Source organism: Poromitra crassiceps (genome assembly GCF_964638095.1).
Source record: "Poromitra crassiceps genome assembly, chromosome: 4".
Lineage (NCBI taxonomy): Eukaryota > Metazoa > Chordata > Actinopteri > Beryciformes > Melamphaidae > Poromitra > Poromitra crassiceps.
In genome coordinates, this window is record NC_139626.1 from 46,008,235 (window position 1) to 46,112,690 (window position 104,456).

General features: G+C 43.3%; 4 protein-coding genes and 1 pseudogene across 5 annotated transcripts in view; all 5 read right to left on the bottom strand.

Annotated features, from left to right (window-relative positions):
* Positions 1-15,570: 15,570 nt before the first annotated feature.
* tacr3a (tachykinin receptor 3a) lies at positions 15,571-56,613 on the bottom strand (the record flags this gene model as incomplete). The annotated part of the gene is made up of 5 exons (XM_083635936.1): positions 15,571-16,228; positions 19,509-19,705; positions 45,038-45,188; positions 46,352-46,540; positions 56,246-56,613. 5 exons carry the CDS (start codon positions 56,611-56,613, stop codon positions 15,571-15,573), a joined length of 1,563 nt encoding a protein of 520 aa, XP_083492062.1.
* Positions 56,614-59,590: 2,977 nt separating this feature from the next.
* LOC310775482 (oxysterol-binding protein 2 pseudogene) lies at positions 59,591-61,390 on the bottom strand (annotated as a pseudogene). Its single transcript has one exon. The product of its transcript is annotated as an oxysterol-binding protein 2 pseudogene (transcript).
* A 12,952-nt stretch (positions 61,391-74,342) lies between these two features.
* Positions 74,343-77,758, bottom strand: cnga1a (cyclic nucleotide gated channel subunit alpha 1a; the record flags this gene model as incomplete). Its single annotated transcript, XM_083635937.1, has 5 exons — positions 77,604-77,758; positions 76,646-76,750; positions 76,169-76,275; positions 75,409-76,019; positions 74,343-75,284 (listed from the first exon to the last, which is right to left on the bottom strand). Exons 2-5 carry the CDS (start codon positions 76,681-76,683, stop codon positions 74,343-74,345), a joined length of 1,698 nt encoding a protein of 565 aa, XP_083492063.1. The 5' UTR covers positions 76,684-76,750; positions 77,604-77,758.
* A 2,740-nt stretch (positions 77,759-80,498) lies between these two features.
* Positions 80,499-85,576, bottom strand: enam (enamelin). Its single transcript, XM_083635520.1, has 8 exons — positions 85,530-85,576; positions 85,304-85,364; positions 84,535-84,558; positions 84,302-84,370; positions 82,583-82,618; positions 82,404-82,427; positions 82,169-82,243; positions 80,499-81,195 (listed from the first exon to the last, which is right to left on the bottom strand). Exons 1-8 carry the CDS (start codon positions 85,565-85,567, stop codon positions 80,803-80,805), a joined length of 720 nt encoding a protein of 239 aa, XP_083491646.1. The 5' UTR covers positions 85,568-85,576; the 3' UTR covers positions 80,499-80,802.
* A 12,978-nt stretch (positions 85,577-98,554) lies between these two features.
* scpp5 (secretory calcium-binding phosphoprotein 5) overlaps positions 98,555-104,456 on the bottom strand; it is a 6,802-nt gene continuing 900 nt past the window's right edge. The window contains exons 3-11 of the mRNA XM_083635522.1: positions 104,074-104,133; positions 103,050-103,118; positions 102,846-102,887; positions 101,531-101,602; positions 100,528-100,557; positions 100,365-100,400; positions 100,204-100,254; positions 100,007-100,093; positions 98,555-99,032 (exon numbers count right to left, since the gene is read on the bottom strand). Of these exons, the coding sequence (XP_083491648.1) occupies positions 99,015-99,032; positions 100,007-100,093; positions 100,204-100,254; positions 100,365-100,400; positions 100,528-100,557; positions 101,531-101,602; positions 102,846-102,887; positions 103,050-103,118; positions 104,074-104,133 (465 nt within the window). The 3' untranslated portion in view covers positions 98,555-99,014. The remainder of the gene's footprint in view (positions 99,033-100,006; positions 100,094-100,203; positions 100,255-100,364; positions 100,401-100,527; positions 100,558-101,530; positions 101,603-102,845; positions 102,888-103,049; positions 103,119-104,073; positions 104,134-104,456) is intronic.

Consider the following 104,456-nt stretch of genomic DNA (forward strand, 5'->3'; position numbering starts at 1 on the left):
AGTATTATGAAGTGGGACCAAGAGCAACTAAATTATTAGCCAAACGCATCCGTAAGCAACAAGCAATTAATAATATATGTAAAATAAGGGAACCCCACACAAATGAGTTGAAATATGCACCAGAGGATATAGAGAAAATCTTTCAGAAATACTACAAAGACCTGTATACACAACCCCCATCTGCTGATGAAGAAGAAATGAAAGCATTTTTGAACTCATTGGATCTACCATCCATTGGAAATATACAGAATGATATAATGACGGCCAATATCACAATGCAGGAGGTGAGGGATGCGATAAGTAAATTAAAAAATAATAAATCTCCGGGTGGCGATGGCTACCCCGCGGAGTGGTACAAGATGTTTAGGGATGAGCTGGCACCATTACTCGTGGAATCTTTCAATTATACACTGGAAAACAACAAAATACCACCATCATGGACTGAAGCAATAATCACAGTCATTCCCAAGCCAGGTAGAGATAAAGAACACTGTGGGAGTTACAGACCAATTTCGATATTAAACGTAGACTACAAAATATATACAGCAATTATTTCTAAGCGATTGAATACATTTTTAGCGGATTTGATAGAAGAAGACCAAACAGGATTTATAAGAGAACGCCAAGCGCAAGACAATATCAGGAGAACTATACATATTGTAGATGAGGCCCAAAAGAATAAACATAGTACTGTACTAATAAGCATCGATGCAGAAAAAGCCTTCGATTGTGTAAATTGGAAATTTCTATATGAAGTGTTAGAACGGTTTGGATTTAATAAGAAATCAATACAATGTATCAAGTCATTATATCAGGAACCCACAGCCAGGCTTAAAATAAATGGAAGTTTGACAGACAAAATTAATCTACAGAGGTCGACGAGGCAAGGATGTTGCCTTTCTCCAAGTCTATTCGCTCTTTTCATAGAACCCTTGGCTCAAGCAATCCGTGAAAACAAAGAAATTAAAGGAGTTAAAATAAAAGACACGGAACATAAGATTGGGCTCTTCGCGGATGACGTCATCGCCTACCTGGAGCAACCGAATAAATCACTTCCTGCATTGATGAAGCTTTTAGAAGCATTTGGACACCTGTCAGGATATAAAATTAATGTTACGAAAACACAGGTGTTAACACTTAACTATACACCATCAGAACAGATTAAGGAATCATTTAATTTCAATTGGAATCTCAAGAAAATAAAATACCTGGGGGTTAACATCACCAAAAGAATATCTAAATTATATAAAGCAAATTATAACGGAGTAAACCAAGAAATTCTAAAAGACATTGAAAGATGGTCCACTTTACCGCTGGACTTTAGCTCAAGGATTGAATCAATTAAAATGAATATTGTACCCAGACTTCTTTATCTTTTCCAGTCACTGCCAGTAGATGTCCCCCTAACCCAATTTGTGACTTGGGACAGGGTCATTTCAAGATTTATTTGGGGGGGGAAAAAACCCAGAGTGAGATATGAAACTCTCCAGCTGCCGAAAGATAAAGGAGGCATGACTCTCCCAAACTTAAAAGAATATTTCCATGCAGCCCAGTTAAGATATATAGTTTGTTGGTGCAAGCCAAATTATAAAGCAAAATGGAAGGAAATGGAAAATGAGTTTGGGGGAGTGCCTATCCAGACCATTATTGGAGATAAGAGAGTTTATAAAAAAACTGGAAATCAAATTGACTCAATTACATCATTCACCTTGGAAATATGGTTTAGAATAATTAAAAAATATAAGATAAAAAAAGATATAAATTTGCTAAAATGGGTATCATTTGATAGTAGTTTCAAACCGGCCGATTATGATAGAGGATTTAAACAGTGGGTAACGAAGGGAATCACAGCATGGTGTACATTAGTGAATGATGGGCAGCTGGAGAGTTTTCAGAATATAAAAGATAAATACAATCTGGAGAAAAACGAATTTTACAGGTATCTACAACTAAGGGATTATTATATCAAGGAAATCAAGGGAGATCCCTCCATAGAAGTGTTTGGTGTGATCAAAATAATAATTAATTCATATAATAATAATAACATCAGAATTATATCTGCGTTATACCAAGCATTGAAGACAAATAAAAACTCAACTGAATATATCAAAGAGAAATGGGAGTCAGAGCTCAATATAAAAATCTCGGAAGAGGATTGGCAAAACATGTGGACAATACACCAAACATCCACCAGTTCACGGGTATGGAGAGAGTTCTCTTGGAAAAACTTGATACGTTTTTTTATAACGCCCAAGGTTAAGAGTAAATATTCAAATATAAATGTACAATGTTGGAGAGAATGTGGATCATCAGATGCAAATCACACACATATATTCTGAAATTGTTTCAAGTTAACATTGTATTGGACTGAGATTCATAAGTTTGTACAGAAGATACTTAGATATGATATCCCTAAGAGTTACAATGTACTATATCTGTGTAACTTCACTGAAGAAAATGTACGATTGCAAGATAGATATTTGACCAAAATCTTATTAATAGCTAGTAAAAAAGCTGTCACAAGGAAGTGGGGACAAGTAGAACCTCCTACTCAAGGGCAATGGAGGGGTATAATAGAAGAAATCTATAACATGGAGAAACTGACTTATCGATTAAGACTACAGGAACAACAACTGGAAGAGAAATGGGAGAAATGGACAATATTCAAATCACAAAACAGCGACGAAGATAACTGATAAAACAAGCTGGCGATTGACGGACTCACTGGAAGAAAAGGAAAAAATGAAAATAGCACCCAAACAGTATTTTTTCTTTGTCATTTTCTTTTTCTTATAATTATGTATGTCCTTTTTGTATAAGTCTTGTCCTGTATCTGTATACTTGTTCAGAAAACGAAACTCAATAAAAACTAAAGTGTAAAAAAAAAAAAAAATAATCTTTCCAGTGATTCGAGTGCTCCAGGATCCTCTGATCTGTTGCTATTAAAATACTCAACTTTTGATATATACTGTATATAGGGGAGAGTCTGTAATTTATTGAAATTCCAAAAATACAAATGTCAAATTCCCACCATGTGAAGGGTTTTTGCAGACCACGGATCCAAACAAATGTATTTTAGACGGAAACAATTATAATAACAATACTGAGTAAACTCAAAGCATTATATTAATAGGCAATAATAAGCTACTTTTGACAAAAATGACTTACGCATTTAAGCAAATCTGATGAAGCGATATGCGTTGTTCGCTCCCTCTTGCTTATTTTATTTTGTAATTTATAATTCATAAAAAGAAGTGTCAATCCTGATATCCTGGTGGATTATAAATGTTATTATAGGCCACGCTTAAAATGCAAAAAAATAATTCCCCGTAGGAGGTCCCTGCTCTGTTTCTCTATCAACCAACGGGTCTTTGGGCTGAAAAAGGCTGAAGACCCCTCCCTGCTCTAGGCTTCAAAATGGGAGTAAAAACAACAAATGTATTTTTTATACGGTCTATGGTCACAGCCAGCCCATGTCGAGGTTTGTTGTATGATGAGTCAACGTAACGTATAGGCCTTGGCCACACTGATCCGTCAGAAAATGGACAGAACGGATAGACGGATAGATTTATGTCCGTTGCATGTACAAGTAACCTACTTGTACAGCAGGTGGCGGTAAGCAGCTTGAAGGTGTCAGCGACCCGCCTATAAACCGAGAGAAGAAGAAAGCTGGCGTCAGCTAGCTATTAGCTCTGTGCGCTACGTTACTTATGTGGCAATAAAATGCCACTGAATGACCAGATTAGATGGTGAAATCAGACGGTGACACTGACTATCACGTTGTACAACAGCGGGATGGTGTACACAGCATTAATTATAGCCTCCTTCACCGCCTCGGCCGCCATCTTCTTTGAAAAGTTGAAACAAATCTCGGAACGCCTCCTCTCGAGACCTCGACTCTGATTGGCTAAACGGACAGTGACTATCCATCCGATACGTCCATCCAGAAAAAGTTAATCCCTCTTCAACTTTCTGTCCATCAAAACGTATGCAAATTTTCTGGATACGTACGCTTCTGAGTACTCCACGGACAGTCGGACAGCGGTCATTGAAAATTAATGGAAGTGAACAGAGGAATGAACGCACACGGACAGACACCACGGATCAGTGTGGCCAAGGCCATAGCCTACATATCACCCATATACTGTTACACTACACTGCATTACTGTTACACTACAATGTAGCCTAATGTATAGATTGTTGAATGTCGGGGGGAAATGGTGTGTCTAGAAAGAAGTTGAGAAAGCTTGTTTACAAAGCTTGAAATCTCAACAGCCATTGAGGTAAGTGAGTAGACTGACTGGTAGGCTATTGATCAACAATATGTTTTCAAACTTATTGTGATCTCAGCATAATAGGATTGAAAAACGGTTACTCATCCCCACAGTATGCCACTAAAGGTTTTGGACTAAGGTACAGTCAGAATATGTCTCTGTTGCCTTGCCACATGGGATGGGCATCTGTCAGCTCTTTCTGACTCAGCTCCGCTATCAAGCCTCCCGTTGTCATTCTAGGAAGACAGGATCTGCTCAAGCTGTGCTGTGATCGTTTGTGCTGAGGAACAAGCAGTACAGCAGGAAAAATATATGAATAGGAAATGGTTTATTAACAGTTTTTGTATAGCAAGACAACAACATTATTGACACTGTGAAAGTCCACTTAAAGTGACAATCCGCAACATTCTTGTTTTCCTTAATTTTGGCGACAGCCTTGGTGAGTCATTGTAAATGGTCACTGTTAATGTTGTGGTATTTTGCAGTGCATTTCACAGCGATCAATTTAAACGCTAGTAGCCCACTTTGACGTGACTTCCAACTACAAACACTGACTACAAATACCAGGATGCCAACGTGTTGGCCAGCGCAGGCGCCCCAGGGGCTCAGTGGGCAGAGCATGTACTGTACCATTAAGGCCAAATCCTATCTGCAGCGTCATGGGATTGTGCTTCATGTCACGCTCTCTCTCGGCCCATCATCTCTCTCTCTACTACTGCAACTGTCTGGTCAGATAGATGAATACATTTGCCAGCGCCAAAGAGTGACCACCATGTCTATTCACCTTATGTAGAAGAGACCGTCTGGCTTGAGAGACCAACAGGAAGTGTAAATACAATCGGAGGTCCCGATTGTATTGACACTTCCTGTGACTCATAAACCTAGTCTGACTCATAATGTGAGTCAAACTACGTAGGTTTGACCAGGGGAGTCAGGCTAGTTTGAGCAGGTAAAACAGCCAGCGTTTTGATCCGGAAGTTGTGATACAATGGGTCAAGTGGGCGGGGCTACATAAGGTGAATAGAGACAGTAATATACACTATATATTACACGTATGATAACCCTTTGGTTACATTATTAATGCATATACTATGTCTACCACAATCTATAGCCACAGCCAAATACTCAACCGATAATGTTATATTGACAAAAGACAGCAATATAGGCCTACTTACAGTAACGTAGCACTAGAGTCCCTAAATTACATAGTTGGAAGGTTTTGGTGCATTTTGCTTGCCACGGTCTTTAATACCTTTAACCTGTTAAGTGAGCTAAACCTGTGGAAACAGGTTTACCATTATTCAAATGAGCTGTGAAACATTTACCTGATGTTTGACTATACCAAAAAACAAATAACTTACAAAACTCAATCATCAATAAATACACTAAAATGTAGACTGTTAACAGTATAGTGAAACCTACCACTCCCAACAGAAACCGAGACACGTCTGTAATGCTCATCATCCCTTCTCTGCAATGCTGACATTTACTTTTGGCTGGAGTTTGACGTCAACAGACACTTCTGTTGGGCCATATGTTGTTGTCTGTAGTTGTCTGTTCAGCCGTGGGTGCTGCCTATCACCACCCACTTCTTCCATTCATTCATTCCAAACAAACTGTTGTTGCTCCACTTCCTGTGTGCCAAAGGATTTTCCCCAGTAAGAGATCGCCGCCCACAGGTGTTTTGAACAGCAAATGCAAAAGCTTTCACATATTGTATTGTAATTATTGGTGATAGAGTAAATGAACATAATGAAAAAGTTGCAGATTATTACTTTAACATGCATTGTTTGTAAGAACTACCACAAAAACACTATTGCTCAGTTGTTGACCCCCTCCCCCCCCCCCCCCGCCCCCTCATTGATATTTAGATCACACCAGTCACAGATACATTTCATAAATAAGCAATGGATGTGGAGATTTGAATGAGGCTGCATACTATAGAACAGGGGTGGCCAAACTTTTTTGGTTGTGGGCCGCATACAGAAAAATATAAGGAGTCGCGGGCCAAACAATATTAAGCGCGGCAGTTTTCGCGGCAAAAAAATTGGACCAGAAAACCCTTGTGCCATCAAAAATTGAATTTCTACCTAAATAAATATGACACATAGTTTATTGATGCGCTCACCTATTACAATGGGTATTTCGTTATCAAATTTTCTTTTCCTGTGCCAACAGGATAAGACAGAGATAATTTAACATAACATTAGTATTAAACATTAATTCAGTATTTTTTTATTTTTTTATAATAAATAGACCATGTCAGGGTGCCCAAGTATAACCCATTTTCAATGGTTTTAAATTGAAAAAACGAAATGGGGGGAATCAGTTTTTTTGTTTTTGTTTTTCAGTTTCTTTTTCTCAATGTTTTTGTTTTCCCGTTTTTTCCCCCGTTTTCGTTTTCGTTTTCCATTTTAAACTTTGAAACAGAAAAACGGAAAAACGTTTTTAGCAACAATTTTTTTTTCTTCCCTAAATTCATGGCGGGCCACTTAAAAACGGGCAGCGGGCCACAGTTGGCCCGCGGGCCGTAGTTTGGCCACCCCTGCTATAGAACATCAAGCATTATTCATAAACCAGAGTGATAAGATATCGCAGTGCAATGAATACAATTATTTTATCTTGTTTTAATTCACATCATTTGTAAACACATATGGCACTGGAAATAAAACAGACTCTGGCAATTAAAGCTATAGTAAGCAAAATACCTGTATCAGTACTGAGTAGGCAATGCATGAAATCAATGAGAAACCTGCAGGTATCGACACGTTTCCCAGCGCCGGCCTAGGGCGGCACCATAGCAGCCTTATATGTCCCCGGCTTCCGTCCACATTGCGTGCACAGCAGTGAGCACATCAGAGGGCAGCAGCCGAAATATCCGAACTTTTTTACAACGATCGCTAACATCAGCTACACTAATGTTAGCAGACGTTATTAACAATGGGTTATTCTGGAACACATTGTGCAGTGCGTGGCTGTCACAATAATACACAGAAACGCCTGAACGAGTGGTTGGATCGACAGTGTTTTGAGCATCAGCCCGCTACCAAACGGCTTTGTCCCTGCACTCGACTGTATTCCTTCTACCGAAAACCAGCTGAGGATTCGGATTCACGGATGTGGCTGAAGGCTTTAAATCTGACGAAGCCGCCGAAAAACGTTTTTGTTTGTTCTCACCACTTTGTGGACAAAAAGCCAACCAAAGAGAATCTGGTTACATGCTGTCACTCCGACGTTCTGCCACTCCGAAATATCGGCACTCAGAAAGGGGGTCTATATTCCCCGTTTTTCACTAACCTCTCCCAGCCCCCACGCCAAACCTAACCTCCCCCCATGCCTAAACCTAACCTCCCCCAGACCCTAACCCAAAACCTAACCTCTCCCACCCCCACGCCTAAACCTAAGGTCGGCATTGCGGCTTCTAAGGTGAACGATCGCCAGTCCGAATAATGGAAGTTAACGTTCGGAGTGGCAGGGCTTCGGAAAGGCAGAGGAACCCCAGAGAATCCTTTCCCTGAACTGTGGCTAGGATACGTGCGGCCTCCTCAGAAAAAGAGACGCAGACTGGAGCGAGGCACTACTGCTGAATTGCCGGGTAAGCTAGCTCGCTGGGTAGTTATCATGTTAGCAACGATATAGCTGATCATATATGTTATTATTATTTGGCTACGTTGTGTTGGTTTTGTGTGTGTTTACTTTGTAGCATTGCCTGATGTAACGCTAGTTAGCTAGCTAGCACTGCAGAGGCTAGCACTGCAGTGTTGAGCTAATGTTGTGGGCTTGGATCAGCCTCCCCGACGTTCCAGTATTTACCTGTCTGAAAAAAGTAATGCTTAGTGAATAAATATGCTTAGTGTATATACCATACATGGGCAACATACGGCCCGCGGGCCGTATGCGGCCCGCGGGCGCCCCCTGTGTGGCCCGCGATGGAATTGCACAAAAAAAAAAAAAAAAAAAAAAAAATTTTTTTTTTTACAGTGCACCTGAAGGCAACATGCAAGATACCCGCTGAATAAGTGTCCAAATGTTCATGTCATTCTGGCCAATACTCTTCTGTTATAGCATTTCAGTCTGGAATATGGAATATCTTTCAATAATATTTATGACTAAAAGGCTAAAAGTAATCTCAGGTGTAAGAAATGACTGTTCTACATTGAAGTAGAAATTTAAATAATTAACTTGTTGGTTTTGGATTTATTTAGCTTCAAGAGTGCATTTTTGTTCTTGTGACCCTCAACACAGGCTTTGAGAATCCCAGGCCACTTACTGATACTTATGCTTAAATTAACCCACTCATATTCTGGTTTATTTCAAGAAAAACAGTTTGGCTAGTGGAAATTCGAATTGGCTGGTAACTTTAAAATCTAGCAGCCATATTGGCAGGTGGTGAAAAAAGTTAATTTCAAGCCCTGCAGGGAGAGCAGGTGGTGACATAGGAGTCAGTGAGAAAAGGATCAAATATTGGTGGTTAAGACTGAATAATGACATCACAACTGTTCATTTAAAATGAGTTATTCCTCTAAACCTGGCTTCAAATGCCCAAAATTTTTCGCGCTGGCGCCGTTCAGCCCTCAGCAAAAACTGGTAGCGAGGACATTTTTTTGTGGTCCTCTCTATCATCAAAGTTCCTGGGTTACGGCATGACAATATTTGTTCGGCCCCCGGCAACAATCTGGGTTTCTCATGTGGCCCCTCATGAAAAATAGTTGCCCACCCCTGGTATATACCATAGCCTGTAAAGGTATATACAGCATAATCTAGTAATTCAGATTAACAAATCATCAATTCGCTGGGAAACCCCTGGTGTTCTCCAGAGCCCATGTTGTTAGTACAAATTACAGGCTAATGTTAGCTTGCCAGGCTGTTGCTAGAAACACTAAAAGTTCCATCCCTGATCACATTTAAATTTAGAGCCTTATTCGCTCTCCTCAAAATACGCTATAATCCTGCCTGTAGTTACGTTCGGCCATTTACACATATTATCTTCCCATGTGTCCACTGTCAACGGGTGTGGGATAGACACTCTTTCGTTAGACAGGAGACTCAGAGAATGATCCCAAGTTTGCATTTTTTCGGCGGTCACTATGGCTACTACGCTAGTACGTTACGCTTCTTTGTACGGTATTCACAAACACCGGAAGAGAAAGACATCTCGCGGCCGAGTCCGGAAGCAAACCGGAAGTGCCCAGGAAACGTGTCTATACCATACAGAAATATGACAGAAGAGTGGGAAAGTCACTATAAGTTAACTTCTCATAATGCCTCAGCTCAATTTGCGAGCACACTCTTGTCAATAATGTCATGTAATTATTCATTCAAAGGATAAGTTACTTTCCTAGTTTCAGAACGTTGTCTTAACTTTGTTACTTCACTATTATGTAGATACAACTCACTTTGCAGGGAGCGCTTATAGGGCTCTATCGTTGCATCGGCGCAGTTTCTAGGCCGAGCGGCAGGCGCAGATCAAAGCAGTGGGCGTGGAAAGGCGCACTTGATATCGTCGTGCTGGCGCTAGATGCAGCCCAAAGCATTACAACCACGCCTTTTAGGCGTAAAATTATGCACCGTCATGCTCATTGGATAAGTGCAATAAACGAATCGCACGCTTGCCTTTTTAGCTCCAATTCCAGTGATCCCGCAAAACCAGACGAAAGCCAAACGCTCTGCCCCCCCCCCCCTCCCTTCATCCAGCCTGTCTGTCTGCATTATAGGCTATTATTCCATATTATTATGCTTCTCAAACCAATCTAACTGCAGTTTCAATACTGCAAGCATGTAAATACACTACACTATAGCAAGATCAAAGTGAAAATAATGTACTAAACGCATCAGCTAGAAAAATATAGCCTATTAGATTGGTGAAAGTTTGTCCAGAAAGATATCGTTTTCTCTCCCCTGCTGCAGGTAGAATGATGCACATAAATATACCCTAAATTATGTAAAGTCATTGCATAAATGTGTTTTTATTGTAAAACTAAATGTGGAGTAGGGCGAAGTTATTGGAGCGCACATCACAGTATAGCAGATGACAGTAGAAGCTTCCGAAGCGCGTTCCGCTGTCACTTACCTAAATCACGTTAAATCCACACAGGGTATATATAGGCTCAAGAGGACATATATGTTTCACATAGGGTGGTGGTTCATTTCATGTTTTATTTGGTCCAATATTGAAATGTTCGACAATTGCAGGTTGTCTTACCATTACACATTATTTTAGATCTACCTTTTATATCTATTTCGGCTCATTTAGTTGCTATTTAGTAGCGAAATGGAGGACCCAATTGCATGCTGGGAGTGGACATTCACAGGCAGTAAACTTACAACTGCTATTTCCTATGGGAAGCTGGGTGCTGCTATGTGTTGTGTCTGTTTGAGCGAGGGAGTCAGAGAGAGAGAGAGAAGGGTGACTCAGAGGCAGAAGAGCACTGGCACACTGAATAGGCCTGGTTTCAGAGAGAGACAGAGAAGGGTGACAGGGGAGAGGCACAAGTGCACTGGCGCAGTGAATAGGCCTGGTTTTCAAAGGCGCAAAGCGCTAAATTTAAGGCAGGTGCCAAGATATCAGTACGCCGAGATTTAAGGCCGACACGCCCACTTTGGCGCATTCAGGGACTCCGCCACGCCCATTCGGCCTAAAGCGCATTTGGCAGCCTAAAGCCTATTGATATTTTCCCGAAACAGGCGCAAGGCACGTTTTTTTTGCGTTTAAGGCCCGTTTTAGCGCCGAAGGCCTGTGGGAGAATAGGGACCCTACAGTCCGGAGGGGAGGAAAATAAATCAGTCAAAGCTAAAATGTGATAAAAAACCGGTCCTTTTCAGCACAACACTCACGCTGTGGTTACACGTCTATAAATAGCTCTGACTGAACAATTACCACCATGTGTCAGTTAATAGTCAGTGCTCGCACATGTCCTTCCATCCTGTCTTCTGCTGCGCTCAGATCATGTTGGAAGAGGCATACGGACAGGATTTCATTGCTTCATTTGAAAGTGTGTTTCATTGGGACACTCGGATCCAAAAGCATCCAAAATTGTGATTTACGAACTATTGATTATTGCTAAAAAATCTACCAGAAATGAACTGATAGGCCTATTACATATTATTGTTCGAATCAACCATAAATGAACTATAGCAGATATTGCTCACTTTTCGTAAGTAGGCTTGAATGTATTAGTGCGAATATAATTGGGGTTTCTCATACATGTACAGTATCTCGAACTGCTGACATTGATGGATTTTCTGCTATTAGTATGTTTACTGCTCGTGTTTGTGAAGCCAGTCGGCAGTTTGTATTTATTAGGAGATCCAGTATGGCACGAGCGTGGATTGAGCGAGCAGTCTACTGGCTCAAACTATAGGTAAAATAACATAATTATATATTCAATAACCCAATGATGCAAGTTTCAGGCTGGATGGAGAAACAGAAAAGCAGCACTCCCTGTAAAGGGAGAGGTAAGTAGCTCTACAGTGAAGCAAATTGAGTCCATTTGGATCCTAATGGATCAGCATGATGACAAAAACTAGGAAGATAGGGCCCAGGACCCTTATACAGTAGTAATTATCCTCTAAACCAGAGGTTCTCAAATGTTTTTCAGCCAAGGACCCCTTACAAGATAGAAAATATACCCCCTCATTCTGATTAGTGATTTTGGGCAAAGCTTAATTGTTTCCACGGTAACATGCTTGACTTTTAAATTGATAGGTTGGTTAGATTAGAATGTAATCCATGAACCATTTTAGATTTAAAGCATAAAATATTTCCGTTGAACTATGAAGCTTTTGCAAAAAAAAAAAGGGGGGTTTATTTTTATTTTCCTGAAAACTTTTCGCGGACCCCCTGGCAAAGTGCCACGGACCCCTGGGGGTCCCCCGGACCCCCATTTGAGAACCACTGCTCTAGACACACTACACAGCATATCGAGCCACATGGCACAGAGAGGCACTATTCATTGTACTGTACATTCTCATACAAAACACATTGGAAACAGAGAACCACGGAAAACAGCTTGACTACCACAGGTCAATACTCAACGGATTACAATGTGGCGACGTCAATAAAAATGATTTGATTTAAAAGACAACAGCTTGCAATCACATGACGTTGAAATGCACACAATGTAGCGTCTCTTCACATTCTTGAATAAATACTTTCATGAAGTCTTTGAACATTCCACAATATTACAGGAAGTATTGGTAAAATAATAAGAATGACTTAAGAATAGTAAGCATTTTTTTCTTTTCTTTTTTAAACAAATATTCATCACTTTTTGGAAACTATCTATTTTGTTAATAACAGAATAAACACGGGTAATAACCAGAGTTTACTGCCATCATGTCTGTCTAAAAATCCACAAATCAGTCATTCAGTGCACCCCCCCCCCTCCCCCTCTGATATTTTTGGGTTTCCTTTCAAGCAAGGCTGACATCGAACAACAACAACAACAACAACAACAACAACAACAACAACAACAACAACAACAACAGCAATAACAACAAACAACAAAACTGTTACCCTTTGGCTCCCAGCAGTGACAAAATGCAACACTCAAGTGACGGGACACTTTGGGTTTACCCCAACTTCATTAGCAGCCCTCGAGCTCCGAGTTCTCTTGGCTCTTGGGTGAATTCATGATGGGAGCTGGAGTCTGTGTGTTGTCACTGTCTGCTGAGCTAGAAGGCTGTTACTGCGGTTTACATAAACGACACGCTCCCACTCATCATGTGGAGGCCCAACAGGGAACAGACGTGAGTGTTTTGCCTGGTGCTTGATGTGCAGGTTAAAGGGAGCTGGGACGCAACACTGGACACCATCATGCTGGCCAGCAGAAAAAGCGTATTGTGAGCGTGCGACAAAAGCCCTCCTGCCTTCTGATTTCACAGACACAGGTTTTTGGACATTCTCTGAAGGCATTTTCAAGAAAAATCAAGTAGAACAAATGCGAGGTGTACTTGCATCGTTGACTTTTAAAAGATTCAAATAAATAAATAAATGAAATAAAATGTAAAAATGAAAGAGAGATACTGAACTGGCAGCCATTGATTCAGTTGAAATCGGATCATTCATAACAGCCTGTTATTGTTGTGCTGCCAAATGTACATTACATTTAGCCTCTGGCTCTTTGCCAGTGAACAGGAAACATGTTCATGACAAGCAGAGCCATGTATATAAAAGAGTCGCGGCATCTCCATTCACTCCAATGGACCAGGTTTTGTTTTACATTGCAAAAGGAACTTTTTGGCAAAACGGAACTTTTGGGAAGTAAGGTTCTGGATTAAGGAGAGCTGTCGAGTTGCAGCAGAATGGACCATTTGTGATGTACATTGAAAGGGTGAGACGTTTAAATAACCAAATTGTATATTATCAGCTTTATTTTATCCATTCTGATTCAAACATAGCGCGAGCCCCCTTGCTGGATCTGCATTTTGGACCTCCACTGACACCACTCTCTTACTAGATTGCTCTGATGACAATTATAAGCAAAAGTCAAACTGGATTTCAGTACTTTCAGAGGCAAACTCAGAGCCAATTTTACAGCTGAACGGAGTCCCATCAACAGCTATTCCACTGGCAATCTGTGGCTGCAGCCACTAGTTAATGGCCAGAGAGCAAATGGATGTTGAGTGCATCCTCTGTATTACATAACGTTCACAGTTCATACTCGCAGTTGAAAAATTAAAACTGTAGCTTAAATATAAAACTTTGCAACATACATATTGTACATAATTACAATCATAAGGGGTGCACGGTGGCGCAGTGGTAGCGCTGTCGCCTCACAGCTAGAAGGTCCTGGGTTTCGATTCCCGCCTGGGACGCTGTGGGCGCTGAGGGTGTGTCCTCCCCCATGTCCTCAGTGCCCATGCCCAGGTGGGCTATCTCGTCAAAAAGGTTTGCATGTTCTTCCCGTGCTCCCCTGGGGTTCCTCCATACAATATCGATATGGACACCCCCCCCCCCCACCAAAAAAACACACAAAAAAACACAAACAAACAAACAAACATGCAGAAGATCGTCATCTGGCCAGTGACGACAACATTTGAAGTCGGTCCCCGGGCGCTGTACACAAGAAAGCTGCCCAATGCTCCTGGCCTGCCCCCTGGAGGAAGGACAAGCCTGGATGGAACAAATGCAGAGACTGTGTTTCACCGGCCACAGTCAGCATGAGTGTGTGTGTGGCTGGCCGCATGCGTGTGTTGGGTGTGTTCGTGTGACAAATAAAGACGGGTTTGTCTGTCCAGTTCTTCTTCATGATAAGGTATTTTCAAACGATCTCCATTATGTGATGCTAAGACCATCGCAGACTCATTACCACCACATCAGCGCTTTGAATGTTTAAATGGTAAACGGTTAAATGGTCTCCTTCAGATCTGAGTGGCGGGTTGAAGAGGCAGGAATGATTATTTAGCTCATGAATGCAAAGGGACACTAAGAAAAATGGGAACATTTGCATCTACCAAAAAACAAAAACAAAACAAAGGCCAGAAGAACACTGAGCATGCAAGATGAGCAAATAAAGACATTTACGAGTTCATGATGTATGTTGTTAAGGCAGCGGTAATGTATGATATCAAACCAGTACTGTACAGCAGTGTTGGGCAGAAACACGTTACTAACGCGTTACTGTAATCTGATTACTTTTTCAGTAACGGTAATTAAGGCGTTACAATTTCCAAAACCGTAATCAGATTACAGTTACCAATTCAAGTAACGCTGAGTTACTTTTTTTCTTTTTTTGGCTTTATTTATGCAGGAAAACAAAAGAAAAACTCAGGAGAGATCATTGATTGCTTTGTGTGTGTGTGTGTGTGTGTGTGTGTGTCTGTATATATATATATATATATATATATATATATATATACTGTATATATATTATCCTGTATTTCATTCCAATAAAGTGGATTCAGTTGTAAAATGAGCTGGTTTGGTTATATGGTTATCTGGTCACTTTTTCGGGGGTAAGAAATAACTAGTAACGTAACTAGTAATGTAACTAATTACTTTATTACTTTTTTAAGGAGTAATCCGTAATCAGTAGGCTAACTAATTACATTTCCCAAGTGTCTTGCTCAACACTGCTGTACAGCAATATAACAAAGTCTATATCCATGTGGTCAACTGTAGGGCCTACTGTTTGTTCAAGTAACTACTGTCAGGCTTTGATACATTTGCTCTATCGCTAATAAGATATAGAAGTAACTGTGCACTATTTATATGCACAGTGTATAATGCATGTGCTGTATATAAGCATTTACAGCCATGCCTGTGTGTAAGTATGCATGTCAGTGAGTTTGACCTTCAGGAGAATTCCTCTGGCTGAGCGCTTGGGGCACGTCCGCTTTGTGTTTTCACGTTGTCGCCATTGCACCCACTGACGTCCGTGTGGAGAGCGGCGGCGTTGCACCCGCTGACGTCCGTGTGGAGAGCGGCGGCGTTGCACCCGCTGACGTCCGTGTGGAGAGCGCCGGCGTCGCACCCGCTGACGTCCGCGTGGAGAGCGGCGGCGTTGCACCCGCTGACGTCCGTGTGGAGAGCGGCGGCGTTGCACCCGCTGACGTCCGTGTGGAGAGCGGCGGCATTGCACCCGCTGACGTCCGTGTGGAGAGCGCCGGCGTCGCACCCGCTGACGTCCGCGTGGAGAGCGGCGGCGTTGCACCCGCTGACGTCCGTGTGGAGAGCGGCGGCGTTGCACCCCCTGACGTCCGTGTGGAGAGCAGCGGCCGCGTCGTTTCTCTTCCTGGCGGACAGGGACTGCTTCCCGCTGCCGGCCCCCTCGCCCGCCTCGCCCTGGGCGGGCTCGTACACCACCACCACGCTGCTCTCCATGCGCGACAGCGTGAACATGCTGCTCTGGCGGGCCGGGTGGAGCCGCGTGCTGCGGAGCTCCAGCTCATCGTAGCTGGACACCTTGATGAACGGGCACCAGCGGAACGCTCGCTTGAAGCCGGCCCGAAACCTGGTGGGGAGGGGAAGACGGAGAGGAGTTGGCGAACGTTGTGTGGAAGTTGGAGAGAGAAGGAAATGAGGAGGGTGAAATGGATGGTGCACCCGTTTAACATGGGCATGCTTTTATCTCATATTTCAAAATGGTGGTTTCAGATAACGGCTCTGCTGATTGTTTTCTGACTTGAGCGTTCATTAGCAGGAAGCTCTTCATGATGTCAGGCAAAGTGGGGATATTTTCCCTTAAGGTTTTAAACAGCAGTGATACATTTTAATTGGTTTGCCACGTAATGGACAAGATATGAAATGGTCTGGAAATGTTTACAATGCGATGACTGCACAGTAGACCCACAGCACTTGCCCTAATTGCCTTGGATCCGCTTCTAAATACACGGAGCGACAATTACGACGTACAAATGTTTATCGCTGCAACAAACAACTGAAGGCACTCGGGGGAGACAATATTTTGGGCATCAGTGATATTGCAGTAGCAGACGTCAAGGGAAATTTTGTAACTCTATAGGAAAGCCATTTTTAGCCTATAACCGAGACAAAGACTAAAATACAAACTCAGAGTTTGACTTGGAGAATTCAAACTCATTGCAGCTTCATCAACCAATCACATTCTGTTCGTTTCACTCGGATGTATTCACCTTATTCACCACGCCCACTCTTTCTCTCTTCCACGTTAGATGCAATTGTATTTGTTCTTCCGGTTCAGCGCTAGTTGGCGGCCAATTTCAAAACAAAACGTCACTATGAATGAAGTTTGGCAACATTCAGAAGCTACACTGCGGCCAACTTCAGTTACATGTTCATAGCGTTACTGCTGCGAGGAGCCGATGGCTGTACCCGGTCGGCATTTAACGTTAGTTACAACAGCACGTCGACAGTATTTTCTCACTGCCAGTAGCCTACAGTAGGGTTTGACAGATAGCTACAGTAGTCCGACCGGTCAGCACAGCCAGCCAGTCCTCGCTGCTCGTTAAATATTTCCAAATAGGCGTTATTCTGATGAACTGGTCACATATATGTTACGTTCTCACCTGAAAAAATAATAAAACTTTAAAACAGTTTGTTTGTTTTTTGCTTGAAAACAGCTTTTTGGCAAGTCTAAAAATGACTACGGTAGGCGTAATCTACTTCAGTGTCTAAAACGGAAAGACGATTACAAAATGACGTCATGCAGAAGCGACCTTATATGGACAAAGAATAAGGTGAATACAAATAAGTGTAAACAAAACATATAAAGTTCCAAAACCTAAAGACTTGTGTTGTAGCTCACCTGTCATTTTGAATTTCAGTGAGCAGCTGCTGACAAGAGCTACATGTGGATGGAAAATTGGTTGTAATTTTGCTGCCACAATTGGTATAATTTTCGACCTCTTTCCTTGTAGTCTGCAGTTCTATTTATGAACAGCTCTTTACTTTCTAAACCCCACTCATAGTGTGATTATTATATGTCGCTAAAGCAAACAACAGCCCAGAAGTAGTTTTCGAGTAGTTCTTTCAGTATAGCAGCATTATGGTAGGTGGTAGTGTAGCCCAAATAGATCATCAACCGCTCCACCTTAATACTCCAAAAGTACTCCAAAGAACTGCGAAGAGCTGAAATTTCTTTTCAAATAATAATTTTTAAGTTTCATTTTAAATTTAAAGGTAAATGTACCTGCTCCAAAATGAGTTAAATGTTGCACTTGTGTGTTTGCGTAGAATTGTGACTTTTAAGATTTTTGCTGTTTTGGGATTTCACCAGAGTTTAGTCAAATAAAGCATTGGCTTTCATTCTGTGTATGAATGAATGAATGAAAATTTTATTTACGTGTCAGGACAATTTACATGACCCATCCCACATGGGATTATCAGACACATCAACATACAGTTATTTCCATATCTATTACGGTGCTTGAACAATACAAAACCGTACAAACACACACACAGCAGCACGCGGCATCAGCAGCAAAACACAGTTTTAACTACAATGTGTATTAAGTAAAATATATGAATTATCTATCATATGTCATCTTTTTCCTCCTATCCCACGCATGAGAGATATATTCGGAAAAAGCAAAGATGTTGTCAAAGAGAAATTCAAGTATGGCACCTTCTTCAAAGTCTAACAGGTTTAACTCAGGGGAGTGAACTTTTTTAAATAGTATCTCTCGTAAGTCATGATATAAAGGGCAGTACAAAATAAAATGAAATTCATTCTCCACTTCCTTCAACTCACAATATTCACAAATCCTATCCTCCTCCGCCGTCCCTCTGTATCTGCCTGTTTCAATATGTAAAGGCAGAATACCACATCGTAACTGAGCACATAGGGACCTCTTACTTTTAGGTAAATTAAACATCACATATTTTTCACATTTAAATTCGTTTTTAAATAAACAGTAAGTTCTTAATTTTGGCTTCTGCCATAGTTCTTCAGTCCAAGATTGTAACCAGTTAGCGCGGATCTGAGATTTAAACGACTCTACATTTATACACATTCTTTGAGAGTAATATTCTCCAAAACCACACTCCTGAAACAAGTCATACATATCTGAGACCCACTCCCCTTCAACAGACAAGTCCCAGAAGAAAATCTGACTAGCAACCCTATTGGATGGTAGGTCCAGCAGTCTGTTCCAGAGGTTCACCATACTGATTTTCCATCTGACCACACAAGGTCAGATGTGTAAAGATTATTGTGAAATTTGAATGTTCCATCCGAACACAATTGGAACGATACAGGTAATGCTAACGGCGGCTATCTTCCTATAAACGCTGCTCTTACATAGGCTGTCACTTAAGAGCTGCTGCGTTATGTCGAGAACATGGCGGCGGTGGGCGTGCCCGTACGTGAGTGACGTCAATCGAATAAGGTCTATTAAACTCAAAATGGCTTGAGGGGTCAATGTGACTCATTTCAATGGAGTAGGTCACAATTGTACTTGGCCAATTCCCAGTGCCGGTCGTTGCTCCACCCCCTCTGCCAATCTGGGGAGAGTTGTAGACTAGCACATACTTCCTCCTCCGATGCATGTGCGAGGAGTTTCACCCGCAGGGCGACCCCAGTTCCCTCCCCTCGGAACAGGCGCCCTGACCAACCAGAGGAGGCGCTAGTGCACCGACCAGGACACACCCTTAATCACAGCCAATTGTGCCTGTATGACGCCCGACCAAGCCGGAGGTAACACGGGGGCTCGAACCTGCAACCCTCATGTTGGTAGGCACGGAATCGACCGCTGCACAACCCGGACACCCCTGCCCATTTGACTTTGAAGCTATCAAACACACTTGTTACTCACCTGCTGTTGAGGCAGCAGTAGATGATGGGGTTGTACATGGTGGAGCTCATGGCCAGCCACAGCACCGACAGGTACACCTGCTGGATGTACTTCCACCTGTTCAGATGCTTGTTGAGGCCCGACACAATGAAGTAGACGTGATAGGGCAGCCAGCAGAGGGCAAAGGTCACCACTACGATGATCATCATCTTCACCACCTGCCAGAGACAGAGAGGGAGGTGAAAACAGTGACTGGCACCAAAGCTTCTGAAAGAATGCAGGAAGAAAGTCATGTGACTTTACCTACTAATACTAATATAAAGCAGTAAAGCTCTGTCAACACCTTTCACTATCTTGGCCAAGAGAGAGAGAGAGAGAGAGAGAGAGAGAGAGAGAGAGAGAGAGAGAGAGAGAGAGAGAGAGAGAGAGAGAGAGAGAGAGAGAGAGAGAGAGAGAGAGAGAGAGAGAGAGAGAGAGAGAGAGAGAGAGAGAGAGAGAGAGAGAGAGAGAGAGAGAGAGAGAGAGAGAGAGAGAGAGAGAGAGAGACTTGTGCCATTTTCATTCAGATATCTTGAGGTGAAAGGTCAAGGGACCACTTCCCTTCCCGACAAGCTAGCATGACAGTTGATACCAATGGATGCCTTAGGTCATCTATTTTCATACGATATACCAGACACTTCACTCTGGCTTTAAAACTGAGCCCGCTACAGCCTCTGAAAGGCAATAACGAGAGAAATTACCAATCGGGAGAAAGGGTTAAAAATAGGGAGACTGGCAGGTATGGGTCACTGCCCCAAGACATCAGCAAAATACAAATATAATATACTATTATACATCAATATTAATATTGTCACAGTCTTCTCTGACATTATCATCAATATCATAACCATCACCGAGGGGACCAGGAAACATCTGAAGATCAAAATAATCACTGCCGCTTTTCTAATGAGGCCATCTTGACATCTTTCTGGTTCAGATGTCACAAGCAGACATTGGCAGACAAATGTGGGCCACTGATCAATGAACACCAGCACTAAAACAAAGCTTTCTTCCTCAATCGTTGATCATACTACAATCAGAGTACGGCATCTGTTTTACGTGTAAACGCAGTATCCCTCATTCATAAAACTAGTCTCTAAAAGAAAAATGAGCTCACCTCCCTGCAAAAACTGGTCTTTATCAAGGTGAACGTATTTGGTAAACTGACATCAATGTGATCCTTTCGATGACAAGTGGTTCTGTATGTCTGCCATTTGTCACAGATATTGAAGTCACTTATAAATCAAAGTGTTTTTTCACTGCTTTGTTACAAAATCACTTTCATGTAGTGTGACAAATGAAATAGACCGGCCTCATCCTTTATCACCCCAACACCATGCCAATGACACATTCTCTCTCAATCAGCGCCGGTTGTTTGGAGTGCAGGATATGCTAAATGCATTGCTAGTTAATCAGTGCTGGTTGTTTGGAGTGCAGGATATGCTAAATGCATTGCTAGTTAATCAGCGCTGGTTGTTTGGAGTGCAGGATATGCTAAATGCATTGCTAGTTAATCAACGCTGGTTGTTTGGAGTGCAGGATATGCTAAATGCATTGCTAGTTAATCAACGCTGGTTGTTTGGAGTGCAGGATATGCTAAATGCATTGCTAGTTAATCAGCGCTGGTTGTTTGGAGTGCAGGATATGCTAAATGCATTGCTAGTCTATTATAAAAATCAGAATCGGAACACTTGCAATCAACAGTGAGCTGATGCATAATCTGAAAACGACCCAAATAACTGGTTTGTGCAGCTCTGTGGTGATTAGCTAATGTCTTCACATTTCAATTATTATTTATTTCCTTTGGGAAAATAAATGTTCTCACAGATTTGTAGTTGAAAATCATTGTTTCCCCAATGGACTTTTGCGGACGGCGCTGCTCGCCGCTAATGTTAGCTCAGCCTGTTTCAAGGGGAGCTTTTACAGAGAGCCGAATTATAGTATGAGGTCTACTCCTTCTCTAAAGCCCACTCTCGGGAATTACAGCTGGTAAAAGCTGCAAGCGGCAATACCAGGGTTTCAAGCCTGATGATCTCACAATGCCTATGACATCAACACTCAATCACTGATTACATCACTCACTGATGACATTACAATGATGTCACAATGTCTATGATATCATCAGTGATGTCACAATTGCCCGAGTGTAACCAAAAAACACAATTGCTCGAGTGACATCACTGATGGCATTGGGATATCATCAGTGCCTATGACACCATCTCTGCTCTTTGGCATGCGCATTGCACAATTGCCCAACTTTGCATCACTGATGACAACATCACTCACTGATGACATCACAATGATGTCACAATGTCTATGACATCATCAGTAAATAATAATAATAATAATAATAATAATAATAAATAAATAAATCTAAATCTAAAAAGCAGTTTATTAAAACTGTTTCTCCAAGGCACTTCGGTGGACATGTTTTCCTGGTCAAAGAAACCTAGTCTTGTTGATATTGTTCCTGGTACTGCCAACATACTGGCACTGGCGGAAATGGCCAAGCACATAACCTAGTGTAGGAACTGGAAGTGCTAACGTTAACATCCAGGTTTTCCCAACTCATTCCTGCGGTACTCTATTGCTATTCCTTTCATGCCGCGCCTCTCCACTGCTCTGGTCTCTGGTCTCCACTGCATTGCAAGACATTTTTAAGTGGAACCTGAGGAGGAATGCCGTTCTCACTCTCGTTGTCGCCGTTCCCTCTCAACGTTTACTCTGGGAACTCCATTCTCAGGCGTTCCCCTCCCCTCCCTTTCATTTTCCACCTCTGCATACTGGCAAAAGGAGTCATTCTACCGGGATTGGGACAGGACGGGAGTATTTTTGTGGGAGTGGGATGGGACAGGAGTGAAAAAACATTCCCGTGTCACCCTCTAGTCTGGACCCGCCCCCAGCGATTTCCTGAAATGACCATGGACCTGGGTCAATCAGGAAGCTGTGTGGTACTAGTTGACAACATAATCATGGCAAAAAAGTCTCCCGAGTCCCGAAGCAAGCAAGCGAGTGGTAAACACAGTCATACAGTACGTGCCGTTATTGCAGAAAGCAGAGTCAATAACAAAAAAGTAAACAAGAACACGAGTATGCACCAGTGGAGTTTCTCTGCACTTTAGCCGTTCGGGGATTTGGATTAGATTTGGCGACATTGATTGGCTGGAGGAGTTTTCTGTCAAGGCAACTGAAATCGATGGCTAGAAGTCCAGACTGATACGTGGCGAAACAGAATGTGAGGTCACGTGATCAGGATGAAACAGAATGTGAGGTCACGTGATCAGGATAAAACAGAATGTGAGGTCACGTGATCAGGATGAAACAGAATGTGAGGTCACGTGATCAGGATGAAACAGAATGTGAGGTCACGTGATCAGCATGAAACAGAATGTGAGGTCATGTGATCAGGATGAAACAGAATGTGAGGTCACGTGATCAGGATGAAACAGAATGTGAGGTCACGTGATCAGGATGAAACAGAATGTGAGGTCACGTGATCAGGATGAAACAGAATGTGAGGTCACGTGATCAGGATGAAACAGAATGTGAGGTCACGTGATCAGGATGAAACAGAATGTGAGGTCACGTGATCAGCATGAAACAGAATGTGAGGTCACGTGATCAGGATGAAACAGAATGTGAGGTCACGTGATCAGGATGAAACAGAATGTGAGGTCACGTGATCAGGATGAAACAGAATGTGAGGTCACGTGATCAGGATGAAACAGAATGTGAGGTCATGTGATCAGGATGAAACAGAATGTGAGGTCATGTGATCAGCATGAAACAGAATGTGAGGTCACGTGATCAGGATGAAACAGAATGTGAGGTCATGTGATCAGGATGAAACAGAATGTGAGGTCATGTGATCAGGATGAAACAGAATGTGAGGTCATGTGATCAGCATGAAACAGAATGTGAGGTCACGTGATCAGGATGAAACAGAATGTGAGGTCATGTGATCAGGATGATTTGAACAGGCTAAGATTGGTCACCATGCGTTTAGAGCCAAGAGGCGTTACAGTAAATTTGTTCTGGGACATTTTGTAATACTATTGAACCTTTATTTAACCTGATCGATCCCATTGAGATTTGAAATATTTTTTTCCATGGAGACCTCGCTAAGATAGAAGCAGACAGGGCAGTTAAAACGTTTAAATTCAGTACAATTCAGTAGGCTATAATAATACTATTAAAAAAGAGAGAAAGAGAAGGAGATGGAAAGACAGCCAAGAGGAGAGGAAGAAAGACAGTTCATTATGTTTCAAGTCCTTTCAAGGTATCCTCATGTCCTCAGACCCCTTCCTGGCAGATCTTTTCATTCGTCGTTCCCTTCAGCCGATTTGGATTGTTTGCCTTTCATCATGTGTCCTTTTGTTCAAACTGCAAGTCAAGTTTTCTGCTTCTTTATTTTTTTTAATTCTATTTAACCTTTATTTAACCAGGCAAGTCATTAAGAACAAATTCTTATTTACAAGGGCTTCTGCCTATGAGGTCTGTCTGATCTCTGCCCATGACGATACCAAGCAGAGGGCGGCAGCAAGTGTAAATGCTTCCCCCCCGCCCTGCTCTGTTCAGGCTTTGTGTGTGCAAGTCTTGATCCCTCAGTTCTGACTCATACACACCCACACAAAAATCACAGCAGTTTCCCCAGAAAGGCCTTATGGAAGAGAAGTCAAACCGGTCAAAGCATACAAAGTAGGCTACAATGATGAGTCAAGAACTTGAGTGTCACGATAAAGTGTTTCCAACAAATGAAGACGCTGCGCTGACACATTCATATACAGAATGTCACCATGATCAAGTAGCAGTCATCAAAATGTGGCAGCAAACGGCCTTTTTCCTCGCCTCGAAAGAAAGGCAATGTTTGCTTCTGAGATAAAACCCCGTCAGTCTGCTTAGGCAAAGGTTTGATTGCCTTTGAAAACCAAATCATCTTTGTTTTTGTCTGCAGTTAAAACAAGCTTGTGCTCAACTTGAACGAGCTTGAGCACAACTGAGACCGCTGCTCCAAATAAAGTGGAAACCAAGACCAAGACTATTGACATAAATAGTGAAGTGCTGGTACTGAACCCTGAGGCACACCCTTCGAGATTTTGAAGTAAAAGTCCATCAACTTGATCAAACACAGACTGCCTGAGAGAAACTTGTACAATCGCCGGCCCAACTCTTTGTTCTGATACACCTATACTATACTGTAGGTGTATAGCAGGGGTGGGCAATTATTTTTCATGGGGGGCCACATGAGAAACCCAGATTGGGGCCGAACAAATATTGTCATGCCGTAACCCATGGATGGGTAACTTTGATGATAGAGAGGGCCACAAAAAATGTCCACGCTACCAGGTTTTGCTGAGGGCCGAATGGCGCCAGCGCAAATTTTTTTGGGGCATTTGAAGCCAGGTTTAGAGGAATAACTCATTTTAAATTAACCATTGTGATGTCATTATTCAGTCTTAACCACCAATATTTGATCCTTTTCTCACTCACTCCTATGTCACCACCTGCTCTCAGGGCTTGAAATTAACTTTTTTGACCACCTGCCAATATGGCTGCTAGATTTTAAAGTTACCAGCCAATTAGAATTGCCACTAGCCGAAATGTTTTTCTTGAAATAAACCAGAATATGAGTGGGTTAATTTAAGCATAAGTATCAGTAAGTGGCCCGGGATTCTCAAAGCCTGTGTTGAGGGTCACACAACCAAAAATGCACTCTTGAAGCTAAATAAATCCAAAACCAATGAGTTAATTATTTAAATGTCTACTTCAATGTAGAACAGTAATTTCTTACACATGAGATTACTTTTAGCCTTTTAGTCATAAAGATTATTGAAAGATATTCCATATTCCAGACTGAAATGCTATAACAGAAGTGGAGTATTGGCCAGAATCAAACAACGCTGAAGAAGGCCTGCTGGCTGAAACGTTCGTTGTTATTGCCTTGATGATGGAATAAAACCCAAAAAGGACATTCACTGAGTGCTGGCGTTTCTTCGTTTTGTGTATTGGCCAGAATGACATGAACATTTGGACACTTATTCAGTGGGTATCTTGCATGTTGCGTTGTAAAATGTTTTTTTGTTTTTGTTTTTTCAATTCCATCGCGGGCCACACAGGTGGCCGGCCGCATGCGGCCCGCTGGCCGTATTTTGCCCATGTGTGGTGTATAGTATAGGGTGGTTCTTATATATAAAATAACGCTTCCCCTCAATATCGTCCGGTCAACAGTATCAAATGCCTGGGATAAATCTATAAAAAGAGCACCATTGCATTGTGTATTGTCTACAGATGCCCTGAAATCATTTACAACCTGTAAGGCCGCTGTGTTGTTTTCTAAACCCTGACTGATACTTGGATGATATTGTTTGAGCAGAGACACTTCCACTGTCTTAAACGGACCTGTAATTGTTTAACAGAAACGCTCCCGTCTGTTTAACAGGAGGAGGGCAAAGGCAGTGGTGTCTTGTTTACAACTAGGATGAGATTTCACAGATGTGCTAAACAGGCTGGTGGCGAACAAACACTGAGACAGTGCAGTGTGTGCAGCAATATTATTGTATATCCAACTCATCATGGAAATATGACAACCACAGTGATAAAACGAAAGCTAGCTGGTATAAATAACATTGGGATGTATTTTTTTTAATTTATAGTTGATTCTTTTTTCTATATGGAGTAGCGCCACTAATGAGGAAAGCATGTTTTGTCCTTAAAGTACTCCACAAGACAAGACGAAAGCAGTGGAAAAAAGTCTGTCTGTTTCTTCTGTCTGTCCATATCTGTGCACTGGAGAATGTCTGTCTGTCTGTCTGTCTGTCTGTCTGTCTGTCTGTGTGTCAGTCTGTCTGTCTGTCTGTCTGTCTGTCTGTCTGTCTGTCTGTCTGTCTGTCTGTCTGTCTGTGTGTCAGTCTGTCTGTCTGTCTGTGTGTCAGTCTGTCTGTCTGTCTGTCTGTCTGTGTGTCTGTCTGTCTGTGTGTCAGTCTGTATGTCTGTCTGTCTGTCTGTCTGTCTGTCTGTGTGTCTGTCTGTCTGTCTGTGTGTCAGTCTGTCTGTCTGTCTGTCTGTGTGTCTGTCTGTCTGTGTGTCCGTCTGTATGTCTGTCTGTCTGTCTGTCTGTGTGTCTGTCTGTGTGTCAGTCTGTATGTCTGTCTGTCTGTCTGTGTGTCAGTCTGTATGTCTGTGTGTCTGCCTGTCTGTCTGTTTGTTGTTTGTTTACATGTATGTGAAGTCGGTTAGCTGCTGAACAGAATGCATAATGAGCAGTGTGTCCTCCCCCAGCAGCAGGAGGTGCGACGCGCTACAGAGGAAAAACAGGCATCACTCATGCCCGCCTGAAATCTAAACACAAGTCTTGGCACCCTCCTGGTTTTCAGGGCAAGTTTCGAGGAAGTTTATGGTATAAGGAAAGCCATGTTCTAAACTGGGCTTCTGTCGCAGTGACCTTTTGAAGCGCTCACTCACTAGTCTTTGTTAGGCGTGGACACAAGGGAACTGAATAGAGGATCTGCTTGGAGGAACCTGGTCATTCACTTTTCTCAAGAATGTCTGTGAGTGGAGTATAGTGATTGTGGTTCTAATAATCCATTTGAACACTATCTCAAATGTTATTTCCAGAGAATTTGCTGAGTTGGCGATCACATAGGCAATGGAGCGGAGTAATTGTCAGTGTAATTCTGCAGTGCTTGTTCCTCCTGTCCTCCAGTCGACCACCAGGCTAGATGTTAAGATAGAAGTTAATTAAATACACAGATTTAATTAAATACACAGAGAGAGAGAGAGAGAGAGAGAGAGAGAGAGAGCGCTCCTGGGTCTTGGGTTGTTTCAACTACCCATATTTGGACTGCCAGAAAACTCAATGCAATCCATGGAACTCATATTCTGTATATACACCAAATATTTTATATGAGGCCGGTTTATTAAACATTTAAAATGTGTGCTGTTAACATCTACAAGAGACATATTTTGCCTTATAGGCGTATAAAATTTGAGAAACTGTGATATTATTGGAAAATATCAGTGCAAAAAAAACATGTGCCCTATTATTCTTAACATAATGAGAATGTCAAAACGCACTTTTCGAGCAGCTTGATCCATCATGTTGCTGATGAGGGCAAGGCAGCACTCCATGCACAGAGAACTGATGTATCTTCAGCTGAATGTTGCCAAGACAAAATAAGTTATCATCACAAAGCCCAGTTCACACTGTACAGTCCATAACCAAACCGAAATTACAGGTGTGAGACCTCCCCCAGACCACGGTCCAGACCAAACAGCCGAACCTTGGTCCGAGGAAAAGAGGTGGTCTCGGCCCGGATCAAACTGCACCATGGTTCGGTTCGTTTGCAGTGTGAAATCATTTTTTGGATAGTTCGGACTTCCGGACAGATGACAGGAAGTTTCACCAGGCTATAGACCAAATCAGCGGGATGTTTACATTTACTTCCGGGTACCCCTGGGTCCACACATTATAATGGCGGTGAACGGCACAAACTGACATGTTGAGACAAAAACAGACAAAGAAGACAAAAATGGTTAGTCCGTGTTGTGTTGTTGTTTAATATCATTCATAACAACACTTTCACTAACGTTAGTGGAGACCAGACTAGCTAATTTACCTGTTGGACCAGACCAGAGTAGACTTGAAGCTAAATTAAATTGACGTGGCGTCAGTAGCTCTGTCTGTACCAGGCTCTTTCTCGCCGAGAAGAGCCTGGTGACGCGAGGTTACTCTGTCTGTAACGTAAAAAAACAGCGAGTTTGACAGACAAGCAAATGTTATTAGCTAGCTAACACTACATAAAACAAACACAGAAGAAAGGCTAGATACGTCGGACAAGCATGTTTACCAACCGTTTAACCATTTAAATTGAAAGTAGTCGGCCGAAAACAACGAGAGGGTTTGACAGCATTTATTTGACAACACGCACATTTAAACCTGCCGCCTTCCCCAAGTGGTACCCGGAAGTAAATTTGTTTACATGGTGACGTCACGGTGATTTGGTCTATTGTCAGAGGAATAATGGAACAAATGAGCCACGCCAGCCCATGGGAAGAGGACGTTTTTAATATAAATATGGTCCTACGACGCTATAAAAAGTCAAATGGAAAAAATGCCAACACTTTAGGAGAGGATGAGAGAGAGAGAGAGGGGAGGTAGACTACTGTATGAGAGGAGGGGAGAGCAAAATGCCATCTGAAGTCTTCAGCTGAACATAAATAAATTACTTTTTTGAAGGGGGTAAGCTGCATAAGCTGCACAAATGTCATATTGCCTCACTGTAAACAACAAACACCACCACACAGACCCAAACTACCAACACAGTCTCTTAGAAAATTAAATTGTGAAATAGTAACATTGGTCCACAGCCAAAACGTTTCTATTTCACAATTTCCGCTCTAAAATGGTTAAATGGAAATGTTTATTTTTTAATGGTAGTTTTTACAGGGGTGGGAGTTTTGAGAGGGGTGGGAGAGTTTAGGCGTAGGGGGTGGGAGAGGTTAGGGTAAGGGGTTAGGGTTAGGCATGGGGTGTGGGAGAGGGGTCCCCAGGAGTCGGAGATAGGGTTAGGGTTCGGAAACCCTCTAACCTTAACCCTAACCCAGACCCTGTGAGCCTTGTGAGCAGGGATTCTGATCAAACTGGTAACTTTTTGTCTTTCATCTGGACAAATCCAGGCAGGTTAGTCACCTTGATGAAGGCCTGTGTGCCGCAACGCGTAGGTGCGTTTTTTTTTTTTTTTGCTATGCATTAAGTGAGAAACATGGTTGTACATACTCAAACGTCAGCCTGACGAGGGGGTCCAGGGGGAGTCCCCAGCAAAATGAGTCAATTGTGTGATTTCACCAGGATTTTAAATGACTAGAAGTTAGCCCAAGGAGAGAATGGAGTGCATACTGGTCATAGCGTTCACTCTCGCGTAAGAGTGCCCTGGTCGTTGGGGGGGTACGGTGGGGCAGTGGTAAGCGCTGTCACCTCACAGCTCAAAGGTCCTGGGTTCGATTCCCACCTGGGACGCTGTGAACGCTGAAGGAATGCGTGCCCGTCCGCATGTCCTCGAGTGCCCACCGCCCGGGTGGGGTTGTCAAAAGGGCCTTTCTGTGTGGAGTTTGCATGTTCTCCCCGTGCCTCCCGGGGGCTTCCTTCATATAGGAACCCCCTTCACCAAAACATGCAATATCCTGGTTGCTAATGTGGTTCCTCCTCTGGTCGTTAACTCATTGAGTGCCAATGACGACAATCGTCGTCAATTGCTTTAGTGACGTAGAGTGCCAATGACGACGATTGTCGTCAATTGCGTTTTTTGATGGTGGGACGTGGATCAAAGCCTAATATATCTCCTGTAAAATTTTGGGGCATGTTGAATGTGTATAACCTATTTTACCGACCCATTAGGTGGCGACAGTGCTCTCCAGATTAGAGAAAGTTGAGTAAAAACAGCAGAAAAAGCCGTGATGAAACCATTCTCATGTCATGCTTTTCGCTGTCGCGCTGGGAGCCGGCGCACAACGGTGGGGGGCTCCGAAAATAGACTCTGGGTGCAGCACACTTTAAAACGCGCAGCAGAAAGCCCAGAAAGCCCAGAATCAGACGCAGCTTCATCCCAGCTCACAACCGAAACCCCAGAAACGAGCGAGCCTGATCCAGACTGCCCCGACGAGCGGCCGCCATCCAGGCAGCAGAGACTCGCCTGACACAAGCAGCACTCAGAGCGAGCAGACTCAGCAGAGCCACCAGAGACACACCCACGGAGGATGAGTTTGCAGTAGAGAGGGGTGGGGGTGCTGTTATATTGAAGGAAATTACTGTTCAGATGTTTCAGGTCAGAAAATATTAGCTTCAGAGTCAGTGCTTTGCTTGAAATGCTATATTTCACAAAAGGCTCAATATCTCAGCTTTCTAGATGGAAACGCCTGTATTTGCTGTTTTTGACCTATCTTCTCCGGCTGATAACTAAAGAACGGAAAATGATATCAATAAACTTTTTTTTGCTGCTGATACAATAGAGTCTCATCGTTCTTTGTGCGTGTTCGGTGTTTACATAGTAATATCACACAATATTCTGTGGGCCTCGAGAAATCACTGAAAACGCTCTGAAACTCTGGCACTGGGAGCGTCCGTTCTCCAAAAGTGGCTGGCACTCAATGAGTTAACGGCGCCTGTTCAGAGGGAGGGGAACTGGTTGGAATAGCGTGAACCTCCCACTTGCTATGTCCTACCGGTGAAGCTTCCCCTGTCAGGTGAAAAGAAGCGGCTGTCTTAACTGCCCATGTCTCGGAGGAAGCATGGAGCCAGTTTCGGCTCTCCCCAGATCGTCAGAGGGTGGAGCAGCAACCAGGATAAATAAATTAAATTAGCACTAATGGGGGATAAAAATTGGATAAAAAATCAAGAGTGCCCTGGTCGCCGCCATGTCAACGTTATCAGCCCTGTACCAAAGAGCTAGCCTGGTAAACCAGGCCATCACGTGAACTCACATTTAATTTGGTTCTGCGAGACGGTCTGGCCCCAAAGCCAGTGGGGGGGGGGGGGGGTTAGCAGAAGCTGCAGAGCGGAAGAGCCAATCAGCGACTGCGCTGTGATTGACAGCGCAAGTTGGCCAATCAGGAACGCTACTAGCACTGCACAATAATGCACAACACAATAATGGCCGCCTCCTTGCCTGATCGTCTCAAGGAGTAATGTCAGCGTTTGTCTAGTTTAAACAGCCATAAAGTGCAGTTATTGCAATTAAACAAGTACAGGAGTATCGCCGCACCCGCAGAGTTTCTCTGCTTTTGTTTTTGCCATTCTCCCGAGCGACTGGGTTTGACTGTATCCGACCCTGATTGGCTGAAGGAGTTGTCTGTCAAGGCAACTACGCCCGCCCATGCTTCCGCCCCTGCTAAGGACTGGGTGAAGAGTTGGGGCCAGACCGTCTCGCAGAACCAAATGAAATGTGAGTTCACGTGACGGGCTGGTTTACCAGCCTGTCAGCCATTGATGTCCTCAATGGCTGACACTGTTGAATGGAGTTATTTCTGGGGGGAGCAACTATTACATTGGATATGCAAATCAAGCTGAAATAAATGTGGGTTATAAAGAGAAAACATCGCATGGATGCAACTGGGACGTATCCTCAGTGATGTACCCTGGGGTCATAGGATGTTTCGGGGTCTCGCAACATCATACACCCTCGCCCAGGTGACCCAGCCGGGGCTGGCCAAGCCCCAACTTACGTCCCAGTAGCTACCCACGGTCAGCCCTATAGGGAGGGTCGAAGGTGGTCACGTGGTCAGGGCCACTCAATCCGCTGCTCTGGAACTACTCTAGAGGGACCGGGCTCTGTGGGTTGCCACCCGGCCGGGCTCCTCCCTCGTCTCACCAGGTCTAGGACCTCTGCGCTGCACCAGACTCCCAGGTTAGAGGGATAGTTCACATTGTTTAAACCCTAGCCCTATTTGCTACTTACTAATGATGATGTTGATTGGTATAGTTCTTTCTCAGCACAATCCATGCTGTTCCTCATAGTAGCTCTGGCAAGACCGGGGGGGGGGGGGGGGACGAATGCAAGGTCAATGGGGTCACGTATGTCCAAGCTGACTGAAGCTCACTGAAATGTCATCCACAGTCACACCAAGTACATTTCAGTGAGCTTCAGTCAGCTTGGACATACAGGAGCGTGACCCCAGTGACCTTGCATTTGTTTTTTCCCAGCTTTCCAGAGCTACTATGAGGAACAGGACGGATTGTGCAGAGAAAGAACTCTACCAAGCAACATCATCATCGGTAAGTAGCAAATAGGGCTAGACTTTAAAAAAGGTGAACTATCCCTTTAATGTTCGAGTTAGAACTTTTGGTTTTGCCATTACGATGTAATAACAACTGCAGCGACAGGTTTATGAGAGTTGATGGAGCAGCTTAACTGACTGCACCACAGCAATCTCTTCAGGACTGTCGGTATATCCAGTAATTCAAGAAAGAAGTTGAGTGTAGTGGGAGAAAGAGAGAGAGAGAGAGAAAGAGAGAGAGGGAGGGAGGGAGGGAGGGAGGGAGGGAGGGAGGGGGGGCAGTACATCTGTATGCACACGCACGCACGCACGCACGCACACACACACACACACACACACACACACACACACACACACACACACACACACACACACACACACACACAGACAACCTCTCACAGCAGATAAGGCAGGTTTTTCTGAACCTCAGAATCCGACATGACTGTGCTCAGTCAGACCTGAGAGAATAAGAGCAGAAGAAGACGAGGCTAATTTAAACAAAGGGGAGGTGGTCTAATCTCTTTTTGCCACTTTCATGTTTCATAATTACTTTGCAACAAAGACCAGTGTAGCAAAAGCAAAGAGACAGAAATGTCACGTACGTATTCGAATATATTTAAGCAGTAATACACACCAGAGTACTGTAGGGGAAGATTAATAGCACTGCTGAGCTGACGGCGGTGTAGCACAGTGTGTACTTTTGCTATTTTACTTGCACTGCATTGCACTTGCAGGAGTTAGCAAACTATCCAATTTACTGATGGCTGGTCACTGATTGCATTTCTTCCCACTTTTTTTATGTCCTTTCCGAACTGCAATTTCACAGAAGAAAATGATTTCACAATTGTTAAGACTTCCTCACCGGCAGGCAGATCTACATAAACACAAAAACTGTAGATCAGTTGTAACAAGATATGGTTGTGACTGTATTCACCTTATGTTGCCCCGCCCACTTCTTCTCTTCCTTGTCAGACGCAGTTGTATTTCTTCTTCTGGTTCAGCGTCAGCCGGCCGGTTGCATTGTAAACATGGATAAACTGTAAACTAGGAATGACGTTTTGCAACATTCAGCAGCTACACTGCAGCGAGTGTGGCCAACTTCAGTGACATGCTCATAGTCATAGGGTTACTGCTGCGAGGAGCCGATGGCTATGCCGACCGTGTGGTCGTCATAACGTTAGTTACAAAAGCACGTCGACAGTGTTTTCTCACTGCCAGTATGCCTACAGTAGGGGTTGACAACAGATAGTAGCTAGTCCGACCGGTCACACAGCCAGCGCTCTCGTCCTCACTGCTCATAAAAAAAATTCCAAATAGGCGTTATACTGATAAACTGGTCACATATTTGGATGTTAACGTTCTCATCCGAAACAATATTAAAACTTTCTAACCGTTTGTTTTTTCTGCTTGAAAACAGCTTTTTGGCAAGTCTAAAAATGGTAAAAGTAAGAGTAATCTACTTCTGGGTCTAAAACGGAATAACGATTACAAAATGACGTTATGCAGAAGTGTCCTGACATGGGCAAATGATAAGGTGAATAGCAGTGGTAGCTTTCTCGTCTTATTGATGACATCATTTGCATCAAGAGAACAGTGGACAAGGTGGATGGATGATGGCTATAGTATAGAATGTCTATGATCGAATACATGTCTCATTGACATCATGGACATTACATACTGTGATCCATACTCATCCCATTCAGAAATGGGATGAGAGGTCAGATATTGAGTGTCTGCTTCAATTCCTCTGAAGTAAACCTGAAGACAATCGAGACCATCGTGTGATGGGCAATGTGGAACTCAGCCTTCATTTTGATGTAAACTACACACACCTGTAAAGTTTGGTGACTGCATCTTGCACGGTTTTGAGGCTATCGCGCTCGCAAACTCCTGTCAAAGTACCGTAAATTCCGGACTATAAGCCGCACCTTTTTTCCCGTTTTTTGGCCTTTTTTGGCCCCTGCGGCTTATATAACGGTGCGGCTTATCTATGGATTTTTTCCACAAAAAAAAAAAAAAAGAATCTCTCTTTTTTAGCACTCTTTCTAACTATAAATCCACTTCTGTTTTAATTTCCTCTCTTGCCCTCTTTTCACCACACTGTATGACACTGTATGACACTGTGTGCACTGTAAAAAAGAAACACAGGTGGTGTTGTGTTATGTTGTTTTGTTGAAATGTTAATAAATGGGAGCTTCCTCAAACAGCCAACTCTTTCCCGACAATCCCCTCTGTGCATGAACCCTTACACATGGTAATTAAACATTAAAACACAATAAAAAATAAAAAAATAAAAAAATAATAATACCATTAAAACACCCGCGGCTTATAGTCCGGTGCGGCTTATATATGTAAAAAACAGTCAACTTTGCAGGTGCGGCTTATACACCGGTGCGGCTTATAGTCCGGAATTTACGGTACTCAAAACGCTTTCTGTGGTACAGCAGTTCTCACAATAGGTGTCTCAGGGACCACATTACGCCATGATCACACGTGCACGCGCACGCACACGCGCGCACAGCACACGCGCGCACGCACAGACACACACACACACGCGCGCGCACACGCACACGCACACACACACACACACACACACACACACACACACACACACACACACACACACACACACACACACACACACAACCCGATCCGACTGCTGTCACCCATAGATTCAGTAGGTTCGTCATCAGCCCCATTCCTATTGCTGATAAACCTGCTAGTAGGTTTCAATGGTCATTATCAAACAACTTTATATTTAGGCAAATAAAACAACTTAGTTTAGGGTTAGGGTTTAGGGTTAGGTTTAGGGTGAGGGTTAGGGTTAGAATTAAGCAACAAAAAGCGTTAAAACGTAAAACGTAAACCTATGGCTGATAACGGATCGCTGATAACAACCTTCTACGCCTACTAGCAGGTAAGTAGGGCCCTACTGGCCGATATGAACACACACACGTGCACAGATACCATACAGCAGGCAGCCACACGCTGGTCCAGCTGGTAATAACGGATTTTTTTTTTTAATTAGGCTTTCCCAATCCGCAGACCTGAAGACTATACTGTACATGCCTGATAGAGAAGCACTGGGAAATATGTATTTGAGTGGTTCAGCCTTACATTACATTACATTACATTACATTAAATTACGTCATTTGGCAGACGCTTTTATCCAAAGCGACTTACAATAAAACATTTGGTCAACAATAGAGAAATCAACTATGCAACATAATCTATGGCAGCTACTCAACTCTTGAAGGAATAGAGTGGTAAAACAACTTTTTTTTTGTTTATAAAGAAAAAACATTGCATGGATGCAACTGGGACGTATCCTCAGTGAGCTGGGGTCATAGGATGTTTCGGGTCTCGCAACATCATACACCCTCGCCCAGGTAACCCAGCCGGGGCTGGCCAAGCCCCAACTTACGTCCCAGTAGCTACCCACGGTCAGCCCTCTAGGAAGGGTCGAAGGTGGTCACGTGGTCAGGGCCAGTCAATCCGCTGCTCCGGAAACTACTCTGCCGGGACCGGGGGGGAGAAGGGCTCTGGTACGTAGAGGGACCGGGCTCTGAGGGTTGCCACCCGGCCGGGCTCCTCCCTCGTCTCACCAGGTCTAGGACCTGTGCGCTTTGTGAGAGAAATTATGTTAGTTCAAGAAGGGGCCAGGTGGAGCCTGAAAAGGTGTGTTTTAAGTTTTTGCCGAAAGATTGGCAGAGAAGCAGCCGTCCTGACCATAGGGGGGGAGCTCATTCCACCATTGCGGTGCCAGGGACGAGAAGAGTCGCGATCGGGATGAGCGACTTTTGAGCCCCCGTAGCGGAGGAGGGGCGAGACGTCCTGCACTGGTGGAGGAGCAGAGGGAGCGGTGAGAGGTTTGGAACCAGTGACCATAGATTGCAGGTACAGAGGAGCTGTCTGAGATCTGACGCATGGAAGGGCTTAGAAGAGAGCAAGCAATTCTCTCTACAATGTTTCCATTCGGCCGTTTTCATTTTCAGTCTCACTTCACAAATCCAGATGATCACTACACCGCCAGATTGACACAAAGAAATAGCTTCTTTGTAATCGAAAGACAATTTCATAAAAAATGCTACAACCTGGCAAAAGAGGTGAAATTGAAAATGAGAGAAGGGTGTTTTTCTCAGTGTTGTTTGGTGACGCTTGTGAGAGCGACAGAGGCTGAGAAATGCTCTGGTGTTTCATCTGAAGAGCACACCGTGGGCATCTGGAGGAGCCACTAAAAACCCCCCGAGCAGCAATCAAGAGTGAACCACTTATCCATTCAACAGGGAGACAAGAGAGATGGAGGCCTACAGGGAGCCACAGTGTCACTAGAAAGGGGCCAGTAGACGGTGTCAGTGGTTCAGTCAACTGAAAACAATCCACCTAGTGATTAGGAAGTAAATGTGAAATTAAGCGGCTGTGTGGGATCGGCTACTCCCCATGCAGGCATCGCTAATGCGCTCTCATGAAGCCGTGACTGGATTAGAACCATTCATTGGTGTTAGACTGGGATCTTCCTGCTTTACTGAATACCATTGAGCACTTATAGGCAGTGTTGGGCAAGTTACTTTCAAAATGTAATATACTACATATTACTAGTTACTTTCATTTGAAAGTAATACGTTACTTTACGATATTACTTTCTGTGTAGAGTAACTTGTTACTTATTACACTACTTTTGCATTACTTTTACCAAAACAACAACAGCCTTGAAGTCAGTGTAAACAATCCAAAATTCTAAATGTTATTATTTTCCTTTGTTATTGTCATCTTTAGTGGTTATTTGCACAAAAACACACAGTTTGATTAGGAAATGATTGTATCTTTTTTATTATGTGCTTTGATTTAATGAAATGTTACTCAATTTGTAACTTGAGTTACTTGACAAAGTAACTGTTATACATGTAATATTACTTAAATCCTATAAGTAATAAGTTATATTACTTGAGTTACTGCTAAAAGTAATATATTACATGTAATATGTTACTTTTGTAATGAGTTACCCCCAACACTGCTTATAGGACGCTATTTATACAAGCCACAGTGTATGGTCTAAATCTAAAACACGTGGCGGAAGTGCATTTAGGGCGTGTCCAAATCCAAAATTGCGCCGTCTGAGCGCAAAGTAAGGCGCAAGGCGCAAAAGGGTTGTACTAATTCCCTTAATTAATCATAGGTGTTTTTTGGGCGTGAACTTAACCAATCTGTGTCATCTCCCATCTACAATAAAACTGGGAGTGTAGACATGTGCCACTTTTTTTCATGGGGTTGATGGATTAAACCCAGCCAAAATCAAGATTGATGGATTAAACCCAGCCAAAATCAAGATTGACGGATAAACCCAGCCAAAATCAAGAGGAGAGGAGTTGGAAGGGGAGAGGAGTGATGTCATCAGACAACGTTGTGATGGCTAAGTGTGCAGGCCTCAGTGACATCATCAGACAGTTGTGATGGCTAAGTGGGCGGGCCTCAGTGACATCATCAGACAGTTGTGATGGCTAAGTGGGCGGGCCTCAGTGACATCATCAGACAGTTGTGATGGCTAAGTGGGCGGACCTCAGTGACATCATCAGACAGTTGTGATGGCTAAGTGGGTGTGTGGATGGGCCTCAGTGAGTGTGCCACTTTTTTCATGGGGTTGATGGATTAAACTGAGCCAAAATACTGTCAGGTGACTAGTTTGCATCGCACCTGTGACATCACAGGTGCACAATTCCATTTCAGGAACATTGCCCCCTGGAGTTTACGAAAATGAGTCTAGATGCAGCTAATGTGATAAAAAACAAAACAACAAAAACAATATTGCGCAATTAATCTTTCAGTTTATCCATAGACAGAATATCTCACTTTCATGTCCAGGAGCTCTGTCTCATCATGTTTTTTTTCCCTCTGCCCCCCCCCCCCCCCCCCCCCCCCCCCCTCTCCCCAATTGTACTCGGTCAATTCCCCCTGCCAACACTGTTGTTCTAAAGGTATGCATTAAGGTGCAGTGTGAAAAGCCCTATAGAGTTTTGATTATACTGAGTTGGTCAGTGGAAGAAATGAGGAGAAGAGAGGCTATCAACGCCTTGCAGCCTGTAATATTGGAGTCATTTGTGGGAGAAAGGAGGAAAAGAGAGGATATCAACACCTTGCAGCCTGTAATACTGGAGTCATTTGTGGGAATGTTGCAGGGAGAAAATTGAGGAGGGCGGGGCGTGGAGTATTTCGGTACAATAAAAAAAAAAAATCTGAAAAGGCCTTTTCTATTTTGCATGGTAACATTGTGTGTGTGTGTGTGTGTGTGTGTGTGTCTGTGTCTGTGTCTGTGTGTGCGCTTGAGAGAGAGAGAGAGAGAGAGAAAGAGAGAGAGGCATACAGTATGTCCCATCCCCATCTGAATAATGCACCCTTTAGATAGCAGGACAATACTGCACCAGACTTTACACCAGGGGACCGGTTGCACAAAGCACCTCAAGTGAAGATTTTCCTTAGAGTCCGAGTTAAGGTGTCCATAAAATAGAATCAGCTGCACAAAACACACTTAAATCTTGTGCTTATGTTTTCCTTAAAATGTTTAACCTTAATGAGAAGATTTAAGGTTGTTTTGTGCAACAGATTTTATTTACTGTGCCAGACTTTAGACCAGATGTTTATCGGTCAAGGAGCGGTCACTTTCCTCTGCCTCAAGATAGCAATGCCTGACCACACTGCACCAGGACAGTTTAAGATAGGGCCCAGAGACTCTCAGCTTTCAGTGGGTTTCCAAGCTTGGGTTGTTATGTGTTCATGAAGTTGCAAAGAAACAATCATAATATGATTCATAACATGAGAACTGCCCAACACCATCCTCAGTATCTGCACTACCACAGCAGTCCACATGCATCCTCAACAGCATCCTCAGTATCTCCACTACCACAGCAGTCCACATGTGAAATCTAAATTCAACTGAACAGCTGGAAACAGATGGAACATGCAGAGCAGGAAAGTTGAGTTTGATGCTAATTAGATTTGGAAGGGAAACGTAATAAATATCAAGCGCTAATTAAATATTTTAATGCGAGAAATGGATATTGTTAGATTGTAACATACCAGAAGAGTCTCGGGGCTTGCCCCGCCACTTGATTTATGTTCCTTCATAAATCCAGGAAATGACTAGCCATTAGTTAGCTCCAAAGCAGAATCAAAACCAACCATTTGGAATATTATACTGATAGAAAAACCTCAATCTGTTGTGAGGCTGGAATCCTGTGAGTGATTAAACATGAGACAGGAGGAGAGAGAAAAGAGAGACACAGGCTTTGGGCAAACAAACAATGTAGTCTGGAGTCGTTTCCATCGCTTCTGGACCTGGGAGCATAAACCAAGGAACCGGAAACAGTTTACCGGATACATGTGCACCAAGAAAGTCTTCTGTGTAGCTAACGTTAGCTAGCTAGAGCCTGATTTCACAAGGTGACTAGCGTTAAAAAGTTACATAGTACATCAAACAAAACGTTGATGCAATATGGCATCGCCGCCTGTTCGTGGCGACTAGTTAGCCTACACAACTCGAATCAGCGTTTCAATGGGGGAACGATAAAAATGTGGCACGTGTCCAGTGTAGGCTATGATGGACTTTATATAAAAAGAGCGTAACTCGAACTGGTTAAAAGTGACTATCACAACGTTTTGAGCCTGGTGAACACTTAGTTAGCAAACGTAGCGGCTAACGGCTAACACCTAGCTAACGGCAGATGGTATTTTACTGTAAATATTGTATTTGTCTATGACACGGCACTCGTTAGACAACATAATGTCTGACGTCATCACCCGTTTTTTACCAACACATTAGTTTTAGGACTTTGAGCCCAAAATAAGGTTATTTGTCAACAAAATACACTGGGGAACACTGTGGCTAATCAGCAGAGCAGGAAAAAACTGTAACACATGAAATATCTTAAAACAGACAACATACACTGGAGGGGCTCTTTAAGGACATTTCTGTCATAAGAGAGAGACAAGCTCTCATGGTCGCTTCATGAATGAACTGTAAACACTGCATCTTTTAAACTCGTAAAACTCTCGTAACGGGACAAGCCCGTCTTTTATTGTCACACGAACACCACAATACATGCATGCGGCCACAACACACTCATGCTGACGGTGGCCGGTGAAAAGTGTCCTCTGCATTTAACCCATCCAGGCATGTCCTTTCCTCCGGGGGGCAGGCCAGGAGCAGTGGTCGCTTTCTCGTACAGCGCCCGGGGACCAACTTCGGATGTTGTCGTCACTGGTCGGATGACGATGACGATCTGATCTTTTGCATGTTTTTAGTGGGGGGGTTATATACGGAGGAACCCCCTGGGGGAGCACGGGGAGAACATGCAAACTCCACACAGAGAGAAAGGCCCTTACGACGAGATACCCCACCTGGGCAGTAGGCACTGAAGATATGGGGGGGGAACACAACCACAGCGCCCACAGTGTCCCAGGCGAGAATCGAACTCAGGACCTTCTGACTGTGAGGCGACAGCTCTATCTCTTTGACATTGTCATAGTGACACAAGGCTGTTTGCCTGCAGGCTCTCAGGCTCCACATCATTGACTGCTGTCCAGCCTGTCGGATTACAATGCCTCCATTATGGCTAGAGTTCAGCTGGAGCAAGCCTGACACACACTGTGGATTAACACCGTCCTACTTGATTTCGGACTAAATCTGCTCTCATAGATGTAATCCATCCCAACCCTTACATGTGACCCACCCACCCACCCACACACACACACACACACACACACACACACACACACACACACACACACACACACACACACACACACACACACACACACACACACACACAGGCACACACATAGTACTGGTGCTCAGACTCAGTCAACGTGGACGTATCACAGATCTTTACAGGGTATTTGACTGTCATTCTGAATGCATACTGGAGCTCCGGGCATGAGCTTAAAGTAGAGCACCTGTAGCCTGGTGAGTGCCACATAATGGATCAAAACAACGGATGGTGAATCCTTTGAATAGAGATGATGTGAGATTATGAAAACGATAGCTTTCCATTGCCTCCTACTAGGGGAAGGGAGTGGGATCGATACAGCATTGTATCGCGATGTTTTGCGTGACCGTATCGTGACTTAAGTAGTATATCATATTGTGGGGCCTCTGGTGATCCGCACCCTTACGTCCTACAGTACCTATATGAGTTTACCTTTAGGGGCATAACTTGCAGTTGAAAAAAGGTAATCATAATATATCGCAATGTATGTTATAATAATACTCAGCATATCACAAAATGTTTACATGTAAAATCGCAATAATATATTGTGACTTAAGTAACAGTATTGTGATAATATCGTATCGTGGGGCCTGTGGTGATTCCCACTCCTACCTCCTACCGTACCACTTCATAGAGCTAGTAAGATGTAGTAGGTACTTTTGGAGCAAAACAACTCAGCACTTGTGACAGTGGAATTTGTAGTTGTAGAAAATAATAATAAACAAGGCTATAGGTCGGAACCTAGCATATGGCACACAAATTGGACTGGACAAAGCCAGATATAGGGCCCGCTTGCACTGGCCAAAAATAGTCACACGTGTATTAGTAAATTTGAAGTCACAGAGAAACATGCTCTAAGAGTTGTAAACTTGTAGAATGGGGGGTGGGTGGGCAGGTGGCGTGGTATCAGTCAGCCGCAGCCTTCAATGCAGTCAACGTCCTGCAGCTCGTTGAGCCGCCCCTGCAGCTCGCCTAGCTGGCCCTGCAGCTCACATTCGCAGCTCGGCCGCTGCGCGGCCTTGCCCGCAACTCGACTGCTGTGTGGCCAATGAGACCAGCATCACTGATGATGTCAGAGTTATGACATCACTGATGATGTCATCAGTGGGATTTATGACATCACTGATTATGTCACAGTGGGATCAGGGATTTATGACATCACTGATGATGTCACAGTGGGATTTATGACATCACGGATGATGTCACAGTATGATTTATAACATCACTGATGATGTCACAGTGGTATTTATGACATCACTGATGATGTCACAGTGGGATTTATGACATCATGGATGATGTCACAGTGGGAATTATGACATCACAGTGGGACAATCACAGTGGGACAGAGACACAGAGCCCGAGCCCCCATTTATGTACGGATAGGATAGGATAATCATCAGTATGGTGGATATAATGTGGATAATGGCAAATAAAACAACAGCTAGAACAGTGTGGTAAATTCAGAAAATGTATACGATATCCAAAATCTAAGACAATATCTAATGTCATGTCACAATCTCGATATAATATTGCTATATTGCCCAGAAATAATGACCATTGTATTGTGACCAATAGACCCTTTTCATGGGGGCCATTTTGTGTCGGAAAGACAGAATAAACACAGGTGCAATCAAAACACTAATGAGGGTTTCAAAATTCCAATCATGGAAGTTGGAAACCCTCATTAGTGTTTTGCTTGCACCTGTGTTTACGATGCCTTTTCGACAAAAAATGGCCCCCGTGAGAAGGGTCTATAGTAATCCCCACCGGCATCAGCAGAAGGAGAAAGCATCTTCCATCGTCATAGCAACATTAAAGTGGCACAGACAGAAATCTGGACTTAATTGAGCTAGTGGAGGTACGGCATATAATACATCCTGTAATGTACTAGTCTCGCTAGCCAGCCTCTCTTCCTTTCTGTCAGAGAGTCTGGCGTCGCAGGTTTCCATTGTGGGATTGCGAAAAAAATGCTCTGTTTGGGTTAACCAATCAGCTTCGTCTTGGGCGGTGCTTAACGTTAGTGCCCTTGGAAAATAGTTTCGGGGTGGAACTTGTGTCGGCGGAACATTTAGACGGGAGGAGAGCGCACAGGCATAAAGACAGACTGTTAGACTGTTAGACAGCAAATGTTCTAAACATATTCTCTGGATATCTTTACAACCATCCACCGAAAGTGCCGAGCAGGTCTTCTTTATTGCACAATCCATATCTTCTTCAAAACTTGCCATTTTCAGCATGTAGCAACGAGTTAGCCCATAGATTTCTGCCGTTAGCTTTCTACGCTAGCTAGTTAGCGTTGTTCGGCGGCCGGGAGCATTACAGCGACACACATGCCATGGGAGCGGAAGCCGCTCTGATTGACATATGGTCGGAGCCAATGACAGAGCGTGACAGAGCTTGCAAGCGGGGGAGCGGATATCCTGCTGCCACCGAAACAGCCGCTCGAATGGGAGAGCAGCTTTAGAGCAGGGGCGGGCTGATCCCCGTGCCTGTTTCCGCGACGCCAGACTCTCTGACAGAAAGGAAGAGAGGCTGGCTAGCGAGACTAGTAATGTACTGACTACGATGTCCCATGAATAACAGGACATCATAGTCGGTACATCATATTCAATATCAACCTTTAACGACTGCACTCCTTTTAAGTAACACAAGGGGTGTTCTCTCACACTCACTCACTATGAATCATGGCAGTGGTAAACACTTCCAGTGAAATAGAACTTGTTTTGAATAAGCTTCTGATCTGACTGAGCGGCGGTCTCGTAGCATAAACGCACAGATCTGGATATTGTTTACCAGCGGGCGGACAAACTCGCCACAGGACGCCATTCATTTTCAAAGCTTGTGCTTGTCCAGATGCACGGGGGTAAAGGGTGGCTCGAGGACAGGTGACACGGGGGTAAAGGGTGGCTCGAGGACAGGTGACACGGGGGTAAAGGGTGGATCGAGACAAAAGCAAAGGTGTTGTATGGAATGAAGGCCACACTGATAGAGCTTTTCTTCTCTGAACTCTCTGCTGTGTGCAGATGGCTTGTGTCATTAATCCCTTTCATTAAGTCTGCTGCAGCTGATGTTGACACTTCTTACTATTCTGTGTTAACGCTTATCAGTTACATTTGTCTTTCTGAAATGGAAAGTAAAAAAAAAATCAATGCAAAGCTATATTACTTCCTTAATTAGCTGTCAGTGGAATATAAAAATGACGATGTTTGGAGTGGGACTTCCATTTTCAGGTTTTGGGTGTTATGGTGTCTCATGAAAAATGAAGAACACATTATTACAGTGTCAAAGCTGAGTACATGTACGGCTCTCTTTTTGTTTGCACCAATATTAATTAGCCTTATCTTGCAACACCAATAATACAGTTTGATTACAGTTTATGTGCTCACCCCTGTTAGGTCGTCCTGCTAAGATGTTTATGTGTTCACCCCTGTTTGTCTATCAGCACCGTCTCAAAGACTTATGAATGGATTTACCGATAAGCTTTGGGCCGAAGAACAATTGCTTAGATTTAGGTGTTGGTGAGTGGGTATGTTCCCAGGATAAATAAATCAATTTAGCGAATCAATTGAATAACAATGCCTTTAGATGTAACTGCAAGTTGTTGAGCCTGAGTGTGGGCAGAGGTTTGGGACTCTCCCAGTGCCTTCAAATTTACAGTTTCAATTCAATTCCAATTCAATTCAATTCACTTAACGAATGGAAAAAAGAAAAAAAGAAATACTAATAAAATGAAAAAAGAAATTGCATATTGCATCCAGCTGTCCTTTTCCGCTTCTGCTTGAGTAAATGCATTAGAAAATAGATCACGGTTACAGAGGCCTGGAGTCACAGGCTGTTTATTGGCAAGAAATGACAGATTAGTCTTGGTTCCCTGACTTCTAGCTTTCGCAGACAATTATGCACAGTTATTAACAGTTGGACTGCGTAGGTCTTGTCCAAATTCTCACATTGAGCGGTGCCGTATTTCCATTCAAGCGTGCTTACCTTCCTCTTGGCTCGGAGCTGTCCGTGATAGTTATCCGATGAATCCCCTGGGATCTCCCCTCCCCACAGCGTCACCCCCACAATGGTGTAGGTGATGCCCATCACCACTAGGGGCAGCAGGTAGACCAGCACTGTCACTATGATATGATACCTGGGAGAAAAGTAAGAAAAGGCTGAAGGATTACGATGAAATAAAAGATCAACTGACAAAGTAATAATTTCACACACTATGGATGTTACATTCTGCTCCCAGCATGAGTTTAGCCCTCGGCCAATTGACCTTTTTCACAACAGCCGTTTTGTGTCTAAAAGGCAGGAAGTAACACAGGTGCAAGCAAAACACGAATGAGAGTTTCCAACTTCCAATCCATTTAGGTGTTTCAGTGCTGTGCACGGTGGGAATTTCGTCATTTTAGGGACAAGGCCATTTGGCCTTCATCGTCACAATTCTTTTTTTTAGGGCACAAAGGCCGTTGCTCTGTTGACATCGTGAAGAGCGGTTTTTCTGAAATGTGTGTTAAAATGAGCCAATTACACACCACCACTGTTGCTTTTAAAGCAACTATAAGAGTAGCAGGCTGGTAGCAGGGCACTGCAAAGGTGGCCTTAGGCATCTCAGGGCATCACGGCCAGTGGGAGGGGGCAACGGAGGCCATGGCCTCCATGTAACTCCCACCCTGGTGCCGGGGCCCTCCGGTTAATGTTTTGGTTGCACCTGTGTTACTTGCTGCACGGCTTTGAGACACAAAGCGGCTGCTCTGAAAAAGGCAAATTCCCCTTGTCCAGTTCGTGGCTCCACCCCCTCTGCCGATCTGGGGAGAGTTGTAGACTAGCGCCTGCTCCCTCTGACACATGTGCAGTCGCAAGCCGGAGTCATACCCTTAATCCGGCTTCCCATAGAGCTGAACAGTCACGTGACATCTCTTGCCCTGGAAGTGAGTTTTTCACCATTCATTTTCTCCATAGACATTTCGAAAAATGCTTATATAACGAGTTTTAAGGCTGGAACCAAAGCCAAACCGTGACCTACTGAATCGTGAGTGACCATACGACATTTCACTCGGAGCAAAAACAAAAAATAAAGACGGGGGGAGAAAAAAACCAAAGATTTTATTTTTTTCACCGTTGTTATTTCAACACGGGGGCTCGAACCTCGACCCTTGTGTTGGTAGGCAGGGAATCTACCGCTGCACTACAGTATACCCTTAAAGGTGGATCGACCATACTGCAGGTTAACTTGTTCCGCTTTAAGGGAACGCCACACTCAACTGCTGAGCAGATAACAGATTTACAGGAGCGGAAAAACTCTCTCACGTGAAGTGGTCGTCTGCCATGCGGGGCCAGGCCACGTAGCAGATGGTCCTGCGCGGCAGAATGCGGATGGTGGAGAAGAAGCAGAGAGGGAAGGCCAGCACCACAGCCAGACTCCAGATACACACTATCACCACCTTGGTGGCCGTCGCCGACAGACGTGGCTTCAGGGGATGGATGATGGCCATGTACCTGCGGGAAGGAGGTCACTGGGTCAAAAAGGCACCTGTTTCCTCTTGAGCAAGGTGTTTCCTTCATTCCACTTCTATTCTTTTCCTTTTTCTTTTGGTCATAAAAGTCATACCTACATTGCATGACGCAGTTTGACTAGACATTCTCTCACAGAAGAATAGAACAGGGGATTCAGGTGATTCAATGAAAATGAATTGTTGTTGAGTATTTCCTGTCCAAAAAGATGTATAACATATCATTTCACGTTGTATTTTATTGTCTGCAACACATGGATTCATTTCCCAAAGTGTGATGAGATCTTGGACTGGTTGAACTGTATTCAACTGTGAACCCGCATGTGCCTTTTGGATGCATGAACAAAATAAATCAATAAATCAAATCAAGTCAAATCCAAATCAAATGACACAGTGAAACGTTCAACACTGGCAGTAGAGCAAGATGGTACTGTAACTGTACTAACTGACGACCATGCACCCTAAACTCCATGTTGTGTGATTTTCAATTAGAGATAACAGGAGCTTAGTGGTGCTAATTCAATCTATTCATGAGATGGTAAAAGAGCAGGTCATGTTGGTCCAGAGGCCTCCAACAAGCCTGTCACCTCAGGGCGTGAAACACAGCAACACAAATGTCCCGTCTATCCATCAGTAATTGCCTGGTATTTGATCAGAGTGGCTCTCTGATCCTTGCAGGGAGAGGCATCAACGCTCGTTAGATCCACAATCGCATCTGTGTCACAGCAGTCTAGGCTGTTTAGGATCCAAGAACCTCGCAGAATTAGTCGATCTAATAATCTTCTATTGCGCAATAACCAAATTGCTATATCAATATAACACTTGTGTAAGCTAATTGCAATTACACATTAGGTACATTGTCTCCTTTTGTAACCAACTGTGCACATCAATGCATATTCACAATCAGCACCAACCAGGGCACATTCACAAAGAAAGGCAGCGCAGCAGCCGCAGAGAGCAGTTCATTCATTTCCATAATAGTGGCTTTCAAGCTGGGAGTCTCTCCTGCCTGATGCTGTCGGTCACCAGCACAACGCCTTTAGACAATGTCCTGCTTTGAAAGCGCGCCTGTGACCAGCCAAGCTGTGCTGCTGGGCAATTCATCAATGGCTGTTTAGCATGCAGGACTACCTTGGGTAAGAGTTTCATTGCACATCTGAAAAACGATTATGCTCACAACCAAAATGTCAAGTGTTGGCTCGAATGTCTTCCGAAAAGAACGATATATTTAATGTTCTGGCACCTCCACTATTCATTCACAAAACCACGCTCATTACTGTCAACAGCTGTTTCCCTCGTCAGAGTTCTCCCTGCACGTTTACCTTCAGCCCATCTAACTGCTTCCCTCGTCAGAGTTCTCCCTGCACGTTTACCTTCAGCCCTAACTATTATTTAGACGATCTAGTTAGTTATAATCTAACGTCGTGCTTTCAAAGATGGCGAACTGGCGGTGTTACGACGATGACGGTCAAAAAGGTCTCCGCGGAGATCTCTGTTACAGGCAGGCTCTACGCCTCCTCCTGACGAGGCGTAGGAGTTACGCCTGGTCTTAGTGAAAATAAGGCTTAAGTCGTCTTGGTGCAACCGGCGTAGCTGTTAGGTCGTAAAGTTACGACCAACTTAGCTTAAGACCAGTGTAAGACCAGTTGGTGCAACCGGCCCCAGGTGGGTTATCTCATCAAAAGGGCCTTTCTGTGTGGAGTTTGCATGTTCTCCCCGTGCTTCCCTGGGCGGTTCCTCCGTACAACATCGGTATGGACCCGGACCCCCACTAAAAACATGCAGAAGATCGTCACCTGACCAGCGACGACTACGTCAGAAGTTGGTCCCCGGGCGCTGTACCGAAAAGCTGCCCACTGCTCCTGGCTGCCCCCCGGAGGAAGGGCATGCCATCATGTGTGGGTCAAAATGAGCAGAGACTGTATTGAGTGTGTGTGTGGCCCTGCATGCATGTGTTGTAACAGGTGACGGGTTTGTCTGTAGCATCTGTGTTTGAACTTCTAAGATACAATAACGGGGAAATGGAGGCATAACCATTCATAGTAAATAGTACAGGGGCACATTGCCAAACGTGCTTGAGCAACAAAACGGCAGAAAAAACAGCAATTAAGTGATAAAACAGTAATGACATTAAAAAAACATGACAGGCTCTTTCAATCATCGCAAATTAATTTACTGCATGGAATGCTTGGAATGTGTTTTTACGCATCGCTCAGCTCACGTTTCCTGCAACATTAGCTAAATGTGAAATATTTGCTGCATAATGAGCTCTGTCCATTAAATCCGTTGGGGATGTGCTTAACGCATGATCTCCCATTGAAATACAGAAGCACAATGTTGCGTAATTAATCTTTCAGTTTATCCACAGACAGAATGTCTCACGTGCCATGTCCAAGAACTCTGTCTCAATGTTGTTCTACCACTTTACATGGAGTTGGCATTTGGATTGACTTGATCAGTGGAAGGAAGGAGGAGAAGAGAGGGAGAGACTTCACATCTTCACAGTCGCTGGCGACGCTAAACTTTTAGCTAACCTGTTCGCATCTATAGTCGCAATGGCATCCCAAGTATCATCATAGTATTATGGGATGCGATGCGAACAGTTGTATTATGGGATGTGCGTTTCCCAGGCAACGACACACGTTGACACATTTTGGAACGTTTTGGAATATATGTATATATATATATATATATATATATATATACACACTGTATATATATTATCCTGTATTTCATTCCAATAAAGTGGATTCAGTTGTAAAATGAGCTGGTTTGGTTATATGGTTATTTGGTCACTTTTTCGGGAGTAAAAAAGAACTCGTAACGTAACTAGTAATGTAACTATAATATAATATATCTAATACTATAATATATCTAATACTATATATATATATATATATATATATATATATATATATATATATATATATATATATATATATATATATATATATATATATAAGTTAAGTTATATTAAGTTAAGTTAAGTTAAGTTATCCTTTATTTATCCCCATGGGGAAATTCATCCTCTGCATTTGACCCATCCTCTACTAGGAACCTTCCTAGAACTAGGAGCAGTGGGCAGCCACAGTGCAGCGCCCGGGGACCAACTCCAGTTCTTTTTGCCAGTACCTTGGTCAGAAGCACTGACAGGAGTATTAACCCTAACATACATGTCTTTGATGGTGGGAGGACACCGGAGCACCTGGAGAAAACCCACACAAACACGGGGAGAACATGCCAACTCCACACAGAAAGGACCTGGGACGGACCGGGGTTCGAACCCGGGACCTTCTTGCTGTGAGGCAACAGTGCTAACCACTGAGCCAAGTCCATATTATATATGTGTGTGTGTGTGTGTGTGTTTGTGTGAGAGAGAGAGTGAGCGGGAGAGAGAGAGCGAGATGCATGAATAGCATGCCCTTTAAATGGCAGGAAACTAACTGTGACAGACTTTAGTCCAGGTTTTTGTTGATCAATGGCACAAACGCTTTCCACTCCCTCAAGATAGCAATGCACCAACAATGCCCTGGCCTGGCCACGCCTCCTTTGAAGACCAACACCACCACCACGGGCGCACCGATAAGCACAGTGCACGTGCTCTTTAAACAATGTGGGCACTGGGCGTGAAAATGACACGCGCCTGGTTTTGGAAACTATAACAATGACACTTGCGCTGCACCTCGCGACCGCTTTGTGCTGTGTGTAAAGCCTGGGCCCTAAGTGTCATCGCCTAATGAACGGATATGCAAGAATGAACAAAATCAAATTATGGAAACTTAGCCTATACAGGATGTGGGAACGTGTTGACATTTACATTTACATTGTGCATTCACTTTATCAACGTATTTGGAGAGGTGCCTACTGGCTGTCCACCTAAAGAAAAGCTCCAGATAGCGATCCCATATGCACAGAGAATAACAATTGTACAAGGCAATACTATGTGCTGGTGCCGGTTCTATATCGTCATCCACAGTTGTGGTGATGGAGGAAGCATACAAAGTGTCCAGAGAAATGGCATATGGCATTATGTAGCCTATGTCTGTCAGTATATACTGTTACTGCTACTGTATATAGAGACATGAAAGGGTGCAAGCAAGTGTCATAGAATAGTCTACAGTAGATTCCACAGCATAAAGAATGCAAAGGTAGTTCTCTCAGGTTAGTGGTTCTCAACGCGGGGTCCAGGGACCCCCGGGGGGGTCCTTGAGGGGATTCCAGGGCGTCTCCAGGAAATCGACGAGTTAAACTTCACCATTACTCCTCCTACCTTACAAGATGTTAACAACAATTATAAAACGGCTCTCTCAAATCAAGCAATCTGATTGGTTCACAGCCATTGTATAATTCCAGTAACCGAGTTCAATAACCCATGGCCATGGGTTATTGGTTGCCATATCATCTTACTAAGAGAGTAATAATAAGGCTTAACTCAAATGACAACGTAGAAAAAAAAATGGCGGAGACAGCTGTCAGATCCTTGTGAATCGATCTTCGCTTATAACTTTACTAATACTTCGCAGAAAATGATGTTTTGTACAAGAATAGATGCGGGCTAATGTCTTCTTTGCAAAAGAAAGGCTGTTAACCCCGCATTTAACCCCGCATTTAACCCCGTAACGTTAGTTGGTGTCTGGCTTTGCAGAAAGCATTCAGCTTCTCAGCAAGCGCTGAGAATGCAATGCTGCGCTCGAGCTGCCTGTGTCGGGGTTTCCAGAAAGCTCTCAGCTACTCAGCAAGCGCCAGGATTGGCCAATGTCAACTTCAGTCTCCAGAACGATCCAATCAAATCACCCGCATGTTCTTGCGGTCCCGCCTTACAGTAGTGTTTCAACTGACTCTATCAGAATGACATGCCAGTCGGAGTCGGACTTATAGTATTATTATTATTATTATATTATCATACTTGGAAACCGTTTTATAAAAGCAATATAGCACTCGAGCTGCGTGTGTTGTGGAATATATCCCCCTGCTCAGCAGTTATCCCACTCGGCCTGCGGCCTCGTGGGATAACAGCTGATCAGGGGGATATATTCTTCACAACACACTGGCTCTCATGCTATATTGCTTAATTAGAGAATGTGTAAGAATGACTGTTTTGATCATAGTTTCACTGGTAGCTCCCTACGATATAGAGATAGCCATGGAATTATGGACAAAATCATAAATGATATCTAACAATATAAATATTCTCAGGTTTGGGTTCAAGAGACATATTATAATCATATTGGATATATATATATATATATATATATATACACAGTATATATATGTATATATGTATATATATGTATATATATATATATGTATATATATATATATATATATATATATATATATATATATATATATATATATATATATATATATTGTATATATATATATATATATATATATAACAAGCACTGCCTTAACACCTTAAACCAGAAAATATGGGTGGGCGAGCTGGCAAAAAGCCAGCAGCCGTGCTATGATAAGACACTAGTGCAGCTTTTGGCCAAGTAGCTTTCACACAGCAGCAGCAGCAGCCTGCCTGCATTCATTTGGTTTGCAGTGCCCGTGGGGAAGCAACGGGTCAGACAGAGCCTGAGGGCAGGAAAGACAAACTCACAGATGAGCATCATGAACTGTGGCCCGCTGCCATTTGAGACATGGGAGCCGAGACAGCGCTGCACGTGGGTTTAGGAAAAGCACGACCGGAGGTTACATGGACACCGTGTCGTAGGTCGTACCACAAGAGCCTGCTGACGGAAGCGAAAAGGACAATCCAGGAGAAGAAGAAAAACACAAACATGAGGAACTTACTGCCTCGAGCGAAATGCTTGCTGCCCCGAGGAAATGCGCCGTACCCTGTGTGCGCCAAGGAGACCTATCACACTCTCAAGACAATTATGTCCCCCACAGCAGGCAGAGACATCTGCGGTATATACAAACCCTGAATCTATGAATTATCTGGATTGCTGCTTCTTCCATCAGTCTAATCCCTGCATTTGTACACATTATGGCATGCAATTGATATATCAAAGACCGCAGAAGCTCATCTGATAGTGACTGACTGTATCATCATATTGCTTGAAACCACAGCGGGGAGGAAAGAGAATGGAATAGAGAGAATGAACATGTGCAAGAGCTACAGATAAGAAAGTGTGTGTGTGTGTGTGTGTGTGTGTGTGTGTGTGTGTGTGTGTGTGTGTGTGTGTGTGAGAGAGAGAGGGAGAGTGAGTGATGGTGTTATATGAGGGATAGCGTTACTGTGGTGATGGTGATGGTGATAGGGTAATTTTCGAGGATGCTCTGCAGACTCTCTCGAGAGAGAGAGAGAGAAGAGAAGAAGAAGAACAAAAAAGCTTCGCCAATTCCTTTGATTAATTTCCAGATGTGAAACTTAAAAATAAATGTGTGGGATCGCCCCCTGGTGGCTGAGACCACCCCCACTGGGCTACCATCATTCCACTATAATAACGCAAATGGCAAAGCAGGATAATAAACCTGCAGTTCATTGAGCTCTGTAATGAATGCAGACTGAACACATCACCAGGGAGCACGACACCACGCTCCCACTGTGCCATCGCTCAATACACAATGTGAATGAGATCCATAGCCTAATGCAACGCAATGGGCAGGATACAATGTTTGCCTAAAGGACCCTGCAAAGCCTCCATCATCAGTGGAATGGGTATATTACTCTGGTGGAAAACCCCCCGGAGATTCCATAAATAAGTTATTATTGTTGTGGGGATAAAAACAAACGACTTTAATTGTCTGCCTTGTCAGAGCATTTCTGAATGGGATACGATCTGTCTTCAAGCAAAAACGAACACAACTTCTAACTGCTAACTCTGCTGCTGTGATTCACACTTTCATTCACATTGACTGATGTGAGCATGTTTAATCTACACACAGCCTCCCCCCCCACCCTCTCCTCCACCCCCACCCTCCTCTCATAGCCACCCCCATCCTCTCCTCCACCCCCACCCTCTCCTCCACCCCCACCCTCTCCTCCACCCCCACCCTCCTCTCATAGCCACTTCCCACCCTCCTCTCATAGCAACCCCCACCCTCTCCTCCACCGCCACCTCCACCCTCTCTTCCACCCCCACCCTCCTCTCATAGCCACCCCCACCCTGTCCTCCACCCTCCTCCCATAGACACCCCCACCCTCTCCTCCACCCCCACCCTCCTCTCATAGCCCCCCCACCCTCTCCACCCCCACCCTCTCCTCCACCTCCACCCTCCTCTCATAGCCACCCCCACCCTCTCCTCCACCTCCACCCTCCTCTCATAGCCACCCCCACCCTCTCCTCCATCCCCACCCTCCTCTCATAAGCCACCCCCCACCCTCTCCTCCCCCTTCACCCTCCCTGTCATAGCCACCCCCCACCCTCTCCTCCACCCCCACCCTCCCTGTTATAGCCACCGCCCCCACACTCTCCTCCACCCTCCTCTCATAGCCACGCCACCCTCTCCTCTACCTCCACCCTCCTCTCATAGACACCCCACCCTCTCCTCCACCCCCACCCTCCTCTCATAGACACCCCCACCCTCTCCTCCACCCCCACCCTCCTCTCATAGACACCCCCTCTCATAGCTGGTGGCAGGCAGTAGCTACAGCAGTAGGATCGGACCTTTTCCTGGGAAATACCTATGACAAAAAGAATCCTGCGTGAAGCATTTGAGATGAAAGTAGCTGGATTACAAGATCCCCCCCCCCCCTCCCCAATGTGTGGTGTAGGCCTATAGGGTGAATGAATCCTCCATGTGTGGTGTAGGCCTATAGGGTGAATGAATCCTCCATGTGTGGTGTAGGCCTATAATGTGAATGAATCCTCCATGTGTGGTGTAGGCCTATAGTGTGAATGAATCCTCCATGTGTGGTGTAGGCCTATAATGTGAATGAATCCTCCATGTGTGGTGTAGGCCTATAATGTGAATGAATCCTCCATGTGTGGTGTAGGCCTATAGTGTGAATGAATCCTCCATGTGTGGTGTAGGCCTATAATGTGAATGAATCCTCCATGTGTGGTGTAGGCCTATAATGTGAATGAATCCTCCATGTGTGGTGTAGGCCTATAATGTGAATGAATCCTCCATGTGTGGTGTAGGCCTATAATGTGAATGAATCCTCCATGTGTGGTGTAGGCCTATAATGTGAATGAATCCTCCATGTGTGGTGTAGGCCTATAGTGTGAATGAATCCTCCATGTGTGGTGTAGGCCTATAGTGTGAATGAATCCTCCATGTGTGGTGTAGGCCTATAATGTGAATGAATCCTCCATGTGTGGTGTAGGCCTATAATGTGAATGAATCCTACATGTGTGGTGTAGGCCTATAATGTGAATGAATCCTCCATGTGTGGTGTAGGCCTATAATGTGAATGAATCCTCCATGTGTGGTGTAGGCCTATAATGTGAATGAATCCTCCATGTGTGGTGTAGGCCTATAGTGTGAATGAAATATTCATGCTCTGTGCCTTTGGCAGTGGATACTTCATTGCTTTTTTGATGACTGTCAAGGAATGGAACATTCTCTACTTCCATGGTTACCAGCACATTTTTCCTTTTAATCTCCAATTCAATATACAATACACTACACATTCACTGACTTGACTGATGTAGCCTATCCCTTCCAGCAGCATAGATGAGAGAGAGAGAGAGAGAGAGAGAGAGAGAGAGAGAGAGAGAGAGAGAGAGAGAGAGATGGGGTGACAGACAGTCAGGCAGACAGACAAAGAGAGAGATGGAAAGACAGGCAGACTGACTGACAGGACACAGCTAATATTACACCAACTTAAATGAGTCAATCATTAAATAGAACATAGACATAATACACATTGTCGTGTAGGCTACTGTGATACCACAATGTACTGTAATGTACGCTCCTTTGAAGGTAGAATGTTTGAATATTAAGTGTAGGTGAAGGGTGTGTGTAAATGAGTTAATGCGTAGAGGTACTGCAGTTGCATACCTGTGCAATGTAGTTACATGTACAGTATATATATATACTATGCCCTATACATTATGTGTATTAGGGTTTATGTGTGTATAATGGTACATTGTGTGTGTGTGTGTGTGTGTGTGTGTGTGTGTGTGTGTGTGTGTGTGTGTGTGTGTGTGTGTGTGTGTGTGTGTGTGAGAGAGAGAGAGAGGGTGATGTATGGGCTGTGATTATGGATGTCAATTATTTCTGTAATCCCACTGTTGCTTTGGCAATATGAACATGTGTTATTTCATGCCAAAAGACAGACAGCCAGAGGGACAGACAGGCAGAGAGACAGACAGGCAGATATAGGTGGATAGATAGATAGATAGATAGATAGATAGATAGATAGATATAGATAGATAGATAGATAGATAGATAGATAGATAGATAGATAGATAGATAGAGATAGATAGATAGATAGATAGATAGATAGATAGATAGATAGATAGATAGATAGATAGATAGATAGATAGATAGATAGATGGATACTTAGATACGGTAGATAGATAGATAGAGATAGATAGACAGACAGACAGACAGACAGACAGATAGACAGACAGATATATGACAGACACAGAGAGAGATGGGGTGACAGACAGAAGTAAATGCTAAACAGACAGGCACAGAGATATTTATTGATTGATTGTTTTAAAGCAAAACCACTCTCGTGAATCAGTCTTCAGCGATTGAAGTTTGCGTGTCATAAGCCTACCTGTCCACGGCAATCGCCGTCATGGAGTAGATGCTGGCAAACACGGAGGTGACGGGGAAGAAGTTGTGGAATTTGCAGTAGGCTTCTCCAAAGTACCAGTCGCCGTGCGCAGCGTAGATAAAGTTGATCAGAGTGTTGAACGCGGCCATTGACGCGTCGGAGAACGCCAGGTTTAAAAGGAAGTAGTTTGTCACCGTCCTCATTCGCTTGTGCGCCAGAATGATCCAAATGACGATGAGGTTCCCGAACACCGCCACCGCCAGCACGGAGCTGTAGGCGACGGACCAGAGGGCGACGCGCCACGGCGGCTGGACAAACTGGTTGGTGTAGTTCCCCGTTATGTTGGATCCGTTTTGTGGAGCAGCCATTCTCGCCTCTCCTCCTGCTCTTCTAGGTGTTTGACTTGCCGATGTATAAAAACCTAGACTGCTTGTAGAGTAGCTTTGGGCACCATAGCGCGCAACATACCCAACTCTAAAACACGATTTTATTTTCCCAGGCCACGCGAGTTATCTCCAATCGCTGCGCGCACCGGGCAAATAGCCTGATGGAGCCGCACGTGCAACTGTATCGTTCCGTGCCTGTTGAATGCGGCTAGTGAACGCGCGCCCTCTCCTCTCCTCAGCAGCAGCAACAGGCAGGTATGCTGGGGAGCCGTGCGCACCACTGACGCACAAGTGGCACAAATGGTGAAAGTCAGAGAATGATTGATGCTTCTGTAGGCTACTGCTGTTTTAAACCGTTTAAATTAAACGTAGCTAATGAAAAATAAATTAGTTAAGGCTATTGCCTACATTGCCTACATTTCCGTGGTGAACCCCCCCACACCCTTTTATTGGACCACTCACAATGTGACATGTGTCATATCAACCAAAGAAATAAGCCTTGACAACACAATTTATTGAGTTGTTGACATCACAACTTTATTTTCAAATTTTTATTTTGTCTGCTATATAATTAAATTAATTATTGATAATTTGAGGTTGGTTGTAATATCTTACCATTATGTTTACATTATGTACAGTGTGTGTGTGTGTACATGTTTGTGTTTGTATAGGTGTGTGTATGTATAATGTGCAGGCATTGTTTGTAACCTACTTGGTTGGTTGTGTTCATGCCTGTCATGCTAATAATTTATGTACTGTGTAACTGTAATAATAAAAATAAAAAATCGAATTCGAATTTCTATTCTGCCTGTCTGATATAAATATGTCAAAATAGATTAAAATTCGCTTATAGCAGTCATTTGGTGGTTTATTTTTGATACAGGGTCATCATTGTGTTCAGTGTTCCACTAGTGTCAAAGCAGCTATGTGACAAATGGAGAATCAAACTCAATCTTCTTTTATCATCATCCGCTGGAATGCTCCTCAAAAATAGGATACACTTCAGAGAATCTGAGCCCCCTTATCCCCCCCTCTTCTGTCAGACAAGAGACATTCACGACTGGCAGGCTGAAGTGAAGTCCCCTCAGACATCTATTCACAGATAACGCTCTCGCTGCTGGCATGGCCCTCAGTCCCATGGTATAGCAGCCTAACATCTACAGAGGTGTAGTAGAAAGGGACTTTTTTGGATTGTGGCTCTTTCAAAGATTTTTTTTGGTCAATGTGGCTCCTGAGTATAGGGCAAGGTGGCGTGCCCCTGGTCTAACCCTTTATATTTGATTCCCTGTCATTTTAATACAATTTGTGGAAGCAAATCAATTGAAATGTGTTCATGCCAATTGGCTAAAAGGGGGCGTGGGGGCACGTTTCGCAATGGAGTGGATGACATCACAATGGCGTGGATGACATCACAATGGAGTGGAAGACATCACAATGGCGTGGATGACATCACAATGGAGTGGAAGACATCACAACGGAGTGGATGACATCACACTCTGACTGACATCGCATATCTTGTCGCATCTATTGCAAATTTGCGCTTGTTTTTTTTAATAATAAAGGCACCTCTGCTGTAACATTAGATTAGTCAGAATCACTGTTGAACTGCAGCACATGCCTTTGGATTTCAATGGTCATTCAAGGGATGTACATACCCCTACCTCTCTATATTCACTTCACCGCGTACACACACACACACACACACACACACACACACACACACACGCACGCACACGCACACACACACACACACACACACACACACACACACACACACACACAAAGTCAATTATAGAAGTGGCTGCACCGCTTAAAAATAAAAATAAACAATGTGTCGTTCAAACAGCTACCCTTGAGCAGAACATCTGTCTCAGAATGGCATGTTTTGTGTCATTCTGAGATGGAAGTGCCTGGAATGAAGTGCAGAGCTCTCGGCTCAGGAGAAAACATGAAGAAAGGTAAACACTGCATATATGATACAAAGCAGACTGAACATCGGCAAAACCTTCCTTCAAGGCAGGGGTTCCCAACCTTTTTTGTGCCAAGGACCGGTATACATGGGAAAAAAGTTGCGGACTGGTTGTCAATTTTAATTGTTTTAGTTACATATTTACTCACCAGGTGGCGACAAAGGGTAAATAACAGCCTTTTGTGTTGTACTGTATGTAGACAGTATTTATGTTTTTGTTTCAACTACAAACATAAATAAACGTCAACTTGAAACTATGTTTCAACAACCACACACAGCCTATAATATTATAGCCTATGTTTATAAAAAAAAAAAAAAAAGGACCGGGCTCGCGGCCTGGTACCAAATGCGTTGCGGCCCGGTACTGGTCCGCGGCCCGGTGGTTAGGGACCACTGCTTTAAGGAATGCCCCTTCTTAATCCCCATTGGAAAAACAGAGTGAGAGTACATTTGGAGGTAGAGATGTAATGGTATGAAAATTTCACATCACGACTATCGTGACCAAAATTATCATCGTATTATCACGGTATTCATAAAAAAATTGCTGAAAATGTTCAAAAAGTACTGAGAGACTCACTGTAATCATTTTACCAAGTTTTATATTGAAAACTCAGACCCAAAAAGAATTGATATACTCACTGAAATCATTTCTCCAAGGCTGCACGTCTGCATCTGGGAGACAGTTGCCAACTTTGGTTGATGATGGACTGTATTTACCATGTTTTTCCAACGCACTGTAATCACAGTACCACGGTAATCACGGTACCACGGTTTTAATGATAATGAAAATTTGAAATGGTACGGTTATCGTAAGGAATTTCATCACGGTTATCATTAAAACGGGTGATCGTTACATCCCTATTTGGAGGTACAATGTATTTTGATACATTCTCATGCTCACAAAGGTTACTGAAGGGCCAGAAGCAGAGCAGCCGGTCTGTGCCGAGTCCACTGAGGGGTCAGGGGACTGTGGTGCAGGCCGAGCTCCTGTCAGAAGATCTTAGGACACATGCTCCAGTCATGTGTGTCCTTGCTCTCCCAGTAGCCTCCCTTGTACACAAAGTTTGTCTCTCCAGTGACTGAGTTCCTCCTTTGGTGAAACCACAATGGCTGGGAGCCACCTTCTGTACCTTCATCCAGAGCGTCTGAGGCATCTGCTTCCCTCCTGCTCACGCGTCTTTGTTTCTCCGCTAGCCTCTGTTTCTCCGAGTTGGCCTCGTGCCATCGCCCCGCCTCCATCAGCCTCTGGTCTGGTCTCAGGCGGCTGTCAGTCAGTCCCACTCCCTCCTCCGGTTCGTTCAGGGTCAGTGCCAGCGCTGTGAAGTGGTACATTTTCTCAGCGTTCTCCGGCAGAGGATATTTCTTCCACAGTAGTTGGGGAGACAACGTCTCGTAGATGGTCGTCTGCTTGCCCTCTGATCCGCTGCTCTGAACGATCTTGGCACTCTCCATCACCTCGTCCCACGTGCCAGACAGTATGTAGTGGGCCTGGCCCCCGCTATCTGCCACCACACCTGTCACCTTGCGTGGAACTTCTCTGGAGAAATAGTGGTAAGGTGACAACTTTAGCTGGCAGGTCTCCTTGGTCCTTTGGTTCACAATCTCAATGTCCCCTGATTGGTCAATCCACAACTTTCCCAAGATGATGTTGTGCACTGTGGACGTGACCTTCCTCCACACATAGTGGCTCCCACTGGAGTGGAACCGGAGGTGAATGGCACCCAGAGGCATGATGGAGAGGTCTTTCCCACGGAACTTGCTGGCTATGGTGATCTCCTGCCACAGGGTCCAGCCTCGTTGGGAGATCACATGATGTGCGGCTGCAGGGGGGTGATGGCTCACCGTCTCGCACAGCGAGCGGTAGCCAAACTCCTCCAGGCGATCCAGCTCGTAGGTCTCGCCCAGCAGGGGGTCGAAGGGCTTGGCGGTGCGGTGAACGGTGGTGGAGTAAGAGGAGATGGAGAACGCAGCTACCAGGCATATCTGCTCCAGAGAAGAGTCGCAGCGAGCTGCGTTGTCCAGAAGCTCGTGATACTCCAGGTCTTCTGTGAGACGCTGCAGCATCGACAGAGGCTCATTGAAGTTGATGGGAATGGGCATTTTGGAGAGCTCCTTGCCAATGCAGTTTCTCATAATACTCCACAAACTGAGGGAATAGCTGAGCTTCTCTGGGATCTGTGTCCGCCGCTGTCTGTGGGGATGCAGCTCCTTCCCTGACAGATCATTAGAGCTCACAGACACATGGTCATCCTGTTTCCGGTCATTGGGATGGCCTGCGCTCACGCCACTCAAGTTAGGTTTAGCACACCTGTGCTGTGTGTTCTCGGTGGTGGTCACTGTGATAAAAACAGGGGAGTCCTCAATGACATCAACATACTCCTCATCTTCATCACTCACTTCCACTTTGAGTGGTCGCTCACTTCCTTCCTTGTTTGCGGTGGGGGCACTAGGTGTGCTGGCCTGGAGCATGGTGGAGGCTTCTCTCCACGCTCTCTCCAGGCTGTTATGCTGCTTGGGTAGCTGCTCGATGGTCTCCTCCAGGTGTGTGTGCTGCTCTTGCTCATACTGCAGCGCCTGCTGCCATCTCTGACTGTAAGTCTCTGCTAGGACTCTCAGACCCTTGAGTTCACTCAGCGAATGCTGCAGGGCCATCCCATGCTTGTGGATCAGGTCGTTGCACGTGCTGAGGTCATCCAGCTTGCTGACCAGCATCTTCAGGGTGCCCTGAATCTTGCAGCGGTCCGACTGTGACACTGGCTCCTCAAGCACCGAGTCATCATCATTCATCATGCAGATGGCTTTAGGCCAGCTCCAGTTCTGTGACAGACTCTGGAGCTTCACTTCTGTGCTGCCGTAAGTGGTCCTACTTATAGCCTCTGTAGGGAGGGATTTATGATGTCACTGATGATGTCACAATGTATATGACACCATCAATGTCTGTCATAAATCACTGATGATATCAAGTAGAATAAATTGGTGATGTCACCAGTGATGTCACTCGAGCACTCAATGATGATGTCATCAGTGATGTCACTCGAGCAATTGTGATGTCATCTGTGAGTGATGTCATCAGTGATGATGTCACCAGTGATGTCACACAAGTAATTACGATCTCACTACTATGGGGTTTAGGGCAGAAGGATGGAAGCATTGTTGGTCACCGTCGCTGCGGGCCGGAATGCTATGGAGAGATATACAGGTACAGTATTTGTGTCTTTATTCTGTGACTGAAAGTTTACATCCTGTAACCAAAGACTGTATCTGTGAGAAAATAAATCCACTTTGTAATAAAAAAAATAGATCCGTAAGCAAAAACATAGATTTGAAAACAAAACTATCAACAATCCAATCAAAGAAAAATTTAAAAATAAAATAAAATAAGTTTTTAAATTTTTCATTAATGTGAATTAAAAAAAGTTGCATGCAAACACAAACATTTTGTTCTCAACTCCAAAAGATTTGTTTGCGAAACCATTACCTTTGCTTACAAAGCTCAACTTTTCTTTTGCGAAACGAAAGGTTTTGTTTGCAAAACCTGAGTTTTGCAAAACTTTTTATGTTACAGTAAGGGCGGGACCTACAGCAGAAAGAAGTAACGCACGTCCCTATTGGCCAGTGTCGATCGGAGTGATAGCTTGGCAACATCCAATCCAGTACGAGACAAGGCGGAGGGCGGGCACTTGAACGGAAGTATTTCCTGAAGGAATCTCCATGCCATTTCAGCGACAGTTATAACCACAGATTGAAGAGAGAAGCCGTGAGTATGTTCACACCAATGTTTTTATGTTTGGACCGGTGCATGTAACCTGGTTTTGTTGAACGATCTGTGATGGTGTACGTTAATGGGTTAAAAAGCACAGTATTTTATCACAGATCGTTCAACAAAAGCAGGTTACATGCACCGGTCCAAACATAAAAACATTGGTGTGAACATACAAATCCATGATTCTTAAGAGGAATTCTATTGGGAAAGTTGTACTCACCATTGACTCTCAGTAAAGATGATTTCAGATTATGCATAAATTAGGGTGAACTGAGGGAAATAGAAAATAAGAGGCTGGTGGGATAAGGGAACAAAAAATAGCGGGGAGCTTCACCGGCAGGACGTAGCACGTGGGAGGATCACGCTCTTTCTCTTCCGCCCCGACCAGGCGTCCCGACCGACCAGAGAGAGGCTTTGATATTTGAAATGAGGCATTAGCCAACGTAGAGGCAGATTCATCTAGATGGGATTTAATTTTAATTAATTTTTGTGATTTTTTAAAATCAAATTAACATAAACAGAAAGCACCTGATTCAATATTCTCGCCAGTTTGCTAAAATATTTAGCAGCTGAGTTCCATTAAGACAGATTGTGGTGAATTCAAATTCAGTCTTGAGAAATAACCCATTATTTCTTTTGAACCTCTGCTGAAATATAATCTGCATTAGGCCTCATTGTATTGACTTGTTGATATGGTGTGATGGCAATCAGAGAAATCACATATCAAACAGTCACTGCCATTGTCATGGTTGAGACACTGAATTCATTTCAGAGCACGCAAAGTCCACAGACAGACACCAAATTACTTGAAATGAGCAATGGTTCACAGCACATATGAGTTAAATAAACTCCAACTAATTAAATATGCTTGACAATTACTCCTGTCAAACCTCCATAAAGGACATGTAATTAGGAAACTTATGCTATAGCATTGACATCTCAGCTGTCACCTGTCTTGCATGACTAAGTCGACCCATAGTTTATCCGGAGGCTAATGTGGCATGAGAAGAAGCTACTGAGCATATGTCAGGAATGCGTTTCATCTACTAATGAGCACCTAGGGTCAGTCCAGCAGAGGTTGATCAATTATCTAACAACCTCTGGACACGCACTCATCGAGGAAACATTCGTTTAGGGTCATAGTGTGCCCGGTTACAACATGCCTTTACTCTGCAGCGCTGCTGCTGTGAACGCATTATTGACTCTGTTTAATGTTGATGTATATGGTTCTTTCTCTCTTAGAACATCTATCAAGTTACACAGTTAGTGACGGACAAGCCCGTCTTTTATTGTCACACAGTCACACACCAACACATGCATGCGGCCACAAACACACTCATGCTGAGGGTGGCCGCTGAAATTTGTCCTCTGCATTTGACCCATCCTGGCTTGTCCTTTCCTCTGGGGGGCAGGCCAGGAGCAGTGGTTGCTTTTTCTTTCCAGCGCCCGGGGACCAACTTCGGATGTTGTCGTCACTGGTCGGATGACGATCTTCTGCATGTTTTTTAGTGGGGGGGTTATGTACGGAGGAACCCCCTGGGGAGCAGGGAGAGAACATGCAAACTCGCACACAGAAAGGCCCTTTCGACGAGATAACCCACCTGGGCAGTAGGCACTGAAGATATGAGGGGGACACAACTCCAGCGCCCACAGTGTCCCAGGCGAGAATCGAACTCAGGACCTTCTAGCTGTGAGGCGACAGCGCTACCGACTGCGCCACCGTGCCCCCAAGTGAACTATTTGGAATGACTCAGCATTTTTGCAGTTTCCTTTCCCACAGGAGAGCGCTCCTGGAGAGAGATAACATTGTCTTGGCACCCGAATTGTGGAAGACCAAGTGAAAGTAGAATTTCTATCAGCTAATGGAATTTTACACCAGTTAAGTGGGCAGGGCTGTTTGTGCCCTGTGCACATTACTGTGTCTCTCTGTACAGATGAACCATTTGCTGGAATAAAATCCTCCTTTATTCACTTTCAACGAGCGACTAATTATTGATGAATCAACAAGCATTTATTTTTCCACCACAGGAATTCCAGTAAAAATAAATGATTGCCCTTTTTGCTGGGGACGCCCTGCAACCATGGGCACGGTGGGGCAGTGGTAGCGCTAGCTGACGCCTCACAGGTCCTGGGTTCGATTCCCACCTGGGACGCTGTGAGCGCTGAAGGAGTGCGTGCCCGTCCTCATGTCCTCGAGTGCCCACCGCCCAGGTGGGTTTGTCAAAAGGGCCTTTCTGTGTGGTTTGCATGTTCTCCCCGTGCCCCCTGGGGGTTTCCTTCATATAGGAACCCCTCACCAAAAACATGCAATATTCTGGTCGCTGAAGTGGTGCCTCCTCTGGTCGTTCGGGGCGCCTGTTCGGAGGGAGGGGAACTCGTTGGAATAGCGTGATCCTCCCACGTGCTATGTCCTATAACGGTGAAGCTTCCCCTGTCAGGTGAAAAGAAGCAGCTGGCTACTGCCTATGTCCTAGGAGTAAGCATGGAGCCAGTTTTGGCTCTCCCCCAGATCGGCAGAGGGTGGAGCAGCAACCAGGATAAATCATCATCATCATCATCATCAGTATATAAATGCGAATTGTTTCTCTGTCCCACTGTGATTGTCCCACTGTGATGTCATAAATCCCACTGTGACATCATCAGTGATGTCATAAATCCCACTGTGACATCATCAGTGACTATGTTTACATGCACACAATTAGTCCACTATTATTCGGGAAATGACAATATTCAGAATTTGATAAGGGTCATGTAAACAGCATGTTCCAGTTGCATTTTCCGAATTTGGCCTTTTTCGGAATTTAGCATTTTCCGATTAAGACATCTGCGTTATTTTAGTAGTATTCGTGTTTTATGAAGATTCTTTGATCATGTATACAGCGCATTCGGAAATATGCGTCTCAATCAGGGTTTTTACCGCAGTTTGCGATGCATGTTGCCTGTTTGTAGTCAACTGATGTGTGCGAGAAAGCTCTAGAAGAGGCGATATAATTATTATAATGATCCGTCATCTCTGGCATGCGAACAGAAGCCCACATTTCTGATCGTGAGGAGATGAGAATGGCCTGCATGGTAAATGGTAAATGGCCTGCATTTATATAGCGCTTTTATCCAAAGCGCTTTACAATCAGTAGGTACATTCACCCATTCATACACCAATGGTGGCAAGCTGCCACGCAGGGTACTGGCACACCATCAGGAGCAATTTGGGGTTCAGTATCTTGCCCAAGGACACTTCGACATGCAGACTGGAGGAGACGGGAATCGAACCACCGACCTCTTTCATCCAAAGCGATTAGTGACAACCCGCTCTACCTCCTGAGCTACAGCCGCCCCATCGAGAAACATCGTTTGGTTGCCCACAGAAGTCCAAAGTGCCAAACCATTGCATTAAAAGATGTTTGTGTGGTGTCATGTACCAAAAACCATTTCTGCATGTTCATTTTCCAGCATCACTCACTCTGAGCATTACTAACAACAGGCTGTTTCTGTTGCTGTGCCTTTAAGGCGAATGAATGAGCCCTCTGTTCTGATTGGCTCACCATTTCAAGAGTGAAGCGTGACACACCTCGTCGCAGCCCCCGGCAGCTACAGGTAGGGGAACAAAAGAGGTGCTCTGAATAGAATTTATCAGGAGAGAAAAGATCACTGTGATGAGAAAAGTTTGAATGTAAATGTAAGGGCTTCCGAGTGAGGAAAATCATCTTGGGAGCTCCCATTATGCAATTACATTTTGCATGTACAAGTACTGTATATTAATCTTGTTAAAGCAGCATATTCCTTACAGACAGTGATAGTCATCAAGGCACACAGTGTCAGTGAATAAAGCTAAGTAGACTTCTAAGGTAAAAAAAAAGAAGAAGAAAAGATTTGCATGGAGTGCACGTACAGTATCCCATCCAGCCAAATGTGTTTATCTTCCTCAGCCCATCCTTTCTCACCCTATAACCACTGCTTAAGTCTGACCAGATAATGAGGACCTCAGCACCCAGTTCTCCTCATTACTCCTGCCACAGCTCCTCTGACGTGTCAGCATGAGTGTCAAGGATAGCAACTATTTCCATTTAATCAATTAAAAACATGAATGAGACATCCCTCTCCCTGCTTGTGAATTACGCCTATACAAATAAACTTGACTTGACTTGACTTGACTTGACATAAATGTATTTACTATTTACTAATGAAAGAGCATCCCTTCTCAATTATCTCCTAATTGCCTCTTATCTTAGACGTTAACAGTTGAACACACAGTGTGTTCCTAAGGGGACTACTGTGTAAGACAAAATATCTCTTTTCTGTGCACTGGGACTGTGTCCATCCCAAACCAGGGGTGACATAGACTGTCACACACAATAATAATCCAATTAAAGGTTGTCAGGGAGCATGTTTGTCCTACTGAAATATTCTCAATCAGGTTCAGAGTGTGATGCAGCCCCCTTTATTAACTGGGCATTCGTAATACAGATGGCAGACCGTGTAGCAACTAAATAGCCACCTGATAAATAGACCTCACTTATTTAAATGAATGCATTTATTTACCCCCAGTGAGTACTAAAAAGGACTGTGTTTAAATCTGTCAAAGCAGTCAATTTCCTGACATGGATATATGCAATTTGTCTGGCTTTCACTCTTGCAACTCTGATGAAAGTTGAATAGGCTCCCAGTCTAAACTTGACTACCAAGGCTGTTTGCTGATTACTGGACATCTTGTGACTCAGTTGGTACATTTGATGAAGAGTGGTGAATGTCCTCAGTTTAATATGTTGGCAGGACAGAACTATCTGCCACTGCTGGATTATTGAATACGGTTGCATTTTCAGAAGGAACAAAACAAACACTTTTGAGTCACTCAAAGCCTTTAGGAAACTTGTTGCATTGACATTTTCTAATGTTGGCTAACTGCTAAATGTTTGTTTGACAAAGAGCTTGTTGTTGACAATGATGAAAACAAACTGAAAAGTGTTGCATGAATCAAAACACCATATGGAGAGGTGTGACAGACAGTTGGCTTTTTATTGATCTGAGGTTTCCACCAGCAGCAGTCTGATGCAGTGGCGATTTTACATTAGGGGCAAGTGGGGCAGTGCCCCACCAGACGGCGCTGTGGTGCGGTGCAAGAAGCTCATTCCCAGCGAGCATTTTTCGGTTGAAAAGACGTTGAAAAAACGTTTAGAGTCAACGTTGAAAAAACGTACAAGAAAGGTTCAAAAGTGAAAGTTTTTTCACCCAGTATTTGCAGACGTTGATTGAACGTTCACATTTAGACCACATTTGACCATGATCTTAAAGTAAAACTGCAACGCCTCACAACCTCTGGCATTCAGACCATCATGCTCTATCAGCTGAGCTATACGTTTGCTGAAAAGTTACAGGGCGCCAGGCATATATATAGCCTACTCTATCGCTATCTCGTACACAGTGCAGTTGCATGGTAGGCTACCACAGGCTAAACGATCATGGGACAGGTGTATTTTATATCATGTGTATCAGACTATTATATTATGTAAGAGACTAAAATTATGTTGACTGTGTGTGTGTGAGTAGTCTGTAGGCTGGAGGGCTTCAGAGGTTATAACTTAATTTAACACCGGCAACTCAGGGGGGACACAGAGCCTTGTAGCCTATACAGTCTGTTACAATAACTAGCGTGCCCAGAGCACCTCGTTCTGCACTTGGTGCAGACCGGTGCTGCAGACTCGCTTTGGTCTAGTCAGTCACAGTCACAGCTAGCAAGTAGCCTACTTGCACATGCGTGTTGCTGCAGGAACTCAATTCATTATTTTATAGTATTGCGCTAAAGTATTAACCATAGTTGTGTCCTGGAAGCTTTTTGCTGGCACCACATAGCCTATATAGTCCCATATTTATGATATTTCATGTGACATAAAATGCGTTGAAATGTAGTTTTCGTGTAGACCAGATTTCAACTCTCAGTTAGACAATAAATTGGACGCCAATTCACACACTATCAATATTGCCTCTATATCAAGCTACAACAAATGTTTTAACAATATGATTAACCAAATTGTGTTTTTTGACACGTTGTAACCGCATTTTAGCCGGTTGAAAAGAGGGTGAAATTAGGTCTTCAAACCCAATATCACCCAGATTTAAACTAAAAATCAACGTTGAAAAAACGTTTTGTGCTGGCTGGGTTAGGCCTACATCTGACTGACTGTTGTGGAAAATCGTATTTTATATTGAATACAAAGTAGTGATTCAACTGTGAATGTGGTGTCTATAGACGGTTTTCACCAGAGTGCAACCCCACAGCACTTTCTCAGCATTCGGCAAACTGCAGAAATATTCACTCGACATCGTTACTTTTGTTTTCGCCGCTCAGCTGTATAGACGGTTTGCATGAATGGTCAGTCCTGCACTTGAATGTTTTTTTTTGCTTTTATGTCCATAGCAAACACTGCAACAGGAAGTGAGCGGGGGTTCAATTTAGAATGTTTTTGTTGTCAAGTTAAAACCGTCCGTTGCCATAGAAACAACCACGTGACATTGCTGGTCCCTGCCGATTTTATATTGGTAAAGGGGCAGAGATGATGACGCCCCAGTGTGTGAACTCCTGACATGAACTCCGCCCAACAGGTGTGGCCGGGACTGGCCGCGGAATGTCATGTGACGAGGAGAAAATAAACAAATGAATGCTAAATCAGACTAGCTAGCTAGCTAGCAGATTAGCTAGCTAATACTGTGAAAGTGTGTTTTATACTACAACTACAATGACTCGTAGATTATGTGTTGTCTGTGCGGTTTAGTACATTGCCATTGGAAGATAAATTGGAACTCCCATGACATCTGCCTGAGAGGAACTTTTCAACATTGAAAAGGACTAAGACATGCTTTCCATTGAAAATGAGTTTATTCAGGGAAAGGTGGATTTCAACAGTAAAGTCATCAAGAGGTTTGCTCACGCAAAGAACCGGCGCGCTACATTCCTGTTCAAGTGGCCTGCATTGGTGAGTCAATATTTGTGTGTGTGGAGCTGAACTGTTTTTATTCACATAGGCTAATGGACAGTGCGCCGTACACTGTATACACACTACTGGAGCTGTCTGACATGTTTGTTTGGATATGTATGAGAATTGGACAGTGCGCCGTTCACTGTATTCGGTAGACTATTGCAGCTGTCACGTGACTTGTCGTTATAGCCTCTGCTCTGCTGTTGGATGTTGAATAGAATAATTAAAGCCAAATTGATTTAGTTGTTTTGTATATTTTTTGTCAGTAATGCAAGGTTTGCAAGGCTGTCACATATGTGATAGTAACCCCATCTGGCATAAACAGGGAACAGAGCAGTGTGTGTGTTTGCAGCAGAGGGCTGCTCAATATCACTGCTATGAAGTCTGCCTTCCGTGCGTAAATACGCACGAGCTCCATACCGAGCGTACCCATACAAATGTGAAGTGTATTTAGTTTTGGAATATTTCTGCTCCTTGGCAGCACTCAAATCGCAGTCATATCTGCTTACCATAGATTGGCTACATCTTTTTTGTGTGTGATGGTAAAACTGCCCCTCCAGAAATGTCAGGCTAAAATCGCCACTGAGAGAGACCAATTAGTGAGCAGCACTTTTTTCAGCAGACCACAAACTGGCAGGTATTCCCCATGCACCAGATATGTGTTTTTAACCATGTGGACTGGAGCGAGAGCCAGTGTTGGGGGTAACTCACTACAAAAGTAACATATTACTTGTAATATATTACTTTTAGCAGTAACTCAGTAATATAACTTATTGCTTATAGGATTTCAGTAATATTATACCAGTTACTTTGTCAAGTAACTCAAGTTACAAATTGAGTTACATTTTATTAAATCAAAGCACATATTTAAAAAAGATACAATCATTTCCTAATCAAACTGTGTTTTCTGTTTGCCAATAACCACTATAGATGACAATAACAAAGGAAAAGAACAACATTTAGAATTTTGGATTGTTTACACTGACTTCAAGGCGGTTGAAATTATTTTTCGGGATGATTCCGGGGCGGCGATGTCATTCTGCTGCTGCTGTTGTTTTGGTAAAAGTAATGCAAAAGTAGTGTAATAAGTAAGTTACTCTAGACAGAAAGTAATATTGTAAAGTAACGTATTACTTTTAAATGAAAGTAACTAGTAATATGTAGTATATTACATTTTGAAAGTAACTTGCCCAACACTGGTGAGAGCTAGTGACTGGGAACTGAGAGAGCAGGTCACGTGGAATAACCTTTCCCCTTTAATTCAGATGATGCCTGTGTGCCATGCTGCTGTGCTGTAATAACCTTTCCCCTTTAATTCAGATGATGCCTGGCTGTGTGCCATGCTGCTGTGCTGTAATAACCTTTCTCCTTTAATTCAGATGATGCCTGTGTGCCATGCTGCTGTGCTGTAATAACCTTTCCTCTTTAATTCAGATGATGCCTGGCTGTGTGCCATGCTGCTGTGCTGTAATAACCTTTCTCCTTTAATTCAGATGATGCCTGTGTGCCATGCTGCTGTGCTGTAATAACCTTTCTCCTTTAATTCAGATGATGCCTGTGTGCCATGCTGCTGTGCTGTAATAACCTTTCCCCTTTAATTCAGATGATGCCTGTGTGCCATGCTGCTGTGCTGTAATAACCTTTCCCCTTTAATTCAGATGATGCCTGTGTGCCATGCTGCTGTGCTGTAATAAACCTTCCTCTTTAATTCAGATGATGCCTGTGTGCCATGCTGCTGTGCTGTAATAACCTTTCCTCTTTAATTCAGATGATGCCTGTGTGCCATGCTGCTGTGCTGTAATAACCTTTCTCCTTTAATTCAGATGATGCCTGTGTGCCATGCTGCTGTGCTGTAATAACCTTTCCTCTTTAATTCAGTTGATGCCTGTGTGCCATGCTGCTGTGCTGTAATAACCTTTCTCCTTTAATTCAGATGATGCCTGTGTGCCATGCTACTGTGCTGTAATAACCTTTCTCCTTTAATTCAGATGATGCCTGTGTGCCATGCTGCTGTGCTGTAATAACCTTTCCCCTTTAATTCAGTTGATGCCTGTGTGCCATGCTGCTGTGCTGTAATAACCTTTCCCCTTTAATTCAGATGATGCCTGTGTGCCATGCTGATGTGCTGCTGTAATAACCTTTCCTCTTTAATTCAGATGATGCCTGTGTGCCATGCTGCTGTGCTGTAATAACCTTTCCCCTTTAATTCAGTTGATGCCTGTGTGCCATGCTGCTGTGCTGTAATAACCTTTCCTCTTTAATTCAGTTGATGCCTGTGTGCCATGCTGCTGTGCTGTTCGATAGAGTGAAGCCCCAAAGCACTCAGTCCCACAGGGAAAAATGTCCCCTGGGAAATCAACCTTTCTCTATTTAGGCATCAATTTCCCCAGTCTATGGGATCTATTATTAAACGGTATGTAGCCAGCCAAGACATATTGTCATTGGTCAATGCAGCCGAGTTCATAATAACAGGGAATGTGTGCTGTTAGTATTTCTACAAACTAGAAAGTGTAATACAGTTCCAGATACAAGCACATGTATTTTAGGGATCAAATGTGGACTTGGAAGGTTATAGGAAATCTGTATAAACAACTCCTACTGTTTTAAATTAAACTAATACTTAAATTTGGTAATGGTTTATAATAACATATTTGTGTACCGGTATGTATGTTTCGGGCATATTTTAAGTGTATAGTTACAATAAAGTAAACTCGTTCTCATTATAACACATAGCCTACTGTAGTATAACAGCCTTGTGATTTATAATTTGAAATTATGTCTTTTGTTTAAGTAAAGTGATTCATGGAATGGTTGCCCATATCTAATGGAAACACAGAGTTGACAAAAATCATTAATAATAATAATAATAATACTAATAATAATACTAATAATAATACTAATAATAATAATAATAATAACAATAATAACAAACCATCTGTTTTCAATCTGGCAATTAGTGTTTAATCTCAACTATTCTTTCAAAAACACCTGTCTGAAGAGGCAAAAACGCGGGGCACGGTGGCTCAGTGGTAGAGCTGTCGCCTCACAGTCAGAAGGTCCTGAGTTCGATTCTCGCCTGGGACACTGTGGGCGCTGTGGTTGTGTGTTCCCCTCCATATCTTCAGTGCCTACTGCCCAGGTGGGGTATCTCGTCGTAAGGGCCTTTCTCTTTGTGTGGAGTTTGCATGTTCTCCCCGTGCTCCCCCAGGGGGTTCCTCCGTATATAACCCCCCCCCCCCCCCCACTAAAAACATGCAGAAGATCAGATCGTCATCGTCATCCGACCAGTGACGACAACATCCGAAGTTGGTCCCCGGGCGCTGTACGAGAAAGCGACCACTGCTCCTGGCCTGCCCCCCGGAGGAAAGGACATGCCTGGATGGGTTAAATGCAGAGGACACTTTTCACCAGCCACTGCCACACCACTGGGCCACCACTGCCAAGTTATTGTCATAATAATGACTTCACAGAACATATTTTGCTTTTCCCGAAAATTACACCTATTTTACAAAAAAATAAAAATAAATAAATAAATCTAACAAGTAAAGCTGTAATGTTAGTACACCATAGCAAAATATAGTACAGCTGGATACATTCAACACTGATGGTCTGGATGGATGAAGAAACCTATTAATTACTGAAGAAACCTTATTACACTCTTCTTCTTTGGTGCTTTAAAGGAACATGCCAGTTCCTCTGTGTGAAAACAGAAGATGAGATTATTTCCTTATCCACCCAACCTATGACCAAAATACGTCTTCCATCAACCCCAGTTTTCCAGATTACTTGACCTAGGCCCTACATATTTGCTGGTGAGCATTGCTGTGTGCTTATCTTGCAACTCTTTGCTATTTATTACCCTCATGTGGACAAAAGCCTGTACTGCAAGAGTGGGAAAGCAGCTGTTATGAGAGTAGGATCCCCAGGGTGAATTTTGGCATTGTCTTTGGCTCACTCAATATTTATTCACTGTATTACTCTCTTCAATCTATATTTGTAAACATGTATAATATGCTAATCCCGAAAGAAGTTCCAGTATAGGTATTTCTATAGTCTATAGTTTTTCATACTTTTTTAGGTCTTTTGCAGTTCATATTGATCTATGAATGATTTACTGTAACAAGCAAGTCCAGTCATACTGCCACATGGCCTGCAGTAAAATGTGTAAAATTGTTGGGTCTAAAATAAAGAGCCTGGTCTTTTAACTGCTCTATTTGTAAAGCACCTTGAGATCACTTTTGTTATGATTTGCCGCTAAATATAAAATTGATTGATTGATTTGAGTTTTACAGAAGCTATGGATACATTTTTTCTATCAGGCCGTCCTTGCTCTGCTGGCTTTTCTCCTCTAGGCGATGGGATACTCCGTCAGGTCATCCTTAGACAGGCAGAACAGATTGGAGTATGTGATGCTTTGGATGTTGTCAGTCTGTGGTTGCGTGCTTTCCTGCCTTTCATATTAAGTATATTAATACTAATCTCACCAAAATAGCTGCCACTGCCCAGGACAACAAACTATAATCATATCATACTACTATCAGATCATACTACTATGATCATCATCATCAGCAACAACAACAACAACAACCGCAAGTTCCATCTTGATTATACAGAATCACAATACATCATAATGACAGACACAATATATAGGACAACTGATTTCAATGTTTTTATTTGAATGTTGGCATTGTCTGTGGCTCGCTCATTTTTGTGGCTCATTTTTTCATTGTATTACTCTCTTCAATCTTTATTTGTAAACTTGTTTATGCAAATACCTTATGGAAGAAGTTATAGTACCGTAGGTATTTCAACCAGGTTTTTCCTACTTGTTTTTGTCTGTTGCAGTTCATACCGATCTGGGAATCATTTAACAAGCAAGTCCAGTGCAAACAATTTTTTCATTTGAAAGGTTCGACCGTGGCTAGATACAAAGAAGAGCGAACTCGTGGCTAGATAGCAAATTGAGTTTAAGAGCAGCAATTTATTTTTCTCTTCCTCTGTAGTTGCCTCATCTTTTTCCTTCGTCTGCCTTTGCCTCCTCAGCTTTTTCCTCCCCGTCTGTCGCCTCCCCGCCTTTTTCTTCCTCTTCCTCTTTCTTCTCCTCCTTCTCTTCCACCGCCGTCTCTTCCTTCTTATCCTCTTCCTCCTTCTCCTCTTCCACCGCCGTCTCTTCCTTTTTCTCCTCTACGTCCTCCTCATCTTCCCCCACCTCTTCTCCTGCCAGTCGCTCCAGGTCACTGATACGATGTCTTAGGGCCTTCTGAGTGTCTTTGTATTTTCCCAGACGCTTTTTCAGCTTTGTCTGAATCAGCTCCATAGTGCGGTACAGTTGGTTCACCTTCGATTCCAACTCCTGGACCTCAGGCATGATCTTGGATGGGTCCAGTTCTATCAGGTTGTCCTTCATCAGGATCTCCCGGCCTTTCTCCTCCAGCATGCCTTTGGCGTCGGGATACTCTGTCAGCGACTCCATCAGGTCATCCTTCGACAGGCAGAAGAGATCTGAGTATCCAATGCTACGGATGTTGGCTGTTCGCCGGTTGCCTGCTTTGCTGCCTTTGATACCAAGTATACTAATGTCACCAAAATAGCTGCCGCTGCTAAGGACACAAAACTGTGTAGCCCCGTCATCAGAAACAACTGCAAGTTTTCCATCTTTGACGATGTACATTTCACGGCCAATATCACCCTTCTTGCAGATGTAGTCCCCAGGGCTGAACACCTGGGGCCGAAGCTTCAGCACCAGCTCAATCATCAGGCCGGCCTCGCAGTCTGCAAAGATGCGGACTTTCCTCAGTGTCTCCAGGTGAACTTGGATTCCAATCTCAGCCCTCAGCTTGTCTGGTAGATACCTCAACACCTCCCTTTCATCCTGTGCCTTGCCGTTATTCCACAGGTAGTCAAACCACTTGATGACCCGCAGCTCAAGCTCCTTGTCGACCTTACGCACCTATAAATGAAAGGGAACCAATTACATAACCAATGACATTCAGAAAACAAAACAAAAGATCCACATGTTCATGCATTGTTCTATTTTCCCAGCTTTGTGAGTGGAGAAACGCAGGTCCCCCTACCTGCATGTACTGCTTGATGTTATCAATGCGGGCCTGGAACTGGGCTTGGGCGGCATTCATGTTGGAGATCATGGTAGCAATGTTTCCCACAATGGTGGCAAAGATCAGGACCCCAGCTAGGAAGTCGACCGAGTGGAAGAAGAACTCTGAGTCCTCCGCTGGTGGTGGCATCTCTCCAATGGTGGTCAGGGTCATTGTAGCCCAGTACAGGCTGAAGGAATACTTCCTCCCAAACCCTGCAAATGCAGGCTCATCAGGATCATCCGGACGCGGGTAAACAAATTCATCAGTGCCAAAACCAATCCACTTGGAGACGGAGTAGTACAGGCAGGAATTCCAATGGATGATGATCAGGATGTACATGATCAGGTTTCCAATGCGGAGCAGGTTGGGGTAGTTGGTTTTATTCTCCGTCTTTGTGAAGAACTCCAGCATGCGGCCAATTCTCAGTAGCTTGTTGCTGCGGATCTCTGGGTAGTCTATGCCCAGGACGACGTAAAATATGTCGGTGGGAATCATGGAGACCACATCCAGACGGAACTGGAAGCTGTTGATGTAGCGGTCCCGCAGCAGCTTCTTGTCTTTCACCAACAGGCCTTGCTCAAGGTAACCTGCATGAAACCAGGTACAAGGTAAATGCATATTTAGAATTACCGTAGATATACATCTAGGGGAAATGTCAGAATTAAAATAATGTAAAAATGCTCGTCACATTTTCGAAGGTTGTTACAGAATAATGAGGGTTATTTCAGTATCTCACCTGTTCTGGTCCTGAAGATCATATCAGCAATGTAGATTAAGTCTGCGGTGTAGTCCAAAACAACCCAGTAAATTAAGTAGTCATGCTGCAGCTCTTGAAAACATGCCCTGAATGAAAGAGAAGGCAGTGTAAATGAGCAGTGTCCAACTTAAAATGGTCACCAATTCTACAGGCATGCCCTTATTTGGACCTTTATATCACATCGCACCATACTGTGTGTAAGTATGAATCTGATTCAGTGCCAAACTCATTGATCTCACAGTACGATACAAACTATACTATCAACGTGATCCCTCATAAAATCCAGGAAATTGCAGTCAGTTATGAAAGCTACTGCCTGCAAGAAGGTATCTTAAGGTATAGCAAATGAGCCCACTGCTAAAATTCCATTAATTTGTTATGACTTCATATTGACAGGATGTAATTTGGACTATTGGAAGTTGTAGATGTGAACAAGAAGCACATAATTACTGTTACCTGCATATGATCATGGTCCAGTTGTACATGACTGGCATTGTGATGATGAATAGCCAGTAGTAGTACAACTTCCCAGCGGGGTTTATAACAAACAATTCTTTGGGCCTATGAAGAGAGAGACAGCATGTGTGAACTCAGTACTGAAATTGATGGCACATTACAATAACATAACATAACATAACATAACATGGTAACATTTTACAATCAGGGTTAATTAATGGTTAACCCTTAGTTAATGCTTATTAAGGGTTAACTAACCCTTAGTTAAGGGTTAATTACCCCAACCATTCACTAACCCTAAACCTTTAAATAATTATAAATTCATACTTAGAACACGATTAGTACATGACTACTAGACACATCAGTTAACTGCTAATTAAGGGTTAGTTAATTATTATTAATTAACCCCTAATTAATGTACCCTTTTTGTGAAGTGTTACCACCCTGGGGAACTAGTCCTGAATGTTTAACTTACTTTTCCTTTTCCTTCTTTTCTTTTTCCTCTTTTTCCTTCTTTTCTTTTTCTTCCTTCTCTTTTGCCTCCTTTTCTTGCTTCTCTTTTGCCTCCTCTTCTTCCTTCTCTTTCACTTCATTTTCTTGCTTCTCTTTTGCCTCCTCTTCTTTCTCCTCTTTCACCTCCTCTTCTTCCTTCTCTTTCACCTCATTTTCTTGCTTCTCTTTCGCCTCCTCTTCTTCCTTCTCTTTCACCTCCTTTTCTCGCTTCTCTTTTTCCTCCCTTTCCTCCTTCTCTTTTGCCTCCTTTTCTTCCTTCTCCTTTGCCTCCTCTTCTTCCTTCTCTTTCACCTCATCTCCTCCCTGCTCTTTTGCCTCCTCTTCTTCCTTCTCTTTCACCTCCTCTTCCTCCTTCTCTTTCACCTCATCTCCTCCCTGCTCTTTTGCCTCCTCTCCTTCCTTCTCTTTTGCCTCCTCTTCTTCCTTCTCTTTTGCCTCGTTTTCTTCCTTCTCCTTTGCCTCCTTTTCTTCCTTCTCCTTTTCCTCATTTTCTTCCTTCTTTTCCTCCTTTTCCTCCTTCTCCTTTGCCTCCTTTTCTTCCTTCTCCTTTGCCTCCTTTTCTTCCTTTTCCTCCTTCTCCTTTGCCTCCTTTTCTTCCTTCTCCTTTGCCCCCCTTTCTTCCTTCTCTTCTTTGTCATTCTCCTTTCTGAAAATATGCAGGAATGCATGGGTGAGTATTGAGCATCAAACATTCTTTAAACAAACATTTACTCTCTCCATTCTCTTTCTTTTATTTTTATCCATTGAAAATGATTAACAAATATATTTAACATTATATAATATAATAATTATATTTAATAGGCATCCTTTAAAGGTATTTGAGATACAAAGAGAGAAGTAAGAGAAAAGAGAGAGAAAATCTGTCAAAGAGAAAATGTGTTTTATAAAAGCTGGAATTATAATATATTGTTAGGGTTCTAGCATTATCGTACTCACTGCTCTTCCTCTTCGTCTTCGTTTTCTCCATTGTTATTACTGTTATTCACATTGAACAGATGATAAGGATTCGAGTGACGTCCACTTCTGGGAAACGCATAATGTTAATTAATGGGCAATAATTGTTCTTTGTCATCACTGTTCTGTACTGTAATCATGCTGTATTCAATTTAATTCAACATGTCAACGGAGCATTGCTTACAAGTCATCCTTGCTGCGCTCTTCACTGTCTGTGGCAGTATGTGGTGTGATGCGAGATGGCACAGTATGGGGAATGCCGCTGGAAGTGGCCATGGCAGCAGATCAGTAGCCTGTCAATCATAAAGCAGAAGTAGAGAACGTCCACTCACAGAGCACTTTATTAGCAACACCTGTACAGTTTCATATTCATGCAATTATCCAATCAGACAGTTGTGTGGCTGCAGTGCAATCCATAATATCACGCAGATAGCTCAGCAGCTTCAGCTCATGTTCACATCAAACATCAGAATGGGGGAAATGTGATCTCAGTGACATTGATCATGCCATGGTTGTTGGTGCCAGACAAGCTGTATTTCTGAAATGACATAGCTCTTCGGGTTTTCACACACAACAGGCTCTAGAGTTTACACAGAATGGTGTGAAAATTTATTTTGATTTTTTAGCGCGGGGTTCCTATCTGGAGGAAACCCCAGGGGAGCACAGGGACAGACAGGTCCTTTTTGAGGACCACACCTGGCCGTATAGGCATGCACTGAGGACATGGAGAATAGGGACACACCCTCAGCGCCCACAGCGTCCCAGTTGGGAATCGAACCCAGGACCTTCTTGCTGTGAGGTGACAGCGCTGCCACCGTGCCCCCTGCGGACGGAAATTAACACCTTGTTAATGAGAGAGGTCAGAGGAGAATGGCCAGACTGGCTGACAGCAAGGCTTCAGTAAACTCAGATAACCTCTTTACAACTGTGGTGAGCAGGAATCCGTCCCAGAATACATCAAACCTTGAGGCAGATGGCAGTTTGGTAGAAGATTCACATTGAGCTGAAAGCTGATACTACCCACTATTAGTATGGTGTTGCTATAAACTTTATAAGAACACCATACTAATAGTGGGTAGTATCAGCTTTCAGCTCACTTTATAGTATAAAGTGTCAAGTGAGTGGACATAGTGTTGACTAGCCAGAGCTCAACAGGATGAAATGCCCTGAAGTATTGACTTGAGTTGATCTAAAAACAGCTGTATGATAACCAGGTTGATTTCCCTCAAATTAGATGCATATATTATTTTGTAACACACGATACATCCTCTATAGAGTTGTTACTCATTTACTTTGACCACTTTACGGCTGGGTTTCCGAGGTACTGCTGCAGTACGTTTTGTGGGGGCCTTTGCTATTTAAATGTGTTCTTTGTTCTTTACAAAAGCCCCCCTTCACTGGTGCTGCAGTACCACAGCGAAGTGGCCAAACTACTGTAAATGAGGAACAACTGTCAATGCCAACATTTTGAAATGATGAAGTGAAATGCACGAGGCGTCACGTGAGTGAACTTACCTTTTCCCCCAGGTTAATCTAATGCAAAGGCCATATTCCTTAGCTCCTTAAGCGCTCTTTGGGAATCTGGAACCTCTCTCCTTACAATACGTGATCAGCTGATGCCGATGAAAATAATATTAAAAATATAGCAAGACATCTGACACCTATAAGCATTGAGTCTAACTAAGTGTGTGTCATGGAGTCTTGGTGACCCTGAAAAGGATTTGTGGATTAGATTAAAGCAGGAGAGGCGCAGTTACTCATCCTCCTTCCATGTCCACTACAGTGTTGATGGGAGACCCAGTGCAACATGGACAACCCTTTGCTTAACCAGTTCCAGGGGATCCAAAAAATAAATACATTCTTGACACTGAAAGCTATGAAAGCGATATTTTTTTCGCCAAGTTGTGGGACAATAGAAGATTTAGTCTGCCTGCAGGCAAGCTTTAACCCCCCCCCCCCCCCCCCCGTCCCCCCGCCCTCTCTCTCTCTCTCTCTCTCCCGCCTGTCCTGCTCAGTCAGCACTATGCCATATCTGATCCTATTATAGCATACCAGCTAGAGCATGCCAGTGTTATTTCCCCCACAACAGATTTGAGATCAGATGGATCTGGTTTATTTTACATCCTGTGGTTCAGTGGCTCTCCCTATTGGCTGCTGTGGTAGTGGCAATTTTACAAAAAAATTAAAACGTAAAAAAAAAAAAAAAATGCTGGTCATGTTTCAATTAATTAGGATCTCTGAATATGTAATGGTTTGCATCTCATATTTTGGCAAATAAATAGGGAATGTGAGTTGCATTATAATCTTGTTTCTCAAACTTTCACTTTCAATGATACTTTGGTGAATTTCATGACCTATCAAACAAAAGTAAATGTCAAGTACAGCATTGTGAAAAGCGTTTTTAATTAAAGATAGAAAAAAGTACAAGTGATAAGACTGAATTATCTTTTTTTTTTAATTGCACACAGACATTGCAGGTTTTGCCCCAGAAAGCGTGTCACAGAATTCGTCTCATTGTATTACAACAATTCAAACATGTCTTCAATCCCTGATCAACGAGTTTCCAGCTATTAGTCTGCCTGCTATGGGACAGGGCCAAACAAGTCGGTAAGACGAGAAAATCATCTACAACTATGGAGCAGCAGGATCTGCAAGGGCTGGGGGTGTCAAACAAACTGCAGCAGGGGACATCAAACACTAGCAGAGACAGCGACATCTACTGGGACAACGTCAACGGGGGCCAATTCCACAGGTGCAACCTCCACAGGGGCCACCTCCACAGGGACCACCTCCACAGGGACCACCTCCACGGGTGCCACCTCCACAGGAGCAACATCTACAGGTGCAACATCTACAGGTGCCACGTCCACAGGGGCCACGTCCACAGGGGCCACATCGACCACCCCGGCATCGACAGGGGCCTCCACTCCGACGTCCGCCCCCTCGGCAGGAGCAGGATCGGCTGCCGGCTCTGCGGCTGCCTCTGCCTCCGCTCCCTCGGCCGCCTCAGCCTCCTCCGCCGCAGCGTCCTCACCAGCTTCATCAGAGTTTAGGGGGGCAGCCTCACCGAATCCAACCTGTGCCTGGGAGATGGGAAGGATATGATTGAACCTTGACATAAATAGAGTCCGTATAGGCTATACATTTGGTTAAAGCCCCAATCTGTATTTTTCTATTTAGGGAAACTGCGCCGTCACTTAAATGCCACACTTCCCTGTTTGGACATTCAGATATCAGCCTTATTTACTGTTTCTGCTTGTACTCTCTACTTTACTTATAGAACCTGTCTGCAGTGTTGATAGCTGGCTTGCTGGGGGAAAATAGCTCCAAATATCCCCAAATGTTCTTGTCATTTCGACTTGTTTTAGTGAGAGAAGTAGATAATCGTGCTAGCAAGCGAAACATGTTTCACTTCCTGTACTTCACAATAAAAGCATCTCGTTCGTTTTTTCAGCGGAAATCCTTTAATTTGAAAGAGCTGTGCAGGAAATGGAGTTAAACATTCCAGGCAATTGACACTGTCAAGCTGCTCCGATCCGAGACGCAGGCACCAAAAAATCCATATAGTGCAGGAACAGATCTTCGAAGGGTGGTGTTGGAATGACAGTCACATCAAAATGATTAAAAAGCTGTTATCTTAAAGTAAACAAAAATATTGACAATGTACATAATGGAGCTTTAAGATCATTACAGTGAATGGCAGCACGCTACTTTGCTGCTATGCTTTATATATATATATATATATATATATATATATATATATATATATATATATATATATATAGAGACCACTGCAGCACTCATTGCCTCTGCTAAATATGGATCAATAGGGAGTGTTTTAGTGATCCTTGCAAATCATAATATATGCTTCTTATATTTGACCCCTGCAGCAGGAGTTAAAGGCTTTAACTTGCTATTAGTCAGAAGACATTGCTTAAACCTTTGATATGAATGATTCCTAACTGGAATGCATATTATTGTGTACACTTGTCCAAAGAAAGAGAAAAAAAAACTAACAGAGATGCAATCGCTTATTAAATGTGGAAGTCTGCTCACCACTATCTCTTCATCTGATCCGTCTCCGGCAGGCATGGGAGGTGGAGGGGGAGGGGGGAGATTCACAGCTGCTGCCTGCATGTGCAAGTCACACACTTTTAACTCAAACAGCTTATAGAATTCTATATGAGAAAGCATGTTACAGTATATTATAAGGAAAATAATATAAAAAAAGTATTATATTCACAAAAGGATTTGATGTTGCATACACTACAATGTGTAGTAGGCTATTTACCATTGGTGACTCAGCTGGTGCACCCTGTATAGATAAATAACAGAATTTATAAATAAGAGATCAACAGCAGCAATGACAACAGGGCTCAGTTTATTCTACATGAAATTGAGTCGTTTATTGCATTTGTATCTAACAAAGATGGATTTATGAGTTTACAAAGGAAGTAGAACTAAACTTACGCCAGCTGCAGGGAGGAAGGGGTTGCCAGCTGCTCCCTGGATTCATTACAGACAGATACAATGGGAATAATGCAACTTCATTAATTTGGATTAATTAATCTGAATGAACCATTGTTAATTAATGAGATTAGAGTCTGGTATTGAGTAACCAAGCAGCCCCACTGTATCTCCGCTATACTGTTCGTATAGTTTGTGTCATACACAGTGTTGGGCAAGTTACTTTCAAAATGTAATATACTACATATTACTAGTTACTTTCATTGGAAAGTAATAAGTTACTTTACAATATTACTGTCTGCGCAGAGTAACTCGTTACTTATTACACTACTTTTGCATTACTTTCTCCAAAATAACAGCAGTAGCAGAATGACATCTCCGCCCCGGAACCATTGCGAAAAATAATTTCAACCGTCTTGAAGTCAGTGTAAACTGTCCAAAATTCTAAATGTTATCCTTTACCCTTTGTTAAATAAAAAACACACAATTTGATTAGGAAATGGTTGTATCTTTATTTAAATATGTGCTTTGATGATTTTTTTTTAACTCAATATGTAACTTGTGTTACTTGACAAAGTAACTGGTATAATATTACTGAAATCCAAATCGTAATAAGTTATATTACTGAGTTACTGCTAAAAGTAATATTACATGTAATATGTTACTTTTGTAATGAGTTACCCCCAACACTGGTCATACAGTTTTCATTCATGTCTTGGTTCATCAAACTCTTTCTTCCATCATGATCTGTGGACCTTTTGGAAAAGGAAATGACCACTCGCTAACCTACTGCTGCTGGTAGAGTCTGTACAGGAAAAGGAAATGACCACTCGCTAACCTGCTGCTGCTGGTAGAGTCTGTACAGGAAAAGGAAATGACCACTCGCTAACCTACTGCTGCTGGTAGAGTCTGTACAGGAAAAGAAAATGACCACTCGCTAACCTACTGCTGCTGGTAGAGTTTGTACAGGAAAAGGAAATGACCACTCGCTAACCTACTGCTGCTGGTAGAGTTTGTACAGGAAAAGAAAATGACCACTCGCTAACCTGCTGCTGCTGGTAGAGTTTGTACAGGAAAAGAAAATGACCACTCGCTAACCTACTGCTGCTGGTAGAGTTTGTACAGGAAAAGAAAATGACCACTCGCTAACCTACTGCTGCTGGTAGAGTTTGTACAGGAAAAGAAAATGACCACTCTCTAACCTGCTGCTGCTGGTAGAGTCTGTACAGGAAAAGGAAATGACCACTCGCTAACCTACTGCTGCTGGTAGAGTTTGTACAGGAAAAGAAAATGACCACTCGCTACCCTGCTGCTGCTGGTAGAGTCTGTACAGGAAAAGGAAATGACCACTCGCTAACCTGCTGCTGCTGGTAGAGTTTGTACAGGAAAAGAAAATGACCACTCGCTACCCTGCTGCTGCTGGTAGAGTCTGTACAGGAAAAGGAAATGACCACTCGCTAACCTGCTGCTGCTGGTAGAGTTTGTACAGGAAAAGAAAATGACCACTCGCTACCCTGCTGCTGCTGGTAGAGTCTGTACAGGAAAAGGAAATGACCACTCGCTAACCTGCTGCTGCTGGTAGAGTCTGTACAGGAAAATAAAATGACCACTCGCTACCCTGCTGCTGCTGGTAGAGTCTGTACAGGAAAAGGAAATGACCACTCGCTAACCTGCTGCTGCTGGTAGAGTTTGTACAGGAAAAGAAAATGACCACTCGCTAACCTGCTGCTGCTGGTAGAGTCTGTACATCTCCATCCATCTCAGGGCCGCATTAGCATGTGCCGCAACCTGCTGGAGAAATACCAGACAACTCCAGACATGTAATTAAGCCAATTATCATCTCCCGTCACCAAAACCTATCGTACGTCTCATGACGTGACAGAAACATGATGTGACATGCCGTGATGGAGAGGAACAACATTTCGTGGAAAAGCTTTAAAAAAAAGTCCTCTTACCTCTTGGCTTCCACTCTCCTGAGCCTGCAAGCCAAGGAGGAAGGGAAGTGAGCAGGAGACAATCACAGAACATATAAATATAAAGTATAAACATATACTGTACACACACACACACACACACACACACACACACACACATACATACATACATACACACATACTGTACATACATACATACATACATACATACATACTGTACATACATACATACATACATACATACATACTGTACATACATACATACATACATACATACATACATACATACTGTACATACATACATACATACATACATACATACATACTGTACATACATACATACATACACAAACAGTGCACTCATCTTCGAGTATAGTGATCACCTTGGGACAGGTCAAATTGATCACTATAGCGGATGTTCATTATAACCTGATTTTTTTTCAATTTTTTTTTTCATGCAGATTACCATCTAATTGACATTTGTATATGTATTACATGGTACATATAAAGTAAAGGAATGTTATTGACTTTGCATATTATATACATCTATCTATCTATCTATCTATCTATCTATCTATCTATCTATCTATATATATCCATATATATCTATCTATATCTATCTATCTATCTATCTATCTATCTATCTATCTATCTATCTATCTATCTATCTATATCTATATCTATATATATATCTATATATATATACTGTATATATATGTATGTAGCATAAATAATGAAAGAGGGTCCAGGCACCAAACTCAATGACACATAACGTTTGGGAGAAACTTACAGGAGCAGCGAGGGTAGCACCCAGCAGGCACATCAGGAACAACACTGACATCATGATTGTCCTGGAAGACAGACAGATAGAGACATGGATGTATCATCACTAAGAATCTGGCCTTAGTTATATTTCATTTTAAAATAAAACATCTACAGGATGAACATAATTGCTGCAGGACTAATATTTCTACGCAAATCCCATCTGTTCCCATGCAGACGAAATTCCATCTCACCTGTTTCCCTGTGGCAGAAGCAGCTGAAGATCTGTCATTCAGAGGAGAGAAAGTGATTGACCTCCTCTCTCAGATGGATGCCATTTATACTCTTGAACAACCTGCGACAGCCAATCGCATGCTTGCATGCGCTCGCATCCAGCAAAACATGTCCTCACTCTTCAAAACGGAAAGACATGTAGGCTTTATGCCCCTTTTATGTTTAATTACATGCTGTGCAAGTATGCTTAGCACACATGCCCTTCTTAATTGCCTTAACTTTGGAAAAAGAGAGAGAGAGAGAGAGGGGGAGAGAGAGCATGAAGCTGACATTGACATGGTGATCCAGTAATAACTGCACAGGGCCTCTCACTTCTACTTGAACGTGTTCAATCAGATAACTGTCACACTTCAAAAGCACTTATGAAGATAACCAAGTGAAATCAAATCTGACTGAAAACTGTGGCCTTGATAAATACACTGGAGCCAAGCCCAATCTATTCAATTACTTCAAATATGAATAATTATTGATGACGTGCAGCGACTGGAAGCAAAACACACCTCAGCAGACTAGAGCAGTGGTCCTCAAACGTTTTCACCTCAAGGTCCCCCATCTGATACGATTTTCCCCTTTAGACGTTTTATTGAAAAGTTTATGAAACCCATCATGATGAAACATACATTGTGTCATTGTGTTACTTATGGATGGAATTGTAGTGAAATTAAATTGTCCCCCTTTTTACTGGGGACCCGCTGGAACCCCCTTCAAGGACCCCTGGAGGTCCACTTTGAGAACCACTGAACTAGAATATACTATAGACACTTGACCATGCACACACACACACACACCAGTGTTGGGTAAGTTACTTTCAAAATGTAATATACTACATATTACTAGTTACTTTCAATTGAAAGTAATAAGTGATTTTACAATATTACTGTCTTTGTAGAGTAACACGTTACTTATTACACTACTTTGCATTACTTTCACCAAAACAACAGCAGCAGCAGAATGACATCGCTGCCTCGGAACCATCCCGAAAAATAGTCAACCGCCTTGAAGTCAGTGTAAACAATTCAAAATTCTAAATGTTATTCTTTTCCTTATATTGTCATCTGTAGTGGTTATTTGCATAAAAACAGACAGTTTGATTAGGAAATGATTGTATCTTTATGTAAATAATGTGCTTTGATTTAAAAAATAAATAAATTTGTAACTTGAGTTACTTGACAAAGTAACTGGTATAATATTACTGAAATCCTATAACTAATAACTGAGTTACTGCTAAAAGTAATATATTACATGTAATATGTTACTTTTGTAATGAGTTACCACCAACACTGACAGACAGACAGACAGACAGACAGACAGACAGACAGACAGACACACACACACACACACACACACACACACACACACACACACACACACACACACACACACACACACACACACACACACACACACACACACACACACACACACACACACTCTTCACTTGGGTTCTCACACATCCTTGTTTGTTGTGCGTTGTAGCCTACTGTGCGTCTCAATGATGATGGTGGTAGATTTGGTGCGTTCATACTGTGGTTCCATATCGCCTGGGAACCTGACCAATCTGCAAGCTCATGCTCTGGCGACGTTAGGCTAGCGGTTCCGGATAATGAATGAGTAACACTGTAATCTTCCAAACTGTATTCTAGACATTCCTCAGCACGGATATGCTGAGCTAAGCAATTTCAGCACAGATAAGATAGCAATCTTTTCCTAAGTCCTCCAAAATGTTTAACGTTATTATTGTCTAGTTGGCACCCGGTGACATTTTTCCTTTTGTCTGCTGCGCTGAGAGAGAGGAGAGAGAGAGAGAGAGAGAGAGAGAGAGAGAGAATAGAGGGAGAGAGAGAGAGAGCAGGGGATGTCAACACATTCCGTGGGATGCCACAGATTGCCTTTAATTTTACGCCAACTTAAAAATTGCCCAGGCTTTGATTCACAGAAGAAGAGGTTTCATCTATTTAGAAATCTCTTTTTAGACAGATTAAACAGGCTTGTGTGCTTGATCCAGTAATAATAAGGAAGGTTGACTTTAATAGCATACTGAAACTGTCAGATGAAGAATAATTAATCGAATTTAGCAGTAAACCCAACACTTGGGTCCTATTTAGGCAATCTGTAGTGCATGGTCTAAGCACATGGCACAAGTGTGGCCAGGGGGGCATGTCTGGGTTCAAAGCGCACAAAGGCATTGTATTAAGTCCAATTATTTATTGGTGTGTTTGGGGCATAACATGAATTTAACCAATCAGGCTCGTCTCCCATTGCTTTTAAAAGCCATGCACACTTGCATCTTGACGCATTGATATTAAGAGCTATAAGTAGTGGAAGTGGAAGTGCATGGAAGACCAACAGACTGCATCCATGATAGCCTAAAGGGAAATAAACCACAGCCTACCTCAAAACATCATCTATGATTAAAAACAAACAAATAAACAACAACCACAAAACATCACAACGGAATCAGCATCTGATGTGCTGGTGCACAGTCCATGTTTAAAATAGCAGGAAAATATTATGCCAAATTTTAGACCAGGTTTTTGTTGGTCAAGGCACACTTTCCGCTGCCTCAAGATAGCAACGCACCATCAGTAGCCTGCTAAACCATCCTGATGACGTGAATTCAAATTCTGTTTCATTCTGTGCATCCGTCTGGCCTCCAGCCCGCCCCCAGAACTTCTCAGAAATTACAAAGTCCACAAACCAATTAGGGATGTGCCTGGGAGTAAGGAGGTAGGGCCCAATGGTTTCTAGATACATGCTCTTCAGTTGATTGTGAGTGCTTGGGGCACGGTGGCTCAGTGGTAGCGCTGTCGCCTCACAGTCAGAAGGTCCTGAGTTCGATTCTCACCTGGGACACTGTGGGCGCTGTGGTTGTGTTCCCCCCCATATCTTCAGTGCCTACTGGCCAGGTGGGGTATCTCGTCGTAAGGGCCTTTCTCTCTGTGTGGAGTTTGCATGTTCTCCCCGTGCTCCCCCAGGGGGTTCCTCCGTACATAACCCCCCCACTAAAAACATGCAGAAGATCAGATCGTCATCGTCATCCGACCAGTGACGACAACATCCGAAGTTGGTCCCCGGGCGCTGTACGAGAAAGCGACCACTGCTCCTGGCCTGCCCCCCGGAGGAAAGGACATGCCTGGATGGGTTAAATGCAGAGGACACTTTTCACCGGCCACCGTCAGCATGAGTGTGTTGTGGCCGCATGCATGTATTGTGGTGTTTCGTGTGACAATAAATGACGGGCTTGTCCGTTACGAGAGTTTCTTACAGTTAGGCTATCATGTTTCATTTAAATAATTTGTAAAAAAATAAAAAATAAAGAAGAGATGACAGTGTGAATCTTTCGCAGGCACTTTTGATGTATGTGTCAGAGGCCATAAGGCATCATATAAGCGGACGTTAACTGCATTTCAACAGTGTGGTACTGGCTCATCTCAACTCTGCTCTACTCACTTTTGGTAGTACCACTTGGTTTTCCACTGCAGATATTACCCCTTCAATGTGCCCACAAATGGGCATCATAGCAACGCAGTGACTCCGCCGTCCGCATGGAACTGTCTGTGCATATTGGTAACCATAGGACCTATGGATTCCAGTCGCACCTCACTGTACAACGGCGATCCTCAAAGTCCGGACTCCGGTCCGCATCCGGACCGAGATGCCGTCCTATCCGGACCGAGCCCTGTAACCTACAAATCATTGATAACTTACATTTTCACGGAGCGTTTCTATTTTAACCGGCACATGCTTTTCTAGTCTTTACGGTAATACTGGTTCATCTGCCAGGAAGCTCACAGACCAATGCATGCGCTGTAAATCATCACACGTGGTGCTACTCGGCCAATCAAATAAGCGAATCGTTTCTCTCTGTTGCTTCGTTCTCAGTGGTGCTGCGAGACACACGGACAGAGGCGAGTTGAGGCGAGAGATAGTAATTTCACATGGTGTGCTCAAAAGAAACCACTCTACACTACACGTCCATTCATTGTTCTTACGGGCAGATCAAAACCAGTATGTCTCGTGTGAAGTGCGGTGCGATCCTGACCGGTCTATGGAAGCGCCACACATGAGCAAACACACACCAGGGCACACTCACTGCCCAACGCAAGGGCATGCGAGGTTTGCATTGCAATTGCATTGATCGACAGACAGACCGACAGACAGATACCGAGCTCACTTATCTCAAGAGAAAAGGTTGTTTGTTGGCTGAGAGTGTTAAATGTGAAATGGAGTGAAGAAAAGGGGAAACGCATTTCTCTTAAATTAAAGCACTTCATTTTAAGATGCACATTTTTCCAAAGCACTCTGTTGTATGTTATTTGTAAATGCATTATTTTACTTGAAATGAGAAAAGAACATTTATTTATTATAGTAGGCTAGTTATGTAGCTATAATTAATCCAGTTAAATATGAAAACTGTAAATAAGCATTGTTGATGTTTATTTTGATTTAACAGTCAGTTGTTGACTACATACAGACGTACTATTAGGCTACTTCAATCATTGAGTTCAATGGCACTGAATCATAGGGCAAGCTACGTTACAATGTTCCGGACCTTTGCTTGAGGACATTTTCTCTAACTGGACCTTTTTGAATTTTAATTGAGTGCCCCTGCTGTACAAACTTGATCAGAGGGAAATCAATAATGTCTTGATTATTAAATTACACCAAGTGATCAATCTTCACTTATAAAACACTATAGTAGCCCCATTATCCCCCTCCTGACAAACTTAGAAGAAACCGTCCATCAGATCGCCGAATGCGCTCAGCTGGCACTGGGCTTATTTTAGTTATGACTTCTGTTGTCCTTTTACGTCAGACACATGGCTAGCCTCTGCCCTGGATTATTTACATCAGACACATGGCTAGCCTCTGCCCTGGATTATTTACATCAGACACATGGCTAGCCTTTGCCCTGGATTATTTACATCAGACACATGGCTAGCCTCTGCCCTGGATTATTTACATCAGACACATGGCTAGCCTTTGCCCTGGATTATTTACATCAGACACATGGCTAGCCTTTGCCCTGGATTATTTACATCAGACACATGGCTAGCCTCTGCCCTGGATTATTTACATCAGACACATGGCTAGCCTCTGCCCTGGATTATTTACATCAGACACATGGCTAGCCTCTGCCCTGGATTATTTACATCAGACACATGGCTAGCCTTTGCCCTGGATTATTTACATCAGACACATGGCTAGCCTCTGCCCTGGATTATTTACATCAGACACATGGCTAGCCTTTGCCCTGGATTATTTACATCAGACACATGGCTAGCCTTTGCCCTGGATTATTTACATCAGACACATGGCTAGCCTTTGCCCTGGGTTGTTTACATCAGACACATGGCTAGCCTCTGCCCTGGATTATTTACATCAGACACATGGCTAGCCTTTGCCCTGGATTATTTACATCAGACACATGGCTAGCCTTTGCCCTGGATTATTTACATCAGACACATGGCTAGCCTTTGCCCTGGGTTGTTTACATCAGACACATGGCTAGCCTCTGCCCTGGATTATTTACATCAGACACATGGCTAGCCTTTGCCCTGGATTATTTACATCAGACACATGGCTAGCCTTTGCCCTGGGTTGTTTACATCAGACACATGGCTAGCCTTTGCCCTGGATTATTTACATCAGACACATGGCTAGCCTTTGCTCTGGGTTATTTACGTCAGACACATGGCTAGCCTCTGCTCTGGGTTGTTTACGTCAGACACATGGCTAGCCTCTGCTCTGGGTTATTTACGTCAGACACATGGCTAGCCTCTGCTCTGGGTTGTTTACATCAGACACATGGCTAGCCTCTGCTCTGGGTTGTTTACGTCAGACACATGGCTAGCCTCTGCTCTGGGTTGTTTACGTCAGACACATGGCTAGCCTCTGCTCTGGGTTGTTTACATCAGACACATGGCTAGCCTTTGCCCTGGATTATTTACATCAGACACATGGCTAGCCTTTGCCCTGGGTTGTTTACATCAGACACATGGCTAGCCTTTGCCCTGGATTATTTACATCAGACACATGGCTAGCCTTTGCTCTGGGTTATTTACGTCAGACACATGGCTAGCCTCTGCTCTGGGTTGTTTACGTCAGACACATGGCTAGCCTCTGCTCTGGGTTATTTACGTCAGACACATGGCTAGCCTCTGCTCTGGGTTGTTTACATCAGACACATGGCTAGCCTCTGCTCTGGGTTGTTTACGTCAGACACATGGCTAGCCTCTGCTCTGGGTTGTTTACGTCAGACACATGGCTAGCCTCTGCTCTGGGTTGTTTACGTCAGACACATGGCTAGCCTCTGCTCTGGGTTGTTTACATCAGACACATGGCTAGCCTCTGCTCTGGGTTGTTTACGTCAGACACATGGCTAGCCTCTGCTCTGGGTTGTTTACATCAGACACATGGCTAGCCTCTGCTCTGGGTTGTTTACGTCAGACACATGGCTAGCCTCTGCTCTGGGTTGTTTACATCAGACACATGGCTAGCCTCTGCTCTGGGTTGTTTACATCAGACACATGGCTAGCCTCTACCCTGGGTTGTTTACGTCAGACACATGGCTAGCCTCTGCCCTGGGTTGTTTACGTCAGACACATGGCTAGCCTCTGCCCTGGGTTGTTAGAGGGGGCGGGGGAGCGAGCCCAAGGGGCGGGGCTCTGGCTGCCTTGGTCAGAGAGGCTGGAGAAAGACACCGCTCCAGCGACCTCACCGGCCCCCTCTCCCAGGGGATGTTTTATTTGTTTTTCAAACAAAGGCTGTGAGATCATGTTGATCCAGACCTGTCTAGTGGCACCGTGTGTGTGTGTGTGTGTGTGTGTGTGTGTGTGTGTGTGTGTGTGTGTGTATGTGTGCGTGTGCGGGTGTGGGTGTGGGTGTGTGTGTGTATGTGTATGTGTATGTGTGTATGTGCGTGCACATACGTACGTACATACGTACGTAAGTGCATCTTGGGGGAAGTGCAGGTCAAAAACCATAGCTGTGTCAGGTCAGGTTAGGGCCGGTTGCACAAAGCACCTTAAGTTTGCTTAAAGGGACACTCCGCTGATTTTCACCCAGCTTTGTATCATTAGAACATCAGTAGTATATCAGAAAACCGTAAACAGTTTTGAAGTCGTTCATTTAAGTTGACAGTTATTGAGACTGAGTTGATTTGAGTAAAGTTGTGGACCAGTGATGTCATTTGTGCATGAATGACATTACTGGTCCACAACTTAACTCAACTCAACTCTCAATAACTATCAAACTAAATGAATGACTTCGAAACAGTTTACAGTTTTCTGATATACTACTGATGTTCTAATGATACAAAGCTGGTTGAAAATCGGCGGAGTGTTCCTTTAAGTATGAAACTTAAGATTTGATTTCTCCTGAGGAATATAGCCTACTTAAAGACGGAATGAACCCAACAGAATGCAAGTAGCGCAATGGTCGGAGACGTTTCAGAGTCTGAAAACAAATCTTGTCTGAGATGACAGGGTTGAGGGGCGGACCATAATAGCGTGTTGATGATTTGATTTGACAATTCTGGGGACTGGCTTTGGCATTGGCCAATCCTGGCGTGTTCTGCCCCCAAATCGAGTGGGATTCAGCGTGTTGTGGTGCTACACAAGTGGGATCCACAGAGTACCAGGCAGCCAGCTGCTTCTGTGTGGAGCGGAGCGGACAATCCGATGCATGAGTGCTGCCCGCCCGCCTGGAATCTCCGAGGGGCGACCGTTAACGTTATCCTGGAATGCGAGTTTAACGAGCCAGTTACATTTCTTTGCATTCTTAGACATTACCGTTTGCTTTATTTTGTATGTTACATACAATTGCCCAAGTTAGTAGTTAGTTTATGGGCTAGAAATTCTGCCAGATTACAGACACTAGGTGCCATTTTCTCCTTCATTTGGAGGAGACAATTCTCCTGAAATAAAGATTGATTGACAGCTGCCATGTCGTGATATGATTGGTTGAAATGGGGTAGAAATTTGATAGTACTATGTGACGTCAGCAAACTGTAGATTACTGTTATGATGAGATCTTAAAAAATGAACTTTTGATGTGAAAAAGTGTGAAAAACTAAAGAAATTTGATTTTTGTGATTTTTTTTTGGCATACATTTTTAAACAGGTGCACTGAATACCCAGGTATTTGAAATACAATAAAATAAAAGTAATTTTTGGGTTCAGCTCGACTTTAAGGGTGTTGCACAGACATCCTTAAAAGGTTTCCTTGGTTAAGGAAAACGCTGAGGCATTTATTGCACTGGAAGAGATTTTACGGCAGTAAAATTGTACGGTTTCCATGGAAACCTCCCTGCCTCCCTCTACTTGTTGTTGTTGTGATATCGCAACAGAACCTATGGTCTCACAAAGTTGGCCGAGGCCTAGAAATGGCAGAAGAAAAGAAGACAAGAAAACCAAACTGGTCAGAGGAGGAAAAGATGATATTACTGGAGGAATAGAACAAGAGAAAGCACGTACTAAAAAGTATATTTGATCCGCTAATAACAGCAAACAGAGAACGAATGTGGGAGGAAATTGCAATGAAAATCCTCGGGTTCTCCCGATCTCTGAACGCTCTTGTCGGGAAGTGTTCATTTTCTTAATTTATTGCCATTAACTCAGCCATGTTGCGGTTAAAGTAGAGCCAAGGGTACCTTAGTTCCCCCCCTTACTTTGGTTGCTAAGGTCTTTTGTGCAACAGTTAAGGAACGTCTTAAGTATTAAGACCAAGATAAGGAGCAAACCTTGAAATATTGAGTGAACATTTTAAGGAGACCTCGAGGAGAAGACTTAAGGTTGTTTTGTGCAACATACTTTATTTTAAGGAAACCTTAACTCCGACTTTAAGGAAAATCTTAAGGTGCTTTGTGCAACCGGCCCAAATCTGTTATGACTGTGGGTGATACACATATGAGAAATGTATATGATTGGAAGCTCCAGGCGAGAGAACTTGAGATGGGGAGACAGTGATAAATGGAGTGTAGGCGCCTGCGTCGATATGTCTACAGAGTAAAGAGAAGACCTGTCACTACAGGCCCGAGTCCCCGGGCCAGAGGACGAGGAAAACCATGATTAGACCGTGCAGCTTTATCTGTCTGCCGTGCAACGCTGTCGTTAGGCATGGGCATCCGAGGCTATACAGCCCTGAATGTTTTATGAATGTTTTAAGGATATGAATAAGAATAATTAAACAAAAGCCCCAGATCTATAATTCATCTGTCATTTTGATCAAGCCCTAATAAAAGATAATATGATATTGTCGATCAAAAACCCAAGTGCGTTAGGGGTCATCCGTGTCTCATTCAAGCAGCAGATCTACTTCACACAACTTTGCACGTGTTTTGTGCCTGTGTGTGTGTGTGTGTGTGTGTGTGTGTGTGTGTGTGTGTGTGTGAGAGAGAGAGAGAGAGCGAGAGAGACAGTGTGTGTGTGTGTGTGTGTGTGTGTGTGTGTGTGTGTGTGTGTGTGTGTGTTTGTGTGTGTATGTGTGTATGTCACAGCTAGGATTTATATCAATCTAGTCACTTAAATTAGCAAGATTTCCAGTAAGTGGCAATCCGTTTTCTTAATGAGAACCTAAGTGTGATGCAGTGGTGTGCTCACTCACTTTGCATGTATAATCAATTGGCAGCGCAGGCTAAACCTCACAGAGGAGATTGGTTTAAGAGTATCAAGAGGTCCCTGGTTCAAATATGGGTGCATTACATTTACATTACATTACGTCATTTGGCAGATGCATCCAAAGCGACTTACAATAACACATTTTTGTCAGCAATATAGCAATCAACTATGCAGCACAGTCTATGACAACTACAACTTCTGAAGGAACAGTGGCACAAGTTTAGTTTAGGTTAGTAGTATTTTTTTATTTTTTTATTTTTTTTTAGAAAGAGAGAGAAAGAAGTTAGATCAAGAAGGGCCCAGATGGAGCCTGAAAAGGTGAGTCTTTAGTCTTTTCCGAAAGATCGGCAGTGATTCAGCAGTCCTGACCGAAGGTGGAAGCTCGTTCCACCATTGAGGTGCCAGGGACGAGAAGAGTCGAGATCGGGATGAGCGACTTTTGAGCCCCCGTAGCGAAGGAGGGGCGAGGCGTCCTGCACTGGTGGAGGAGCGAAGGGAGCGCTGAGAGGTTTGGAACCTGACCATAGATTGCAGGTACAGGGGAGCTGACTGGTGTACTGCCCTGTAGGCCAGTACCAGTGTCTTGAATTTGATGCGTGCCGAGATGGGAAGCCAGTGGAGGTCCTGGAAGAGGGGAGTGACATGAGAGAATTTGGCTTGGTTGAATACCAGACGGGCTGCAGCGTTCTGAATGAGCTGAAGCGGTCGGATGTCGGTGGCAGGTAGGCCGGCCAGGAGCACGTTGCAGTAGTCCAGGCGAGAGATGATAAGTGACTGCCCCGCCATTCAGGGCCGCTGGGTGGCATTAATATGAGCGCAGGGGTGTCCTTAAACCAGGTGCAATCCCCCCATGTGAAGTGCCTTTGAGCAAGACACTGAATATACCCTACCAGCTCCAGGGTGCTCCTGCTTGTGGTAATGACGACTCCAAAGCAAAGAGCAACTGCAGCAATTCCAGTCGTCATTCATTTCCAGTTAGAGGCAGCAACGTGCTATTATGGGCTAACCAAAATGACTTCCCTGCCTATTAAACTCATTAGTGGCTCGCCCAAGTGTGATTTTCTAACCACTCCATTGAAAATGGAAAGTATCCGTGTTATTTTTTCCTTAAGCTTTTCTAAAGAAACCGAGAAAGCTCTTTGCTTGTGGCTGCGGAAGAGCCCAATGTTTTGCCTGGTGTTTGCTTCTGAATGTTCTCCTGGCACATAATGACTGCTTCATCAACATCAAGCCTCTTCTTATTGTCTCAGGGTTTTACTCTGCTGCTGAAAATAAAAAAAATATGGTAATAAAAAAGTTGAATGAAGAATTCAGATTGCACTCGTTTCGTATTTTGATTTTGTGTTGTGGAAGCCAGCCTATATACGCACCAGATTGGAACCTTTTGAGCACAATGTCTCACGTCTTATATTAATTTCCCCCCGAAATAACTTGAAAATGGTAATTATCAGGTGAAAATGTAAAGATTTCTGGGCTGGGGTAGCCCCAATGTGTCAAGATACTAAATGCCTCTGCTGCCGAGACATCCCACATCACATCCCACTGACAGGAAGTTTGCTCAATCAATATGCCAAATTCTATGAATTTTGATGTGATTATAATGTATATCTATGTATAATACATACAGTGTATTTCTCATACAGATAGTCGGAAGTAGGTCGGAGTCTTCACTGATTATTATTACTCCTTATTTATCACAGTCAGAGGCCATTGTTAGCCTAGACTTATTTCCATGGTACTCAGTAAGAGTGAATACAGTATACAAATATGTGTCAATGGTCTGCAAACACCCATGGTGATTTTTTTTAAAATTATTATTTGTTTAATATATTTCCATAATGCGCCCGCATGCACGCGCACGCATGCGCACACACGCGCGCGTCTGTGCGCGCGTGCGCACACACACACACACACACACACACACACACACACACACACACACACACACACACACACACACACACACACACACACATTTCCTCACACAAGTTTGGAGTGACTGATTATAATATTGATAGGCTACATAAAATTATACAACTGCTACCTCTTGCACATTTCATTTGATTTCATTGTAGCACCTTGTAGGGAAAAAGCTGTGAGACTGCGCCGACAAAAGGCATCTAAAAAAGTTTGGCTGGGTGCGTCGGTACAGAAGTACTAACAATAGAGGTCAAAGAGAATACTCTTTGAGAATATTCTCTTTGACCTCTATTGTAGCACCTTGCACTGCGATTTGCTCGTGTTTCTTCATTGTTTTCTTTTCATATTTTTATATTCCTATTGCTCTTGTGTGTTTTACGTTTCTTATGTTTCATATTTTATCATGTCTTGGACTATTTTCAATAATGAAGACTACTTAGCAGCTAACGCCCAGTTCAGGTCATATCACAGTGCACGCCCCCTTTCTTTGAGGTTGTATAACCCGTTCATTGTTAGGCTCGCCCCCTTTCATTGATGCTCTCTCCTCATCCATTCACAGTTTACCACGCTGCATGTGGCAATAACCAATCAGCCCAAGCTATTCCCTTTCCAGCTGATCCCAATCACCTAATCAGCGTAGTATATCAGAGTCCATGATGTTTTACTCTGTTTGCCATGTGCCGTGTATGTGCCATGTGTCATTCTCAGTTGCTGATCATCATCGCTGCAGCAGTTGTTTTCGCCCCACCTCCTCCCCTGACCACCACCATCGTCATGACTCCTGAAAAATTCCCTATGGGGGATTTCCTATCCTATTCTTCCCTGACGACGCCCTCTCATCATCTCAGGAGAGCGTCATCATATCCATGGAGTCATACGCCAAAATGAATTTGTTGTATCATTAAAGCTTGTTAAACTTTCTACTAGTCTCTCATTATTGAACTGTATTACGTGTTGCCTTCTCTCTCTCTCTCTCTCTCTCTCTCCCCTTGTCTTATATTGTATGTTCTGTGGAGCCTCCGGGCCTAAGTACTTACTTGTACAACTGGAGTGACAGTAAACAGCTTGAATCCATAATTTAAAAACTCTCCCCTAGCCTACAGTAGGCCTATATATTTTTAAAGCTCTCACAGATCAAACGTTAAGAGTATTTTAATCTGTTAATTATGTGTCTAAAAGTAAAACGTGAGAAAAATGGCTTCAAACATTCCACAGCATTCCGTTTTGTACGGTGGCATTCCACTAAAACCAAATACATATTGTTTTATGAAAATAATGAAAGAGATGAAAGTAACCAAATCACTCAAAATCTCAAAATACCTGCAAAACTCATTTTCCACGTATTCTCATTGCCAACAATGTGTAGCAGCAGCGACAATGTGACGGGTCCTCCCAGACCACCACACACATCAACAGAAAAGTACAAAAACCTCAAAATTGCTTGAAAACGTAGATTTTAATTCACTAAGAAAAGGACATTTAAGTGAGACATTCAAAATGAATGAAGCGATGCAGAACATTTTCTCATAGCCTATGTAATGTTACACACTGTAACATTACATGCTGCCATTACATGCTGGTCCTCTCTAATATTGAAAACTGACTGTATGACATTGCAAAAGAAGAGGGAGTCAACAGATCTACAATAGGTTCAATCTACCAAGACTATTGAGGGAAGCAAGCTGATTCCGTTTCATGCTGCATAGGTCATTTTGCCATCATTTGCTCTATAACTCCATCAGTATGCTTTTAGAAAAAGGTTTGCATTTTTCATCTTCTTTGTTTGCTTAGCTTTAAAAATAGAGAAAAAGACATGAGTGCTAATCCTTTACAGTAAATGTTTTTCATTGCCTAGAATAGATGTTAGCCTTGAGAGAATAGTCTTGCATCCTTTCCATCTCCCCTTCATGCATTCACTGGCACCTGCAAAGACAAAGACATATTTAGTTTGATTGATTGATTGATTTTATGAACATGTCATGGATTCATTCCAAATATTTCAACCCAATATATGATCAATTTCACATATAGCCGCCTGCTATACAGTCTACATATGAGGAGTTCATTTCCAAATGCTATATTAAGATTTATTTTTCAAACCTGAAGGACTTTGATCAGCAGGATCAAGTCCAGAGTCTGTATTTTTCCATATTCCATTTTTGTTGTCAGGGTTGTCATTTGTTCTATAGTGTAAACCGCGTCTACCTGCATTCTCTTTCTCTTCTATATGAGGGATCAGTGTTGGTAAACAAACGGCTTACTGGATGTAACTTTATAATGGGACCCTCTATGGAGCCAGCCTTGAGTGTCTCATTCCAGCCGGCTGTGCTGTTGACTAAATTCACTTCATTTCAAAAACTGCGACAGTTCACACAACCTTAACACGACGTGCATATATTATACATCAGACTCTTGAGCTACTTCTGCTCTCACTCGGAATGTCAAAATAGAAGCGATTTCATATAGTTTTTGCGATATTAACATTTGTTTGGCACAACTCATGCGAGTTAACTGCTGCGGAGTTCCGCATTTCCCGGTGGTTGTGACGTCACGCCGATTTGTCCTATTTTTTCAAATCAAGAAGGCCATTTTTAGGCTACTAATCATATTACCGCCACCCACAGGCATAGAAGAGTAGCACCATCATAGTGCTCGACAAGACCTGTATGAAACCAATGCTTTGGTTTGGCACAACTTAAGATTCATTTGTCATTTTTATGGAGCAATTAAGTGAAATTGGATTTCCCACGGCACACCTGACGATCTCTCACGGCACACTAGTAGCCTACAGTATGCAGCGGCGGCACGGTTGAAAAACTCTGCACTATGTCAATGTATGTGCAATTGAATTCTTCTAAACATGAAGTTAATAAATGGATATGGGGTTTGATGAGTACCTGGTTTATTGTCTGCGTGGGCTGGTCGTGCTGAGCGGGTTGCATGGGATCCTGAGATTGAGGAGGAACGGCATCGAAAAGGGGCATCTGAAAAACAGTCGACCGTTTCAGAAGAGAACAGCGAAAGAAACGCAAACAAAGGAGTCCATCCAGATCAAAACACTTTGAGATGATATTTTTTTGTTTGTTTTTCTCACATTGGGGTTTTGCTGGGGCACATTTTGAGGAGCATATTCAAATGGGAAAAGCTGTGAAAACACAACAAAGGACAGCGAATGATAATAGCGTACTCGCTATTATTATAGTCATTATATATTATTATAGGTCACGTAAGGATTGAAAATGTGCCATGTCTTACGTTTGGAATCTGCGGCAGAGGAGGGATGGGCATCATCTGAAACAAATCAAGCCTCACTCATTACTGTGTCAGCGAAAACGACACAGTAGTCGACTCAATCCATATTTGCATCATGTATTATTATTATTATTGTAATTTCTTTATCTCAAAGTGACATGTTTACCTTTTGCTGTGTGAAGTCATATGGGTAGTACTTGAAATGTGAAAAGGCAAGAACACAAAAAATATCAAAGAGCTGCAATGTGAAGTAAACCCCCAAAGGATAACACTTTATAGTCTGCCTACAGACAGCAACTGTCAGATATCTAACAGATTATCTATTCTATAGAGCAGATGTTTTCCCTCAGAGAAGCCTGGAAGCCCCCCCCCCCCCCGTGCAGTTTACTAGTTTAGTTTCGATTCATTCCTAGATGCCTATGGGATCGTGATTTGTTATTTAATCCCATAGACACTCAATAATTGAGCCAAGATAGCCTGATCTTGCTGTTTGACTTCAGACTACATCAAATACATAAAAATGTCTGTCTGAAGGCATTTATTTGTTTCTGACTCTGACTCAAACATTTCAGCTATTCTATCTCATCTCCTTTTGTAATAACTAAAGTCATATTTATCCACTTCCATTCACATGAGCCTCCCCTGAAACTGTTTGATGGGAGCCCCCCTGGGGAGGCCCGCCTCCCACTTTGAAAACCTCTGCTATTAATAGCGTATACAGTACACAGTATGTGACAATTCATGAACACACAGTACCTATTAAACTAGGTGCAACAGGTGTGTGGAACGGGAAGCAAACAGAATCTGTTTGTGGAACCTCAACTAATAAGCCGTTAAAAACATCGAGACAAAGCCAACTGTCAACTTATGTCAACTGATAAGCTGTTGAAATGTTATACTCCGTAGACTCTGTCTGTAGATAGGTGGACTATCAAAATAAAGTGTTGGCAACAAAAGTCTTAAAAAGTAAAACATGACAGTAATTGCATGGAGGCGAGAACAATCTCCTTTCTACTTTATAATTTGGTGTAGTCATGAATAAGTCATGATTCGACACGCCGTGCGCATCACGCTGTCGCGAGCGGTAATTGAAGAGATTGTGCTGCTCAGCCACAAAGCCACAATGATGCCTGTGATGTTAAGGACGAAAGAAAGGAAGCAACACTTACCACTTCCACACTCTGTCTCCCTGGAGCCTGGGGGATGGAATATTTGATGAACCCCTGAGAGGGGAAGGAACCCTTGAGTGGGAGCGAAAGAGATGAAAGTCAATGAAAAGGGGGATTTTCTTGAACGTCTAATTTCTCTACGAGAACGTAGGATGTTCCATGGAAAGTGTGGTGGCGTGTGTGTGTGTGTGTGTGTGTGTGTGTGTGTGTGTCTGTGTGTGGAAAGCTGGCCCTTCCACCCTTTGCAGACCATGCACTGTCACATTCCATCTTCTCCAATAACAGCATAGGTGAGGACATTCTCATCTTCACCATCAAGGCCCGCCTACAAGTCCTACCAACAAAATATAACCTGGCAACCTGGTATCCATCAACACATGACCCACACTGTATCCTACATCCAACCCCCCCCCCCCGCGACAAAGAGACAATAGCACATATCCTAAACGGCTGCAGCCAATACAAAGGACTTTACATAAGCAGGCACGACCGCCTGGTGGATCTGGCGTCAAACAGCATCAGAGAAGTACAGGACAATACAACACAAATGCACAAACACAGCACTGTCAAACTGGACTGGTTCAATCACAACACCACCGACAATAACACACTGCACAATATCCCAAATACCCCAGACATTGTTTTCATCAATGAAAGCAGAAAGTCGGTCACCATCATTGAAATAGCCTGCTCTTTTGACCTGTACATGGACACCTGCTTCACAACCAAACTCATGAAATATCAGCCCTTCGTAGAATATAATATATTCTACGAATTCTATATACAACTCTAGGCTACAGCTGCCAACTCATTGTGCTTGTGTTTGGGAGTCTGGGGCATGTCCACAAACTCGTGCTCCGTGGACTGCAACTAGGCAGGCTGCTAAAGCCTGATGCAAAAAATTAGCAAAATACTGCTCCATCTCAGCCATAATAGGCAGCCTTTTTATCTGGAGAAGACGATGCTTTGTATACCCTTGAGTGCTAAACATGCTATTATGTTAGTTTGCATACATTATATTTAAGTCATCATCTTGCTGCAATGTCTTTTCCTGTGCTTAAGAAGTACATGCATCAGTGTCCTGGTTCAATATAAATGTACTGTACTGCGGCCTTCTTCTAAAATGTTTGGGTCTGTAATATTTGCTCTACTTTGGATCCAAATAAAAGTATTTAAATGTGTGTGTGTGTGTGTGTGTGTGTGTGTGTGTGTGTGTGTGTGTGTGTGCGCGCGCGCGTGCATGCGTGCGTGTGTGTACGTGTACACGTGTGTGTCTGTGTGCGTGTCCGTGTGTGGTGTGTTCATATATGCTTACCGGTCCCCCTGCGGCTCCGCCATTGAATGTGTGGGGGAACACCTCCATAGAAATACAAAAAAAGTCCATCAATGTATATAATGCACAACATCATTCACAGTTAACAGCATGCAGGGTGGGGGAAGTAGACTGTCGCATAAATACTGCACCCTACTGGATTGACAGTGAATTGCAGGGAAAGATCATAGGAGGTGTGTGACATACTATTTCCATGCTGTAGGGGGCAGGAACTGCCACTTGCTGTTGAGGTTGACCTGGGTAGACATTGTTCACCTGAATGAAAGGGAGATCATAGATTATACTCAAGTTGAATACTGTATATAGCCTACAGTAGCCAATAGTTACAGTAGAATACTGTATATAGCCTACTACTGTATAGTCAATAGTTACAGTAAATTACTGTATACTAGGGGTGTCACGATATTTCGTCGCACGATATATCGCGATATCGAAACGTCACGATATGCGTATCGTCAGAAAAAAATGACATCGTAAAAAAATAAAATAATAATAGAACAAATTTAGCAGAATCAACACGCATGAGTGAGGGGGTAGACTACTACTGGCATGGCAAAACAGCTCAAGGGGTACATAAGATTACATAAGTTTAGGGACCATTGAGCATGAGTTATTTAAGAAATAGATTGTATACTTTATTTTTCTTTCACCATGCAACAAACATTTAGTTTGTGACAGTGTGACACATTCTATTGCAAGAGAAGCATAATCTTCCATGTTGTTTTATAGTTATTATAATAACAATTTCCAAAAACAGCATTTGTTTTGTATTTTGTGTATTTCAAATGAAAGACTATTTTTCCAGTATTTTCCCAGGGCTCCCTTGAAAAGAGGTTTCGATTTCAATGGGATTCACATGGTTAAATAAATGATAAATAAATACATAAAAACTATTTACTTTTGTTAAAAAAAATATTGTTAAAATATCGTATCGTATCGTTATCGTGAACCCAATATCGTGTATCGTATCGTATCGTATCGTGAAATTAGTGTATCGTGACACCCCTACTGTATACTGTATAGCCAATAGTTACAGTAGAATACTGTATACTGTATAGCCAATAGTTAGACTAAAATACTTTCTTTAATTAATCTTTCTTCTTTAATTAATCTGTTCCAATGTGGACCTTTTCTTAAGAGGTGTTATATACCTTCATTTTGCATGTAGGAAGTAGGCTAAAAAAGACAACAGTTAAGTATGAGTTATTACCTGTGTGGGTGGTGCTGGTTGTTTGACACCTCTATAATGAGGCAGGTAATGAAAGAAAGACTGCAGATGAAGAAAGAAATATTAGAACAAAAACAGACATGGTTAGATCAAATTATTGTTTGTTTTCTTTTCTTGTTAAATTGCACCCTCTAGGGGTGGGGGGATCCCCATGACATGAGACAGCCGTGGTTTCCTACTTTATCATCGACTCCACCCTCTCCTTCCAGTCTCACATCAAACCCATCACCAAGTCCGCTTTGTACCACCTCAAAAACATCTCCCGTCTCATCGGCCCTCACTCTCAGACTCCGTGGCAGAAACCCTCATCCATGCATTCATCACCTCCCGGCTGGACTCCTGTAACGGAGTCCTGTCCGGGGTTT

Coding starts and splice junctions, on each gene's coding strand:
- enam (XM_083635520.1), bottom strand. CDS start 85,567: ATGACAGATCTTCAGCTGCTTCTGCCACAGGGAAACAG. Junction 85,365..85,529: donor CTTCTGCCACAGGGAAACAG/GTGAGATGGAAT, acceptor TCTGTCTTCCAG/GACAATCATGATGTCAGTGT. Junction 81,196..82,168: donor GATCAGATGAAGAGATAGTG/GTGAGCAGACTT, acceptor CCCATCTCCCAG/GCACAGGTTGGATTCGGTGA.